Genomic DNA, 119,949 nt, shown 5'->3' with positions numbered 1-119,949 from the left:
GTCAATGCTTCACTGAGCCCAATGGGATTCAAATTGATGTGTTCTGTCTCCTCAAGGCAAATCTTACCCACTTGATGAGTATAGCTAAATGGGGGAAACTGTCCAGGCACTCTAGGCCACAGTGCAGAGGAGAAAGAAATAATCAGCCTCTTAAGCCCTGCTGGTGATCATGAGCTCTGCTTCTTCCTCCTCCTGAGAAGTCACTGAAGCAAACAGAAGCATAGTCCAAAGCACAGAGTTTAGGATTTTTCTCTCAGCTGTATGCCCCAGTCACTACAGAAATGTTCCCCTTGTGTTCTCTCTCTTCTCATCTAAGACTTTACATTCTCATTTATATACTAGCCTTGTTTATGGGAAGGCAGCCTGATTCAGGCTGGGAAAACAGCTTTGACTCAGCACTTCCTCTACTCTGGTAGGACAGTAACAAAAGTTAAAACTTCTCCAGACTGAGGAAGGAATTTATCCTGGTCATGCACTCTCTCAGTATGTGTTAGGCTGTAATAAAAAAGATGCATAGCTGGATTGTCACAGCACTCTCACAGCTTTGGAAAGGATGTGTTCAAATCTGCTTCTTGTGAAAGATTCTCTGTAAGCAGGCATTAACTGAAATCTTTTTGATTTCATTAGGCTCCTGAAAGTTGGAAGAATGACTGCCCATTTTCTGAATCTTTGTTACACGTAAGGGACCTTGGTGCTAGCAGATTCAGGTTGCCGACAGCAAAGTTCAAAAACAACTCTGTCCCTGAAAGTGGCACATCAATGGGGAGCTACCTGTAGGGAAATATGCTTAAACTCTTAGCTCTGGTGGGCTGTGCTTTTGAGAAGGAACTGGCCCTTATGATCCATGCTTCTCTACCACTGATCTGGATGATCCTGTTCAGTTTTCAATCTGAAAAACACAGCCTAAACTCTTTGACTGGTTTATTAACCAACTTGATTGCAGCTTTATCCAAGTACAGAGATAGTTTATCGGCTCTCTTGTCTGTCATGTATTAACCTTTTTGCCAGGCAGTTTGGCATTCAAAGCTCTTTTAAAAATGCATAGTCCTAATTCAGAAATTAAATTATACTATGTGAGCATTCATGATAAGCAGTATACCCACCTGCATGCAAAAAAAACCAAACATCCCAGGGTTAAACAAACAGCTCTTTAAATCAAAGAAAAGAGCAAACAGTGGAAACTCAGGATGTCCAAATAATGAATGAGATACTTCAGCAGCAGGCCTGACCCTAGTTGTTCCCTCAACATCTGTTGAGAGAAGCTGCTGCTAGGCCAGAATTAGTAGTTCATTAAAAGTCTTCTCCTTATTATACCCCCTTGACCAGTCTTGAAAGAGTTTAATTGCAGGCAGCCCTTCCCCTTGATACAGGGGAAGCCCACACTTTTTAAGTATTCTACCACTTATGCCAGCAGAAGCAATCACATCTCTGATATTGACCAAGAAGGCCCTTGTCTGCAGAATGTTCTTAATGATGATGGTATAGGCAGCAGGCTCAAGGTCTTCATGGTAATACCAGTCTCTTCAGGCCATCCTCCACTTGAATCAGAGTCCTTTCACTTCTTTTTATGCCTGTGACTTTTAAATGATTGTCCCTGAACTGTGGGAGAGGTGCATTCCTTTGATATTTCCAGCAGTTTTTGTCTTCCACAGCTACGTTCTCTGCCCACATCCACATAGCACATCAGGATGAGACCAGGATGCACATCCTTTCCTCTAGTTCCCTGGTATCCCTCGAACTAACTTGGGGGCATAAACCAGGAAGGAGCCATGTGCACTCAAAGAACTCTCACTTGATCCCCCATAAGGTGTTTAGGGATCTGTGTTCAACCATAAGCGCACTGCAGAATACAGTCCAGGACAGTACATCTAACATGCCTACTGGCTCTGAAAGCATCTTCATCCCACCATTTCAGCCTGTGGCACAAGGGAGGAGCTCTCCATTTGTGTATGTAAAGAAATCCCAGATTTGGACCAACCTTACCTTCTAAATCAAAGTTTGAACAAGATTGTCCCAACTATTTATATCTACCAGAATTCTAAAGGGCATCTAATACACTCCCTCTGCTCCCCAAGCTGCTTCTTCATCTGTGTTCATCTGGAAATGTCACTATTTCTTGTCCATACTCACTATCAAATCTCAATGTTGAATTCCCCATTTTTTTTCAACCTGTGTTTTAGAGGAGCATCGTAGCCCAGTCGAAGTTTGCTGAGGGTCTGTTGCCCATGTATTTGTCATTATTTTACTTGGAATAGCTGCTGTCCTCTGCAGAAGTATTTAGCTTAAACCAGCCAGTAGGTTCACATGTGTCCAGAGTCTAACAATTAAAGGCCAAGCTCATTATTAAAACTGGGATGAATGATGATGCTTCCTGCCTCACTTCAGGTTATCTTTTCATGCAATTGTGGTCTACCATGCATCAATTCGGGAAGTAGTATATGGATATCAAAGATAGCAGTAATACCTGCAGAGCCTGGGTACTGTAAAACACAGAAGAGAACATGGTGCAGGCACCTTGGTGGCTGTACACAAAGCCAGCTTGGGTTCATCAGAGTTTGTCAGTCTGAGCTCTGCACTGACCCTCTCAGACCTGGTCTATCCGCAAGCCACAGTGTTGCCTCTGCTCTAGACTACTGAACTTCTCCATGTTCTAGCAAGATCCATTAGGTTATGTATGGCACTGGATGAGCACCTTAGCTAACAGGCAAACCAGACAGCGTACGCAGAAAGAATGAAGAGCTCCCTTTCATGCTAGTAGGCAAGCAATTATGGTAACCAAAGAGTTAACCTGGACAGTAACTTGCTGAAATTTTAGGCTGCTTCCAGACAGCTAAAGAGGAATATGCTGGCTTATTTCTATTTCTTGAGCTTCCTCTTTTTAATAAATAATTCACTGCTTGGACAGTGTTCAGCAGAAATTAGTCTTTAATTAGGATTTAACAAAATAAATTCCTTATACTGGCTGGCTGGCCTTCCCTAAACAGTCTCATTATCCTTCCTTGATGGAGTAAACAGCACAGTACAATTTGCAGGAGCAATTTCATATTTTTGCTTTTACTACTAAAGGTGCCTTCATGTTCATTTCCTAGTTTAGAATCAATGCCTGCACCACAAAGACAATGCAACTTTCCTGTAATAAGGTTAGTTGTCCCTGTGATGAATTACTTTTGGCTCTTAATGATTCTCAGCATGGTGTTTCTTTTCCTCCTGCTTCACTGCTTGGAACATTTGAATAGGGCTTTTTTTTTCCCCTGTTTCAACTGATGTCAAATATCACTGCTTTGGATCTTAATTAAAGCACTTAATTGTTGAGCCGATTTTGTTCCTTGCTAAGGTGGGACAAGGCAATGTTGGCCTGTTATTATTTCTTTCTTTTAATTTCCTTTTTTTTTTCTCTCTATGTTTTCCCTTTTAAGAAAGAACTTTCTTATTGCAGACTTTTAACTGGCTTTTTTTCTACTGGTGGTGGTTTTTATCACATACTCTTTTCAATCATTCCAAATGTACTGTCTCTAATCTGCCATTTGGCAAGTCTCAATCCTCTGTTTGAATCACTTCAAAAAGGATTCCAAGCAGAATATTCAATTAGAATGACATGACTGAAAAATAAAAATGAAAGTTTAATGGTCTAGTTATAGCCCATGGCTAGCTCAGCTAGGTTATCGTCAGTCCTCCTTTTATGAGCCTAACTGTATTCAGTCATTTAGGCCACAAACTGCTCTTGGTATCATCAGTTCATTAGTTTAAAAATGGAAATAAACACGAGAGGATAAAGAAAATAAGAAGCAAGATGTCTGATCATTGGTCTAGAAAAAGCTGTCCTGTTGAAGCAGCACATCCAGTCATAAGAAATGACAGCAACATGGGGAGGGGATTTTACACTGATCAGTGTTTATGAGACCATACGGGCTCTTTTAAATCAGCACAAATGAATCGCTCAATAGTCCCTGTCCTAGCACATGACACAAGTCACTGCATGGATTCTAATTATGCTTAAGAAAGGGGAGGACTGAAACACCGCTCACCAAAATTAAAGCAGATGGACACTTTCTTAACGATTATTTCTTTTTTGTAACTTGCAACCTCAAATGATGTAGTACACAGACACCCTGACCTGCTTATCATACAGACAGTTGACTTTCATCTTGCAAGGTGGTTATGATTATCTACCAGATTATACTCTGGCAAGAAAGTAGGATTACCCATCCCTGGAAGTGTTCAAGGCCAGATTTTGAACAACCTGATCTAGTGCAAGGTGTCCCTGCCCACGGCAGGGTAATTCAAAATAGATGATGCTTAAGGTCCCTTCCAACCCAAACCATTCTACGATTCTATGACAATGCAGAGCTGCTCACTTACAGGGCTTCTGGCAACAGTTTGGAATGGGATCACCAGAAAGAGCTGAAGCACACAGAAGAGGACTTTCTCCCATGACTAACAGCATATCTTACAAATATCCAGCCATCATTAGAAGCTATAAGCATGACTACTCAAAGCAAAAGCAGAAAGGTTCAATGTAAACCAGAAAAAAAACTATCTATCTGTTCAATGCATTGGTAGTTAGAGAATAGACCAAATCACAGAAAATTAAATATTGGGTAAGAGAAAATACATTAAGTGCCTAAGACAAGAGAATCATCAGGTCTGTGCTGTGCTCCTGAGCTTTCCTGAATAAGGTGGAAAAATCTCAGCTGAAATAAAAGTACCACCAGGGTTTCTTGCCAAATATAACAAACAGTGAAGGCAACAGTGGGAAAATCACTCTTCAACAACAGGATATGTGCAAAATGTCCAGGGCATGATACCAAAAAAGCTGTATGCAACCAGGAAAACCACAGAAAAAACAATCTACCTTGCTAGAAAATGTTAAAATGTCAGCCTTGACAGAAACTGACGGAGAATAATTATTATTAAGGGCACAAAAATTGCCTGACACCATCTTTCCCACTGTACAAGAAAAATACCCATCCTAGCTTGTTTCTGACTTTAATGCACATTGGTTATTCACAGAAAACGGGTTAAAGTGTTAATCAGGGCATTGCACAGAATCACAGAATCAGAGAATCCTAAGGGTTGGAAGGGACCTCAAAAGATCATCTAGTCCAACCCTCCTGCAAGAGCAGGGTAACCTAGAGTACATCACACAGGAACTTGTCCAGGCGGACAGATAAGGGTTCAAATGATGGGACATGGGTATGTATGCCAAGTCAAAAAAAGCGCAGCAGTTTCAGGCTGCGCTATGCAACGGTATTTAGTACGCATTTGTCTTTTTTTTTGCTATACAGATTTTGTCCATTTGGGGTTTTTTAACCCAAAAAGTGCAGTTTAGAAGAGGAGAGCAAAATAATTTTAAAGAACTCCTGCAGAATATGCCCCAGTTTTGGCAGGGAGAGGGGCAGAAGTACATTCTGAGCTCAGTTTCCGTAGCAACTTTAAGAAATCACAGCACAGACAGACTCCTTCAGAATGGTTCTAGTTTTGCCTCCCAGCAAGGTTTTGTGCTTTCCCCTTTACTGACACTCTGAAATCAGTAGTGCCTTCACAGATGAGCCTTTGTCATGTTAAGACTTAGGCTACTTCTATTTCTTTTAAAATACAGGGTTTGAAATACACATTTGACTTCTCTGGCTGTAAATTCTGTTCTTGACATCTTCTTTCACATTGCCGCAGAGCACGAGGAGCTCTCAGCCCGAGTGGCAAAATATCTCTATCTTCCCTAATCCTTGCATTCCGAAGGGATAGGTCACACTGTAATGATACAAACGTGCTGATATGTAGGAAGCCAGCTATGCTAGAATTAATTTAGAATTCATGCTCATCCTCTCTGGGACAACCTGACAGCTTCTTTTCTCCTTCATTAGCAGAAAGACACTGAAAAAGGAATGTAAGTATGCAACAATAGAATTTAAACAGCAAATTCGAAGAGGAAGGAAAGTGATAAACAAAAGTAACTATTATAAAAGGTGATCATACTGAAAATGCCAGCATACAGCTGTTTCATACAACAGCTGAAGTATTCCAGCATTAGCTTTCAAATTTCACATTGCCTGCATCTAGGGAAACCTGAAAAAATAATAGTAGACTTCTTCCTGTCTAAATCACCTACTTAGAAACCAAGACATACAGCAAGGGATGTCTAGGGAACACAACCACACACAATATTTATACATCATCTGTTAATGAGAACTTATCCTTAAGGAAAAGGGCACATCTCTAGATCATATTTTATTGTGAACTTTTGGCATCTCTGATCCCTTACAGTGTATGAAAGGTTGTTTGCTGGGAATACAGAAGATTGCCTTCAAATGGAGAAAAATGATTTTGTACAAAGATCTGAACATAAAATGGTGAAGCCCAGCATGGAACATACCCTGAAGAAATTCTTGGGAGTCCATTAAGAAGCCAACACACCTGGCCTGTTCAAAACCCTCTCCTTCTCCTTGATCTCTATAGGAAACCCAGAAGTCTGCTGGTAAATACCTCTGAAGGCCATACTACCAAGTGTCACAGTTGGCAGCTGTGGGCTTCCTACAGGTCCGTTAGAATTTGAGCCCAAGCTTGCTAACTGCTGCATAAAAGGCCATTATCAGCTGTCGGACCAGCACGTGGGTCACAGGGCTTCTCACCTGGGAAACAAAAGAATAAAATTACATTTTTAAATGTGATCTGCCACAGACTTTTGGAGAAACAGCTTCTCTGATGTGCAAAGCAGAACTAACAGGATAGCCCTCATATGTTCTTTTCCTGTTGCATTTGCTCAGTGAGAGGACAGATCTATGTCTTGTGAGAGGAAGGGGGAGAGCTTTGTAAAGTACCAGTGTATTCCCATCTGTCACTAGTTTTCAACACCAGTGCCCTGGGTTAACCAGAGGGAGGAACTACTTAATAAGGGATATTTACATACAGTTTTCAGGTATGAGTATGCATCCTTCAGAAATGTCATGAATGCAGCAAATTGAAACCTCTTAAGTAAGAGCTGAATAGCCCTGCTGTGTGCTCTCCCTTTTCACACACACAGAATGGTTTGAGTTGGATGGACCTTAAAGCTCATCCAGTTCCAACCCTCCTGCCATGGACTGGGACACCTTCCACTAGACCAGTTTGCTCCAAGCTCCATCCAATATGGCCTTGAACATTTCCAGGGATGGGACAGCCACAGCTTTTCTGGGCAACCTGTGCCAGGCCCTCACCACTCTCACAGGGCAGAATTTTTTTTGCTAATATCTAATGTAAAACTTTCCTCTTTCTTTTTAAAGCCATTCCGCTTTGTCCTGTTACTACATGACCTTGTAAAAAGTCCCTCTCCAGTTTTCTTGTAAGCCTCCTTTAGGTGTTGAAAGACTATATATGCACTATATATATATGCTATATGTGTTTTTAAAGCATACATATGTGTATATATATATATATGTTGCTTTCTTGTTGAATTGCTACAGTTGATTTACCCCCATAGTACTTCTGGGACAAGAGACAGGATCATTGTCTGCATTTCACAGGCAAGCTAAGCATCTGCGCAAGGTCATGCACAAAGTCAGGGCTAAGAGCTCAACCTGGGCATAAAAACAACCTTTGCCTGTTGAGGGAAACCCCAAAATGTTCATTTTCTACCTCTTAGTGAGGAACAGGTGTTTCACTAATGTAGATTTGATAGAGCAATCTATGCCAGGAATTACAATAAGATTGAGATCCAGGCCAGGACAAATCGTGTCCTGCTTACAGTTGTCAAGGTAACAATAGCCTTAGGCATTCTAGCTACAGAGGAGCATTGGTAACTCCAAATTCTTCCCTTGAGGAAGTACTTCTTGGCTGTTTTACTCTCACTGTCCCAGGTGAGTGGCTCTGTGGTATTTAGTTGCCAGCTGGGGTTAAATCACAACAGTCACACTGTGATGTACTCATTGATCCTGCTCTGAAGACACTAAGTATGTTCAATATGCCAAAGAAAAGCAGCCCTGTTGGGAAACAGCTCACAGAACCTATAGCATAACTCAAATACCCTACACGCTGAAGTGAAGAGTTACATGTATATTTGAGAAGCAGCACAAATGAGTTCTGAAGCCTCTCCTAGTCCTAGCACTGCCCTCTGTTTCATTTCTCATCCCATGACACAGACTCAGCAGGACACAGATCAAACAGTAGCTAGGACAGAGCCGGGCTACAGCACTGCTGTTAACCCTGCAGCAAGATAAAACAAGACCAGGGCTGACTGTGGGATGATGGTGCTCATGCATAACACCTTGTTCATCCAAACCACATGGAGTATGGGAGAGGTCTACATCACAGATAGGGCAGTTCATAAGAAACAGGTTTTATTCAGAAACTGCCATACCCCACGTTCCCTGACACCCATACAATGAGACAGGACAGTGATGCTACTGGAGAAGAGCAGTGGTTTTCTAGGTCTGTTACTCTCCAACGGGTAGTATTTTCTTATTTTTCTTTTCTTTTAAATTATTATTTTTTTTATTTTTAAACTCACTGCATTCACCAGAGAGAGAAAATGAATTTCACTTCTGTTTCCACCTACTGTCAACATACAGTCAGCCCCCTTTGTGCTTTGGGTTTTCACACAATCCAGGGACATGCCTGCATATTTTGTTTATCTTAAAATGAGATCTTTTTTTCCCACCATCAGACTTAATATTTTTTACAGCTTATTTATACAAGTTGTTAACGATGGGTGAGATCTAAGCTGACAGTGTCTCCTTAAGCTAAGGTTAGTTAATTCTACAGTCTAATAAACTTCAGCATTCCTATAAATATATGAACGTCTCCTTCATGCCAAGACTACTTTGACTTTGACAGTCTTTGAGAGAAGGTCATCAAGTCCCGTCACAAAGCTGATACAGGAATGAAGAGCCATACAAAAGCTGGACCACACTTTGAAGGGGATTTCACTAATATGATGAAAAGCAGCTGCTTTCAACTCACATCAGTATGAATGTCTCCTCCTCTATTGCCAATGCAATGGTAGTAATGCTAGTAATAACATTCTTTAAATGGACATAGCTCAGCAGACCAACAGGGAAACTGCTGAAACAAAACTGGCTTAAGATCTAGCAAGATGCTGACTGATTAGGCATACAGTTACCAAGATAGAGCTGCTGTTTAAATATGCCTAAAGACAAACTTTCTGGGAAATACCTTTATACTGCTTTCTGTTAACAGGCTCTTAGTTTATGACCATCATCACTAGCAATGGCATTATTACATTCATCCTTCATCCATGCACCTTTGACAGAGGAAGAAACTGAGACAGATGGGTCATTCAAGGCCAGCATCAGCAATATAAACAGCCTAAGTACCTTGTGTCTTCACTCTGTTCTCCATCTGCCTGGTTCACACTAAGCCTCAGGTAAGTGCAAATAGGAGCCTGAGTCGGGTGGAGGGTGCATTGCCTTTCTTTGCATCCAGTCACAAAGAGTAGAAAAGCTACCAGGCAAATATCAAGATGCCCTCCTTGGTTATTTGGGCATAAACGGTTCAGGTGACAGTGCTCTTTGGCTGAGACCTGGTGTTTTTGCATTCTTACCTGTCATTCCAGTCTAAATCTTATGTGCAGCTGCCTACTTCAGAATGAATGGTGTATTTTAACGTTCCAAAAATAAGTATTCACATCCTTTAAAAACATCTAAGCTGTTTGCCCTGCCAAGGACTTTCCCTGTCTCCTTGACATGTCTTCCTGCATTGGGATGTAAGATGAAATTCTCTGCTCCTTAGAAAGGACTGGAAAGAGCTAAAATGCAAGGAGAGGAAAGGGAGTTTCATCTTTTTGCTTTAAAGGAGTGCCCCCCAAGTGTCTGTAATTTGTCCTCTGGTCTGTCCTTGCTCTTTGCTTCCAGTCCCCTCTGGCTTTAGCAGAGCTCTTCTGGAGAGCTTCCAATCATTACAGGAATGAAAAGTTTAAAAATAAAATAGGAGCTTTCATCAAGAAAGAAGTTCAGCTAGGGAGGAAAAAGGGAAATACAAGCACTGACAGCTCAGGCAGAAAGCAAAGCAAATGCAGGTTCATTATGAGCTGACAGACATTTCTATGCCTGCTTGCAAAGCCAAAACCTTCCCTGCTTCTTCAAAATGCTCTGCAGACATTAACAGTGAAAAAATAAGTTTTGTTTTCACCTCTGGCTTTTCTCTATGTGCTATCATCCTTTGCTTTTTTCTTGTTGCAAAACGTTATTTTGCAGGAGCTGCCAACTGTAGCAAACTGTGTATGTGCGTGCACATGTATGTGTATACACACATGCACTACAAGCATCAGTTCTTCAATTTCTGTTTGTTCATAGCCAATTCTCCCTCCCTCTCTTCCATATATTTATTTCTTGGTTTGCAATATCCATACAAGCTGCTGCTAATGAAGATATCTCTTCACAATTTTTTATTACAAAGGAGGTAACAAAGCCAACATGAGAAGTCAGAGTACGAGCCTCCTCCCAAGTTTTTCATGATACACACAACCTAGCACATTTTGGATGACAAATTCTAAACGCCCAAAGCAACCCCCCTCCAAGCATCTTGTTTGTGTTTTAGAAAAAGACTGAAAAAGGCTGCTCAATGCATGCAGTCTGCTTCATTCAAGACCTCCAGAAAAAACAACCAGTGCGCAGGGTATAAAATCACTGCCACATCAATTAAAAGCACAAGCGAATCAGAGGAATATTTTCCACAAAGTCCTACAACTGCAGGGCTCATGTGACTAATTCTTTTTTTTTCTTTCCTTTTTTTTCCTTTCTTTTTCCTTTTCCTGTCTTAGAAATTGTTTTTTGATATTGAAAGGCATAAAGCACACATAATCCAAAATGAACACACTGCCTTTCAGAGTCCTGGTCTTGAGACCCTGCAAGGGTGCCCTTTCTTCAACTTCAAACATATGATTTGAACTGTGATTAATTTTATGCTTAGCTTTGTTTTTTTCTTTACATCGCAATGAGAAATTTAAGTTACAAGAAAGCAAAACTATGGCAAAAATATCAAAGAAAGCAACTACAGATGCTGGAAGCAGGCGCTTTTGAGCAAAACCACATTTCCATTTTGACAATTACCTTTATACCCCAAAGCAAACTCTTGTTACTCCATATGTAAATTAAGTCAAAAATTACATGTGCCTGCTCTGTACTATGTATTTGGGGAAAAAAAAAAAAGTTAATTATTGTGGAAGCATAATCTATTTACATAGTTCAATATTTGCTATTTTAAAATCCCTGCACGCATACATATGGATGAAGGGACACAGAGCTCTGTGTTTTAAAAGCAGAAATGGCCACTAGATCATTCACTTCTATGTGCTATACAATAAAAGTCCATCAAGCCTGCTTCAACCCAACCACTTACATTCTGCTATGATACATCTTGCAACAAGGCATCAAATTCTTTCCTGAAAACTTCAAGAGCCTGTCAGTTTATCCCAGCAGTTAATCACTCTCCCTGTTAAAAACATGTGCATTGTTTCTCAAACTCAACCAGTTCTCTCTAGAACAGAGTTTATTTGGCTTTAACTTCCAGCTTCTTGTAATGCTTCTCTCTGCAAGATTAAAGGGCCTTTTAAGAATCCAGCATTTTCTTCTCATAAAAGTACTTGTGAATTTCACTCATCTGGTCAGCTGTCTGCACAATAAAGCTAAGTGAATGGAGCTCTGGAAGTCCTTCACCAGAAGATGTATCTTATAGTTTTCCCTTTGTGCTTTCTCCGCTTTCTTAATGTCATTCATGAAGTGTACACAGAAGAACCAAGCAGGCCATAACAATCATCTGAGTATTAAGCCATTATAATCGTCCATATGCCAATACAATCCCACCTATTTTAAAAGTGAAAAAATGAAGTCACTGTACAGGATTGGCTCAACTCTTCAGAGAAAGTATTAGAATCAGGATACAAGAATAATCTGCTCACAGACCTGATTTTCATACTTTTTATATATCTAAACTCATGTCTCTTCTACAGCAGCTACCAGGTAATCAGGTACAGTAGTGCTTTCCAGCATTTCATGGGTCTGTATTATGGATGGTAGCAAAGCACTCACTGAAATAAAGAGTGAATGACTTTCTCTCCTTACTTGGCTGCTCAACAGAAAAATGAGAGACCAGCTACACTGAGCTGGAGTTCAGGAGCAGTTAAAACAGGCAGTTAAAACCAGTACTTTATTCCATCCTCCAGCAGGTGCCAGTCTCCAGCCTTCCCCTTCTTGTGCACTGCTGAGGAGATCCTCAGCATCTCCAACTTCCTGCTCCCCCAGAGCAGGATAAGACACACCACCCTGTCACATTCATCTTCGTACCTAGACCCCACCAGATTTAGTCACCTATATTTAATCAAGAGACAACCTCAAAACACAATGAAAGCAAGCAACTTTCAAGGAGATTTGAATGGCAGTCATTCAAATCTCACTCTTATCTCAATTTTTCACACAGTACAGAGGAAGTTTTCCTAATAAAAACGCAACTAAATGACTTATAATTCAAATATCAGAAAAATACCAAGTAGGAGGGAGGAAATTGTGAATGGGAAAACTCCAGCCTAAGTAAGTATCCATTATAGATAAAAGCGAGGGAGTCGCAAAACACATCACAGACTGTCATTAGGCTCAACTCTATTGGGTCTAATTAAGATTAAGGTAACAAGGAAACTCCGTATGTGTAGACAGTTGCAGGCAATCCTGCTTACTGCCTGTATGTGACCATCCAAGGCCTGGTTACATCCACATGCTGTTTCTGTTTGGATCTGGTGGCTTCCACAGGAGACTGGAGGTCTGCTAGAGGAAGCTCTCCCAGCTGAAGGACACTACCCAGCTCCTGCACAGTGTTACATAGGGTCACTAATGCAGCATGTCAGATTCCTAGGGCAATAACACTTGATTTTTCATGGCTTTCCTTCAGCAGAAAATGATATTCAAAGGTAACAGTGCCCTGGTGCAGGAATAGCCAGTACATGCACCCACTGCACTGGTGCTCTCATTTTCCAACAGAAGTGATCACACCAAACAGAAATTAATTGCCAACCAAGTATGTGCTTGCTGGCTACAATATTAATTCCTGAAGCTGAGCATCCTTAATACTGGTGGGGTTGCTTGGTGTTTGGGTTTAAAAACAAACAAACAAATGAAAAAAAACCACACTTGGCCAAGTTTTCATTCCATAACCAATAACACGAGAACGTACATAATATTCTCACTACCTTTTTGCTACAGGCACTCACAGCCTGTGTTGGTATTTGTGGCTGTAGTCCAGAAATTGCTCCTTCAGCCTAACCATCCAGCTCCACAGAGAGCCGATATTCAATTTACTTTCAGCTCACCCTGGAGGATTCTTTACTTATAGCTATAGTAATTGCTGTGTGAAAGCTAGAATGGATCTTTGCCTCCCTAGATGTCTACTCCACCCTTCCCCATCTCTCTGGCACATAGAGAACATGGCTGAATCCTGCAATTCAGAAAATGTTGACATGGGCTGTAGATTTTGGGGTGTTTTTTATGGAAGTGCATCTGAGGGGTGGAGATAAAGGCATTTAGAAGACCATTAGCTTCCTCTTCCCTTTAGAAGTCACAGAATCATAGGAAAGAGTCTTGGGAGTTCATTACTTGCAACCCTGCGATGGGACCAGCACTCCAGGATAGCAATAAACGTATTTGTAAGGCAGTACAAGCCATGAAAATTCAACCTTCTGTCAAATGATGTGTGAGAAATATTTTCTTAGGGGTCTTCAGAGAAGAAAATAAAGCATGAAGCAGAATATGCCACTGCAACATGCTACTCGGCCTCTGAGAAGCAAAAGACAACCCGTTAAAAAGAATGTCATGACCATAATGATGTTTCAGTTGAAAGTTCACCGTTTAAGACCTCTCTCTGGTTGTTCTGACCTCATTGGTACTTGTTCACAGGGTTCAGTAGTCATAATATTCGATGGAAGAAAACAAAATCCTTCAAATGTGTTTGAAATTACCTCCCCATATAACTGCCTCTAGCCTAGGAAGGAAGCCATGTATTCTTTCCCAATGTACACTACAGACCTGTATAAAGGCCTCTGCAGAGCTCATGGCACTTACACAAATAAAGGCTTGTATCTGTAGGCCAAGCCTACAGACCTGCATATGCTACTAGTCTGTGTGTGTGCACTGCTCCAGCCACCATGCTACACCTTGCCAGAAACTGAAGCTATTGTTTATGTTACAGCGTTCAAAAATATGCTGGCCACCAGAATCCCTAAACTTAGAACCGAAGTTTAGAGATACATCCTCCATGGGCACCCCACACATGAGAGAGAAACCCTGATCTGCTACCATAGTTATGTTAGCTCAAGCGACAGAAGCCTAGGTCAGCTATGCTGTGGGAAAACATGGCATGTTCTCCTAAAACCAAGGGCTGTGACTATGCAAGTTGATCCATGTTGGAGTAAAGATTGTACAAGTAACATTTCCTCTTGCATTCACAGTGTTCAACTATAAAATTTCAATGTTCTTTGAAAAGTTATGATGTTGTCCCAAGGACACAGGTAATCACCTCAGAGCCAAGTGTTTATGCTTCACCTATTGGATTAAATTGTATTTCCATTTAGGCCAGGTAGTGACATGTGGATGCAGTATATTTTCTCTGTCTCAAAACTAGCTCATCCTTGCACTTTGCAGTAATTAGCAGACTCAGCAGAAGAGACCAGACCTACATGGACCATGAAGATTAAACTAATTAGTGCTCCTAAGAAAATTCTGTAATCTTTCTCTTCCCAAAAGGCATGCTTACACATTTGTGGATGAGAGAAACTCTTCTAGCTAATCTTTTTCCACAGCGCTATCCAAAGGACAGCTCTTACCAGCATTACATCCATACTGTTAAATAAAAAGGAACAAGTGGTGGTGTGTGCAAGAATTGTCATTAGTGCAAGAAGGATATTATCTTCTAATTTTTAAACCATATAACAAACAGAGCTGCACAGTAGCTGGCAGCCAAATTACTCAAGGAGTATTATTCTGCGGCTTGAAGTTACATAAAGAAGTTCTCAAAAGTTCTGGAGGTGTCCTAGAGCAGCTGCAGAGACATCCTGATGAGATCTGATTAGCCAGAATCAAAAAAGAGAGACTATTACAGGATGTAACTGTCACAAAACACATTGACTAGTAGAGATATATGCCGATGTTGCAGGTTCACCTTATTTTTAAATTCACTGCAGAAAGCTTTTGAAAAAAAGAAAATTTTGCCCACCAAAAACATCTGACTGATGTCAGGCTTTGTTTCATCCGTAAGATCAACAAAAGACAAATCATAGAATCATAGAATAGTTAGGGTTGGAAAGGACCTTAAGATCATCTAGTTCCAATCCCCCTGCCATGGCCAGGGACAACACACACTAAACCATATCACCCAAAGATCTGTCCAACCTGGCCTTGAACACTGCCAGGGATGGAGCATTCACAGCTGCCCTGGGCAACCTATTCCAGTGCCTCACCACCCTAACAGTAAGGAACTTCCTCCTTATATCTATATCTAATCTAAACTTCCCCTGTTTAATGTTGAACCTGTTATCCCTTGTCCTGTCACTACAGTCCCTAATGAAGAGTCCCTCCCCAGCATCCCTATAGGCCCCCTTCAGATACTGGAAGGCTGCTATGAGGTCTCCACACAGCCTTCTCTTCCCCAGGCTGAACAGCCCCAACTTTCTTAGCCTGTCTTCATACAGGAGGTGCTCCAGTCCCCTGATCATCCTCGTGGCCCTTCTCTGGACTTGTTCCAACAGTTCCATGTCCTTTTTATGTTGAGGACACCAGAACTGCACACAATACTCCAGGTGAGGTCTCACGAGAGCAGAGTAGAGGGGCAGGATCACCTCCTTTGACCTGCTGGTCACGCTCCTTTTGATGCCACCCAGGATACGGTTGGCTTTCTGGGCTGCAGGTGCACACTGAAGCTGGCTCATGTTCATTTTCTCATTAACCAACACCCCCAAGTCCTTCTCCGCAGGGCTGCTCTGAATCTCTTCTCTGCCCAACCTGTAGCTGTGCCTGGGATTGCTCCGACCCAGGTGTAGGACCTTGCACTTGGCATGGTTAAACTTCATGAGGTTGGCATCAGACCACCTCACAAGCGTGTCAAGGTCCCTCTGGATGGCATTCCTTCCCTCCAGTGTATCAGCCGAACCACACAGCTTGGTGTCATCGGCAAACTTGCTGAGGGCGCACTCAATCCCACTGTCAGCAACAAAGAAATTGAACAAGACCTGTCCCAACACCGATCCCTGAGGGACACCACTCGTTACTGGTCTCCAGCTGGACATTGAGCCATTGACCACAACTCTTTGTGTGCAGCCATCCAGCGAGTTATTTATCCACCGAGTGGTCCATCCATCAAATTGATGTCTCCCCAGTTTAGAGACAAGGATGTCGTGTGGGACAGTGTTGAATGCTTTGCACAAGTCGAGGTAGATGGAAAAACAACAACTGCTTGTTTTTTTTCATGTGCCTTAGCATGCCTTCCAGAAGAATCTGCTCCAAGATTTTGCCAGGCACAGAGGTGAGACTGACTGGTCTGTAATTCCTCGGGTCATCCAATTTCCCCTTCTTGAAAATGGGGGTTACATTTCCTTTTCTCCAGTGGTTGGGAACTTCACCTGACTGCCATGATTTTTCAAATATGATGGACAGTGGCTTAGCAACTTCATTCACCAGCTAAATATATTAGCTGAGTAAATATATTCAGCTTTCTTTCCAGAAAGTTAGCTGTAATAAAAAAAAAAAAAAACAAACAAAATCCACCACTGTAGATGAACTGCCATGTTTTAACCTAATTTATTTCTATGGTCCCTAACCGTAAGTTAGACTATCTTCCATCCCACCACTGATCTTTTTCAGCCTGAAGTACTCCAAAGCCTGTGGCTGTTGTTTTGTATTTAATCTATTACTTAAGTTGCAAGGTGGCAGTGAAAACAGAGAAGTTACATTTCTGCTTCAGGTACAAATTGCTTATTGATGTCGCAACACTTCCAGTACATTCATAACTGCTCTGAGGTAGACATGATTTAGACATGAAGTTCATTATCTCACTTCCATTCAACTAAAAGTAAGTATGTGAGAAAAATCAGCGTACTTCAATGGATGATTGGTGAGTGGTTCACTAAGGGTTGTTGCAGTTAAATTGCAAAAGCGCCAACTTAGATTTACACACGACAATTCAGAAAGTAAACAATATTGATTTTAGCTCAGTATCTTCTTTCCATCAAAGAACAGAGAGGAGTGAGACTTGAAAGATTCTGACCAAATCAATTCAATGCAATTAGCCTTGAAACATCTCTTTGCCGTCACAATTGTGTCGCGATCGTGGGAAAATAAGACTGTAAACTAAAAGGATATTAGAGGAAAAGGTGGTCATGAAATACAGATACGTCCATCACAAGTAGATATAGCACTCGAGTATGCACTTTTAAACAGCCACATAGTTATCTCATCTACCTGTCAGTCCTCTCCAGAATAGGGTCAGAAATACCTTTGAAGACAGTACAAAAATATCTGCAGAGTGTTTGCAAAAAATTGATGCTTCACCCATCAGATTTGCCAAATGCTGGAAATAAATACTCCTGCACATCTCTTTAAAAATGTATGATAATAATCTATGTCTCTCATTCTGACCTTGCCATAAGAATAATGCTCCAGACTGCAATAGAAAGTGAGGGGGGACAAAAAAGGATTTATTTTTATTGATCTCTAATTTAAGTATGTTAAGACCAAACTAATACACAAGTCCAAATACACATGCATGATAAACTGTGCATTCATCTTCATTAGAAAAGTCTGTCACTGATCACTTGTCTTCCCCCTCACTTGCTAATATTGCTCTCCATGCTTTCCAATCATGCATGTCATCCCAGTATCCAAGTGTAAATGCTGCATGCAAAGAACCTAATCCTAATGGTCAGTGTGGCAGAAGCTGGGTTGCTGAAGGAGGAAACTTAAGGCCAAGTCTGTCCATAATGATTCTTAACTTTTGCCACATATCTTCAGAGCAGCAGCAGGCTCGACATTCAGATGTGAAGGTATGGGGGTGCTGGAAGAACCTGGCACACAGCTCCTGCTGTTGAGCATGCTACTGTCTGCAGAGCCGCACTCTGAGTCACTGCCCTCACAGAGGCAGAGCCCTTCTGAACAGACAGACATTACAGCCATGTGTTCACACAGGGCAAACATGCCCATTTCTCCCAGCTGAGCTTCTGAAGCTGAATTTGCAGTCACAGAGGGACAGCAGCAGCTTTTTTCCTGTCAAGGGGAGGATCACCCTGATGACAGCACTGCTTGCAGGCTCCAAGAGAGGTACTTAAAGACACAGCTGATGACAGAGATTGCTGTTTGGTTAAATATTCTCTTTCTTCACATTCACCGCAGTGCAAAATCACTTCCCCTTGCCTTAAGCTCTTTTATCAAGTGTTTCCCTAAGGAAATATTTCTAATTTCCCAAATCAATATCTACTGAAGTGGATTTAAGAACTTTGAAGGCCTTGATGTTTGCTATTAACAACTTCTATAGCTACTCTGTTAAATGCATATGCTTTCAGCAAGAGTCTGTGTGGCCTGGCTAGCGAATTTATTTTTCATCAGAATATTCTGTACCAGCTTCTAGAAGGTGTCACTGAATTGTCACTGTGGCAGAGAATTGTTTTATTAGTATCTAAAGTGTTTGCCTGAAAGCATTAGGCTTCTTTCACCTACCCTCTACCATCACCCTGAGACTCCTATCTACTTTTGAGATGGTGGCATAAGTAAATCATCCACACTGCCTACTGGATCATCATGAAGCATTGAGAATAAAGAAGAAAGTCACAGACATTTTACATAAGGTAAATATCACATCTTTCTACATTTCAAATGAAGAAATACCTCAGAGACCTCTGAAAATGTACACTTTTTTTCTTTGTAAGCTTCTGTTTACCTGACAAACTGGATTTGTGCCTACATTTTCTCAAAAAAAAAAAATAAAAAGAACATTTTGAAGAATGTACACTCAAAACCAGTATGCCTATTAACTCTGCAAACTTACAGTAATAATACACAACATCACTAATACCTAACTCTAAAGTCATTTCCCATAAGATGCACGCTGTGTTCACACCTTCATGCATCTTTCTTCATCAATGAAAAGACCTAGCCGCAGAGAGCATGACCTAAAATCTGAACACTCCTGGCTGCTACTGAACTCCCATGATTGCAGTGCTCAGCATTTCACAGAACTGAGATCTACATCTATATCAATGGTTTTAACAAAACAAATGCATCTGCAACAAGGCATCAAGGACTAGCTATATACAGGCAAGCACACACTGAGGCCATTCTATAGCTAGGAAAACTTTATTAAGCTATATACATGAATAAATACTACTTAAAGTATATATTAAGAGGTTTTTTTGTTGCTTGTGACTGTACTGTGCCCTTTTCTTCTTCCATCAAAGGTAATAAAGCAGGCTGGATGATGAGGCAACCCTCTTAGTTACAAAAGGACTCCCATGCTCATTTATCTCTACATCACGTATCCCCGGCAAAGGTGTCTCTGCAGAAGGTAGCTCATGACTGAACCAAGGCATTTTTCCTTTCTTACCAGTTTCATAATATAATCTCTAGTGAAGGGATATTTATAACTTGCACATAAAAGACTCTCAAAGCTAAAATCTTTAAATAGAAAAATCTCAACACAAATGTTATCTAGATGGAACTTCAATAACTTAAAATCAGGAACAAAACATTCTTCTTCAATTGCATTGATCTGTTCCTTCACTTCAAAACCTGTTCTAAATGAAGAGTCGGAGTCGGGCTACCCAGTAAACAGGTTAAGAGAAAATAACAAAGATCCTGACTGCAAAAACACAATTTCTTATATCAACAGTTAGCTCCCAAGAGAAAGAAAAATCTGGAGTGATTGTGGGATGATTCACACACCACCCTCTGGAGAAGCAGCCAAGATTGAAGTACCTTTCAGCTGACATTTTGTCAGGCAGCATGTAACTTGGTTAGTCCTACAACCACAAACTGCATTCTTATATTCCAAAAACCTAAGCTCTTCAATATCCTGATTCAGAGGGATGATTACAAATAAGCAGTTATAGGCACCAGCTGCATTCACTGAAATGGAAAAATTTGCAGATGTTTGACAAACACACAGATGTAGTTATCACTTCAGATTTTTCAGCTCAACCTGAAGAAATTCTTTACGGTCTCTGAAATGCAGGCACAGATACACAATAGCTCTGATATTCCTTGGACGCTGCCCTCTGCTCATCTAATACAAAAAATTACTTTATTATTTTGGATAAACATACCTGATACTTAAAAATTGTCTTCTCATCTATTTCACTGCAAATAATGCAAAAAAGAATAATCTAATCCGTGTTGTTCTTAGATTTCTTGCAGTACCATAACAAGGCAAGAGAAAAACAAAAGGAATTAACATATGTTTCTATTGAGTTCACCTTTGTTCCACACCTCAGAACACCCCTTCACTGAAGTACAGGCTGAATTCTATCTTTTCTGAAAGCAGTACTGAGACCTCAAGATTACCATACAGAAAGGATATATGTTAGCAGCAAAAAGCCAACTCTCACATACAGTTATACACATACAGCATACCACACAGTTCTTAAATAACAGCACTAGGACTTCATGGGGAATGTTGCAAGCAGTATTTAGAAAAGTTAGAAAATTTAAACTTTCACACTTCTAAAATCTAACTATTACAAAGCAAATCCAGTGGTTTCTTAAATTTTCCTCTTTATTCTTGTTAAAACAGAAATTACAATGCAAAGTTACTGCATAAAGCATCTATATTTCTGTGGTTTGCTATCCCTGCAAAATATACTTTCCCTCTGTTTTTTCCAAAGGTAACACCTGAGGGCTCAGACATGCAACCAAATTACCATGGGTCCTATAAGCACTAAAAACAGCTGATGGGCATGCTCTAATACCAGGGAATATGCAAGGTAAAGCAACTCTGCTGAAACACCTTTTATTGAATCAACTTCCCTTGCATTTGCCCAGGGCTAAAAGCACACATGGAGACATACAGAAATGTCATAAATTGGTCCTAACCCTGAATGCTTGGCCTTGACAGTGTGACTATCAAACAGCACCATGTTAACTGGAATCAGAGACTGAGAAAAAAGGCATATATCTCTATTCCTGCCCTCCACCTACAACCCCATCAGCAAACAGGCTGGGGTCTCTGTAGGTACAGCATTTCTTTACTGCTTAAAGTAATCGTTGGAGAGAAAAAGCCAAAATCTGTAGCCTGTGTCTAAAGCAGAGAAGGACCACAGTACCTACCTGCACAAAAACTTCTCCCATACTGTTAGGCTCAAGCACAGAGTAGGACTCTGCTCAGGGTTAGGAAAAGCAATGGTTGAAGAGCACTTCCGTTTTCTCTAGTGGATCTTCCTTTAGGGATACATCTGAACATGCAGACAACGTCACCTTTTATATTTCCTTCTTATAAATCCGATTAAATCACATTTAGACATGTACAATCTTGCTCTGACTTACTTTCCTGAGAGGGCCATCTATAGCTTCTGGAATCCTAACTGGTCTTTCTCGGGACACAGCTAAGCTCTCCAAAGGTCATCCCAGACAGTACACTATTCAAAAGAAATTTCTCTGTATCATTTCAAAAACACCTACTAAGCAGTTCATGTCTTCTCTCCTTCGCATCTGTTCCTTTCTTCCGGGCAAAGACAAGACAGACAGTATAAAACAAAGCAGTAAAAAGTTGCAGCAACACCCAAAATTCCAATGAGAACTTCAACAGTTAAGCAATCTTTCTGTGACAGACTTAATGAAACTGGCAACAGTGTCACATTTTCTATGAAAAATGTGCAACTTGGGGCAGAAATGTTCAGTTGCCAAGGGAATATATGTGTCTATATGAAAAGCTGTACAAGAGCAGACTGAACAGCTGCCAGCTCCATTATGTACGTGAAAGCCATAGGTTAGATTTTTAAAATACTTTTATTAAGACGAGAAATAAAAAATTACTCAAATGCATGCCAGCATTATCTGTTAAATGCTAAAGCTTTCCAGTGACCTTTACTTTTAGATGTTAATTATGCACCGGAAAACACAGTCTCCCAAGTTCCTGCTAAGACAAAGCAAATCAATACAGATACTTTCCCCAAGAATAACAGCCTCACTTTACAACAGTGTAAGTTTGCTGACAGCACTGCATACTAAATTCTGAAATAATCCACTGGAAGTAGCAGTTTCTCCAACACTGTTGGCTTAAGAGTTAGCCAGTAATTGAACCTGATGAGGGTAGCATACTCAGCTGTTCCCAGGAGGAAACTACTTGCTGACACTAAGGATCATGAGATTATTAGCAGTATTTATCAAGTGGCAGTAAGATAAAACTGTAATATATGCAAATACAACACATCTCTCCCAAAGTATTTACAGTACACATTAGAAAGATAATACCACAGTGAATAATTAGATAAACTCACTTCAAATCAGGATCTTTTCCTGGGGAGTCACTGTTTGTTCTAAAAATGCAGACACCAGTCTTGCAAACCACACTTCTCCTGAACCAAAGGAAATACTTTTATTTTCTAAGGTCACTTATAGAAGTATATTAAATATATAGTAGACTTGGAAATTCCTAGCTTGGTAGACTACTACAATGAAGAGTATATTCAAATTGTTTCTTGTTTTTTTCCAAATAATCTATTTGTCAGCTAAGGATAAGAGCAATAGCAATACCTTTACGCAAAAATAAACCTGTTTACAAAGTTCAATGCCTATTTGTTGCTTTGCTGATCCAGTATCTTTTCGATTCCAAGATTATGTTGGTTTCCCCTGCAGCACAGTTCTGTTAAGGAGAAAAATATACCACAACTGCAAACTAAGGTAGCTTTTGATTAATGCTATCAGAAAGTGATAATACTGACTGGCAGTAAGGACTGTGAATGTGAAACACAAGCCTTAAGAGGATTCTTACAACATCACTTGTATCTGGTTTTATTTACTGAAGTCTCTGCATATTTCTCAATCTACATTTCTATAATCAATCACATTACATACACCATTTCATATCAAACATTCAGTTCTTAAAAGGGGCCTATAAAGAAAGATGGGGAAAGTCTTTTTAGCAGGACCTGTTGAAACAGGACAAGGGGTAATGGTTTTAAACTAAAAGAGGGGAGATTCAGGCTGGATGCAAGGAAGAGATTTTTTGCAATGAGAGTGGTAAAATCCTGGCACAGGCTGCCCAGAGAGGTGGTGGAGGCACCACCCCTGGGGACACTCAAGGCCAGGCTGGATGTGGTTCTGGGCAACCTGATCTAGCTGAAGATGTCCCTGATCATTGCAGGAGGGTTAGACCAGATGATCTTTGAATGTCCCTTCCAACCCATTTTATTCCATTCCATTCTATTCATTGCACTAATCATATGCTGCGCTTACAACCTTTGCTTACAAGAAACTCCACCTAACACACATAACTATTCATATTTAATTTGTAATTAATTTATTTTAACAGTTCACCTAAATACTTCTTTTAGCTACTGTTCCAGGCTGGTATGGAAAGGAAGGCAGTCTTGAATGAATTTGCTGATTTATAAGCATATTTTAACTCTTTCTTTACTTGACCACGCAGTATTAGCCTAGGTCAAAATTATCAAGGTGGAGTAAAGCAAGCACAGAGTCTTGAAATTTCCTTCTTTCTTCAGAGTCTGCTTTAGATTGTCATTTAAGTATGAAGCTGTATGTAGAGCATCTCTCACATGGTCAACAGCCACTATAGCAATACACAGTACCTCTGCCTAGTGCTGGCACTGGTACTGCTCCTCTGGCTTAGAGGAATACTCCTCTAATGGAGTCATCTTAAGGATACACAAAGTAGTCTGAAAATAAACAGACCCAGAATAATCCCTAGGATCTTCCTTACCACAAAGGACTTTCCACAGCAGAATCAATGAGAGGTTTGACTTTCCGCTTCATGAAAGAAGCAGCATACTAAGAAACACTCTTCCACGTCTGAAGGGGGCCTACAAGGATGCTGGAGAGGGGAGAGGGACTCTTCACTAGGGACTGTAGTGACAGGACAAGGGGTAATGGGTTAAAACTTAAATAGGGGAAGTTCAGGGTAGATACAAGGAAGAAATTCTTTACTGTGAGGTTGGTGAGGCACTGGAATGGGTTGCCCAGGGAGCTTGTGAATGCTCCAAACCTGGCAGTGCTCAAGACCAGGTTGGATGGAGTCTTGGATGATATGGTCTAGTGTGAGGTGTCCCTGCCCATGGCAGGGGGGTTCGTCCTTTCTAACCCTACACATTCTATGATTCTATGATCTTTTTTCTGTTGTTGAACATAAGACAATATGTATATTTTAATCTGTTATGCCCCACAGCATAGCAGTGGTATATTTTTCTTTGCTGGACTTCTCTGTTTATTCTCCAATGTCCTCTGAACTTGGGATAACCAAAAATTATCCTCTAAGAAACTTCTTAACTGTTGTAACTGTTTGGGTTTTCCCTCCTCCCCAACAGGAACATGAGAATTCCCAGTAAAGATTTCAGATACCTGATGAGGAATATTCAGTTATGGGTTCAATGATAATTATGGGTTCAACACAAATATAACTTCAATATTCAGCTTGAAGAAAAAAAAGTAATTCCAAAAATCAATGACAGATGAAAGCAAGTTTTAATTTAGTTTTCAGTAAAAACACATTTTTGTTTGGCCATTCCTGGTGGAAAATGTTTACATTTTCACTTTGTGCTGTTTTCCTTTGGTTTCACTTCCTGTTTCAATTAGAACTTCATCTTGAAACATCTAAATTCTTTGCAAAAGCATCATTTATTCTAAAGAACTGCAGTTCCTAGAAAGAACACAGTCATCAGCACAGCTGCAAACAGGACCATTAGAACCTGTTAAACAGAAAGGTCTTGACAAGTTTTTGCTACAGAAGTTGCCAAGCAGATCTTCATTAGGAATTTAATTTTAAGCTGTGCAGCCTCACCCCACTATAAGAGGTTTTAGAGGTTTAAATAGGGTATGCTGCACAGCCACGGCTACCATGCCATTGCTTTTTTGGAGAAACAGCTATTACTTGAAGAGCAGCATCTGCTTTTCATGAAGTTTTATCCCATTCAGGAACCTACTAAGCAGATATTCTGGAAATGGCAAGTTAAATGGACAACTGCAGATTTCAGAGTCACACCCTTCGAGGTATTTTCTTCCATTCTCCAACGCAGACAGACATACTCCGAACAGTACCTACTGGATGTTCATGGCAAAGATGTGTTTTACATTTATTTTCACTGGTGCTTAAGCACCCTTGCTTGGCACCACTGGGGCAACAATATCTGGTTTAGGATTAAAAGCTTGGGACCTTCATCTAAAACCTCATTTCTGATGGAGACCAGCAAGGAATAACTCTTTTGTTCTCAAGCAGCCAAAATGAAGAGGGTTGTATCCAGCCCCATTTTACCCAACTGTCAAGGTTTTGAAGACCTGGCTGAGAGGGTTCAGTACTCTTTTCTGCCTGAAACTAAAATGTTACTCTTTCCTCCTCACTGCCGTCTCCATCTAGAACTGTGAAGGCTGAAGCTGTTCTGTTGCAAACTGAATATTTAAATAGCAATTAAATCAGAGCAAGCAGCAGCAGCCTCTAACCTAGGTATAAAAATAAGTCCACTTACTTTATGTGAGGTTGCTACCAGAGCAGCAGCAAGCAATTAGGATCCTCTTCCACACAGGCTGCTCTCAGGAAGACGTGCAAGCTGAACTTGCATCCCAAGTGAATATTTAGGCCACCGGGCTAATTTACAAGCAGAAAAAATCCTGTATCTAATGCTGATATGGGCTGAGCTTTACAATACTATGGTAGTCATTTCTCTGCTGGACCAGGAGCCCAAACCCAGACACGTAGAGTAGGTCTACTGAGAGTACGTGCACTTAACAGATGCAGAGGAACAACACCTAGCTACAGGCTCAGGAGAGCTCAGGTACACCTCTGTTTCTGAGACGGGTTTCTAGGCTCACCCAAGAACACAGTAATAAAACCAGTAATCCTACAAAATTTAGCTACCCAGAGGATTAAAATGAAATGAACAGTTCAGCATAGCAATTATGATATTTGGCATATAAATCCCAGCTCCCTTTCCATAGCTGACCTTTAGCCTGTGCCTCCATTCTGTGTCCGTGTGAGTTGTGTGTATCAACACACAAATAACAGCTTCCAACACACAGATCGCAGCTTCCCTTGCTAGTCGGTGTTTTATACTTGTTGGCACTCAAACATGAAGGGTTGCCTGGAAAGAGGAACAAAACCGAAAACATAATTAACACCAGCAGTGGTCAGAACCTCCAGCAGCTGAAGAAACCCTGATGCAGCAATAGGACTTCCAGCACCATCAGCAGAGCCATCATTACATTTTAGCCTTTCAGTGGGGAAAAGGCAGCTGCAAATGCAACCTGCAGTGAGCAGCAAAGGATATTCAGTAGTTTACAACCGATGTGAACTTTTAACAAGCTCACAGAAATCACAAGGTCACCCATTGAGCCAAGAGATGAATCCAGACCAAACCCAGGAGGGGTATATCTGCTTCCCGCAGGCAGCTCGGGCTCCACAGAGGAGAATGCCGCAGGGAGGCAAGCAGACAGGGAACAGGAGGCAGCCTGGTACCCTTCATCACCCACTGGGACCCCTCTCCCCTCATCTACACACCCCACACAGTGATAACACCTCAGGCCCCCGTGCCCTCACTAAACCTGAAAAGGCTTTAGTCCAAATAATCCAACTGAAAACTAATTAGAAAGTTAACTAGCCATTAGTTGAGGCAGTGCAAAGCTTCCAGGAGGGCAAGGCAGGCCCCCAGGGCAGAGGGAGGGCATGGGAAGCACCTCCAGCCACGCACACCTCAGGGGAGGGAACAGCAAACAGGGACATGGAGGTGGTTGGGCTTGAGACAGAGGCTTCATCCTGTTACAGCTGGTGGGCTCCTACACCCCCAGTAACACCAACACCACTCAGCTTCACCTTCACACAAAGCCACGTTACCTGCTGTTGGAGAGGTAACGTCCCAAAGGATGTTTCAGGTAGGGCAGCTTTGGTGGTAGCAGGTACACACAGATGTAGCAGACACATGATGGACCCTATTTACAGGTAGGGCACATGGGGAAACAGAATCCTTGATTCCTTTTACTGGCTTTCTTGTTCTTCAGTGCAAACCACGCAGAGTGAGGGGTTTCAGAATCACTTGGTACATTGGTTTGACTCAGCTGCCACTGAAGTATCCAGTTAAACTCCATGGTTTGTAGTGAAAGCACAGTTAGATCAGCTCTGTTTATCCCACCCAGAATTTCCCACCACCTCGCTTTATCTGTGAATAATAAACAAGCAATTATCAACAGTCTCCCAGTTCTCAGTAGGCCAAGATCTGTTAACAAGTTACCCAAACAACCTCCTTTGGAAAGAAGTAAAAGAACTGTCTGGCAATAGGAATAGCCATCATTTTTCATTAAGAACTCCATCCATCAGCAAAAATATTCTTTTTATATATATGTATATAGAATACTGGGATTATGAGGGGAAAAATGTTTTTAAATATTAAAAATTACTCATAAGCAAACAGGACATGAAAAGAGTCAATCTCCTTACAAACATAGCACCAATGCCTTGGTATCACTTAACTACGGTAAAGAGACTGCAGCCAGCAACAGTTTACCCAGTTCCTCTTCTGAACTGGATTTCATAGGGATAGAAACACCAAAGCCAACAACAAAAAAAGCAGTCAGTGCCAGTGGGACTTTCCTGTACTTTCACCAACTCAGCAAAGCTGCAAGGTCATTCTTGAGCACCCTCAGGCATTATGGATTAGCTTGCTCCTCTACTAAAGAGCAATTAATACTCAGAGGATAAGTGGGCACTACATGCCGTTCCAGAAAATGTACTGACTCTGGAACGAAATGAAGAAGCACTAAGCAAGAAAACTTGTCAGCATTTTCCAGCACCAAACGTTACTGCTAAGAGAGATCAAGGCCAGGCATCGTTTTGTTAAAAGCAAGGCAAAAAAAGCAGGATGTTTTTTCACTCAGCTTCACAGATACTTATTTGGAAAACGTCAGTCAACAAGCTAACATCAAAGTAAAAGCACACAGGGCTGAAAAATTCAGCCGGTTTCAACATGGCTCGTGAACCCATTTCCACTCCTAAATCCCCAGTAAAATGCCTTTTTGCATCCACCATTTTTGTGTTATAATAAAAAGACGCATTAAAGGACAAAGATCAGTAGAATGTAAGGAACACGAAATGTCAGGTGCTGGTCTCACAGCTGGCAAGACAGCAGGTTTTGCTTATCTTTGCAGACAACTACAGATGCTTTAACTACATGAAGGGGTTTAACAGAATGAAACGTTTCCTATTTCAAGTATTCACAGAATTTCGTGACAAAGGGATTGTCCTACCCTGTATTTTCCATCCTACACAAGAGAGACCATTGGATTTTTTCATTCAGAAACTCAGCTGCCCTAGACGGTGCAATGAATTATTTTAAATCCTCAAGGATGATTAATACCTTCGTCAGTGAGATTCTTCCGTTGGTTAAAAAGTGTTAAAACATGTGCCTTAACTATAGAGCAAATTTGTTTAGAAACAACTTCCAGCCATCTGATTCTGACAACTTTTTCCTACTTGAAAGGAGAAGCCTTTGATTTTTAAATTTGCTTTCCTTAGTTTGATCAATCCACCATCAATAACCCCTTTCTTGGCTAAAACGCAAAGATGGAGTTTCTTTAATCTTTCATTAGAAGGAAGATTCGTCAGGCCTGAATGACCCTTTTCTCTCATTTCAGGACTTTTTCTACTATCCAAAATCCTTTTCCTGAGCCTCAGGACTAGCCTGATTATTTTATCAGTTCTTGTATTAATGTCACAGACATATACCTGGTGCTATCTTTTTACACATCCCACGATCGTATTTGTTTTAACCCTCACCCAACAGCAGGAATTTTCATCCTGTCAGGTATCTAAGCTAAGCCATAAATGCTTTAAGGAACATTATAATCCTCATAGCAGATGTATAATTCTGAATGCACCACCTTGCATTTGGCTGTATTAACATGTACATTGTTAAAATGAGACCAGTTTGACAAGTAACCAAGATTTCTGAGGATTTCCTACTTGTCATTGCAAATGCTGAGGCTTCTTACATTTAACCTTCAAATAATTACAATTTTTCTTCCTATCTTGATATACATCAGCAATACTGTGACAGACCAAGAACAGTTTTTCACAGGAACATACTGCAATGCTGTCTAGAACAAGTATTCTCATTTATGCTTTCTGCAGGCACTTGACTAGTTTATAATCTAAGTTTTCACTTCTGTGTGTTACCAATTTCTCAATCTTGATGTTATTTTGACACGGTGTTTATCAGCTCTCACAGGAGCCTACCAGATCAACAAAATTCTTCACGGTCCATATAAATGGAAGTATTTCCTTCGCTAAGACCTGCTGTGTGCATGACTGCCCAGAACCCAGGAATCCCCTTTATCAAGGGAATGCTTCTGTTTAGCTAGGGAATGATTTTTCATGTTTTATTTAATTCTTAAGAACATTCAGAACTCTTCTAATTCGAAGGATAGGACATAACTGTAGAAATAAGCTGCTGTACCTAGGAAGAAGTGAGTGTCTTTGCTCTGTGGCCACAGATACGAAGGGTTTTTCCCAGCTGGAAGAACTTAACCTTCAAACAATTTTCTTCAAGTGTGTATTCTTGAGAGATAAAGAAAGTAACATTTGAAAGTGCACTGAGAAGTCTCTGTTTAGCTGCTTAATAACTACCAGTGCAAGGTAGCTCACTCTGACCAGAAAATTAGATATATTGGAAGACTGTCACCACAGGACATTCATTTGCTCTCGTAAGAGAGCAGAAGTGCTTTGAAGGCAAGCTTTCTAATGCTTGTAAACCAGTGGTGATGGCAGGCAGAGGTCAGATTAATTGCCATCTCCACAGTTTTATTAGGAACCCATACGATTCATGCTTTCTCAGATAAATTTGGCTAGGAGAATTTATAGGACTTCATCAATTTGCAATAATTGGCAATAGTCAAAAGAGAAAAACCAAATCTATTTCATCCTTGAGACAAAAACATCTTTAGTTTAAATTTCCACAAAGAAATTGACTTTACAGCATAGAGGCATCTTATAATTTGTCAGGATGTATCAAAAACTGGGAGTAGAATAACCACCACTAAAATGATTGCAATAGTACAGCAATGACAGTCTAGCTACAACTATCTGCTAACTGTATTTCATAAAGCAAAGAAATAACTTATTACACGTCAGTTACAGATCACCGAGAAGCATACAAGAAAATACTTGACATTCCTAGTGTGTAAGCTTCTGAATTCCCCTGCCACTGTCTCAGGTCTTAAAAGGATACAGCAAAACCAGCATCTGATGAAAGCCAGCAGCCTTGCTCTTCACTGAACAGGATTTCTTTGAAAAATTCTGTAGATTATTAAGCTGAAAGGAAAAAAAATCTATCTAAAGAAAGTCTGACATTGCTGCCTCCTGATGGGGATGGATTCTGCTTATAGACTTTTACTCAGACATTTGAGCAGGAAGCCGTGGTTTTCTACCCGGTTGAATTGAAATGAGTAGAACTGAATGTCATGACTAAGAGAAAGTTCCAGAACACCTCAGGGAAAGATGACTTTTTATAGACCCCTTCTTTGACAGGGATCTAAGCAACTATTTCCTTTGATAAAAATCAGATCTAGATTCCCTTTCTGAATTGTACAAGCTGGTTTTTTGGAATGCACCACATTTAAGCAAAATCTGATAACAGTAACACAGTTCTCTTGGAACATCATACTGTTCTCACTGCAAGACCAATACCGCTCTTGGCACAAAGTACTGCAGCAAACTCCCAAACAGCTAACATAAGATAAAGTTACCCTTTAACTATCAGTCAGCATGACTTAAATCTTTTGCCCTATTTTTGGAAATCCACAGACCCATGACCTGCATGTGGACACTATTTGGGAAATGCTAAGCCTTGGACACATGTTATCTTGACATTTAGCCTATAAACCCTTCCTCTCATCAGTCCTATACCAACATCCCTGGGATGGTTCTGGCTGCCAGGGCTGCCATCTTCTGGCTTTGCCACCATTAATTCGAGCTCTAAAGCTACTAAGGGTAGGTCAGTTCTTGAAAATAGTCCTAGTTTGATAAACCTACCTGGACAAAGTCTCCCTTAAATAGTAATTATACACATAAACATCGTTACAACTCATTGACTATGGTATCTTAGAAAAGATTAATGATTTTAACTACAACAGGCCAGTTACCTGTGTTGGTAAAACAGAGGCAGTAGAGAATTACATGGAAATACTTCTTTGCTACAGTGCTTCTTGTTAATCAGGTGATTATTAACCTGTTTGTGCCGTTCGGTACTCATTCATTTCTAAATCAAATTGAAGATTCAATTCTGTATCTTCATATTGAATGCTCTTAGCCTTTCAATCTGTAATCCCAGACTGGGGGCAGCAAATTTAATTCACCAGCATAAGGGTGAATGCCCTAAGAAACTGCTAAATTTCAAGCAAGCCCAAATTACCCATGTATGTCTTTTCTAAAGAAGCCCAGCTACATTCACAGCCATTACAATGAATCTTTCTCTTCTGAAAACTAGAGACACAGATTAAGACACAAAACTTGCAACCGAACCTCTCTCCAGTTCTTAGAGCAATCACTTTGTGGTCAGCAACAGCAGTGCTTCAAAAAGGATGCGCTCTGGAAGGTCATGCAAAGGTTTTACATTCAACCTTTTCCCCCATTAAAAAAAGAGAAAAGGCCTTAATTCAAGCCAGCCAAGGCCATGTGTGAGTTTCCCTAAAACCTGTCAGACAACTTCATGTGAAAGATACTTATCAACAGATTATGAAATCATCAAAGGTTAAGTTTTTATCACAATGGGCTTTTCTCTGCTGTTCATCTTCTGAAGTAAACAAAAGCAGGTGTTTGCCCAATGTAATTTTGGTTTTATTTTTAATTATTAAAAAAAAAATTAGCTTCTGGTAAGAAAGGCAAAATGAAAGCAAACAGCCTGTTCTAGTTATCTAAGTCAAGAACACAAGCGTGTGCACTGTTCTAGGTCTACAAGAAAGAAAACTCCACAAACCCTACCCCACACAGTAGGGGCTTTGCTTGCTTAGGGGAGTTGCCTGTTTAAGACAGGCAGTTTCAGCCCTAAATGAGGCTGTGCAGTCCACTGCCACCAGTAAATCAGTAACCCCTGTGGCTGGGTGTAACTTTCAGAAAGAAATACACCCCTCTTGTGTTGAGCAGAGCCATGAATTCACTGTTTCCTACCACTGGGCACCTGTTAAATGCATTTCTTGTGCCTTCCTTAAGCCATCTTCCACACACCAACCCGACCAAAATGCTTCCCAGTGAGCACGCTCAGATCATCAGGAGAGTGGAACGAGGTCCTCCAAGAAGCTGTTAGGATCTATCACAGCACAAATGACAGCATTAATACAGTAATTTCAAAGATTACCTCATATGAAGTAAAAAAAAAGAAAGGAACTACATGCTATGATAGGAAATGTGAACTTCCTTGTGAAGAGTGATTCACTTGGAGCAGCCCTGATATAGGATGGTAGAAGAAAGGTATTCATTATTTCATACAAAGCCATGTCAAAGGATTTCAATATCCTACAGTCAAAGGTAAGAATAAACTTAATGTTTCATTTGGAAGCTCAATTCATTTTACATTTGATATGTTAGGATTACATTATGTATTTCAGTTGCAGCATGAAATTCTATACTGCAGCTTGAGATACCATCTCAGTGTTCTTTTGAACTGCTTTCATTTTTCATACTACTTTCTTTGATATCATTCACTGTGTGCGCAGATTTCTGTCAACTAGATACACTTGAATGTCTAGGGTATTTTTTTTTCTCAAAAAGCCAATTGCTATTTTTGTGAGTGGCAAAGCCAAAAGACTGCAATTGCCTTGTGAACAAGGGACTTTACTGATCATGAGATTAAAAATAAATGATCTTACCAAATATTACTTTTGAGAGCTGTTTAATTAAAAAGCAAAACTTAATTGTATCACTACAGTCTTCTGAAGCGGTAAGAATAAAAACAATTGAAAGGAATCTTTGGTTTCAGTGAAAATTTCTGTTTTTTCCAGACAAAAGGCATTGGCTGTATGTAGTCACTGTCTAGGAAGACACTCCAACCTTACAAAGCAGACATCTCCACAGCTAACTGCCCAGGCCTGGAGCTTCATAAAACTGTCTCTTACATCATCAATCTACTCAAAATAAATGCACCTGAACTGTATACTTTTGACTGTACGTACACATAAACATCCATAAGCATACAAGAGAGTGCATTTTGATATAGGCAGACATGGCATTTACTACAGCAGTTGTTGGCTTTGGCCTCACCCAACAGGGAGAGGGAAGTCATGCGTTAACTGCTCATCTGGAGAATTTTAAAAAGATCAGAAACCAAACTAAAATAAAACTTTGTTCCAATTTATAACACATGCAACAATAATTATTTCAGAATACGTGAAGAAATGTAATCTATGGTAAAGACTACTCTTCCGGTTTTAGTTTCTACCAGTTCCAAAAACCTGACAGATTTATCTTGCAAGTAGAAACCAGCTACTTGCCACAGATTTCTCTTCACATTTTAAATGTTAACAGCAGAAACCATCTGATGGAGGGGCTTTCACCACCCTTTTGCCAGCAAGATATTTTAACACGCTAAACAAATTGCAGCAAGCAGAACTGAGGAGAGAATGGAGGTGTAAGGCCTTTAGTGTCTTACATATATTCAGTGACAAAGTGACTCCTCAAAAGCGACAAAGGAGTTTAACAAACACTGCAGCCCCGAGCAGTCAAAGTTGACTCCGCTCTGAGACTAAAGGAAAGTTGTAAGGTTTATTTCTTTTTAAAAGAAGGCCATCAGGAAGATAAAGAAATTAATCTCAAAAAAAATCTACTACAGAATAAGTATCTGTACCAGAAACACCTTTGCTTAGATTAACAAGTCAAATGAATTCCCCAAAGAATAAATTTGTAGTCTGGAAGTCATGATATCTTACAATGAAACAATTATCTTTTAAATTAGATCTCTCGTCATGCTCAAAATACATAGGTAGTGTAATTCTTTCAGTACATTTTTTGCCTGTGTATCTCCCAGTAACCCTTTTGTACCCTTCCACTCCCTAAATATTAATGATCTACATTGTACATGCAACCTCCTGAAGAAATAGTTGAGACTGAGCAAACAGGCTTCACTGGTGCTACATCCTTATAAAGCTTTATCTGCTGTGGGTGCTGAACAACTACTCATTTTCTATTAATAAAAACACTGTATCTGCACATTAAAACCACTAAACCACCCAAATGAGAGCAAAGGAGTTCTCACAGAAGCACACGTGCTTTGAGCTGTCTCATCGCAAATGCATTTACTTTGGTTCCAACTTTAGAGGAATTCTGAGCATCTTGGAAGACCAAGATTGCCTGATACGGAGAAATTTTAAAAGAAAAAAAGTTTAAAAAGAAAAAAAAATATTATGCTACTGGCATTAATTGCTGAACCTCCCCCAGCATGGATGCACTAAGCAAGGTTTGATCCCTTTGGAGAATGAAAGGTATGTTAGCTAAAATTGACTGTGCTGTATGAATCATTTCAAGGCGATGAGCCTGGTCATAGAACAGTGAGAGGGAGGAAAAGCTGAACATCAGCCATTTATCTCTCAAAAGGTGTGAGCATTCATGCAGGGAGGATTTGATCACTTTTGCTTTATAGTCAATAGAACGATCTAAAATTATGCTCACACACTAAACAAGCATTTCCATTTCAGAGAGTAACCCATAATGGAAGTAACTTGAATTACCTACAGCTGCCTCAAGTAAGCTTTTGCAGGGTATGAATGCATGGCTGTGGTCCTGCAGGCAGTGTAGCCAGTAGCCAGATGTCAGCTGAACTATAATTACTGTTGAGGCCCATGCCCTTCCTTACCCGGTGGGAAACAGCTTCTCTCAGGGAAGTAAGTTACACACACATTTGTACTTTGTCTGCAGCAAACCTGTTATTTCACCAGATTAGCTGCAGCCTTTGCGGTTCATTCAAAAGATCCCATCATTCAAATTAAAGCCAGTTTTCTTTACATTAACAGCATTTTATTTCAAAATATATTAAACATTCTGTGCTTACAAAGGACTGCCGTGTGAATACAATATTAAGTTAAAAGCTTCTCAGACCTGCTACAAAAAAATGTTTTTATTAGGAAGAGGACTGTGCATACAATCAAAATTATTTAGTTTAAATACCTCTGCAGTCCACACAAGCACTTCTCAATTTTAACTCACACGTTTTTTCCTGCCACAGATGGACACAGGGGTTATATTTTCAATATTATACATGCAAAACCAGGTACCATACCAAAACTAATTATGATAACACCAATTTTGAACACAGTTCCACTCTGAAGATATATCACATGTACAATTTAAAACAAAATTTGTGTCAACAAACAGTGGAAGTTACTGCTCCAGATTCCCACAGGTCCTGGGTTGGAATGCACGCTTTAGAACAACCCACGCTCCGTAATGCAAAAGATCTGCTGCTGGGTTTGAGTAGGGTCTAGCCAGTCTTAGGACGTGGTGTCAAAGCTTTCTTTGGATTTGGTTTGGTGAGATTTACCAAAGGGAAAAAACCTTCTCTATTATTATGAACAAAACATCAAACACCAGTTAACATATATATGTATCTGTATAGGCAAACACCTAACTATTAGTATAAAAAGTTGGTTTCCAACAATCATTGAAGCATAGAAAACTCGTTTTAAAGGTAACAAATCTGAACAAATTGTATGCTTGCAGAACATACCAGTGATGACAGATGTTAGAAACTGAAAACATTGATGAACACAGCCAGGAAGTTATAAACACCACAAAAATATTTTTTACTGATACTTCCTGAAAAAGCTTCAGTTTCCAGCAGAGACTGGCAGAAAGGGACCCAAAATGTGGATTTTAAGTCCCCCCAACCCCTACCTTTATGGCCTGGATGTCAGTTTTTAAGCTTTGTGAACTTTTGTTCTGTGGCTGCTTTTTGGCTTTCTGATTCCTCTTGCATTCGATCTACTCCAATATCATAAAAAGTTACTCTGACTTTAGGTCCTCATTGGATCATTGTATGTAACAGTCAAGTGACAAAAATTGAGTCTAGGAAAAGAAATTAACCTTTTTGCTTCACACCATCATGATGAAAATTCTTCTGATATATGTGGATTTTAGAGCACTCACTCTGTCTTTATGAGCTTACAAATGCTTCCTGCTGCAAGCAGACATACTTTGCTTCTAACCCAACTCTAGCTTTGGTATCATCAGTGCTATATTCAAAGAATAATCTCCAATTCAATGCAACGTGAATTACGTTTATCCAAGTCCATCAAAGATGCATTTACTTGCCAATTAGCAATTCCTTCCTGAACTGGACGTACCATTTCAGTATGGACATTCAAAGCATGCTTTTCAGGTCCTGGAATCCATCCCAACAGAGGATGAAGCAATACTCTCATATACTTGCATTAAAACAGATTTGAAACAGAATACTAGACTAGGTGTGGAAGAGCTTAAAAGAATAATGACCCATAAAGAATAATTTCATGACCCATAAATTTTGGCAGCTCTTTAGCAGATGTGTGCAAATACTTCCAGGAAGAGTAATCACTTAGCAATGTACTACTACACGTAACAACAGCTTTTCCCAACTTTGTATTAACTACAACAGTTCAAGTCACCTTACCAATATTTGATTTGCTTCCCCCAACCTTTATCACGTATCCATTAAGAAAAATGTTGCTTGTTTTCACTATATACAGGCACTATTTTGTTCTCAGATATCTTAAAAGAAGATAAAACAAAATTTCAGTTGTCCGAATAGGCTAGAGATTGCTCATATTTATGTAATGCTGTATATCAATATATACATTTACAGACCTAATGTAGAATCCCTGGATATGCTCATCATTTCTGACTGTTTGTTAACAGTCAATTCTAGTTTTGTATAAATATAAATGAGAAGAGAATTGCCAAAGTACACTTTACAAAAAGTGTAAGAAATAATGGTATGGGGAAACCCTTTGAAATACAAGCCAAGACAGTTTATAAAAATGATGCATCCATGAATTTACGAGATGTCAGCTGTCACTCAATAAACGTTATTCAACTGGGAAATCAATTTTCTCCTGTAAAACTGAAAACTTCAAGGAAAACAACTGCATCTCTAGAAGAAGAATGCTACCTCCACTATTGGACATAATGAATACTAACTCCAATTCTAACACCTTTCAGCACCTTCTAAAGGAGGTTGTGGCTGTTTTCAGATGTAGTGTCCACAAAGGTGGTGCTCTCTGCAGTGACAAACTTAAGCCACGAAAACATGAACAGAATGTGTGAATAAAGGCAGTTATGGGACCATCTTCTACCCCTGATACAAAGCTACAAAGTCAGTAGAATAATGGTATTTTCCCACCCTTAATCTATGAGGTCCATATGGGAAGGCAGCACTCTGCAATATTCTGTCACCAGTATAGGGATCAGAAGCACAACAATACTGCTACGGCTTTCACTGGGGAACAATTTTACCCACTTTTGTATTTTTAGGCTTTCTGAAAACAAACATTTAACGCGGCAGCCATACACCTGTTTCAGAAGTTACACTGATACCCACAAAGTACAATACTGGAGACAGCATCCAATTTTCCTACACAATGCTTTTTTATTATTTTAATTAAACAGATTAAGGATTTCCTAATCTAGTAATCACTGACAAATTATACATATCTTCTCCCCAAAGTTTTCAAGAGAAGCCACAGTCAATGAAATCATCAAGCCTACATGTACCCTAGATGAGCTGCAAATACATACCATTGTACATGAAAGTATCTGACTGTTGTCTCTGTTATTAGGTATGTGGGTATCAATTTATGAAAAAATGTGTGTTGTACGCATAATGTTAAACTTTATTTTTTTTAAAAAAGCAGTCTTCAAAATAAGCCATTACTGCTCCCAACTGGTCGTGGAGCATTTGTGCTGAAAGTTACCATACTGCAGTTACGCTGGCAAAAATAATGTGTGCCAGATTCTCACCCATTATAGTTTGTTGCTTCATGTATGCAATTAAGCCAGCATTTGCAGTGACCCAAAGTTAACATGCTGGGCTGTAAAATGGCACACATGCACTTCTGCTGGTTCTGCTATAGCACAGGAACATTCAATTACAGTACAGGAAGGGGGGGAAGGGTGAACTTTGACTCAGCACACGAAGCAGTTACCACTAGCCCTTTGGCACTCCACTGCTTGCAAGAAGACTGATTTGCTAAAAGACAACGATAAAAACCATCACAGTTGTATTTCACAGTACCGTAAGACCACACTGTCTTGGTTTACCACAAGCATTCCCTTCTGAATTCTAATTGGTTTTGTTCAAATTAGTTTTGTTCAAATGGAATACTAAATATACTAAATACAAGTAAATACCTGCTCCTGGAATGATTCTTTACAGTAAAGCTGAAGGCCACCAACTTCTTGCCTTTAAGCACAATGACAAGATGGTCTCTCCTAAGAAAACTGTAATACCACTGCAGAAAAGGGGATATGAGGAGTTTCCCATCCTTTTTTTTTTTAAACCCACAAGCCATCTAAAAGCTTATGCCGCAGAGCTGCTGGTTGCTTTTGCAGGTGAAGCAACATAACCAGGAACTGGCATGCTACAATGACCGCAAGTCAAAACGACTGGTTTGATTATTTTCACATTAATCTGTGAAGATCTAAACTAAACTGTTCTTAAAGATGCTAAGTCTTTTCAGAAAAGAATACAGATTGTTAAATATGCAAGGACAAGTTCTTCCATTTCTACTGGTAATTACACACTTAAACCCTTAAATAATCAAGGCATGCTTTTTCATAAGATAGGATTTTGTGGGGTTTGGGTTTTTTGTTTGAGGGTTTTCTTAAAGCATGGCAAAAGCCAATGAATATTTCATATTCTAAGAAGGTATAATTGGTGGTTTTGTTTCTTCTTTATGACAGTATACTGTTACTGTACCACCACTGAACCATACAATCAGTTCCTCCACCAGGCATGGCACATGGCATGAGCTCCTTAAGCTACATTTACTGAGAAAGACTGTACTATGGATGGCTCTTCATGGCAAAACTTAGCAGAATTTGAAACAGGAAGTGTCAATATAAAGCCTCATGGCAAAGGAGGGAAAACTAACAAGACTACATCAGATACAAATTCTCTATACAAAATGGTTTCTCTTTATGTTGGGAAAGGCACATTTCATAACAAGAACATATCTTCTCAGCTGATTTTACTGATTTGCCATTACTAAAGCTGTGTCTGAAATGCCATTTTAAGTTTTCGCAGCAGAGACCCTTCTTTGATTTAAGGAGGTCAGGTGAAGTGGGAGGGACAAGAAGAAAATTTAAAAACAAACAAAAGAATGCTTTAAGATGACATTCTTAAATTACTATATTGAGTACTATAGCAATCTGAAAGATTGTCTCAGACATAACTAGGATAGCAAACGTGGACAATACAAATGTCTTGACCAGTGAGCAAAGCGGAGCAATGGAAAACTGGAAATACATTAAAGATGCATATTTCTTGCTAGTAATCTTCTTTAAATGTTGTCTACAAGAAGCTACAGTGAGAACACAACATTTCAGTGCAAAACTGTGAACTACGAAGAAGTAATATAACAAAGAAGTTTCCCAAGTATCACAGTATTCAGGCTGGCTAGAATGTTGCAGAAATACTTAGGGACACCCTTGGGTTCTTTGTCATCCTCCATCCTAGCCAGCAGCAATCATAAGAATGCGTTTCATTGAAGATTCTACATAAGCCACAAAACCAAGGAAATAAATAAGCACCGGACAGTTACTTAGTTCAAGCAATATATCCTTCCTATTCAGTTAGCTGGAATTGATGTGTAGGTCTTTCAGAATTTAAAGTATTAAATGGTATGTTTACATATTTCAATGACTTGAGTCAAACCACTAAATTAAGCCTGAGTCTGTCATCCGAACGCATACCTGCAAGTTTGCAGGTGTAAAATCATCATACTCAAAACCCCTCATTTAAGCATAAAATTTCATCAGCGAAACTGCAGCAGTTAATTTTGAGAACTGTAGGAGTTGGCTGTTTGTGTCTTAATAGGCAGCCTGTTTATTGCAAACCTATAGCAGCCCTTCCTTGCTTAGGAAGTATCAGAGTACTGTCCAATTCCTTTCTATGGCAATGTATTTTCAGAAATAATGAAAAATACATGCAATATCATTAAAATAAGAGCCTTCCAAATCTACCAGCACTTCTGCAACTCAATTAAAACAAACACCCACATTATCAAGAGCTGTTTGTTCACATATCTTAGACATCCTTATCCCTAGGTAAGAACAGATTTTTGCTCCAACAGCTGCATTACCATCAACAATAAATGCAAGACTTGCCTGGATCTTGTATAACCCTTTTATCAGTCAAACTCTGACATAAATTGAAAAGACATTACTAAAACTGGAAGGCGGTTCTTTGGTTAAGCATGTGTGTCTGCTACTTTGTACCCATGGCCCTCACTGTATTTGTGGAAAAGCTGTTCAAGTATGAAATTTCTACCAAACCCCCTACTTCCTATTTATAGGAAGGACACATTTATAAAGATCCATTGTGTCAAAGTCTTTCAACAATCAATACAACAGGCCTTAAACGTCTAAAACTGCAATTTAAGCAAAATTACATATGAAAGAAAAGCACTAGAGGAGTTTGATGCTGTGACCTAGGTAACACACCATTTCAGGACTTTAAGAACTCCATTTATTATTGAGATTTGTCTTAATATATAAGATATATCTTATTATGATATTTGGCTAGGGGCCTACAGGGGGAAAAAAAAAACAACTCAAACTAAACTAAACCAAAATTCATGCTCTTTCCCCTTCCTCTTTGGAAATAAATTTGTTTGAAAAGTTTGAACTCTGCCACAGAACTTCAAAACCAACATTCAACAATCCCCATTCAACTTCTTCCTATTATTGGAAGCAGATGTGACTTCCAGATGAACAGATGAGGTACATTACCCCTGCCTGAAACATTTAAGGTCTTTGATTAAGTTTAGCTGACCAGATGACTCCATTGGGATGGTGGGTAAACAGCAAAATACAACAGATTTCACTGCAAATAAGGAAAAGATTCAAACCATTTAAATAAGTCTTCCTATTGCAATATGAGGAAAACTCACATTTAACAATTTGCATGTCTACTAATTTCAGGAAAACATTAGAAATATCAGCCTCTAACAATATTAAATTTCAGTGTGTATAGTGTTATTATGAGTTACAGATGATGGTCAAAGCCTCTAAAGAGAGGAGCAGCAAATAATTATACTCTACTTTTATTTATCAATAGTGGTTTATACCTTTTTTTGCCACCAGATTAACTGAAAATAAATTATTTTGGAATCAGCTTTCTTTAAAGCTACTACAATTTAATAACACAAATAGCCCAATAAATAAAAGCCAAGTTAGTCATTTTTGCAGACAAGATTACTACTCCAGTGGATATACCTGTCCTCTTAACTATTCTTTTTATGAAGACAAAAGTCTTTGAGGCGTTCAACAAGGCAGCTGAACTGTGTGTTGGTATACAAAGCCATGGGAAGTAGACATTCTCTCCTGAGGAGGCAAAGTGCACAATAACATAAGGCCAGCTCAAGAAGTTTAAGTAGTACTTTCTGTTAAAGCCCAAGCTCTGCTGCTGTGCTTCCCTGTGAGCTGCCCCTAGGCACAGCTGGAAAGGGACAGAAGGCCATGACTGTTGGGTACTCCAGACAGAAGACAGTGATTCTCTCATGCTGAAGAGATGCAGCACAGCACCTTCATCACTCTGCAGCCATTTTAATCTCTTCAGGACTCCCTCTAGATGACCTGGGGGGAGGGAGGATAAAGAAAAAATAAAATAAATCCGTTCAGTGATCTGATCTAGTTTCCTAGAAATTAAACAGGAATCAAATACACATGCAATTTTTTCTGTGTACTTTGGGAAGGTCTATCTATGCAATCTTGGAACATAAATTCTACAAGTCAGAGACTACAGATAGGTCCAATTAGTATTTTTCCTCTTAAGTTACTCATATGAAAGATGACAACATTATTCATGTGAATAAAGCAAAGGATCATTTTTGACAAGCACAGAAACCTCTTTAAGATGTATGTATAATGAGCTAACCTATGTAATTGAACAAGACAGTAGAGACACTAAAATGGCTACTGTCATTAATAACTTCACAATATGAATTCCAACTATAATTATTCAACTAGGAGTTTATTCAGCCCATTCCTTAACTGTAGTTTAAAGATATACTTCCATATTCCACATTTGGTAATTTCAATAAAGAGATTAATCAAGACCATACTTTAATAGAATAATGCAATATAATATTATCTCATTTGTTAAATTCAAGTATGCTTATTTAGATTTTACAGTATTGTACAGTAACAAAAAAATGCAGTATTTATAGGCAGACCTCTTAATAATAACAATGAGTACTAACTACTAGATAGCCATTCAGAACAGTTTTACACAGAAAAAAGGATGTTCTGTTATCTCCTGAACTTTTTGAAAGAGAGTTCCATAAGAAGCTGAGTGACATTAAACAAACATTTCAGGTTTACAAGTTCCAGTGAGTATTTTACTTTACCATAATTTTTATTTCTAGAATATGGGATAGATGAATCCTCTCCAAATACTTCAACAGGCATGTACATGTATATGCACGCTCATATATAAAACTCAGGCACACACTCTCTTTACCTATGTGGACATATGCTGACCCATGTAAAAACGTAACACATACATGTAACACATTTTGTAACTTACCGGTAAATCTGTAATGGCCACGCTGATTGTGATGGAGTGGGCACTGAATTTGTTGGACTCACCAACATGGCGCTATATATGTTGGAAGCAACCACAAGTATACAAAGTAGAATTGGTCCTATGATAGCTCCTTCCAGCCCCAGGTAGTATGCTCCACCAGCTACTGCAAGACCTGTCAGGTAAGGATGGCCACCTCTGGAATGATGGCGCAAAAAGAACAGAATTAAATTAAGAACAACAAACAATACTCTCAATTATGAAATGTGAATTAATCACAAAATTTTATTAAGCTTAGAAAACTACACAGCTAGCTATAGATACCGTAGTTTCACTTATCTGCTGTTTGACTAATAGCACAAATATTCCCAGCTGTATTCTGTGTCCTATTTGCACAACAGATCAAACAGTGCATTGTAGCACATAATGCTGGTAAATATCCACAATGCAGCAGCTACTTTATAGACATCTGCTGAAGAATGTCTGAAGGACTTAATGGCAAAAACATTTCCATTTCGAAAATGGAAAGATGAGGATTACAAAGACTGTTCATGCCTTATGGTCAAGAATTGTTAAAGACAGCTAGAAACATGCACTATGAACGCCCCTGAGAAAACACATTAATTTACACTATGATGGCAACTTGCATTGCACCTTTCAAAGAGCAGTGAGCATACATTCTTTAAATACATAGTCATGTCTTCTCATTTTGTTATAAAACACCCTCTCAGACTGTTTGTTATCATTAGGCTTTTAATGTTTTCAGATGAAAAACAAACCCAGATTTTTATGAACATATTTACTGGAAAGCTGGGGCCACTGGAGCTTTTGGTATGAGCTATTATGGCAGCAAGTAAGCCATGCACTGTTCTTTTCCATGTTACCAGTTCGGATGTGCCACATGAATCCTATCAAGAGCAGTTACACAAAACCTGCTCATCATGCTTAATCTTTATAGTTAAACTAATTATGCTAATATGGAATTATATAAGAAAAGGTACAGTTGAAATTTAGCACCCAATTTTCAGGAGCTTGCTCTAAATTCTGAGTGTAATGGAGTGAAAATACCAGCTAGTATAGAGCTACAGCAGTCTCAGCCAGATTCCTACTATGGTCCTGACTTCTATTCAACTCCCACACTGGCAGTCTTTGCCTTCATTGCAATTGTGTGCGGAATGAGACTTGTAACATCATATACACCTCAATCATACCTTACCTAGATCCAATTTAACCTACTGGTAATGCCAGATTGTTTTTCTGAGGGGACCGATTTCTCCAGCAGTAGACACATGATTCGTTTCTAAACTTTACCCAGCCTTTGCATCAGTTTAAACATTCTTCTGGCTAGTTTGCTAAACTAAACAGATCACCCAATGAAATAGGACTACAGTATAAGTTTAATGCATTTGGAAAACCCCGCATAACCTAATTATAGCTATTTAAAATATATTTAATCTAATCTGCAAGACAGCATGATGCTTACTGTTCTGTTTAATGAGAAAAATACAATTTTGCTCCACTGTCAGAAAATCTATTCCTGCCACATGTATTTTCTGGACAGTAAACAGAGCCTGCATCCCCTACAGTCAAAAAATGTATTCTAATAATAATAAGAATTATTATCTGGTTAAATAGCTACTAGTCTAAAATGTACCTACAATTTACTGTCGGAAAAAAAGCCCTAATTTGATTATACTTCATCCGTTAGCTTTAATTCATGCAAAAGAACTAGTGTCATAGCCAATGAAAATAAGTATTAATATTGTACATATTATCATTAGGTCTCTCTGTTCAGTGTAATCATATCTCGTGAACAAAAATACTAGTTTCTAACAACACAGAACTGAAGCACTTAGTGTCCTTATTCTACATTACTGTAATAAAAATCAGCACAAATCATTTGCCAGGACTAGTACTGGCATATAACTAAGTATGGACCACAAAATCCTCAATTCAGTTTACCAGAATTGTTTCTGATGATCAAGGCTGAAGCAGTAACTAGAGGAGTACAACTTTCTATCTATTCTGTACATGGCTGTGAACATGTGTTGCTCTGCACAGTCTGGAGTTTGTTTTTCTGTGCACAATCTCAAAAGCTGAAACCAGGAGACATTTCATGTCAATAGAGGCAGCCAAACACCTAGGAAGATTTTTCAAGCAATCCGTGCCTACATCCCACAACAGGAAAACAGCACTGGCTTCTGTCTCTGTAGAAGCCTGTCTCCAGTTTTGCAATTTTATCTGTCTCAACACATTTAAATATCAATCCATAACCAATAGCCTCTTACACTGGGGTGTGGTGACACAACACAAATGCTGGTTTCAAACAAATCCTCACAATCCAGTCTGAAAAACTGAAGTGTTTTTTCTCAGGTCTCTAATTAGCTCATGAACTTCTTGTTTGTTCTGCAGCATCATCTGGCAATAGGTGAGTTAAAGGAAATACTGCACACCTTTAGTCAATGACTAGATAAATTTCGAAGGCATTCTTAGAATTACTTTGCCAACCAAAGCAGTTGATTTTGCTGACTTTGAGAACAAGTTCACAACTTCAAGTGACAAAGTCCACAGAAAAGAGGTCTGGCAAAGTAAAGGCACTTAGGAAGAAAGACTTCTTACTATATGGTGATTCCTATGCTTGGAGACACCGTCTGCATGTTTCAGAAATTAAAGTGTCGATAATCATTAATCATTTTTACAAAAGTAACTTTAAAAAGCCTCCAATGTACTTACCCTGATATATCTGAATAAATTGCTGTATCTACAAAGTAGGTTGGCAAGAGATGAAAAACCAAGAGTAAAATGGCTTTGCATCCCTGTCCTTGCACAAGCCACAAATCTAGGACTGCAGGGACGGCTGCCCAGTATGTCCCCAGAAACGGCACTGCTCCAAGGATTGCTGCTAATGCTAGAGCACACAGAAGCAAAGGTGAGAAAAAAAACAGAGAAACATATTTCACAAACACATTTATAGTTAAATTCTGATGCTTTTGCCACACTGGTAGTCCCACTTCTATCAACTGTTGTAAGTAAGATACTGAAGGAGTGCTGCGTAAATCTCTTGGTATTTTATAGCTGTTGTTTAAGGAAAAAAAGAAAATTATGCTATTCCCTGTACCAAAAAGCTTTACCAACTGCCAGTCATAAGGAGTTACTTCCAAAAGGGGCACCAATTCAGAAAAAATGACAGCTATACCAGTCATACACATTTCAAACTTTTATACAGTTACAAATTATCAACTGTGTGCAAGAAAACATACAAGCAAAAGTCTCCTTGTACTTACCACATCTCCTGCATTCGACCATAATAATGCAGGTAGGACTGCGAAAAACCACACAAATATAAAATCCATGACACGTATTTCTGTATACACATGTGTACACACAGGAGTATGCCCTTCTAAACATATAAATTATACAAATACCTGTTGAAATCTAAAGTGATGCTGTACTGCTGTCATTCTAATTTAATGCAACAGGAATGAACATAACATAAATAATTAAGAGGTTTTTCCTCTTTTTTGGTCTCATTAACCAGAAAGCAAAAACTTCTAAGATTTCATATGTAGCTGAAAAAAAAGAACAGTTGCCTTCTAAGTAGGTATAACGACAACCAATGCCTTTAAGTAGTTGCACTTTCTAACAGAGCCATTTCTTATTATCCCGGGTTTTGTTGCCTTATGACTTTCCTTCTTGTTCCCTTGTACACAAAGCTACAGCATTTCAAATTTACTATTATTAGATTATTTTTAGTGGAAGAAAAGCAAAAGAGGAACAGAGAAGATTTTTCACTGAAAACTGTTCAGCCATTTCTAAACCTAAGATTAAAGAACAAAAGAAAACCAGAGGCTGATGATACAGTCAGGCAACAGTACTGAGAATAAGCAGCATGCCTCCATAATGCATTTTCATGATACCATGTCCTCCTGAATTTAGGCATCTTGAAAAATCAGCACCTGTCAACTACAGAAGAAACAAAAAACAAGACATGCAGAATGAAGTTAAAACCTGGAAAGACTTGGACTGAACAGAAGGAAGAATTACATCCTGCAAAAGGAACAGACAGAAGTAAAATAGCTGGTAGGGGACGTGCTGTGAAAACAGAAAAAGGCAAGGCACAGGGGTAGGATAGCAATCAGGAACTTCACTCTGCACATGGCTACTCCTAAAAATAACTTCAAGGCTAATCTTATCAGCAATATTTAATCACACTTATCTTGTACAATACGTATGTAATCATATTATCTAAAAATAATTATAATTGTTCAAATTCTTACCAGATGGTATGAAGACTATGTTAATCCCAAATATAGTGTGAGTCAGCCAAGTGTAGAGTCCATAGAACCCAGCCATTTTGAGGGAAGCATCAAACACACCTCTAAAACAATCAAAGAAACTCTGTTAAATTCTATTGGCAATAAGATTCTAGAACTATAAAGATACACACAAGCTGGTTTTGAAAATTGCAAAGCCATTAATGCCACAAATAACACAGCTGACACAAATAACTTCTGCTGCACTAAAGACACGTTTGCTCCCACTAAACCCTTATGCTTTTGTCAAGCCAACTTCCACGGCCTTGTTGGTCTCTTAGATCTTAGACCTGTCCCATAGAAATCCCTTTGCACTATAAAGAAGGTATCTCAATTTCTGAAACTCTTCATTGTTGACACCAAGTTTCCAACACTTTAATGTGACTTGTCAGGTCCTTTCAAAACAAAACCAAAAAGAGAAAAAAACCCGAGCATATCCAGAACAATTTGTTAGAAAGAAGCATTAAACGTACATTTTTGAGTAAATCTTCTTCCTATCAAAAAAAACAGGAACTGTGGCACAAATACATCTCAGTTGTCAGAAATATATAAACATATCCTTATATGTTATACCCTTAAAATATATAAACCTGTCCTTAAGTATCTCTTTATATTTCCCATAAAGATGTTTTCTCTACTGCAGTTAAATTAACAGGGTCTTAACAACTTCTATGAGAATGCCCCAAAACTACACATCAGCATACAGGAGGTGAAACAGGCCTCTGGCTTGAGGCAGGTAAATGAAGCATCAGCTTCACCTGAAATTAAAATACGTATCTACAATTACAGGAAAGACTTAATCAGTTATTTTAGATTTTCCCCCAGAGACTATAAAAGAAGGGAAGACAGTCTCATTATGGTAACCAAAAGAAAGACAACAACCCCAAAAAAAAGATACCAACAGCCAGAGAAAATTGCTGTGAATTTAACTATGTTAGGGTATAACTGCAAAACTGTCTCTCATTCATAAGAAAACATCCAAAATTGCCTAATTTACAGTTTTCACATTTCATTTCTGACAAGCATCATTTTTTTTTATCCTTAGCTGAATTTTAGTCAATTTTAAATTCAAGTTCTGCCATGTCTTTTGCTGCTGTAGTCATGCAACTTGTAAGAAAATTTTACACTGTTAAGACCATTACTCCTTACAGATGCACTAAGTGAGCAACAAAAAATTCCATCATGAACCATCAGGGATGGCCTGGTTTGATGTCATTCTGCAAGTTGATACATAAAATATTTCAATAGCAAAAAAGCATGTACCTCTGAAAGACGTAGAACAGTACAGCACCTCTCTAGCTCCTTGCATCTAGCACAAACAACTAGTAAGCTGGAAGGAGAAGGCATTACACAGCACTGAGCAGCTGTGAGGTGCCAGTGGTCAAGCAGAAGTGAGGAGGATATACCTAACATAATTTTCCGCCCCTCTGCACTTTTCTCTGTCTATTCCAACTAGCCAGAAAAAAAAAAGCACAGGGGATTCTAATTTGTGGCGAGTGTGGCCCAAGAGAACTCCCTTAAGTCTCTGAAGACTCATGTTTGTTACTTCTGTAGGAAAAAAATTAAGAATCATCCCTTAAAGTCTCCAGACTGAAAACACTAACCAGAACTTTCATCAACAGCATGCTTCCGCTACTCTGCATCTTCAAGATGATGTAGTATGCTAGTGCAAATGCTAAATGAATTTATTACCCTCTGTAAAATGGAGACCTTCCTGGGGCAATTATGACAGTAAATTCATTCCATCTCTTAATACATTATTGGCATACATGCAGCTTCCTTGTATATACAAGAGTAATTGTATGTTCCAGAAATCAGAAAATCCAATTGCTGCTCACATCTCACTTTGGCACTGTATCTGGATGAACCACTTTACCTGCAGGAACTGTCATCTGCAAATGTGTAATTTATGAGCACTTTGGTGTAAGGCATACTTACACATACATATTCCATTTTACTAAGCTTTGAAAAGCGTATAAATAAAATAATAAAACAACAAAAGAGGACAAGGGTCATACTTCACACTATCCAGGTTAAAAATTAAGAAACTTCTGTAAAATTGCCAAATGTTTCGGCATAGCTGGCCTAAGTATTTTTTGTTGTTAAATTTCTTTCTACTTCATTGAGGAGCTAGGGAATTTTCCTGTGGATTTCAAAAGGGAAAGCACCACCTCTTCATTTTATGGGTTTTGTGAGTTTTAGTGGATTTTTTCCCCTCTTTACTGATCTCCCATAAAAAGTCTACAGCTTCCCCTCTGCTCCTACTGAAGTTTACATTCATCTGTGTCTACCTGAATTCAGGTTCACTTCACAGAGTCTGCAGGCAAGGTCTGTTCATCATCAGCAACACAGTGAAATTTCAAAAATTCCAACCCAATGCTGCAAGAAGCCCAGGTGAAAGGAGCTCTTCAACTTACAGTATTCATTTTTTGACCTCAGAGTTAATCTGATTTTCTGCATCTCTCTGTTCTCTAGAGCAATGGAGAAAAGCAAAGCATATGGGCTTAAATGATAAGAACTGGAGTTTCCAGAAAGATTAGAGTAAGCATATCATAAGTTCAGAAGAGAGTTACTGGTTACTATGCGAAATTTATAATGAAGGCATATTGACCCTGGCTGCTGAATAGGCATTAGAGTAAAAACTAGTCAAAAGTGGTATTTATCTTTGGAAATGTTTGCAAAAATTAACGTTTCCCTAAATACCCTACAAAACACTTCACAAGCCACACAGCAGTTTACAGTCCAATTAAAAGACAAGTCTGGTAACAGGAACACTCTAGGCCAAAAATTCTATTAGAAAAGACAATTTCACTTTTTTGTCACCTTCTTTACACAAGTCATGTTTGTTATTCTCCCATGTTCTCTAAGTAGACATCACAAGGATTGTACCACATCCTTGTTGCAAAGTCTTCCTGTATACAGAGCTAACTAATTTGAATTGATGCTGTAAGCAACTCCATTCAACTTCTTTTGAAAATCATAGAATCACAGAATCATATAGTAGGGAATCATTATAGTTAGGGTTGGAAAGGACCTTAAGATCACCTAGAATAAAACCCTTACATCTTAAAAGTAGAGGGTTCAACATATAAGGGCAAACGCAGTGTGTTCCAAACTTCACAGCACAGTTTCACAATTTATTTCAAATCAGGTTAATTCAAAACTGCCACAAGAAAAGAGCTCTCCCATTCCCCTGTTCTTGAGCATTCATTTCTGCCTCAGATCACCCTTCCTCTGCGACCTGACAGCATGATCTCCTTTACATGCCATGATGTTATTTACAATGAATTCACCTAATAATTGTTTTTTGCTGGGTTAGTTTTAACTAACCAGCTCAGCTCTCTACTACCCATCCAGCTCCTAGATCAGTGGTATAAATAGCTGTGCTCCCGCCAGGAAAGAAGTTGGCACATTTGCAGCTGGAGGGCAGGGACTCATCCGTGGACAATAGCGTTGCCTTATTCTAACTGAAACTAACCACCATAACTTCAAATCCAAGTAACTCATTTTCTTCCTTCAGACACCACCAAAATCCACTGCAAAGATGAGCTGCCACTGACAATCAAAGGACAGCTATTATCTCAAAAAGGACTGAAGTATTCCTCTACAATGATCCCCCCAAATTTCAAGCAATCACTGGGAGAATGCCAACAAATTAAATGACTCAAAAGAGTCCTTTTGCAAAAAAACCCTTAAGCTCTTGATTCTCTTTACGGGTTCTGTTCTTTCAGGAATAAAAAAGACCCTCATTATTTTTCAGTTTCAAACCATACAGGAAAAAAACAAAGGGCACTAGACATATTCCAGCTATGAATAAAGCAGAAGTAAGTGTTTCTTGACAGAGCAGGACCATCTCAGGAGCAACATAAATATGCAAATAATTCTCAGAGATGACTCCATGACAAGATTTCAACAGTTTTGCTGTTGAAATTAATTTCTCCTTAGGAACAATACAACTGAACAAAGACAGGTAACAGCTCCAACATACAGAGGCCAGCACTAACACTAATCAGATCAAGTGATACAGTCTTGAACAGAGCATAGATCCTTGAGATGCTGTAAATGATACAAATATTGCACCTCTCAAGGAAAGACAGGGCTCCAGTGAATGTAAAAAAACTTTAGACTTTTGCCCTTTGGCTAGTCCAAAGGACACAGCAGCAAACAGGCTTGCTTCTCTAACAGAGAAACATCTACATTCTCTGAAAAAGAACAATTAACATTTAGTCCAAATTGTAAGAAATTCTACATTTGATTATTTTTTTGCAATTCAATTGCATTTGATCTCTTTTTATTCATACTATCTGTAATTATTTTTAATGACTATTTGAGCCTGTTGCAGTCACACAGACCACATAAACTTATAATTATTCTTCTGAGGAGCGTGTTTGAAAGCATTAGTTATTTCTGAATCAACTGTTTCTAACATTTCCAGTTTGTTACCACGAGCAGACCATAGTGCTTACTAAGTGAAACACCTAACTATTCTTTAAATGGTTCTTGGAACATAAGGTATGAAAAACCAAACTAGTTCAGACCAATGGTCTGTCCAGTCAGCATTCCATCTCTAGTAGAGATCAGAAGCAGACATTAAGGCAACAAAATAGGACAAACATATTGAACAATCCCCCTGACCATTTTCCAGACACTTATTTCCACCTCAGAGGTATCATAAAACCTATGCAGACTGTCTGAATCATAGAATAGTTAGGGCTGGAAAGGACGTTGAGATCATCTAGTTCCAACCCCCCTGCCATAGGCATAGACACCTCACACTAAACCATGTCACTCAAGGCTCTGTCCAACCTGGTCTTGAACACTGCCAGGGACAGAGCATTATTCTTAGCCCTGTCCAATTCTGCAAGTTGCTGCAACTTCAGCATTCTTTGGCAGGACCTTCCCCATGTCACAGAATCATAGAATAGTTCGGGTTGGAAAGGACCTTAAGATCACCTAGTTCCAACCCCCCTGCCATGGGCAGGGACAACACACAATAAAACATGTCACCCAAGGCTCTGTCCAACCTGGCCTTAAACACTGCCAGGGATGGAGCATTCACAACCTCCCTGGGCAACTCATTCCAGTGCCTCACCACCCTTACATGAAAGAATTTCTTTCTTATATCCAATCTAAACTTCCCCTGTTTAAGTTTTAACCCATTACCAATTGTCCTATCACTACAGTCCCTAATGAAGAGTCCCTCCCCAGCATCCCTATAGGCCCCCTTCAGATACTGGAAGGCTGCTATGAGGTCTCCACACAGCCTTCTCTTCTCCAGGCTGAACAGCCCCAACTTTCTCAGCCTGTCTTCATACAGGAGGTGCTCCAGTCCCCTGATCATCCTCGTGGCCCTCCTCTGGACTTGTTCCAACAGTTGCATGTCCTTTTTATGTTGAGGACACCAGAACTGCACACAATACTCCAGGTGAGGTCTCACAAGAGCAGAGTAGAGGGGCAGGATCACCTCCTTCGACCTGCTGGTCACGCTCCTTTTGATGCAGCCCAGGATACGGTTGGCTTTCTGGGCTGCGAGCGCACACTGCCGGCCCATGTTCATTTTCTCATCAACCAACACCCCCAAGTCCTTCTCCGCAGGGCTGCTCTGAATCTCTTCTCTGCCCAACCTGTAGCTGTGCCTGGGATTGCTCCGACCCAGGTGTAGGACCTTGCACTTGGCATGGTTAAACTTCATGAGGTTGGCATCAGCCCACCTCACAAGCGGGTCAAGGTCCCTCTGGATGGCATTCCTTCCCTCCAGCATATCAATCGAACCACACAGCTTGGTGTCATCGGCAAACTTGCTGAGAGCACACTCAATCCCACTGTACATGTGAGAGCCGAAGATGTTGAACAAGACCGGTCCCAACACTGATCCCTGAGGGACACCACTTGTTACTGGTCTCCAGCTGGACACTGAACCATTGAACGCAACTCTTTGTGTGCGGCCATCCAGCCAGTTCTTTATCCACCAAGAGGTCCATCTATCAAATTGATGTCTTTCCAATTTAGAGACAAGGATGTCGTGTGGGACAGTGTCGAACGCTTTGCACAAGTCCAGGTAGATGACATCAACAGCTCTACCCCTGTCCATCAGTTCTGTAGCCCCATCATGGAAGGCCAGCAAACTGGTCAGGCAGGATTTCCCCTTAGTGAAGATACACTGGCTGTCACCAAAAAAAAAAATAAAATAAAATCTGGAGCCAGAGTTCAGAAAAATAGTTGTGGGAGTAAACTCTATTCACAAAAATAGTCTAAACCAATGCAAAATAGTTTCTAGTTCAGCAAGGCAAAACATATGTTTGTGCTGCTTCTGTCCATCATTTCATGAGTGTGGCTACCGCTTTGGCTTATGCTCAGTAATACCTTACTCCCCAGGTAGGCCTATTGAAAACTGTGAGACAATGTGGGGAATAGCATTCTCAGTATTAGCAGCAGCAGAGAGGCTGTCCCTTTGTCAGTCACCTATAATCTGTGCTTTTATTAAAAGTAGTTTGAAGAGTTGATAGCTGCACTGACAGTGTCCAGCCCCGGTGCAGCAAACCATTCGGTTTTAATGTTAAGTGCCTGTTGCATGAACCAACACACTTTTCTGATTTTTTAAACCTTGCCTTTAGTGATCCCAAGATTTTATGCTGGAAGAGACCATGAGGAGTCATTCTTTTCATCCTTTCATCCTCAGTCATCCTTTTCACACTGGTTCTGATCTTGCAAACCTCATTTATGTAACACTTTTTCCAGGCTGAAGAGTCCTAATCAGCTCAGTCATTCCTCATACTGAAACTGATGCTTATCTTCATTCTTCTAACCGGTTATGCTACACTCTTAAGCTTTCTGAGATGCAAGAATCAGAATGGCATACAGTAATTCAGGGGACAGACAAACCACAGATTCACACAATGAAAGTAATATTGTGTATTTCTGTTGTCTGAGTCTGTTGTAAGAAATCTTAATGATTAATATACCTGCAGAGGTCTTTTAAGTATAACCAGGCATTGAGCCAGCATGCCTACCTGAAAATACAGCTCCCAGGTGGTAACAAGACAGCACAGAGGCCATCTGTTTATGTGTGAAGTTAGGCTTGGTTTTCACCCTCATTCATCACTTGGTATTTCATAAGTCATTTTATCCCCCAGCAGAAGACACTGCTGTCTTCTAACTGAATTTATCTATAATCCTGCTGCAATTCCACAATCAACCCTTATCTTTACTAGCTCAAACTAGTTTACCAGCACCAGTGAGGCATCCCTCGCTATTTCTCTCCCAAGGCAATTATGGATAGATGCAATAGCAGAGGTCCTTACCTCTGATGTCCTTACCTCAACATCACCATTTACTCCCTCTGTTTCTTATATTTTAAATGATTATTTATCCCTGAAGAAACCTTCCCTGTTATCTCATCACTACTTAATTTCCTTGAAAGTCTTTGGAAAGAGATGTTGTAAAATGCCTTTATGAAACTTCAGTAGAACATAACAGACAGATCAACTTCTTAGTGGTCTTGCTTGCTGACCTCTTAAAAAACCATGAAGAGTAAGGCAGACTTCTCTCTGTGGAAACTCCAACTAAATCATATTCACCAGGTGCTGGTATGTCCTTAACTTTAGTGCTTACTGAGTTGCACTGTACTGATGTTCAGCTGACATGTCTGTACTTCCCAGGCAGAAAAAGAACATTGCGTTTTTTAATTTTGGCCCTGAGCTTAGCTGGGTGAGTCAGTCTCATCCACTCTCAGTAATTTCCTATTGTGCATTTTCTGTCTGTTTCTTCTACAACCTCTTATACAGCCACTTTAATTTCCGATTCTGCTGCAGCTGGCCATAAGAAGGCTTTTACAATGTGACTCCCTCCACTCACCTTCACAGCAACAAACAACACAGCATCCATTTACCTCCCCCCTGCAACAGGCTGCAACAGCCCTGTGGTTGCCGAGTATTCTTGTCATCCCTCAGCCCCCGAATGCTTCTGGCTCCTGCTGCATATGGAAAAAGGTGTTTCGGTTTAACAGCATTTTGTGGAGCTTTCAGCAACTGGATCACCTCCCCCCTGCCCTCAGCCTATTTTTATTTGCTAAAGTTGATGATCCGTTTTCTTTATTTAGCTAAAATGGCAGCTTTTAAAGGGTAGCTTCTCATTTCCTTGGCCTCTGTTACTCTGCTGTTCAGCTATATAGTCAGTCTTCCCTCTTGCCTTGCTCAAGCCTTTCTCAGCTTTCAGCATGCACTGGGCACAGTACATTGAACATTTATTATTCTCCACACTGCTTGTAAGGATGCGATTCTTTTAGATCCCCATTTCAGCCTGAAAAGTGCATGAATGAGAGAAACAGCTACCTGGACTCAATAAAACTCAAGATCCATTTCAGTCTTATCTTAAGAAACTCCCAGTCTGTTCAGACTTTTGCTATTATAAGATTATGAATCACAGGCATAGAGAAGAGCGCATTCTGATTGCTTATGCTGGTGGAGTGAATAAATAATGGATTGACCTTATAATTTGTCATAATATGACAAAAAAGTGAAAAGCTAAAGCTGTGATGTTAAATCTTTAAAATGTCAGGAAATCCTGCAGTTTTATACTGGCCTCCATGCTGCTTTTTTACATTACAATAAATCTGTATTTTAAATAGCAGAAATCTAACCAAGGTTATAATAATATATATTCCAATCTTACATACACACAAAAAGAGTTTTTTGATATGTGAGCACAGAATTCTGCAATATATTATACTAAAAATAAATCTCATAGTATCCCTTTATTGTTAGAAAGGCCTGGTAGAAGACCTCTTCCCTATAAATCTAACAATTATTTCAGCAACCTTTGTCTTTCCAGCCCTCCCAGTTACCTTCTAGGCCTGCCTTAGAAGCAAAGAGAGAAACTAACTGGCTGAACTGAATCTGCGATGCAAATTAAGTGTCACTGGTTTTGCTGATACAGTCTATGTCACACCAACTAAGCTTTAATTTAAATACAGATTGTAAGTTCTGACATACAAATAACTGTTTTAAAAAGTTGGGTGTTGCAGAAGCAGCAGCATACCTATGTAATTCATAAGTGCAATATGTAATTAAAGGACTAGTTACCTAAGACACTATGTAGTTACATTATTTGTAAAGAGTGTGGGCAAATGTGCACATGCACAGCCAACCCACATCCTCTATGTGTTTACAGACACCTTCAGTCTTAAACAAACTGGACAGTCACAGAATTACAAACTACAAAAATGCACTGACAGAAACTGCTGTTAGAATATACAGAATGCGCCATCTGGAATATGAAAGAACCGAACAGCAGAATATTGGCACTGCCTCATATAAAACAAGGAAGCCCTCAATATCCTGTCAATGTGTTTGAAAATACACTTGCTATATACAATGTGCATGGCACAGAGAACAGACTGTTTGTTACAGCATCTGATTATGCACTTACATAATCTCATGAATCAAGAGTAATAAACTGTAAAATTCCTACAGACTTTGTGATACCCTTGACCCAAATTATGTGTGTGCAATAATGAATATTTTTTCACAGTTTCAGGTAAATTTGGAAAAAAAGAGTGACGATTAAGCATGAGCACATCCATTATTTTCTGAAGTATTCTTTGAATTATTCTTTAACTTGTAAAAATCATTTGTATGCAAAGCAATACACAAATACAGATGTGCTTAGTAAGAACAATTCAGTATAAAAGAAAAAGGAAATACCTGTAAAGGCAAATCTTTTTTCTGCACAGGACAATATTTAAGACTAATACAGTGCTAAGAGCGAGTCATATCGTTATTGGGTTATTGCTACTAAAACATTCAGCTGATAAATACTACAATCTGTCCCACTAGGATAATAAGGTTACAGTTACTCTCTGGTTCTGCAAATCTACTGAAACATTGCATCATTTCTTCTAGATTTATAGACTACACTCTACCTTTTTTTTTTCTCTCTAGTAGCTCAGTTGAAGCTTTCCTTTCCTCCACGTAATTAAAAAGTATATGTTGTTCCCAGTTTTACACTAGAAAATTATTTCATTAAAGCAGAATAATTTTCATTTCTATTCCCATCTCATAACATATGCAGTAAGTAGAGCTTCTAAAATTTCAGGAAGGTCCTGTTAAATGCATTCCTGTGACAAAGGAGATTTCTGCAAGAGATACTCTTGCTGCTAAAGAACATACAAGGCATGCAAAAGTTCAGTCAAAAAATCCAGTCAGTTAACAGTCGTCTTGGAAAAATTAAGCTGAAAGACATTATTATTCTTGCAGTAAAACAAACAAAATCACACATTTTGCTTTTTCTAAGCATTAGCTTAACATGCTGGAAGATTATTGTTTTGGGAATTGTATCACCACCTCATTTTCTCCACCACTACTGCTGGGGTGCCAGAGCAAACCAGCTAGATGCTTCAACAGCTTTTTTGTTTATTTGCTTGTTTGCATGGTAGTTCATTTTAGATCTCTTTAAATATTAATAAATAAAAGTTGGAAATGCATTAAGAACCTATTTCAGCCATCAAGGCACCATAGGTTTTCTTCATACTGAACCTCTCTTTGACTTTCTGGAAAATTTCAGTTAAGAATATGAATAGTGTGTCCTCTGCAGAAACACCCAATGTTTGAAATTACTTTTACATAACCAGTGAAGAATCTAATCAAATTTGAGGTGTATGTGGCAAATGAAGAAAATGAAGCAAATAATGATAACCCTTCTCAAATTGAAAACAAACGGTACTCATCTTCCTGGCATTACAGAACAAACTTCCACTAACACGTGTTTCAAGACATCACTCAAAATACTGATCTCGGTTTAAGACCATTTCTCAGTGTTAACTAGGCCCCACCAAAATTGAAAGCTGCAGTAACTTTAAGCCACAGCCATACCCGTGTGCATGCACTCATGTGAAAGTATCGCACACACTAAATTGCACTGAAGCCGTGAGAACATGCAACTTAGTAATGTGCAATATCTCCACCAGAGCAAGCAGAATGGGAGCTTCAGGGAAGAAGGGTATGGTGCATTCAGGAAGAGAACGACATGCTGCTTGGGGAAAGGAAAATGGTTCAGGCAAAGGTATGCATGCCACTACTTTGGAGACCTGTGAATTGGAGGTTTATAGTGGTTCATACATTCGGGGAGAGAGGGAGGACTCCAGACAAGGGCACCATCTCCCTATTCCCAGGGGTAAAGGACAACAATTTTCCTTCTTACGAAGTGAGGTAGGTGACTTATGAACTAACTTGATTTTACAGAACCTTTCTGAACAAAGCAAATCTAACACTGATATGCCCAGGTAACAGCTCTCCCCTGACCCTCAAAATACTCATTATTCATGCAATAATGAGTATTTTATACTCTCAAATACATATTCAAAATACTTCATTATTCATGCAATTATAATTATCATGAAAATTTTCACTAACTAGTACTGAGAACTAAAATCATCTAAATAAAGTAAACTGGTCCAAGTGCTTCTCACATTTCTAAAGGAAGTCATCTTCCTCACCCTGACTGAGAGTGCTGCTGAAAAAATTCCTGCAACCTACTCTAGGATAACCTTTCTGTGACAGTCACCAGTCCCCCTCCTAACAAAGGGATTTCTTTCCAAATTATCAGTTTCCCTTCAGTGCCAGGTAAAATTAGGGAGGTCATTCTGGGAGTTATTAAAAAATGCCTGAGAGACAATGCAGTCATTCGTTTTTGCCAGCACAGGTTCACAAGGGGAAAGTCCTGTTTAATTGAAAACAAACTCTATGGACTTCCCACAGTGCTGGGTGTTCTCTAAAGTCACCTTGTCCTTCAAGGGCCTCCAAGTGATCTGTCTGTCATTCACTGCTCTGCCCTTGCACCATTAGGCTACCCAAGCAAGTCCTCAGGTCAGGCATGGCATGACTTGCCCTTGCCAAACACCTGTTGGTTTTTACCACTTGACACGTGCTGCTGGCATTTTGACTTCCTCTGTCCTGGATGAACAGATTTCCTATCAAAGGTATTTCATAGGAGGGCATTTCATCCCATGGCTTGGAGCAGGTAATTCTCCTATTCCCGAACTTCTTTAAAACCCCTGCAGTATCACCAACACACTATCACCTTTTTTTCTTCCTCTACTCAAGCACAAATTAACATCTGAGGTACTGTGTCAGATTCAACACCTGGCCCAAAATAGGCTGGAAATCTGTTCTTACCACAGTACAGCTTATAAATCAATCCACGTGCACAGATAACAGTCACTGTCTTTGAAAACTCATCACCAAGGGAATTAGAAAAATATTCATAAAATCTATAGCTATTTATAGTCCAACACAATAAAAATCACAACACAGCTCCAATGACAGAAACTGCAACAGGAAAAGGTCTTGGCTTGATTAGGTACTTCCTAATATAATAGCTTCAAGTTAAGGAATTTTTTGAGTTACAGAAACCATTTGCTGATTGCCCTTCTCTTCTTCCCCTTCTCCATTCTCCTCACAAGTAGAATCATAGAATAGTTAGGGTTGGAAAGGACCTTAAGATCATCTAGTTCCACGCCCCCTGCCGTGGGCAGGGACACCTCACACTAAAACATGTTACCCAAGGCTTCGTCCAACCTGGCCTTGAACACTGCCAGGGATGGAGCATTCACAACTTCCCTGGGCAACTCATTCCAGTGCCTCACCACCCTTACAGAAAAGAATTTCTTCCTTATATCTACCCTAAACTTCCCCTGTTTAGGTTTTAACCCATTACCAATTGTCCTATCACTACAGTCCCTAATGAAGAGTCCCTCCCCAGCATCCCTATAGGCCACCTTCAGAGACTTGAAGGTTGCTGTGAGGTCTCCACACAGCATTTGCTTCTCCAGGCTGAACAGCCCAACTTTCTTAGCCTGTCTTCATAGGGAAGGTGCTCCAGTCCCCTGATCATCCTCGTGGCCCTCCTCTGGACTTGTTCCAACAGTTGCATGTCCTTTTTATGTTGAGGACACCAGAACTGCACACAATACTCCAGGTGAGGTCTCACAAGAGCAGAGTAGAGGGGCAGGATCACCTCCTTCGACCTGCTGGTCACGCTCCTTTTGATGCAGCCCGGGATGCAGTTGGCTTTCTGGGCTGCAAGCGCACACTGAAGGTGGCTCATGTTCATTTTCTCATCAACCAGCATCCCCAAATCTTTCTCCACAGGGCTGCTCCGAATCTCTTCTCTGCCCAACCTGTAGCTGTGCCTGGGATTGCTCCGACCCAGGTGTAGGACCTTGCACTTGCCATGGTTAAACTTCATAAGGTTGGCATCAGCCCACCTCACAAGTGTGTCAAGGTCCCTCTGGATGGCATTCCTTCCCTCCAGCCTATCAACCGAACCACACAGCTTGGTGTCATCAGCAAACTTGCTGAGGGTGCACTCAATCCCACTGTCCATGTCACAGAGTAAGTAGGAAAAGACACAAAGAACAGACTTCCTTGACTGTATCCAAATTGCCCAGTGCTTTTCATGAACCCATTTTAAGTAATAGAGCAACAGAAGTAATTGACAACATGGAAGAAGAGTGTTTTCATGTCATGTGGTCCCTAAGAAATAGAGATGTAACTGCATCTCTTCCCAGAAGTATCCCTGCGCTCTGGAGAGGACTAGCTGTCCTAGAAGTAGGACTAATAGCCTTAGCCTTGTGCACATGCTATGTCCTGCTGAAGAGTGATGGGAGCTGGAACACAGCTGGTGACATTCAATATTTATAACCTGGTCTTTCTATACTTTTGGTCAATTTGAATGCATCAGTGTTTTGAGGCTGGATTCAGGTTGTGTAATTATGCAACAGTCTAATGATAAAATTGACTACAGAAGGTTCATTATTTGATAATACATGAAGAAACAGCTGGAGCCTCTTCCTCCCATCACATCACCAAGCATTAACATCCATTTTGCATACCTTTTATAGATGAGGTGAGCAAGACATTTTTAGGTTCCTGCCCCTCTAGCAACAACTTATCTTCAAAAACAAAGGATAGCTGCTGCTTTGTGACAAACACAATGGCTTGCAGTGGCAATTGTTTTTCATATGGCACCAAATTCCAATTAGGCACCAAATACAGGCTAACACAAAACAAATAAGAATGAGCGATTCAGGCTACCTTAGTGAACACAGACTGAGTTCTCTTTTATATGACAAGTAGCTTCACATTCCACATTCTCCAGATGCTTGCTTTTTCTTATAGTGCCTGCAGTTGCTGATGCTTGCTGGCTCTTTCCTACTCATTTTCCTGTGGCTTCCCTAACATCCTTTTTTTTCTTTCTATCATTCAGAAGTCTAACAAATATCTTGGGTCACCTGTGTCCCAGACCTATAAACTTAAAATTGCATTTAATACAATCTTCCTTGCAGAGTACCTGCACCCACAGAAGCCATGTCTATTTTTGCCACTGTCCCCCTCTACCAAGGCTAAAAAGAACAATTTTTCAGACAGCTTTAGTTTCTAGATTTGCTTGCATTCTCCAGAAGAGACAGAACTGAGATATTAACCATGTGATCAATAAAAATTCAACAGCAGTCACTCAAGTGAAGGGCTATTAACATTTTGGCAGATTTCCAAATCTGTTGCTTTGAACCTGGATTGCCCCTTCAATTCAACTGACTACAGCAGTTACCATTGTTATTCAAGATCTTTCACAGCATGATATAACCTTCTCATTGTCAAAACATATCCAGAAACAGCTTAATTCCAGTAACAGATAACAACACTTTCTTGTAAAGTGTACCCAAGAACAATGGCGAACATTTGGCAATGAGTTTGGGAAGCAATACATTGTTGGTTTAAAGTCTATTCTTGTTGTGTATGTATATGCAGGAAGACACAGAAAGCAGCAGTGTGAGACAACAGCTGCATAGAATTTAGCATGGAGTCTGCTGTCTTTGCCCAGTCCATCAACTTTTTCAAAAAAGCGACTGATGACTTAAACACCGTATTTAAAATCCATTTATTACGTTACCAACATGTTAGTCTCAAGCTGCTAACAGGTGAAAGCTGACAGGTTCATTCATCTGTGGTGAATGAAACACATTACTGTACCACCCCAAAAATTGCTTTATTGTGAAATCTCAGTGAACCATACTTAAACACACACACACAAAAGTCCTCCTTCAATTACTGTAGTAGTTTAAAGGTGAAACATAAGAATGGCAACTAAGCATGAAACACTGTGGATGCACTCTGGAGGTGTAGTACAGCACTGCTGTAAGGGGGATAAGGACAGCACTCCCCTGTTGTTCCCTTTGGTGTAATTTGGCTCATGGAGATCATGAACTAGATTTCTTTCAGATGAAACAGAACTGGAAAATGCACTCCAGGACCATATTTAATACACTTCAGCTACAATTGGGTACTTAGTCCCCAAGATTAGACTAAAATTAGTTCAAACTAAGTAACTCTGAAATGTGAACAGCACAGATGTCAGGTCTCCGTTTCAACCGTTTTGCTGTATGAATTTGCTCCTACTGAGCTGCGTTAGTTGTTAATGCCACACAGCTGCAAACACACTGTGGTTAGGGATATCATTAAATACTAGCATTCACTAGTACTAGTTTTATGAAACACTAGTATTCACTACAGCACAGACCTCTGAAATTTTTTTAAGCAAGTCCAATCAAATTGCTCTTTTAACAACCAAGGGGTAAAATAACCAACTCTAGGTTCTTGAAAATCTGTCGAGATTGGCAACTCATCTTTGAAACACAAGTTGTTGCAATTCGAAGTATTTATAGGTAAACTTCAAATTTAAAAAAAGCAGTTTTCTGGAAAGGGCAAGAAATCAACAACATACCTTATTGCTTCCTCCACGGATTGACCCACTATATTTGAGGAGGGACCTGGCTGAGACAAAGGTGTCAGGCTAATCACCCACTTTACTGGCTTGTAGTACTCATCACTGGAGCTCAACAAGTAGAACAATGTGGTCAGAAAAATCACCTGCAAAACAAATTGGAGTTTTAAGTTAAAAGGCAATAAACACTTTCCAGAACTACAGTATGCAGCTATGCTTCAAATACTGGACATCCTTTGAAAGCTACAAAACACTATACCACAAAGTTGGATTTAGAAAAACACACAAGAGCTAGAAGAATAATTTTCTCCCCTGCTCCACAAAGGACTTAACAGTTACAACTAAACATTATAAAACTTTCAGCCCTGTTCAGGCTCAAGTCACACGGAGATCAAACAAGTAGAATGCTGCATTTTTTATTATTTTTCCCCAGCATGTTTAGCAGATTGAAGAACTGCTGAAGAGTAAGAACAACAAAAAAATAACAACCCCAAAACCCAAACCAACACAATTAACACCACCACTATCACTACAAAGCCAAATAAATCAGAGTTGTCTCAAGAATCACTACACAGCTGCGTATCAGATATGAATTAAACACAAACTCACAAACAGAAAATCTGTAATATTTATTAGGCTGGCAATCCTGAATATACTCCGTGAGTCTGAAGATGAGTCTCAGCAGAAGTGATGGCAGTTCCACTGTTTCAGTTTAAACACCAAAAAAAATACAATCAGATTTTATTAGCTTCCTGAATGTTGCAGTCCAATATGTTTTCCTTATTTTTCTCTTGGTGGGCTCAGCAACTTCTGGGACTAACCCTACATCAGTGTGTCCATCTTGAAACAGAATACCTCAAACAAGGAAAATCCATTCCATATGCTCTAGTAATAAACTATGGCTTATATTAGGTTCATCTGCAAGCTTTAGATTTTCCTTCTTCCCAAGATTAAAAAGAATTTTTTCACTTGCCTTACTTCCAACCTACTCGTATGCTAGGATAAACTACATCTTAATCTTTTGACAAGCCAAACAGCCTGGCCTTCATAAATCTTATCTTCAAGCTTTTTATCGAGTCTGCAGACACGTCATGCCCTTTTTCTCTCTGAACACACTCGGAAAAAAAACCCATGCAAACACCACAACATGCAGTATTCCATCACCAGTCTCAAGAATGTCATCCACTTGTGTCTGTTTCCAATTCCTTTCTATTCCGTAAAATGTTATTACTGCTTCCCACCATGCTTCTAGCCTTTAACTTGGAAGTCTCACACTGCTGTTCACCTACTCTGACCTCTTTCCAAAATGTCATATACAGGATGAGACTGTATTCCATCTTCCCAGGTGTGTAACTTCTGTCTTGGGTGATAAACCAATCTATGCACTAAAACAAGTCACATGCTACAGATATTACTTCCTACTGAATGTTTGGATGGAAGGTATATTTTTCAAAATGGGGACTCTGAACAAAGTGTCCATTATTTCTATGCTTTAAAGCACATATATTTAAACCACTTATCAACTCAAAATTCACCATTTTAATTTTTACTCAAGATTACTCAAGATGGACTGAAATGCAATCAGCTGAAAAGCTAACCACTTCAAAAATTATCTTGTTGGCAAATTTAAATTAGTTTGTGATGCTTTTAGCTAGTGAAAACCTCTTCTGAAGCAACTTAAGAATCCTACAAAACAAAGACTGCAAGAGTACAATTAAAGCTGGAGCAGTGCTTTCTTTTAAACACAGCTCTACCTAGACAGAATTTAAGCAAGCTCCTTCTGTTTCACATTTAGAAAAAAAAAAAAAAAAGCCTTCCCAAGGTAGCCCATTATCTTTTGTAAGAAGAAAGATCTGGCATTTTCAAGAGAGTCAGCTTTCTCAGCTGACACTGCTGGCTGGACCACAGCAACACACAAAATGTGCTCAAATGCTGCCTACCTAGCTTTAGGGTTGTCTATTCAAAATGTAAAAATTCCATTCCAAACCTCTATTAAAAGACAGGGAGATGGGTAAGGATATTAGGCCAAGCAGCAGTCAAAGATGCAGCAATTAAACTAGATCAAAAACTCTGAAACTATTTGCTTTCACATTCCAAATTAACTCTATACAAAAGCTCTTTCTCCTTACCAAAGAATAGTGAGAGTTCTCCCAGGAAACTCTAAACTTCTTAACTTAAGACTTTCCAAAAAGAGAACTTAAAGAAAAAACGGATTGTTAAAGATACCCATCTTTGGAAATCAAAGTATTGAAAAAACATCTCACTACAGCAAAAGACCTAAGTATGCTTTGAGACCCCAGAAGAACAAGAACTGTTAAGGTCACTTCTGGCCTTCTCCTCCTGACTTGAAGGATGTTTTTCTCTAGCTCCGAAGGAAGGAACATGAATAGCAGGTAAATCTAACAATGATATAATACCAAATGGGATTCGGTAACAACGCGCATGACACTTTAAGAAAGCTGCAGTGATTTATCCTACGGTCACATCTGGATTTTCTTGGCTTATTACATTAAGCTATTGCAACAGGTTAAGAGGAAAAAAAGCCCAAGGAAAAATTAGGAAGCAGTTACATTATTTCTACATGGACTCCATGACAGTTCAGTTAAGCTAACCTAAAAAGTACTTTTAAGATTCAACCAACCAAATTCTCACAGCAACTGGCATTTTCATTTACTTATTGCCCCAAATAACAGACTGCATTATCTTAATTTAGTGCAGGCTATTCACTGAATGTCCTAAATTTACATCCTTTCTCTTTCAGTCATAAGCTGCTAACAAACGCACACTAAATACTATTGAAACAAGTTCCATCAATTTACCTTTTCGTGTTTTAAGAAAATCTGTTTAGATTTTGTAGCAAGATACTTTGAGAAAGACTGTCATAAAGATAAGAAACCATGCCTCTGAATGGACACAACAGCCTATGAAACACATAGTGCAAACAGGACTAAGTTATAGTGCTCTCCCACAACATTAAAGGGTATTAATAACTACTACTTCAATGCAAATTTAAATGTCTTCAAAAGAGGTACCTGATACACTTACAAGAACACCAATACTTAGAGATGACATTTTCTGTGCACAGAAATGGGAGGTAAGCATATCCCATTACCTTGGTGCATTTGAAGTATAGTACAATACAGGACAAACACAATCAGTATTTCTAATTTATTAGTTCTGCTGTTTGCATTTCAAAGACTACCATTATGAAGAATCTACAGAAAGAACCTGAAAAGGTATTAAAACAAACATTTCCTATATATATAAGATCACTTTCATACTCTGCCCAAAAGGAGTGAAAAATGGAAGTCATGGTCAAATCCAAGAGACCAAGAGTACAGTACTGGCATGTTTTGGTGGAGAAAGCTTTACATGATCATTTTAAATAACATGTTCAACCTACAGCAGAAGTAGAGGAAACAGATTAGCCTTTAGGGCATCTAATCTTTAAAAGGATTCCAACACAGTGATATCCCAACTAGCTCTGCTAAACCAGCTGGCTGCACAGTGCCCCAGCAAGTGGCAGAACCCTGCTGACAGACAAAAAGGCAGGATCATGCATCACAAACAGCATGTAATGAACTTGGCGTAAATCATTAGGCATCTAGGGCTAAATTTTGTGTCTGAACAATTAAATGCATTCAAATCATCTACATTTATTATCCAAACTTGTCATTTTTAAGTATACTGACTTCTCAGATACTGTCTTCAATATGTCATCATGGGTGAAGTTGTGGACTAAAGAAGAAAAGAAATTATATATTCCCATGCAATCTTTATTAACTGAGAGATAACTAGAGAACTACAAAATTAAATGGCAGTGATTTTCTTCAGCTCAAGACAGCTGTTCCATTAAGTCTTATTGTGAACCGCTTGTTCTTAAGTATTGAAGACAATCCACACAGCTGCCTTGAAATGTTAAACATGATTTCAATTTTGCAGTTTGGTCTAAAAAGACCTCCCTCCTGAGCAGGCATCAATGAAGGCAATGAAGTCAAACTGGCAAAACACTTTGCTCCCTAACAAATGTTTTTGGATCCTGAATTAAAAACAAGGATGTAGATTTCAGTCAAGCTTCCAAGATTAGTATTCGTTTAGTTAAAACAGGAAGAAGTCACAGGCCAATGTTTTAGATTTTAAGTAGTAGCTGCCACAGTGAATAAGATGAAAGAAGCTACCTCTACCATTATAAATTATTCCAAACAGCTGTGGCATTTAGAAACAAAAGAAACTATAAACTATGTAGCTCCCATAATACACTAAAAAGTAGACTCGTAGAATAGTCAGGGTTGGAAAGGGCCTTAAGATCATCCAGTTCCAACCGCCCTGTCATGGGCAGGGACGCCTCACACTAGACCATGTCACCCAAGGCTCTGTCCAACATGGCCTTGAACACTGCCAGGGATGGAGTATCCACGGCTTCTTTGGGCAACCTGTTCCAGTGCTTCAACACTCTCACAGTAAAAAATTTCTTCCTTGTATCCAATCTAAATCTCCCCTGTTCAAATTGGAACCCATTACCCATAGTCCTATTGCTACAGTCCCTGATAAAAGAGTCCTTCAACATCCTTGTAGGCTCCCTTCAGCTACTGGAAGGCTGCTATGCGGTCTCCATGCAGCTTTTCTCTTTCTCCAGGCTGAACAGCCCCAACTTTCTCAGCCTGTCTTCATATGGGAGGTGCTCCAGCCCCCTGATCATCCTCATGGCCCTCCTCTGGACTTATTCCAACAGTTCCATGTCCTTCATATGTTGCGGACACCAGAAAAGTGTCTGAACCAAGTGTGGCCTCACTAATAACACCCTTTAAAGAAAACACCTTTAACAAAAAGGTTTCAGAGCTACTCTGTGGGCAATAACATTAATAAGAACTTTGTGTATGAAGCATTCTGCTATTAAGAGCTCACAGCGGTTAAATGAAAACAACCCAACAACCCTTTTATACAGATTTGCTGAAGACACTTCACTAAATATAGGATATAAGGAAATCCTTGTAAAATAAATACTTTTGCTGACATTTCCCAGTAATAATTTTTTCCATCTTCTGAGAGTATTGGCTTGTTTATGAAGACATGCCATAAGATTTCAGTGGCTGTGTAGGCTATTGTTGTGGTTTAAATTCCCAGCAACTAAGTACCACACAGCTACTCAGTTACAGCTCAGTATCTTCAAGGCCAGAAACAAAGAGTTTTCCATGAACAGATTGATAGGAAGACTGCAGCTCCTTCATATGGAATTTAAGGACACAAATCTTGTCCTTTGCCTAGAATGCCCCTCAAAGCAGATTTGAAAGTTTCAAAATAGTAAAAGAATTTTGGTGTTAGATAAATTTAGAAGATCTTTTCAATGTTTGTTGTAACATGCACAATTAGGTTCCTTCAGTAAAATGGACCATGTAAACCGATGACATACTACTTACCACTGAAAGCACAAAATTGAGAAGAGCTGTCCCACTATAGAAGAGGATTGTCACTAATGTTGTAACTGTAGTAAACAAGAGGCTCACGTTGCGACTCATCACTATCCACAAAGACTCCAGGATCTGGAAAAGGAACGGAAGTGAAGACAAAGTCAGATATCAATGGTCTTATGAGGAACAGCTGAGGGAGCTGGGGTTGCTGTCTGGAGAAGAGAAGGCTCAGGGGGCACCTTATCACTCCCTACAGCTACCTGAAAGGAGGTTGTAGTGAGGAGGGGATCAGTCTTTATTCCCAAGTAACAAGTTACAGGACCCAAGCTAATGGCCTCAAGCTGCACTAGGGGAGGTTTAGATTGGATATTAGGAAAAATTTCTTCACCAAGAGGGTGCTCAAGCATTGGAACAGGCTGCCCAGGGAAGTGGTGGAATCACCATCCCTGGATGTGTTCAAAAACCGTGTAGATGAGGCCCTCAGTGACATTGTTCAGTGGTGGTCTTGGCAGTTCTGGGGTAATGGCTGGACTTGATGATCTTAAAGGTCTTTTCCAACCTAGCTGTTCTATGAGTTTATGGTACTAACTAGGACAGAAAAATGCTGACAGAGTGATTCATCTCTATCAAGCCATATATACATGATATTTTCTTAAAAAAATCATCTTCCCTCATTCCTAAATCACAGCAGGTAATATCAAGTGAAAATGTCCATTTTACCAGAGACAAGTTTGTAGGCAGACAGTTACAAGGGTTTAGACTTTTTCTCCCAGTGCTCAAATCACTTCATTACGCAAAATCACAAAAAAATCTAGATGTGGTGACACTTGTTTATTGTGATTAACATTGGCATCAAGTGAAAGCAGATCTTGGGAGAGAAAACATCTTTTCAAAAGCAGAAATGCTAAAACACAAAGAACAGGGAGTAACATCACAAGGTAGAAATAAATCTGAAAACAGCTTCAAATCAAATACTAGAATTACTCCTTTAATAAATGTTTTTAAAACGTTTTATGGTAATGAGATATATAATTTTTATGATGCCTGCAGACAACTATACAAGTGGTGATTTGGAGTAGGGATGTATCAGTTAGAGAATTAATTATGGAAGACAAACAACGCTAGACAATCTATTAAATTTTGTACTGGCTTAGGGAACTGATTGCTTATTAGTTACAGACAGTAAAGAGCAGGTTTGAGACATGCCTTTAAATACAGAATACCCACTACAGCCAAATTAGTTTATGTATGGATGCAGGCACATCAATCTGAATAGGGCAGCAACTTCACGAGACATTAAGGACATAAAGGCATGGCACAGTACACCACATGAAGGCATCCTAAAAGCAATGCACAGTTGTTTCACAACAAATACTTCATTCAGAAGGAAAACAGTAAGAACGTATTAGCCAAATTGATTCAAACATATAAAAAAAGCAAGGTTACAGACAAAAAGCCGTACCTTCTTTCAGGCAAACTAACTGGAAAAATTGTAAAAGTTCTGAGACAAAAGCCTTTTCTGCAGGTTTTAAGCTGTAAGTAAAGACTTCAAAACTAGCAACAGTTACTCTTGGTTTAATGAATATCTTATGCTGAAATAAATTAAAAAAAAAAAAAAAACCAAAACCAACTAACAACACCCCCTTCCAATAGCTGGCATATATAAAGGGGAGTAAGTGCTGGAATAAGTGAATTGAAACATACAGTAAAACCAGAAAGACCTACTTAGTTCATGCTTCTCACTATTTAATGGAAATTACTAATTTTAAGGCTCATATTTTGAACAGATTTTATTAGCGTCTCTTGAGTTTTCAAGTGAGGTTAGCAGCAAAGAGGATGTTCTTCCACTGGTACGTGTTCCCTTCTATGGATTAAGAACTAAACCTGAGGGTACAGTAGTGGTATAAATTCACACAGCCACCAGGTAACTCCATTAAATGTACAGTACACTATGAGCACTGTAAACACAGAGGACAGTGATTTTTTGGGGGAACAGTCTGCAGTTAAAGCAGAGCCCTTTCAGTTAGCACTCAGTAAAAACAGTACATAGTAACAGGCCATAAGCTGTAGGCTAACTGTGCAAGGCTCCAGTCCAGATGTTTAAGCCTGTTACTAGAACTTGGCATGTGAACAGGAGCTTGGTGCTACACGTCTATTGATATGATGTGGAGTTTAATCAGAGAACAGCAGCAAAAGCCTTGAAAATATGGACACAGATGAAAAACAAAGGCCCCTGAAACACAAGCAGTTCCTTGAGTAAGAAAGCATTGAAGATGTACAATCTTAAGAGCTAGGAAAAAAATGCTTTTCATTTAAGAAAATGCAGCAGCAACTAAGGAAGTTGGGAAGAGAGTAGCAACAAAAGCAGGCAATCAACAGGACTAGGCACCTGCCATGACCCGTAAAAGCAGTGTCTCTCTAAGTGTCACACAGCATGTAGCCCAGGGTAGAGGTCAAGGGGTGGGAGCTGTCCAGAAACAATCAAAAATACAAAAGGACAAGCTCCTTCATTTGAGCAAAGATGTCCATTCCTGTTCCAGCTCTCCAGATTTAAAAGCTCATGAACCTGCTCACTTTGACTTCTGTGACTCAGACCATCAAGGACAGCAGCTACTACCGGTGCCAGCTATTCAGCATCAGCATGATTATAGTCTATCCTCACAGCCCATGTAGGATATGATTGTTAAGTACTGACCACTTTGATAATAATAATAATTACTGGACTGAAAAACAAACAACTAGCATGAAGTGTGCTGTTAATGAAAGTTGGGCTAGTAAGGTGATTTTTTTAAGATTTAAACTGGGCTGATTTATCAGTCTTCTGAATACTAATCACAGCAATCATTAATGCCCTCCCTTGCACACCATCACTTGCAAGGCAACAGCTGAGCAGATGATACTGGTGACAAAGAGAGGGGCTTGTTCTACCTGTTACCAGAGATTGTACATTGACTTGGGGGTGTTGGTCAATGAGAAAATGAACATGAGCCAGCTTCAGTGTGCACTCGCAGCCCAGAAAGCCAACCGTATCCTGGGCTGCATCAAAAGGAGCGTGACCAGCAGGTTCAAGGAGGTGATCCTGCCCCTTTATTCTGCTCTCGTGAGACCTCACTTGGAGTATTGTGTGCAGTTCTGGTGTCCTCAACATAACAAGGACATGGAGCCGTTGGAGCAAGTCCAGAGGAGGGCCATGAGGATGACCAGGGGGCTGGAGCACCTCCCGTATGAAGACGGGCTGAGAAAGTTGGGGCTGTTCAGCCTGGAGAAAGAGAAAAGCTGCATGGAGACCTCCTAGCAGCCTTCCAGTAATGGGTTTAAACTTAAACAGGGGAAGTTCAGGTTAGGTATGAGGAAGAAGTTCTTTACTGTAAGGGTGGTGAGGCACTGGAATGGTTTGCCCAAAGAAGTGGTAAATGCTCCATCCCTGGCAGTGTCTAAGGCCAGGCTGGACAGAGCCTTAGGTGGCATGGCCTGGTGTGAGGCACCCCTGCCCATGGCAGGGAGGCTGGAACCAGATGGTCTTAAGGTCCTTTCCAACCCAAACCATTCTATGATTCAGGCTGGGAAAGTTTCCTTCAAAACAGTACGTTCCTCCAGTACAGGCTGTATTTGTTTGACATTTTTCCTAGAAGTTTTAGCCTCAGGAGCTGACAAACCAAGAATATACAACAGCAGTTAGCTTGAATGCAGTTACCAAGTGGCTCAATCAGTATCAGGTTCTCCTAGAAGGACACCCTTGTTAGGTAGAATCACAGATCTGTTGAACTAGTTATCACTAGCATTTGCTTTCAAGTACATCTCTGAATGATTATGTTACTAGGGAAAAATAAAAAGAAAATAAAAAGGGATGGTAGTTGAATTGTTCCTGAAGAATGGAGTGTATAAGCCATAAGTTCAGGAGATAACTTGAAAAAATCCTCAGGCCAGAGAAAACATTAGGAGATGTGGTAACTCAGTGAAATATTTGAGAAATTGACTTGATTTGGGACACATCAATCCTGCTAAAGGCACAGACAGAGAAACCAAACTGAGCTGAAGGTCTCTGTATATGTCTTAATGGAAAGTCTTCTGTCTTCGTGTCTGGGACCTCTCTGAATGAGATCTAGCTGCTGGTGGAATGACGAATATTCTTGTGCAAGAAGTGAAAAGACCAATTTAAGGAGACATTAGCAAGGGATTTCTGAGTCATCATTCACAGATTTAGCCAGCGGTAATTTACTTTTCAAGGTTTCAAGCCTTCAAGAAATGGAGGAAAGTGTATGAATGGAAAAACATGTGAGTGGGGAAGGAATGAGGCTTTACTTTTCAGAAATTAAATCCCAGGAGTCCAGCTATGTATTGCATATTTCAGTCACCAGAAAAACTACCTTGGAGTAGAGCATGGGGTGCAAAGCTTGAGGCATGAGTGAGAATCAACTCTAGTCCTCTCCCCAAACTAAGAATAGGATGAAATGAATCCCACTTCAGAAATACATCACTGAATAACCTGTTTCATAACACCACTGCTTCTAAAGAATACTGGAAAACTCTTAAGCTGAAAGGCAGCAGTATTACTAACACCAAAGCTTTTAGGAAAAGAAAAAAAAAAAAAAAAAAAAAAAAAAAAAGCAAAAAAAAAAAAGCAAACTGATGATTTAGAAAAGCTCCCCCACAATCCCCACCATAGAGAATACATTTAACCCCAAAAAAATAAATCCCCAAGTCCCACAAAATATAAAAAAGCAAACAAAACCCAGAACAAGTCTGTCAAAGGCACCCACATAATTTAAATTTTAATTTTTAATTTCTATATTTATACTTTAAATTTTTAAATTTAATTTTTATTAACCTTTTCCAATTCAGTATGTCATTCTAATAACCCATCGTTCTTCAAAATACCAAGATAAAGACTTTCATGCTCTGATAAAAGCATAAATCCCAAACAAAGTAAGGTTCCATTGTAACCTAGGGTAGGCAAGCAGTTCTGAAATACCAGACTTCAGTAAAAATCATTCTTATTTTAGAATCATAGAATAGTTAGGGTTGGAAAGGACCTTAAGATCATCTAGTTCCAACCCCCCTGACATGGGCAGGGACACCTCACATTAAACCATCACACCCAAGGCTCTGTCCAACCTGGCCTTGAACGCTGCCAGGGGTGCAGCATTCACAGCCTCCCTGGGCAACCCACTCCAGTGCCTCGCCACCCTAACAGTAAAGAACTTCCTCCTTATATCCAATCTAAACTTCCCCTGTTTAAGTTTTAACCCATTACCCCTTGTCCTATCACTACAGTCCCTAACGAAGAGTCCCTCCCCAGCATCCTTATAGGAGCCCTTCAGATACAGATGATTTTCATCATCTCCAAGTTTTAATGACCTAAACAGGCACAGAAATCAGATTTTCATCAATTTTAATTTGACTTATCAGTGTCAGATTTATGCAAAGCATTGTGGGTGAGCAAGCCAGCAAAGAAAATGCTACCTGGTAAGGATGTGAAATCAGGATTCAGAGGTATGCTGACTGGTTTAGAGACTGTCACTAAGGATATGAGGGTATGGAGAAATAGGACAGGTGTTTCCCTACAGCTGATGAGTAATGAGCTCATGGAAATAAACAGGAAAGCAAGTCAACTGCTGGCACTTTTCTTCCTGAACTTCTAAACCAGATTTCAGCAGTAAAGCAAAGCATGCTAGCTAGATGGAAATTTTAATATTAATGCATTTGTCTTAAATATTTATTCTCTTTACACTATTTCCTGCATTATTCTAGCCTATTTAGATTACAGAAACACGCACAGTTTCTAAGCACTGTGCGGCAATGCTGTAAATTACATGGCTAGCACCTATCGTGTAGTTTCTCCTCCTTCTCTCTCTTGCCTAAAAGAAAACTCTGTATTTATTTTAACTGGTGATGTGCTGTTTATTGTTATAACTCTGCCTCAAGTGCACACAGTCAACTTCAAGAAAGTATTAAGCAAATTTCACTATTAACTGAAAAAAGGTTCAGCACAATAAGAAGTTTTAACTTTTTCTTGACTCACATCTTCTATGATAGAGACTGTAAGCATTTAAGCAGCAGTTAAGGGAGGACAGGAAAAGCACACGTGCCCATCAGCCTAAACAAAGAACTGCCCTGAAACAAACAGTAGCTTTCATTGCATCCACGGAAATGTTACGTTGTGAATTAGGTATAAATAATATTCTTCCAAAACAGACAAATAGTAACCTGAAGATACTTCTAGTTTATGCTAACAGCTCAGATCAAGAGATTAACTGTATCAGGGATTGACTCTGTGTATATTATGTAATTCAGCAATCAACTGACTGACTCTGTGTATATTAGCAATTAAGCAATTCAACATCATTTTTTTTAGGGAAATGTAGTTGCTTCAGTTTGGATTGTTTTCAATGCTTTTTCTTTTTCTCCTCATGAGCTGAAAGGTCCACTGTATTAATTCAGGAACTCATACAGTGTAAAATATTAATTTGATTCTCCACAGAACTTTAATAAAAGAAGAGAGAAATAGGCTGCTTTCAACACAATGAATAATAATTTGAGGAAAAAAATGCAAGACTACCAACAAAATTTTGTTTTCACAGGATCTTGCTCAATAGTTTCCTCAACTATAACCTACACAAATTGGTCTCTATTTTAAAAGAAAAAGACTACATGACAGAAAGTATTTAAAACCAGCTTGCTGGAAAACCTACAGGTAATCCTACAGTAACAGCCTCTCTCAGGAAGTAGTGTGGGAAGGTAGTATTAATGAAGGTGCTGAAATCTGGGGGTTTTCTTCATCACAACCAGTTCTGTTTGTATCCAAAGCAGGACATAAACATCCTAAGCAGGCTTACAATAATTGCTAAGGTAATTCTAAGTAACACCGTTTCCATAATTTTCCATGTACTTGAATCCACAACCTTAGTGATAGTCCAAAGAAGAATTGCTATCAGTTAAAAATGAGACTGATTCCGTAATAAGGGCAAAAAATATACCGAAAGAAATGTTTCGATGTTCTCATGAACAAATGATGCAACATCTTGCCAGTCCAGGATATCACCAAGCCAGCTGTTTTGACGGTTTATGTGCCATTTGTGTCCTTTGTGTCTTCCAGAATGTGTTACATTCTTAAAAAGAGAAACAAAGATGTAAAGAAAACAGACATTTGAATAACTTACAGATGTGAGAAAGCTGAAGACTAATGTTTTCTTAATGATGAACAGATCTAACATGCATCTGAATACTTAGAGCTGTTTTAATTGGCATCCTCAAAAATACCTCGATGTACTCTGTACACTGGAAAAATTGAAATCTGACAGAAAACCATAGTTAATTACCCCATATAATTACAGTTCTGTATATTGTACTGATTCACCTCAGTTAAACATTAGCTTTCCTGCTTGACTGATACAATGGCAGCTATCTTGCTTTTTATGAAAGCACACAAGAAAGAGGTAATTATTTGAGTTACTGCCTACATAATTTACTGTTTGCAACATACAACTTTTCCTAGTACAACCCACAAAGGAAAATGCAAGCAGAAGCCAAAACAAGTAGTTCTCTCACAATTAGTGTCTACTGCTCCACTGGCAATGTTCAGTCATGCAAAAGCTAAAAGTTAACCTGGAAGTATGGTGGGTTTCTTCTGACTAAATAGCTTTGCAGCTGCAGCACAGCAAGACAACAGGAAATGGACATTACCGTAACAGCCAAGTCCTTGAATGGCTTCCCCCTTATGAATTTGGTTATTGTCCAACTGAATCCCACTTGATTACTGTCTAGCACGAGACTGTTTAACTCAGCCTGGGACTGTGACAAGTGTTTCAGAGGATGACAAAATTCTACTGTAAACAAATCTAAGCAAACCCACTGACTACAACAGATCTCACCTTAACCTTTGACAGTAGCAGACTTTAAGTTCTCAACGCTGATGTTTATATAAGCATAACTTCTGTTAGAATTTTCCAAAAGCTTTTAACTGTAACAGCCTGCATTCAAAATGACAGTACCTCTTTTGTCATACATGGCAAGTAGTATTCCAAGTGAAGTCCCTGCACTGGTTTATCTAAGAGCATTACATTTTCTGCTTATTACCAGTTCTCCCTAGATCCACTGTTATACTTTGTCATACATAATTAGCAATGTTCTTTAACAATCCACAGCAACACAGGGATATTGCTTCTGAGCTGGCAATTTATTTAGAGCAGAAACATTACAAGTAGCCAAAAATGTCTCTCCAATATGCCTTTTGTATTTGTAAACCATATCAAGAACCTATTTTGTGCTCATCTAGTTCTATTTTCAAAGGCAGGTCTCACAATTAACTAGCAGAATTAGTTATCATTTGCAAATTTTGTTAACATTCGTTACTCATACACATTTTAAGTTCATTGATATTCAGCAATTGTACTGTTGTAGCACCTAAGGCCTCAGGTGATGATAAATAAGGGATATGAATGGTCAACTGGCTCCTCTTCAAAAAATTCACTAGATCTTAAAAACAAATCCTCACACCTAAATTGACTAGGAAGGGGAGATTCTTCTTCTCAAAAAAGACACCTTGATTACAGAGTTATACCATCATCTTCCAAGTTGTTTATTATTCTGTTACTGTTTTACTTTACTGGGTACATAGATGCAATGTATGTGCATCTATGTTGTTGTGCACATATCTATCGCAACATCTCTAGAACCTATTAAAATGTATACCACTTGCTACCTACTGATCTTCACAGAAAGCAGCAGTTAAACATTGAATTCAGATTCCACCAGCAATTCTTCCTCAATTCTACAGCTTTCGTGGAAGCAAATAACCTGAGCCTGGGCTCTTCAGTCACCTACAGACTAAAGCAAAACCATACAGGCCTCAAAATGAAGTGTGATTATTATGCTCATGCAGCTGAAATAGTGGGGAGCATGAAAGCTGTACTGGGAGAGTCAGATATAGTGCAGATGTCCTCCACACCACACTATCGTCTAGTTTACTAATTTTCAGATAAACTGAAGGATCACACAAGGCTATTGTAATATTACAGAAGGAAATAGCCAGGTGGAAAGCACCAAGATATTTATGTGGATATGGAGTGCAGCAGAAGGAACAAAACTAGAAATAGACTCTGGAAGCATTACCTGCAACTGGCAGGTAACTGGTTGCAGCCCAGCATGCCAATGGTAACACAGAGTGTCTAGTATGCAAACAACAGCCAGGGAAACAGATTTGAAGATTGTAGGCAACAAGCATCAGTGCATTCCTGGAGCTCTTCCTGCCATTTTGACAGCCAGAAAAGCTGTTTCTTGCCCTACAAGAAGAGCATCTACAAGGAATAAGCCTCACAGTATTCCCTCCAGTAACAGATGCAGGAAAGAAATCACATAATGTAATGAACACAGAGGGAAATTGTGCTGCATACTGCAGCAACAAAAGTACTTCTAAAGCACATGCAGTAACACAGGGCCCTACTGAATGATACAGTGCTACTGACCATCTCACACACAGGTTATACTGGTAAAAAAAAAAACAGGTTTATCAGTATAACTGTATCAAAAGTTAAGTGTTTTTCTTGGTCAAATATTTAACACTGACTATTCCCAAGTGCTTAAGGCCTGCAAAATCTACTGTAGATACAACTTTAATTTCTTACTAGTACTCCCATACTCCTCAACAGCACCATGTTATCTCTCTATATCCTCTTCTACAGCACTCTCTTGTCAGAAAAAGAAACTGATTCTTTCTCCTTCTATTTTGATTACTGTACTGAAACTCTCTCTTCTTTTAACAGAGATCTTCTTGGAACATTAGAGGTACTTTAAAAATAATCGTATGAAGAAAAATGTTAAAATACTGTAATTGCAATTATTTAAATACACAGAAATATGTCAGGGGTATGACTTCTGGATTTTGGTATTTCCATTGCATGATGGCTAATGAATTGCTTTACTCTTTAAAAGGCAAACAGGACTGGCGGCATAAAAATTATTTAACTCTTACAAACTTTTCACAATTCAGTCTGCAGAACCCATTATGGGAAGGCTAGTACAGCTGGCAAAAATGCATGGTAAGAAACATAGTGAGAGGACAATTCCTTTCTCAAAATTTCAAATTAATCAAAGTTACACAAATCATGCAGAATACCAGTTTCCTTTTCCTAGCCCCTCAAAATGACAAAATTTGAGGGAAAAGCTCTGAACTATGAAACACTAAATATAAGAAACAAGGAAAGAATAAATTAAATGTCATACATATACCCAGAGATAACTAAAGTGAAGGATGTAGCTCTGGCTGTACTCACACTGTGACAGCAGAACCATCTTATACACTTGAAATTTTTATTATTATGAGCTTTATTCAGCTATTTGCTTGTCTCTTTCTCATAAGCACATGCTTAGCATAATTATCTCAAAGTACAAAATAACAATTTATATAAATGCCATTTAAATGTTACTCACCTTCACAAACCAAGAGTGATAAAGCCTGTCCCAGAGCTCCAGCACTTGTTTTTCAATCACAGCAGTGTTATTCACTTTTTCTCCTAAAATTTTATGGAGCTAAAACAAATGGAAATCTTTTATTGTACAGGACACAATGAAGCTGGCATCTACTCACCAAGTCCAAGCTAGATGAATCACATAAGACTGTCAGTAAAGGTATGGCTCAAACCCAAATGAAAAGCTGAGTATCAGTATCAAATGCACATTTCAGACAACATGGCTCACAACATGAGCATTTTGTCAGCAGAAAAACATTGCGCTGCACTGAGGACTTCCTTCTGCACTGAAAAACAAATGTTACCTCTAAAATGCTTAATCCACATCCCTTGATCATCCTTAGGGTAAATATTTCAAATAATTTGAGATGTGCACTAGGTATCAAATGAATCTTGTCAAATTCTCCTGAAGAAAGTTAACTTAAATAATTATTAAAAAAAAAAAAATCCAATCTACCACACAGCCCACACAGAAATGAGAACGCTGGTGGGGAAAAATAGTTAAAAATAAATAAAGTCTTCATTGTCTACAATTGAGGAGCTAAAGCTAGATGAAAAAATTAGTCATCTTTATCTGATGTGTTTTCACTGGCAATCTTACTAAAAGCGATGACAGATTTTTCTGTTCTTAAAAATGAATACCCCTCTGAGCAGAAAAGACTACTGAAATCATTCCCACCCTTCCTTCAACCCCCAAAACTAGAGTGAATAGATCTGTCAACAAAACAGTTAACCACATAGAAAAGAATTGCTGACAAACATATTTTTCTTTCTCCTTACTTTTATGAAACACAAGAAATGAAAACGTTAAAAAAGTTGGGGGAACTCATGCTTACCTTATGTGTAATCCATTCTCGGCCATATTGGTATACATTATTAACTGCTGAATTGAGTGCCTTCTGAATAACCTGGGCTTCTGGGAGCCAGCTGATTTTTTTGTTTTCAAAGGAGGAAAACAAAGTTAAATGCTCTGTAGTTTACTCGTCTCATTACACCCAAAACACATTACAAATTAACATTCTGAAACAACAACAAAAGCATTTAAGTTACATATAAACTAACTACAACTAGAATATTTTCTCTTACATATGAGAAAAGCTGTTCCTTGATAAGCAAATCACAATTAAATCTAAGGCAAGTCATTGCATTCGGAATTCTCCAAAGTTCCTGAAACCTTAGTAAAATTGGTGTCTCAACCTTTCCAAAGAGATCTGCTCTTTAATCTGTATGCATGCTATTCACACCACATTCTTAGAAATTTTCCTAGTGTTCTAGTTCTGAAAATACTATATGAAACAGTCTCATTTTAGCTGCAAACACAACCTTCTGAATTACGAGCTGAATGTAAATTGTTAACATAGTTTCCCTGAAAAAGCGACCAGATGAAGCAACATGTTTTAAGTTGATTTTCTCTATATGCACTTCTCAAAATCTTCTCAACCCCTTGATAGCTGCCTTGGTGTTTGCTTTAATCATTACATAGACTGCAACTAAGAAATTTCCCACACTATACAGATAAGATTCACTTAATAGGAACAGCCCTTTCCAGCTGATTAATACCAAACTCTCCCCATCCACCATTCTTCTTTCCACTCGTGAAATGTTCTTCAGTTCACTCCAAAAACATTTTCTTCAGCTCCTATTCCCTCAAAGGAATTCTGCAGCCAGCTCTCCTCATTAACAAAATATCTCAGCTCTCATCTTGCAACCTCCTACAGACAGCTAATTTGCCATTACTTTACTTTCACAGGTAAAAGGGAAAATAATGTTGACCCCTCTGCTCTCTGCACTGTTAAGTTTTCCATCCAAAACTGAAACTAGAGAAGTTTATACAGCTGTACTTTGTCACCAAAGTCCAACTAGTCCTCAAATGAGATACTACACTGACAGTCCTCCACAGTAATCCATAACACTACTGCTGCCTGAGAGTTTAGCTTTTACATCTGCCTGTAACTGTCACTCCCATTTTTGTTCAGCTAAGGGATCTTTATATTAAAAATTATACATAAGAGCACCTGGAAACTTGTTCACCCACCCTATACTATTCACTTAACTTCAGCATTCTTACTTTGCCCATTCTGGGTGACTGGCTACTGTCTCATTGATCAAGCTGCTTGTGACTTGAATCATGTGAACACTCTCTTGATGTACCTAAATTAAATATAGAAAGGAGAAATGTTACATAATGCAAACAGGAACTCTTCCTACATTCAGAGAGACTTCTTTTTTTTCCCCCCTTTTTTTCTTGGAGGGGGAGGGAGGGTGGGAAGGAGGAACACCACCAGTTTGTACATTTCAGGAAGAATTCTTCCACCACAGAATTGGAAGTTGGAAGTTTGGTTAACCCAATGAAAGAGTAGGTGCCATTAACCCCAATAAAGCAGCCAATACCATAATCATCAGTCTGTTCTGACAATTTTGGTCACACACTGTGTGACTAGCAATAGCAAATGGAAATTTAAATTTTATCAGTGGAAAAAAATTTACCAATACAGCAGTACAGTCAAGGGAAGCACTAAAAAATACAAAGCACAGTTTCAGATATACCCTTTTAAGCCATGGATCAAAGAAATGTAAAAGTTAATAAATGCTCAGCTCTAACATGACCAACCATGCTATGAAGCGCTTCACCAAATTAATTCTTCAATAAGAATGATGAAAGACACCTTTTATAAATACATTAATGTTCCTTTTATGAATATAAGGAAGCTTTAGGCAGGAATGTTTGCACAACTTTTAAAGCTTTCAATTTTAAGTACTCAACATTATATAAGCCTACATTTTGGAAAAAGGAGGCTGCATCAGAGCCCATTGATTTTTTGTTCTGCAACTGTATTCACGTCAAACTTCCCACTCTTCACTGACTGCTTCAAGTATGAAACAGCCCCATTAAAAAAAAAAAAAAAACAAAAAACACAAGGAGGAAAAAAAGAAGTACATGAGTGACCTCTTCTGGTGAGCAAAAAAAAACCAACCCATCACCCAAAACCCAACCACAAACCAAAAATCAACTTCAGAGAATATGCGATCATAAACCTCAGCACATTTAAACTCAGAACAGGATACCATGAGGTTATTACAGGCAATTACACAAACAAATTGATAAATAAACCTTAAGCATTTTGCAAATATATTTCTGATCAAGGGAAATTAAAAAGAAAAATCTAAGTAACTCTGTTGTTGACATGGAAAGTGTAACAATGCAAACCAAATCTGTTCCTATAACATATAAGCTAGTATTTCTTTTACTAGAATAAATTTCATATTTCAAAATGCCTATATTTACATATATGACAAAGCGAGTATAAACATAAAAATACAATATAGAGATTTTTATATGTAAGAAATCTTGGAACGGTAACGCCTTCTACTACAAAGCATTTAGTTGCTAAATCACAAAAAAAGTCCTCAAGCTACAAAATTTTGCATAAACATCAGTAACCTTCATTCAGCATTTAAAATGAACTCACATGATTATGTTACTTAGCACACAGTACCTTTGCAGTAAGGAGCAGGGCTAGCAGAAGGGTTCCTATTACTAGCAAAAATATTATGAAAATGCTGATAATTTTATCTAGCATTTTCTCCAACCACACGATCATCTGTGCAGAAAAAAGAAAAACCAAATCATAGCATATAAATCAATCTTTCATGAAAGCAATGCCATACGCTACATGACAGTATTGTTATCTTTATTTACAATCACAGTGCAAAATCAGGCTCTAAACAAACCGCATTTATGCCCAAGCTCGGAGATGAACAATTAACAAGCGATGTTAGCATGATTAAGGTCATGGTGTGACAAGTGATTTTGCAAACGACATTTACACATTACCACAAGACATAGCAAGCTCTCTGCAAAGCAAGCAAATAATTCAACATCTACTTAATAGACCTAAAGAAACTAGCATTCATGTCAGCTATGAACTTCGAAACTTGTCTTTGTTTCTTGTCCTTCAGCAACTTGGAAACTCACGGACACTATCTGCACAGGACTTGAAATCTATCAAGGTATGCTGTAAAGCACAACTTTGACTTTCAAATCTGACTAGCTTAGATATATCTAAACAAAAAAAAAAAAAAGGGTATTTCTAAAAGTAACCAATTTTTTAAAGCTGCCTATTACCTTCTGAACTGGAATGGGGCTAGAGGTTTTCTACATTACTGAACATCAAGCCAATTATTAAGCACCAACTATTACTATCCACTTTTAATCTCAAAAAGGATGCTCAGCATTGAACATGCCTCAGCTAAACCTACTGATACAGGAAACAGGCATGTATGTTGTTCCGTTAGTGTATGGAAAGGCCCATTCTATATATGTCCACAAACAAACTGGTATACCACTTGAGACTGGAGAAATTCTGGTAGTATTATTCAAAACAACAGACCTGCACTGCCAGCACTCTGCAGAGGGCTTTGGAATAGTGCAAGACGAGCTTCATCTTGTACAAACTGGCCGTTTACATAAAAAGCTGTGAAAGCCCAAGCAAGTATCATCAAATACAATTTTCTAGCTTCTATGGTTAAAATACCAAAGTTCTTTCTACTCCATCTGACGTTACTGCAGGAAAAAGCAGCAGGACAGCTGTAAAACTTGTGCTTTAAGAGAACTGAGGTCAAAGCCAATGTGCAGTAGATAAAAGTATTTCCGAGTGACTACAAGTCCTATATTCGGTCATTAGGCTGGTAACTTTTTAGTTAGAGAGCTTACAAAACTATTAACACACTTGAAGATGGTTTACACTGGTTCTTTCGTATCTACCCTATCCCCACATGTGCAATTGGCCCAGGAACTTCTGCAGACTGCTGTAAAAGAGTTGAGCTAGCTAACCATGAAGTTCTATCTCCTACTTGGAAAAAATAAAAGGCAAGGATTTGGTTTTTGGTGCTCATCCTGTAGCATCTCAGCAGTTAATATATATTAAGCAATTATTTTTAAACTTCTTTTACAACTAGCTCCTTGTTGATCCAAATTAACATGAAGAGTATATTCAGCATTTTAGAACTGCTGTTCAAATCCAAGAAAGCTGGAACAAAATCCTTTTAAAAGAAACAAGGTGTTGAGCCAGCAAATTTCTGTAACAAAACCTGCACCGTGTTATGACCTGCAGAAAGGAATTCAGAGAACCTGACAGAATCTGCAAAATCTTTTCTTTGCTATTTGGCATTGCTGAGATATTTCAGCCATCAGAAATGCTCTGCCAGTGCTAGAGGGAGCTTACCTGCCTACAGCAGTACTACAGCTTTCTGAAAAATTCTGAGTAGCCTCTACATGAAGCACTTTAGAAATAAGACTGTAAACAGGATTTGTTGTGCCCTTCCAAGCCCCACATATATCTAAGGATTATGCAAGAGAAGCAAGAAATAAAAGGCCCTGCTTTAAAGGTCAGAAATCAAAAATATCACTGAAAAACACTGGATGGCCTAGGGATGGAAATTTTACAGCATGGACTTCAAAATGAAGCTATAAAAAATTAAAGCTGCCCTTGTTATTTCCTCGTTAACAAAGTTCAAACTAATTGCTATTTAGCTTCTAGGTTAGAGATAAAAGAAATCCACTAGCTAGTCTTGCATATAGCACCTTATTCAGACTCACTGAATGCAAGAAATGGAGGTAGTGTCAGAGATTTCAAACAATGCTAGCCTCAATGTTTGCGTGAATAGTTATGCAACAGCTGAAATCCCAGCACAGCTAAAGCTGTATGGCTTAGGTGTTTCACCATGGTAGCAACTACTAGAAGATCAAGCACCAAAAGATTAGGATGAGGACTCTCTCTGAACTAGAGCATGATGAACAGGGGATCTTTCCTTGACACCCCTTACTGTGGGCTGGAGTATGCCTACACTGCTATTGAGGTGCAGGTGCGGCACATGTGAAGCCCAAATTACCTTTAAACTAGTTAGTAAAGTAATGGCAGCTCTGATGTACTAACTAGTACATGTCTCAGCCATGCAGGCACACCTTAAGTTTATTTACTTGGGCAGGTAGCCCAAGCAAGCCAGATGAAAGCCAGCTCTGGTATGCCTACAGGTACTGCAACTACATCTCTCACTGCAGTCCTAAGGAGATCCAGGTTACGTGACTGGTACATACATATCACAGAAGACTGAACTGGACCGAGTATTGTATAAGTAAAAGCAGATGCACAACATTCATTTAGGGCTATATTTACCATTCCTTTAATTTGTTTGCTATTAAGCCTCCCTTCCTTCCTCTACACTTACCCATAATACTTTCTTCAGAAGAACTCACATTTGCACACTCATGCTAAATACTGCATAGGTGCTATGTTACTGCAGGTAAGCTAGTCTGCTAAATCCCTGTGTGCTTGTACTTACCACTGAAGCAGGTCCAGACTTTGTCCTTACCCCAAACCTGCCAGACCTCCCTTTACATCCTCCCTGTAAACCATGGGCATGCACACAAAGACAAACATATACTGACTAAGCACCAGTCATTAGCCAAAGATCATGAAGTTTTAAATTCAGTTCCAAGCTTCTAATCTAAAGGTTAGTCAACAGCAGAAAGCTCATGTTGCTGTATCATCCAAAATTACACAAAGGTAAAGGAAAGACAGGCTCCTAAGCTACAGAAGGTCACACTTGTAAAACCAACTGAAATGTTCCTTATTTGTGATGTCCACAAAAAAAAACTATCCTTAATTGTCACAGTTTTAGAAGAGAAAGGTAACAATTTTTAATATTTTTTTTAATTAAGCTCACTGTAAAAAAATGTTTTTGAGTTGCATTCCATTAAAATGCTTCTCAATAATTTCCAAATACTCCCTGCTTTCAGCTTTTAGGTGATGATACAAAATCGTATGTAATACAACTGACTATAATACCACTACAGTTCATGCTTAACAATCGGAAATCCTGCTATCTAGACAGATTCTCCATGCTATGTGTATAAGAATTCATGTTTCCATCTTTCACACTGCATAGCCATCAGAGCACTAGTTTTTCTAGCATGTTTTATTTACTGCATTATCCACATGGTGAAGCATACCTAGACATCCACTTCATTTTCAATTAAATCTACATAAAATTGCCAAAATACACTATTTTCTTTCTTCAGACAGCTTCACTATCTATCAGGATATCTATCTAAGCCATTTCTTAGACTTGCTGACATTTCCTTTTAGCTCAGTTAATATTTGAAGGTATCATCTTATTAATATCATCTGATGAGAATAAGGGGAGGCCTGTAAACAGGACACATCTCAGGGTTCCGTTGAAATGAGTCACATTAGTAGGCAAATTAAAAAAGATAGAGAACAGGCTATATAAGGTCTCGGCCTACTTACACCAGTGTCCCCCCAACAGCTACAACAGAATCTGGCAATTCTCTCCAAAGACTTGAGCCGTAAACAATGTTATAAAGAACAAATCATGCTAGCCCAAGTGAATCTATTGTATGTTTTGGGCTACGTATACCTTGCTAAACTATTTGAGCATATACTATTCTTGTTTGCCAGAATAATAATTAAAAAAAAAAGTTTTAAGCAACTCTGACAGAAACTCTTAGAACAGGAAGAAAAGAAAGGGTTTCTCACTATCAATCATAATCAGCCATCATTCCAAGCTGCAGTCTCTAGGTGGTGTATTTTTACTTTCTTGGTAGAGTAACAGAAATTTGTCTTGGTGTTCTCACAGTACTTCACTTCAGAGACCAGCAAGAAGGAAAAAGGTACAAAGGAATCAACCTTTTAACTGCATCCAGTGTTCTGTATTACAAATCTTCTTTCTTTGCCTCTGTCAAACTACGACTGTATTTTTTAATTTAATCTAGGTTGTTTGGTTTTCAGGTTTTTTTTTTTTTTAAGAAAGAAAAAAACAAACCCATAAGAACCTGATACAGTTTGCTTAGCATTTTTTTTGCCTTTTTTTTTTGCGGGGGGGGAGAGGGGGGCTGGTTGTTTTGGAATTTTTGTTGGGGGGGTTTTCCCCTCATCTTGATTATAATATTATTACTACTCGCTCATGCAACAGAAGTCAGCATTGCATGAAACACTATAGGACCTTCAGGACCTCTTCCTATGATATAACATAGAACAATAGTTTTTAAAAACAGCTCCTAGGAATCAATAAATAACTCTGGTAAGAAACTGTATCCACAGGGTTTTGCCTAGTAATGCAAATAGCAGCTCAAAATCCAGACATTTTAGACTTCAAAGCAATTACAGTGAAATTATTTTTGCAATCTATCAATATTAATTAAAAAAAAAAATTAAAATCCACATTAATGAATTTTCAAACAAGAAAATTACAAACTCAGAGCCAGAAAAAAGGAGTAGAGACTAAACTTTCACCTGCAGCTCACTGAACTCAGCTCTTCACCTAAACCGTGCCAACAAACCAATACCGAATAAAAAAAAATTTTATGTAGGGTTATGGTTGCACATATTTGCTAATCATAACTCACTCCCATAACACAAACGCTTCCAAGTCAGGAAATAAAAATGTCATCTTAAAACAACAAAACATTCAAAAAATCCCCTCTTAATAGACAGATACGACTGTATCATGAACTGAATTCACCATTTAAATACAACTCAATGATGAAGTGAGCAACTCTTAAGTTCTTGTTCAGGAACACAAAAAGCCCTCCCCTTCCCCCTCCCATCTCATAACGCTGAATTCCCTCATCAAATTCACTGAGTTTAATGAAGATCAAACCTTCTAAATTCATTATAGCTGCTCAGCCTGGACACTACAGGCCGCATTCTTGCCCATCTGCCACCCACAGCAGTAACAGCTGTGCAGCCCCATTTCATTGTTTTCAAGAAATTTTTAGAGAGTTGTGTCAATGGCCCCATGCTATACTCTGTTCCTTTTCTTTTCAACACTGTTCAGAATGACAGTATTTTTGGTGTCTTCCACAACATGCAAGGCAGATCTATAGTTTCTATTGTACTAGCTACTGAATGGCAAGGACGGGTTGCTGCTTATAAAACCATAGCAACTATTCTGACTTTCCCACTAATACTGAAGTGGTGAGGATAAAAGTTGGTGCTGGAAACATAACTCATTTCCAGATACTGTATTTGATTTTTTTCTCTTTCACTTAATTACTTTGTTCCCATATATTTTATCACATCCTAGTCTTTTCACCTTTAAAACTCTGAGGTCTTACAAATATACATGTTACAGGCATCGTTCCCCAGCTCTGTGCTTGCTTGAAGCAATGACACTGCCTAAGTCCCAGGGAAGTATCACTGCATTGAGTTGTCCAGATTTCAATTACATGTGAGGCCAAACATGGACTGAATCAGTTTTAACTTCTGTTGAGATGAGAGAGGAGAGATTTAGATTAGATATTAGAAAAAAATTCTTCACTGTGAGGGTGGTGAGGCACTGGAACAGGCTGTCCAGGGATGTTGCGGCTGCTCCATCCCTGGCAATGCTCAAGGCCAGGCTGGACAGGGCTTTGAGCAACCTGGTCTAGTGGAAGGTGTCCCTGCCCATGGCAGGGGGGGTTGGAACTGAGTGAGCTTTAAGGCCTCTTCCAACAGAGACCATTCTATGGTTCTATGTCAGTTCTCAAAAATAGAGCAGTTAACCCTAGTTGGCTCAGGTGAACCATGGGAACCAAGGAGTATATTTCTTATAAAACACATCACACTTTTAAAGCCACACAAAAGGAAAAAATATTTTACCTGTACTAACTCCTTTATTTTTTTTCTTTGCTAGGCCTCACTTCCCTTAGAACTGTCCTTAGATCCAACAGTTCTGAGACTGTCCGTATTCTCATTTTGCTCCTGCTACACTGAATATCACTGAGCATACAGGACAGTTTGACACTTCAAAAGTGAAAAATTAACAGCACTGACTGAAGCCAGCCAATGCACTATTGTGATCACTTACATTCACTGCTTTACAGCTGCACTTCACCTTCATCACTCCCATGTAAATTCAGTTAACTGACGCTTTCTCCAAGTAGCGGACAGCTCTCCAGTCCAGGAAGGAACTGGAGTTGTCATGCATACAAGTGGGGAGCAGGTGGGGATCAACTGTTCGTAAATAAAAGCGCCACTAAATCAAACTGCTGCTTGAAATGCTAATGCAATATTCTGCTGTACAAAACGTTTAACTATGTGCATTCATTTTACAAGACAAGAGATCACGTAGAATTATGACCTTCAGTAGCTTATATCAAGAGCTGGATGAGACACTTGGGAGAGAAAACTAAAAAGCAAGGCACGTTAAGTAGTGTTCATGCTGCAAAAACACCAAAAAGCCAAAGAACTCCCCAAAACCACAGAATCCATTAGTTGGAATCACAAGTTTTCTGTTTATTTACCTTCTTATTAAGCCAGTGCCACAGCTTGTCAGTGGCAGGGGGGGAGACGGAAGAAAAAGAAAAAAAAAAAGACAAGAACACAGTGGAAAATTATTGAAAAATGCAGTAATAGAAAAGGGGGAAAAAAGCAATGAGAGGCAGGCAAAGTCATTGACAATGAAAATGAAATTGTTCCAGACACAAAAGGTAAATTGCAATAGGAAAAGATCACAACTTCTAATGCAAGAGTCTAGATTTTACTATTAACATGCACTATTTGAAACAAAGAGGGATAGAACAAATAACAATTCATATTTAATGGTATTAACAGAGCCATCAGCATAATCTGGGCAATTCCAGTTTAATTATACTAAGAGCTAACATTTCAAATTTCAGAGCAGGACCTGTAAACATACTCTGAGAAGGGCACTTTAGCGAAACATGAAGACTTAACATGAGATACTTGTTTATTTCATTAGTGCTCCCATTCAGGCTCTTTCCTGTGTATTTCAAAACACTCCTATTATGTCATCTACAATTAGACAAATTTTGGCTGGCTTTTTTAGTACCACGTTTATTACAACATTCACATTCAATGACAACATCAAATATGTAATTAAATCTGATATACACAGCACATTCTAGATCAAATAAATACATGGATTTCACCTAACTTTACTGGTCATGCAGAAGGCTCTTTGCACTTCTCAACAGTCAATTTCTAGTTTTGTACTACAGTTATTTTTCTTTACTAATTCTTACCCATATTGCTCAAGTACACTCATTTTAGGAACTACTTTATGTAGGGCTATACTGTTAATTCTAGCCATTAGTATTCAGTTAGCAGCAAAATCAAAACTGTGAAAAGCTTTAATATTGTTAATCATCTGTGTTAGAGGTTAAGATCAAGCAATTTGTTTCTCCCTGAAAACAAGATCATTGAATGCTCAATAAATCTAGTACTTTCACCAGTTGCCAGAAATGACATTACCTCCCAATGAAAACAAAATGTAGGAACATTTCAAATTAAAAAAAAAAAAACTCAGAAAGTTAATTAAGTTATATCAGAAGCAAGAAGCAGATTTACAAAGAAACATGAACATCAGGAAACATGAGAACAAAATGTTACAAAGCACCCACTTTCATTAGCTTTTACTACTCATGGAAAGAATCAGTCATGGAAAGCAATGACAAAGCTTCAAAAGCTTTAAACTGATACTGCAGAATTTGTTTCTATTTTACCTCTTCACCTACGGAATAATTTATCAGCGAAAAAAGGTGAAGTTTTTCACCAATTCAATAATCTACTTTTGCCTTTAACTTTACTTCTGCGTATTAAAAGCCACTATGCATTAGGTTCATTTGGGGAAAAACGTAGATCTCATAGCCAAGTACCTCCACTTTGAAAGTCCAATGCAACAAAAGCTAGAGCTCTATTGTTAGCCTGAGATTTTAGCAGAATATGAATAGAAATCTTTGGTATTTTTCTAGAATTTCAGGCTCCTCAAATCAGATGATAAATACAGTAACTATGAAACAACATTATATGTCAAAAATATTTTTTTATTAATGTTTAAGACAATATCTGGGAGGCTCTACCTGACTGCTATCTTACCAATACTGGTGTAAAAATAAAATTCCAGTACACTATACCTAGAAAAAGCATATAATAATTACAAGATTCACTGAAGTCTACCAGAAAGCATGCATGCAAAATACTAGCACATTCTAATTAATAAAATGTCTAGTGCTTGCACTTGAGCAACTGCCTGTGCTGCTGAACTCCCTCACAAACCCTAATCAAAATAAAGCTACTGTCACCATATGAAAAGTCTTCTTTAAAAAATAAGTAAATATTAGTGAAGCAAATTATTTGCTCCTGACTGTTGTAAGAACATGCACAATGCCGTATCTATTAAGTTTTAAGATGAGTGATGGATGACAACAGAAACCTCTCTACTCTTTCCCCAGGAAGTCTCTCATATCTGAACTGTTCTGTCTGCTGGCTCCACGGCACTAATGCACCACTAGGGACTTAAGAACATCCTATTTCCATACTCCATATTTAAAGCAGGCCTGCACATATAGGCAGGCACAGCTTGACACACTGCCTATACAGAAAATTAAAAGGAATGCCCTACTTTCTTTCCTCTTGATCAGAACTTCAGTTCAAATTTTTCTGCATTTCCAAGATAACCATAGGCTGATAAGTAGTGGGAAAGAACATTCTTTTGTTCATGCTTTTATTTAAGAAACATAACCAGCAAAACTCAAAGATTGGCATGAGCAGTACTCTCCCATTTCTCACAATGGATTATTTTCCAGACCATCTACACTAGCTTCCTGAGCTTCAAGAAGTCATGCTACTCTAAGAGGTCTTCTTGATTCTCACTATCTTTTACTCAAAACCGGAGCTATTTCTTAATCAGGCATACCACTTTAGAAAGATCAAGTAGTACCACCAAATATGTGTGACACAGACCTTTGTCAATGCCTTGTTGTACTTAGCAAAAAGCCCCAATACCTTCTGATGCTGAGATTCAACCTCCAGTTAACTCGGTATACAAAGACCAAAACCAAAAGCAGACTCAGTTCAGGAAAAAAAAAAAAATATATATATATATAAAAAATAAATATTCAATTGCAAAGGAAATAATCTTTCAATCTTGGTTTCTCTCACGCACAAGCACAAAATGTAATCTGTAACAATTTACTCCATGGATTTCTACTTTGTGTTTGTATATTTTTTACTGCTTCTTTAACAGTGCCTACTGAAGCCAAAACGTTTGGTAACCCAACTTCAATACACAGCTCATTCTAAAAAACTCCCTAAAAAAAAACCTTCCTACAGCTTCCTAAAAAAACTGGCAAGGATGCTACTTTCTTTCCTCTCCTTTCCCCGTCCCTGCAAATATCACAACTGACAATATCCCATGGGATTGCTTCCCAAATTCTCACAAGGTAAGATTCATCCATGATCCTACAATGCACAGAATAAGCATATCCAATAGAACTTTGAAGATATGAAAGCATTAGTGTGATAAGCTTTGGATAAGTTCACCCATGCTAAAGCCAGGTGAACTGTAATTAGAATAGGCACAAGCAAGTAGAATCATGCAGACTATCAAATGTCTTTATAATGGCTAGAAGAGCTTGAGTTGCTTTAATACACACAGCACAGACTCAGAAGGCATATGACTGTCACCTAAAAAATGGGGAGGGGGTATATGGAGAAGCGAGTTGTGCCAACACTGTTCTTTTGTTTAGACAGGAACAACACGGATATAAACTGACCTTAAATACATTTAAACTGAACAGTGGGAAGTTCTGTTGCCATTATGACAAAAGCCCTACCTTCTTTAAGGAGAAAAGACTTGGTGGTATTAGGAAGGATATGGCACTGCTTAATTATGCAATACAATGATGCTAAACAACTAATGAAATACATACAATATTGTGTCTAGAAAGTCTTATTACTTACAAAATATTTTCATGAAAAGCTTTGTATAATGTAAACCTTTATCCCCACGTTAATACTTCCCACTACCTTTAGAAACCCCTTTTATCTTGTTCATAGCTGTATTCTGTAAGGCTTTTCCTTTTTCAAATTCTTCAATGAATGCTGTGAGATCGTTACTTATTTCCTACAGCCATTTTAACCCTTTTGTTGACCTTTTGACATCCATTTACCGATTAGATTTGGGCTTAAACTCTTCCTTTTCTTGTAGAAATTCAAAGCTATAATCTGCTGATGGATCTGCCAAGATACAGATGCTCTGACAAATGTACTTCCAGGGTTCAGCTCTTCAGTTATAGAAACTCTGAGGTAACAGCTTTTTCTAAAGCAGAGAATACTTCAACACACAGTTACAGAAAGCACATTCTTGCACACTGACATAGTTATTACAAACAAAATAATCTATCAGGTTAAGGCAAAGCTCACAATCCTAAATGGAGGAGTCTTCTTAAATTTTATGGAGCCTTCCAGCTCTGCAATTTACAGTGCAAATGTGGGTGCATTTTGAGTGGGGGAGAGGGGAGGGGAGGACACAAGCTTTATTCTGTGGTACCTCCCAAATACCTTACGCAACATATTTCTTCTTTTACAAAGGAAAGCCTTCCTTCTGTATCAACATGCCACTGTGTTCAACAACTATAATTCTACACAGTATAAACAAGTGTTTGATCTAGCTCAGGCCCTACTTACAGAATAAAATGGCTTGGTTTTTTAGATTACATTTTCACAACAGAAGTAGGAACATCTCATCTTCCAGATTAAAGCTCATCAAACTTAACTTCAGTGTTTTCTGTAATCAGGTAAGATGTCTGAACCACAAGAAGTTTGCCTTGCTCAGATATGAAATCTCCAAAAACTAACTCAGCCTTTAAAAAGTGACTTCTGTCAAGCTTTGCATGTAGTCATTTAACAAATTTTAAACGTGTACTTTAAGAGTTAATAGTGACAGAAGAGACATGGTTTAAAACACACCATAAAACAGATACAGTTTCACATGAGAGACGTGTCCATTAGTGACAGACATTTATTTTTAGAATTAAAATATCTCAGCACAGACTGAACAGAGAATAAAAAAAATAAAAAAATCAAGTTGCTTAATGAAGTAAGTGGAAATACCTTACTGTCAAGCTTTAACATGACTCTTCCAAGCCCTCTGATGGGCCGTGGAGCAAGGGCTTCCTGACGTTCCTTCACAAAATTTTCAATAAGTTGCCACCAACTTTTGCAATGGTTTGCCATGAAGTTCAGAACTCCAAAATGAACCACGAGCTTTTTAAGTGCCCAAACTGTAACCACAAGAAGGAAATTAAGTATTAAGAGATTTCAGAGGAGCACATCACAAGAACTATAAAAAGAAAAAAGGATTCTTGAGTTTTAGTTCCCATTAGGAACCACTTTCAAAATTTTCAAGTGGTTTTAGTACTACTCTCTTCACACACTTTACAACCATACTTGTCCATATGGAATCTGGATGACACCAGAAGAAAGGTGCCTGCACACTACCTATTACACAGTTAACACATTTGAGCAAGGCCTGGGATAAGCAGGTATCATGCCAGGATTCCAGTTCAGTGGATTTATTGTATCTTCACACATACAACAACACCTCAGATGACTACACATCAAATACCACATTCAGAACTTAATGGTTTATTACACATATAATAAAATTTTCAGCCTCAATTCTTACATTCTAGGCCTTCTATACAGCTCAAGCTGTATCTTTCCTTTAAGAACTGACAGTAGATTGTGTGTCATTTCACAGTAGTGTTCATTTAAACCTTCAACTACTGAAATACAACTACTGATTAATTTTGCTTTTAAACATCAAAAATATTATTTTGAGATCAGCCTTTTATCTTGGCTTGAAGATGATCACACAAAGCTTCAGAAAAAATCCACACTGATCCTCAAAAACAGATAGACAACACAAGAAATATTTACAACTTCTCCCCCAAAAGAAGAATTTTGTTACCAGAAAGAGATTTCTCCAACACTTCTAATAAATCCACTCGAAAATAGTTTCTCAACAACACTACAAATGTCTAGCCTTATATTTACAGAAATATACAGCTCATGTCTGCTTAGCTGTCATGAAATAAAGCCCAGAGAGATTTTCGCATAAGGCTCGCGATTCCAATTTTGCGGTGGCAATGCGCTCGCTTGCTTACTGAGCGTATGTGCAAAACTTGTGAATCATCACAATCAGGAATGTAAAAGCAGAACAGCATGATACATATGAAACTTCCCTTGGAAGCTAACAGACCTTTAACAGTCATGAAATATTTGCCATATTCTTTTTTTATTCAATAAAATGTTACACCTCTCAAATTATCTACCTTCTCATCACTGAGAAGAAAACAGTAATCTTCCGAAGATACTAGCATATTTAACATCAGAACACAGGAGTTAATTCACATAATAAACAAAGATTTGTATTACAGCTGATTTCACTGAAGTATTGATGCAAACATACCAGTCACAAAAAAATTACAAGATACATAAAAGATTACGAGATTACAGGATAACAGACTAGAAAGTCTCATAACCCAGTCCTGCCATTAACTGATACACAAATCTTTAAACAAAATTATGCCACATCCCCAAACAGTGAAAACTATGGTTCTAAAGGAAAACAAAGTGAAATTACTAGCCACAGAATCATGTAATTCTCCAAATTTCTCCCCATTTTTTCTTAAATCAGAATTTAGTAACAGTGCATTTATTAAAGTTCCCCACGAGCCTATTATCTGTAAGCCACTTGTGCAATATTTCACCTTCTTGTTCATAGAGAGCCCATGCAACAATTTGCGAACGCGTGGTTTACTTACCCTCTGGCACCACCATGTGGCAAATATGCGATTTATTCTTTTGAAGAAATACTATTATTATAATACTCTTTCTCCTAAAGATCATGTTGCAAACGTACAAAATAGAAGAAAATAATAACGTGTGCCAGCACCTAAGTTACAGCTTGAAGTTTTATATGATGAAATCCAACTCATGGTAAATACACAAACTGCTGCTCACCAAAACAGGGCAAGCTTGCACTTTACAAGGTGAACAACATTCCTTAAATGGCTTTCTAACCTTCTGCTATTGTTTAAAAGAATTTAAATAATATCTTCTAAAATAACTGAGTGTGCACTCGTTGCAAAGGTGACGTCAGGAGGCGCACCAATCAATCACACAGTCATAATTACGTCAGGTTAAAAAGGGGAAGAGCGAAAAAGCTAAAGGAGGACTGTTATTACAAGGTTGTGAGCAAAAGAGGAAGGCTGCATAAGACATTCCAAACATCTCCAGGAAGCAGAAAATTACCTGAAGACAAACACAGAATTAACAGTATGAGGCAACAGAACAAGCAAAGTAGTAAATGAAAGCTCTTAAAAAGAGACAGTACCAGGATTCCCAACCTCACACCACTGAACAAAATACTACAAATGTTCCACAACCTAGCTTATTGCTTAATTTTTGAATTCAAAAGTCATTGTTTCACCATTTCATTTTATGATATAATTATGGTATACTTTTTCCACGCTCTACATAAAGCAATTTTGAAAGAGCTTCTAATTCTACCAAAGTACAAATGCATTCAAGGAAAATTGTTAATGGTACCAAGATATTTCTAATAATCTAAATTCTACTTCATGTAAGTCCTGTCTACAGACATAAGGAATTCTGGTGAAACTAATACTTTTTTATTTAAGGCTTTAGAGAGTTATTTTATTTACATTCTAGAAGCATTATCCTTAATGTCTCAGAAGACCTTAAAGTTACTAGTGTCCTTAAAGCTTGAACAGCTGCAAGGAAACTTGCTTTATAAGCTTTCCTATTTTCCACTACTAAGTATTTTTAACGCCACCTCTCTTTTAACAATCCATCTTATCATCATTTCATTCACCTTCTGACACTTAATGTGTTCCCTCTCCTAAATCTGTATTCATCATTATACTGCCTTTTAATACTATTTTTGTGATGATCTAGCTATATTCAGGTATATGCCAAGAAAAAGCACTTAATGGTCCAGTGTCACGGCTAAGGCAACAACTCATAAATATTCTCATAATCAATTTCTATACTGGCTTTATTGTTTGGGTAGCTATTTTAGACCTAATGAATGGCACAGCAGTATTCATCCATTTCAGTTACAGATGTGCACTTTCATCTATACTCATCTGGCTCAAGATTAAAACCATTCACTGTTGTCTGCCTAACTGCAAAACTATTGCATCCATTTTTTTCTCCCACCCAAGTAGGTGTTTTCAAACAGTGGCAGGTCATAGAATCATAGAATCACTCCTTGACTTTTCTCTTCAATAAAGTTACATAAGCTCTACTTCTAGAAACACTAAAATTTATTTTCTAATCCGTTTATCATTTTATGATTTATTTATGAGCTACATCCAACCTGCCATCACCATTTCCCATGATGTCCAGACAGCAAAATCAGGCAGTTTCTTCTGTAGCAACTACACTGGAATGAAACAAAGCTCAAACCTCTCTCTCCTCTTGCCTGCATTCAGTCACTTATACGCCTAACCATCATACTACCCTTTAGCTGCTGCTATAGTGCGACAGCCGAACATACAGTTGGTCCTTTCACCATGCCTCTTAAGAGTTAACAGCACCTCAAACCTGTAAGCATGGCCCCACAGAAATTATTTCCATATGCACAACTAAACAATAATGTCTTTGTGTATTGGGTGTAAATCACAAGGTTTTGGTAGCAGGATGGCCACTGAGGTGGCCTCTATGGGGAAACACCAGGAGCTGTCTTGTGCCAGACACAACTAGTCCAGATGGCTCCACAATGGACCCACCACAGGCCAAAGCTGAGTCTATCAGGCACTGAAGTGGTGCCTCCGTGAAAATAACACATTTAAGAAAGGGCAGAAAACAGTACAGCAGAAAAAGAGGACAGAACACAGAAAGAACAAGTGAGTAGAGAACAAAAAGGAACAGAAGGAATAAAAAGGCCAAGGGAGTAGAAATGCTCCATGGTGGATCAGGTACACCCCTCAGAGGAACTATGTCCTATGGAGGAGCCATGCTGGAGCAGGTACACCTCTCAAAGGGACTGCGGCTTAGGGATGAGGAGGCACCCAAGCTGGTACCTCCTCAAAGGAGGTGCAGTCATGAATAAGTCCACACCAGAAGACAGCAAAAGACTGGCTGGGTCTGCAGGTACTTGGCTTCTAGCTGGGGACAGCCCTTGGTAAAATGGAAAATATCTACATTTAATGTTAAATACATTTAAAATGCTGAAAATTAGCATTTTAACTGAAGCTTAGAGAAAATTCAAGCAAATTAGGAAACTCATTTTGTTTACAGGAGTGGGAAAGGAGGAAATGCCTTCAGATTCTTATTAGCTCATGTGTATTTCCAGAGTTCCCATCGTCTCTATTCATCCTCCAAAACAGTATTGGAAAAAGTGCCATTCAGTTTTAAAATAACCTCTTTAGATAGCTACCATAACTATTACCTTCTTGCTTGATATATAAAAAAGCAGATATATGTAGATGTAGATGTGAAGCAAATAAGCTAATCAACCTCAGAGTTAGAATTAGAAACAAATTTATCTTGTGACTTGTCCACAGAGCCTAGCAACCCATTTTTAATGGAAATTATAAGTTAGCATGAGCTGTACTTCACTACTAAATAACAGCCAAAATATTCTCCGTCCATAGGTGCAAAGCTGTGAAAGACATGACGTCAAGCGCAAGAAAACCAAAGCAATCTAAACCAAATTATTCTTACAATGTATGTCACTAAGTTATTCCAGGTAATTACAACAGTCAACACACAAAGCAATTTTACAGAGTTGTCCTCCAGATGGTAGCAGACAGTGCACATCCATCTTCCTGCTTGAAGCTACAATTCATCTTAACAAAAAGTTGTGGAAAAGTTTTACATTAAAACTCATAAGCTTACAAGCCTTTCCTTCTACCTTATTTAACACAAAGCCTAAGGCTATCCAAAATCATCATTAAACATACATTTCTAATAACTGAATTATTACCTGCAAAAGGCACCGGCAACAGCTGCACAATCCAGAAGTTTAGCCAGATCTGGACAATGACAATGGCCCACACAAGTGTAACAAAGTAAATATCACTAGTTTTCTTTTTTCTAAGGAAAGATCCAATCTCAGCTCTTTGTCTGCTCCCAGAAGAGGATGAAGAGGATGAAGAGGAGGAGACAGATGATGAAGCTTGTGGAAGCTGATCACCTTCTGTTGTTCCTAAAACGAACAAATGCAAACAAAGAAGTGGAAATGATCACATTAATGTTCACCACAGGACAGAACATGCTCCCTAGTGGCAAATCAACCTCTTTCTTTTTTTATTTCTTTTTTGGTTGGGCTTTGGAGTTTCTTCTGGCAATTTATTTAAAAGGTAGGGACAACCTGGGCACTGATCTCAATTTTGAAAAGCTAGTATTGGGCTGTGTAAGTTCTCCCATATCATTCAACACCATATCAAGCAATGCTGGGAGGAGAAGAAAAGATGCTACAGCCTCTAAGAGGCCTCCTGTCACTGCAAGTAAATTACAAGCCAAATATTTTATCAAAGATACATAAAACCCTGAAAAAAACACTACTAAATGAAATCTAAAGTCTTGAAAGAAATCTTTGATTTCTCTTTACTACAAATACTCCAAAAGAAATCTTAGATTTTCTCAAAGTTCATTTAAACAAAACATACAGCATACATTGACAAATTTCTTATTTTGCTTTTCAGTTTTCTGAACACTCGCATTACAAACATAACACACTGTGATTATATTTTAGTAACAACAGAAAGCATAAATTAGTGGGTAATAAATCTCATTCTGTTATTCATAAGTTAGTAAACATGAAATCCAATTCAAGAATGTGAACTGATGCATTAAAGTCAGTTTGAAATAAATAGTCATTTCAGGCAAAAAAATTATGTCCAAATTGAAGTTCTTGTATGATAACATACAGTTTATTTAATTGTTTAGCTGGTAAATCCATCTAGTATGGGTGACACCAAATCCATTTTCAGTTGCTTTATTCAGAATCTCTTCCTAAGAACACTAGCGTTAATGTTACTGAGGCCCCATGCTGGTGGCAAAATGCACAAACTTCCCACACACCATTACTTGAGAAAAATTTGCAGCCATGGTGGAAGAACGTACATGCAAGAAAATCTGAAAAGTTTTCAGGTTGATGAAAGAATATGCTGAAGAATAAAAGGCAATTTGTCATGTTGGTACATACTACAGCAATAAAAACAACTCTTTTTCTGGTCTTGTGTCACATCAACACCAACCACCTTCCTCCTACAAAGGAAAACTGCTGTAAAAACTGTATTACAACATACTACATGCACATCACTCATGTTCCACACTTGTGATTTTAGCTAAAGCCATTCCTACCCTAAAGCAAGACAGCTAGAATGTACAGAAAGACAAGACAGATTTGTCATACGTGTACAATCGTGGTAAGTGACAAAGTCTGCAGCTTCAGACACTGGATGAACACTCTTCTTTTGTTGTTGAAGTCTGCACTGGTGCTCTACAAGTAAGTGGAACTATTTTTAGAGATTATAAACTCTTCCCCCACCACACTAGTACAATAATGCAGAACTATCGATTCACCCTGATACAGAGGGTTGACCATTGTACAGGGGGGTTGTACAAGGGGGTTGTACAGGGGGGTTAGAGGAATTTGTTGAAACAAAAGGACTATCTGTTGTAAATGCCTGCTAAGCAGAACAGAGACCTCCGGTCCTGTTAATAAGCAGACACCTGAATCTACTGATAAAGGGGAGAAGCAGAGGATTTACAGCTGGGACACTGATCAAACTCTACTGATAAAGGGGAGAAGTAGAGGATTTACGGCTGGGACACTGACCAAACTCTAAGGCCACACGTAAAGACTAAAAAAGGTGAAAAGTGCAAGAAGAGGAAGACTCATTTACTTCATCTTGAAGACCCCTACCCAGAGGAGGAAGACTCATTTACTTCATCTTGAGACCCCTGCCCATGACCAGAGGGGGCACTGCGCAGGCGCAGAGGACCTTCTGGCTCATTATAATACGAAGCGGGGATAGGACATGAATATGTATAGGCGTATTGTGCAACCTGACGAATATATATAACTTTAGAGAATAAATGTAGAGGGAAACAACACTGAGGTACGCATGACTTTGAGGAATTATCCCCGTGCGTCTCAGCGCTGAATAAAAAAGCATACCTACTTTACAACTTTTAACGAGTTGTGGAGTCAATCCGCGCATCAACCCAATTGATAGACACTGGGATGACACAGAAACATCAGCTTGTTGCTGGTAAGGTATCTGGTGGAACTTCAGAATACCCCCAAGAGGAATTAGAGCATGCATCCTGAAAGAAGATCTCTGCAAGCAGCTAAACACAACAGAAGCTTCAGGTGGAATGCTTCTTGGCAAATCAGTTCATGTCTCAAAGGGATGAAGAGCCAGCCCTATCATACAAACTAAATTTTGAAGAAAAAGATACGAGTTATTTTTTCATAAGGGGAGAGAAAGTTACCTGTAAACAGAAGTTTTCCTAAAGGATGAAGTGGTTTTGTCATAGAACTATCATTCCCCTGTACTGCTCAGTCTTTTTTAAAACAAACTAGAAGAGTACTAATAGAAACAAATGGATCCAGCTTACAGTGTGCTAAGGAATACAAATTTGAAAGCAGTATATAGTGACTCCAGGTTCTGTAAAACCCCAGGTAGTGTGCTTTACAATATTTTTGGTGATGAAATCTAAAAAAAACTGTCTTCCAAATAATGAAAGTATGACAGTCTTTCCCAAATGGCTAACACAATAACTGATAAAGAATTCTAGCAAAATCAATATGTATAGTACTTATTCAAACATCATAACAACAACAAAAAAAAGATTATTTTCCAGGCCATCTTAAGACACTTTTTTTTCTTTATATAGTATGTTCTCTATCAAGTCAAATTCTTGCTGGCATAGCATTCGGAATTATTCTCCTCCTCTTTTTTTAATTAAAAGGAGAAGGAACAACAGCATAAACAGGGAGGCAAGTGTCTGCATCCCTGTGGAGAAGGTATAAGAATAAAATCTTCAGAGTTAGATGAAACAGTGATTTTATCATTATTAATTAAAAAGTCCTTCAGAACACCAGGATGAAAGTACACCTTTCACAAATAACCACATCTTTCTCTAATTTCAAGATTAAAAGTGGATTTTTTAGAGAAAGAAAAAAAACAGCCAAAAATCACCGCAAAGGAAAACCAAGTGCTGTAGCTTCTTAACCTGGCAGGTAAAATCTTTTCTATATAAGAATAATGTTCCATTACCATTCACACCATTCCAAACCGAAGATGACCAAAAGGATACTCCACACGTATCACAGAATAGAATGCTAATTCCTAACAGATTGTTGGAAAATCATTTGAACTACTGGTTGGAGTAAGCAAGAAACTCCATATTTGTTCTTTTCCCGCTGTGAAAGAAAACAACACAATTTGCAAGACAAAAAAGCCATCCATTTGACAGTCTCAAGAAAATAAGTCAAAACCACTTTCACTACAAAAGACACCTTTGTAAAACCAGTGCAGTTTTCTTTTGGCCAATAAAAGTTAGAACATGAAAACTGGACAAAATAAAATGAAGGAAAAAAAAATAACTGACAAGTTAAAAAGACAAAAAAGGGGGCAACAAACAAGAACACAACCACTAACAGCACATTTGTGGAAGAGTGCTGCTTGACCGAATGCTCAAAAATCCAGCTAAAATAATAATCTCATTTCCAAAATTAGAGTCAGTGATGTAAGAGAACTGTCACCATGATGCTCCGCTCTCACATTTCAGGACATACATCCATAGGGTTTTATATTTGCTTTGATGATAGTCAAAATTTTTATATTGATACGTTAAAATGCAGAAGATAAGAAAAGAATAAGTTGTCTAAAGCTGCCTTTTTTATATTTAAAAATTAATTTTTGTAAGTTCACATTCCGTCAAGTTTAATGACCTGGTTTGTCTACTTGCGGCGAACAGATGAAATCTTTCAATTTCCAGAGATCTCCATAATAGTTTATTTCTCTAGTGTAGAATTCCATCAAAGGCCTACCCAGAAAAATGATGGTAGCATACAAATCCAGTGATGGCCACCAAAACAATTTTTTTGTAACTCTTTCCAGCCATCTCTTACAGACTTCTAGTTGTGTTACTGCAAGTGAAAGTATTGTGATTCAAGCTACGGTGTCAAGTAAACTCACTACAGGAAAAGACTTTGATCATGCCGTAGCTGAACAAAGAGGAGCTTTGTCACTGTGATGTACACAAAAATCATTCCAGTCTGTCTGTACCCAGTCCAGAAGTCAAGTTATATCTTTTAACTACCAACAAATAAAAAAAAAAAGACTAGGAAAAATAAAAACACTAACAACAAAAAAAAAAGATACTCTCATTCTAACAAGAAAAAAAAAACAACAAAACAAAAAACGAACCAATGACCAGCAAATCTCAAACCAAAACAATGAAACATAAAAAAATCCTTCTAATCAAGCCTTCTAAATGTACAGACAGCCATGTAAACTATCATTTGCAAGACAGCTTTTCTATTATTGTCATCTCAACATTTTAAAAACAGATAAACCTGTTTCACAAGGTAAGTATACGTGTGCTGTTTTGGACAGGATGAAGAGGATAGGGACTAGTTTGAAATTTGTTCTTAATTCCCTCCAATTTCATGCCTTTAGAGCAAATTCAAATGTTTCTTACAGAGTATTCAGTCACCTGAGGGTTTTGAGGAATGTTCACTACCAGACATGTCTTCTGTCATTGAAATAGCCATGGCAATTGTTGAAGCAGCAATGGAAATCATCTGACCAGGAAGTTCTGCCCCTGTAAAATACACACATGTACGCAAAAAAAGAAAAACTTAAGTCTCAAAATGAATCCACTGAAACTGTCAAGCAACAGAATTATATGCATAAACACTGTCAGTTTTTAACATATATGATACACAGTCAATATAATCAAACAGGAAAGAGTGTTACTCACTATTACAATATACCAGGAGCCAAAAACAACAAAACCCATTGTTTACTTAGCATTTTCCTTGATAATAGACTACTACTAGCCAAGTCACTCACAGTTGCTGGCAGTCTGATTAATCTAAAAATCTCTGTACCAGATCATCACTTTTACTAAACAAGATTATGATGATTTTCAAGAAAACTAAAACAGCAAGACAGGAAGCTTCCCAAAATAATCACACAAGTAGTACTCAAAAGGAACACCTGACATTTGTTTTTATGTAAAACTGACTCACAACAGGCAGAATATGTTTTTTCTCAAAGTCTAAACACAAATCATAATATTAAAAATGTGGTATTTTAAAAACAAATGACTGGATACAAGAAACTTGCTGGATACAGTTGTCTCAGTTTCTCTCATACTCAATCTTACGGAAGCTACTAAACCCATATTGCTCATTTCTGATTTCAAATTCCCTGGGCTTGCTTGATGCTTGAAACTACATACAGGATTATGTAAACTTAAGCTACTGGGCTTGACAATGAGAGTCCTTACTTTGTTATGGAAAAGAAACATCCGTCCATTGCAACAAATTTCTGCAGAGTCAAAAGCTTCATTTCAGCATGAGAAATGCACTACAACTCTTACCATCAATTCTCGCAATCAGTATGATATTGAACTTATAGTCCAGAATTTTTTACTTGACTTTACAAAACTTTTGCCTCCAACAATAAAAGAAACAGTGTCTCATTTCTTACCAGAGGACTCCTTTCCATTCTGTTGTTCATACAACATGCCTACAGTCATCAGAAAAACTATAACCAGAAACACAGGAATTCTCCAGGAACCTGCCACAGAAGCTGAAAGACACAGGGTTGGGTTTTATTTAGGTTTTTGGTTGGCTTTTTTAAAGAAAAATTATGCTGTTAATAAACTCTACATTTAGCAAAACCAAGAGAGGCACCACATCAATCACATCAAGAACAATCTGGACAGAAACTGTCATAAAGCAAGCTAGTTTTTTTACATTCACAGAAAGGAAGACTAGAAAACACAGGTGAACAAGTTTCTCAATTAATACACCAAGATGTTACCATTCCTAACTTCAGTGACTTTAAACCATGCTGATCTAGAGAACAATTTTAAAATCCACATGCAAAATTACATGAAAATACGCATAAAATAAAAGCATTTAAACACGGCGGGGGGGTGGAACTAGATGATCTTAAGATTCATCATGATTCTATGATTCTATGTCAGATATCAGAGGCAAATCAAATTCCCACCTCCAACAATCTACATTTATGTTAAATCTCCACATAATAGCATCAAGCAGTGACTTCTTGAGTTTTGGCTTTCCAGCTAGTACTTCCAGCAAATACACAACTGCCAAAATGTAAGCAAATGCAAAACCAGTATGTGCAGCTTAAAACCTCATGTTGCCACATGGTCAGAACAACCCTTGAAACCTGCTGCTAAAGCAAAGTTAATCATGAAGTATACTGTGAAACCTTTTATCATGATGTTCTTCTATTATTTGCATCATACTTCCATCATAAACTGATATGATAATATAATCTGACAATTCCGTATTAAATACTTAATATTACTAACTATAGCCTTCTATTTGTATTAGCAGATCATATAGATTACTGGCAAATTTATTTGACTGTTGATATCACACTGTATGCTTGTTAACTACTGATAGAAACTTTTTTTTCTTCTGTTACTACTAATAAATATATTTTACAGCTTCAGTCTCAATTAATGGAAGGCTCTCAAAAAATAATAACACTAAAAATCACCACAAGGGAAAGTCTAAATCCACCCACATGTGACCCTAGCCCTTCTTTACTGCTAGTAAGTACAAGGTCTATGAGCCAAATAAGGGAAAGCCATGAGAAGTACAAAATGGGCAGGAGCAGTGGAAGACACATGCTGCTTTCTTCATGCTTTCCCATTTCCTGCTCCAACACTCCCTGCTGGACACATGCAGCCAGAATTACTGAGCAGAGAAAACAGCCTGCAGATCCCAGCTGCAGAAAACAGCTCAGCTAAGAGCCCATTATGAAGAGCAAGGAAGTAGCTTTGTCTGCAAGATAAAAGAATCCCAGTGGACATATTAGGGTAATAACTTCTTGTTACTCACCTAAGTGAAAGAGCAGCATAATCCAGACAGGGACAGAGACTGCTTTTAAGTAACGTTCAGTGCTTATATTCCACTTGAATGAAACCATCAGCAGGTAACCAACCACCAAGGTCCATATCTTTAAGAGAACGATACACACAGGTATGGATACACGCATGAGTACAACAGAACTATATTTTGGTCCATGTGTATATGCATGCACCCCAAGCCATCGTATCAAGAAAACTGAAGTTGGGTTCTAATTCTTTAAGAAGCCCACATTTCACAACTGTCAATTCTGAAACAGGAGGTTTTGCTCCATGTAAGAGAAACATTAAGTCTGCCCAAAGTCTAAGGACAGGCTATATATACCTCCGGTATGGTTCTCATGTGAAACAGGACTGTACACGCTTTGCTGGACACAAACCCTAAAGGAAGATGTTTCTGCACCTGAGACCAAGCAAGTACTCTGGAACTGTTACCAAAAGGTGAGAACCTAAACAAAATAGAGCCACCAGTGGGGCCACAGGGAGACAGCGCCAGCAAGGCAGCACTTACTCAGCACAGAGCAGCTTGTCAGCTCCTGTGTTCCAGCCCAAAGAGACAAAAAGGGCAGTGGGGGGGGAAATGAAAGATAGCCATTAGGATGCACAACAAAAAATGATGTTCCTCAGCAGTGCTGGACCACAAAACAGTCATGCCTTTAAATATCTTGTGACATACAATTTTATCAAATATTTACCTAAAACCATTACAGAGACAGAAAAATGTCTGTGACAACATACAAAGAGGAAGATGTGGTCATTTTGGTTTTGCGGCTTCTAACTGCTTTCTACAATCCTGCTCCTCAGATAAACCATAACACAGAATTCTAATTAAGAATACTGAGATGAAGAATTTGAGCTTGAAAATGCTGAAAAAAGAGCAGAAACCAGAAGAGGCAACAGGAGGTTAAAAGCCGCTACTCAGTAGAAGATGTGAAATAAAAGAGGTATGAAGACCTGTTAACTGTGCTGCATCTTTAAAATAAAAATATTAATAAATCAATAAATATATTCCTGGCCCAAATTCAACAAACATTCCCTATCCATAAGCAGTTACAGGCACCTTCAAATTTACACTTACAAACCCATAAAACCCAATGAACTTTAAACATAACTTCTATCACAAACATTTACTGAATCAGATGTCACTGTAACAAGAAAGAGTACACCGGCAGAGACACAGAATGAGGCATTGGACAGGACACACCAAAAGGGCTTTCACCTCTTTACTCTGCGCTGTATGACCCAGGCTGAAGAAGCAACAGTCCCTGTGAAAAGCAGGTTTTGTGTCTATTCCCATGTACCTATTTGGCGTAGAAAAAAATCTTAACTGTACTGAATTCAGCAGAGAAGCACTGATGGGCCCTGTCAGCTTCAGAGGGAATGCTCATACACACAAGGCAATTTAAAAAATGCCTAAGAAATGGTAACAAATGCCTAGATACCCTTTTCATACTAATCTTTCTTATCAAAGCTGATCAGTCCAATTTTTCACTGCTATTTACCTCCAGTTTTGCATCAACAGAGCTTGCTTATGGCCATATGTGGACTCAAGACAAATCTCTAACACAGCCCTTAGATATTAAGACCCTTAGATATTAAAACCCCTCGATATTAAGTCATCAACGGATAAGCAAAACATGGATAAGCAAAACATTATCTGAAAGGCACGTCAGCACTTCTTGAACAGCATAGGTTTGTAACTCATTCGCTCACAAGGCATATTACAACACAACTGTAACTGCAAGGGATAACTCAGCATGAAGATGCCATCCTACTTGCCACACAGCATCTTCTTTATGATAAATGTCCCAGCATCAAGCCAATTTCACTCTTTTGCTTTTGAATTTAATGGTAAATTACAAACTCAATAAATTAAACTTTCTGATTCGAAATATGCCAAAAGTAGGAGGCTAACAGGGCATAAACGTATGTTTGCCAGCCAACAAAGCAAAACTTTTTGCACTGCTTTCAACCGTGCATGTAACCAAATTAATAGCTAGCATTTCAGGGTTTAGGTATTCAATATTTTTTTTGTGTTGTAAGTTACAACAACTCATCAATTCCCATTTCTAAAAGCTTAGCAAATTACCCAAATAAAAGTATTTATTTCTGCTGAATGGAGAGAAATAACTAATTTTAAAATAAACAAGCTAATCACACTTACAGACATGCACAAATCCCATACAGTGCAATTTTAGGATGGTTTAATCCTGTACTTTCCTCCTTCTTCCTTGCCTTACTTATCTTGTCTGAACAGACAGCAAAGAGCTCATTTCTCACATCTCCTTTGCATTTTGTAGTAAGCCTCACAAATTGAAAATGTTGGTTTCCCTTTAGACATATAATTTAAAACTGACCTTAATAAATAGCTGTTAAGAGTGCAGTGCAACTTCATGGATTTCAGTATCCTCTTTTGAGTTACAGTGGCCAGATTTAGATGTATCTAGATTTCAGTTTTCTTTACCTTACCAACTGGAGGCAAAATTACAGCATAGAAAGATGCAGCTTTTACGTTAAGCTCAAAAGCGTCTGCTTCAGTGTTTTTCCTTTTACATTTCAGGGTTGGAAAGTCCAGAATTTATCAGCATGACAGTACCACCAATGTTACTGAAAGTCTGTTTCCAGTGCCAGTTAAAAATTGAAATAAACAGAAAATCTAAAACATTCTTTTGGCTTTGGCATAATTATTTTTTTTTTTTTTAGAATGAACTCTTTCTTACTATTGAAGTCGTAGTGACATTTATATTGACTTATACTGAAGAGCAAAATTCCTTATTTGCACAGTTCACACCCTTTATTTCCTATCAGCAAGCTGATCTCTAAGGGAGAGGTTTTATAAATGAACTCATTTAATAGGTCACTGCTTCTAAGAGTAGTAGTTCATTCTCTCCCACTGCCAGTCAGGCAGTCCCACCTCTTCTGCACAGCAGCTTCAACGGTCCCCAGCAAGGAGAAGCTCCTTAAACTGACAAAAAACTATCCAGAAAAAAATCCCATGGTACTTTACTTATAATCTAATTCAGTTATAGCTGAACAGGCTCACAGAGATAAGACAGGCATCAACAACAGGGCAACTGAAGCATATGCCTGGAGTGGAGTACGTAAGAAGAGCTCCTCACCAATAGTAAAGCTCTCAGAAAAACTCAGCCTCCCTAGAACTGCACATCCAGCAATAAACACATTTCCTACCATGTAAACCACCCCATTTTATACACAACAGTGAAGACTGAGCAGAATAACCAACAGCTACTTCTTTTGATATAAGCCCTGCCAGCCTTCCAAAAGTTTACAGCTTTTAACAAGTCAGGATCTACCAAATGGTGCATTTCAACTCTTTCATTTTCTAGTTGTCGATCTACCCTCTCCCTTTGCTATTGTGGTGTTTTTTTCCCAGGCTGCTCTCTTCAACTTGGAAATCACACAGAAAAGGTGGTTTTGGTTTTGTTTGGAGTTTTTGTTTGTTTGAGGCTTTTTAGTTTTGTTTGAAAAGGGACACAAGGCATCAAATGTATCACTTAAAAGCCAACCTGTGTTTGCCATCATGATCGCCACAGTGTTTTCTTTACATATTTGTTAATTTGAAAGTGGTTTTCTAAGCAGTAAAAGAAGATAATAAGGAGGCAGGTGAGGAATTATGAAAATGTCACTCTGATTCCAGTTTTCCAAACTGGAATTAATTCCACATGGTTTTACTGTATATTCCTAAGTGCACAAGAGGAAAAAAGTCCCACAATATGCAGAGTTTGGCAGAACAATGAAAGTGTAACTGCCCTTCAGTTAGCATGGAGACAGTCTTGGTCAAACAGACACAAATACAAACCAAAAATCCACACAAAAAAAAAAAAACAAAACAAAACCACAAAACCCAAAACCTAACCAAAACAAACAAAACCACACACACAAAAAAACAACAAACCAACTGAGCACACCTGTAATACTACTGCTCATCTCAGAGTAAACTGAACCCCCTCTTGCCTTCATTAAGGCAGCCATCATTTACCCCGGCAGGTAAATGACATCCTGATATCTTTCCTAAGTGAATACAAGTAAGCATAAACCTGACAGACTGGGTTATTCCTTCTACTAAGTCCAAACGGCTAGAACAGTACCTAGCTGTTTCTTCTAGAATCCCCAGCAGTGGCACTTATCAATATGCTTGGAATTAACATAGACTGCTAAATAACGTGAAACAAAAATCTAGTGTTTAGTAAGCCTCCCTTCTTTTGAAGGGACAACAGTACAAACTTGTAAATAGAATCCTGGGGCAGGGGAGAACTGACCATCAAAATCAATACTGTCACACACAGGTTAAAAGTATTTTCAATGTGTCCTGCAACACTTCCTGTGCTGTGAAGTTAAGGAAATCCATTAAACCTCAGATATCCAGACTGCAGCTATGGATGTTGAAGATTACCCTCCTTTAGTTCACTCTTCCTGTCTTAAAACAAGTTATTTGAGAAACTCAGTTAATAAAAATGCTATTCAGAAATCAAACTTTTCAAGATTCACTTGTGAAAAGAAGTTTTTTCAGAGAACATCAAGTTTTCTCCCTGCATACAGAGTACCACTCCTCTGACATGCTTCATGGTGACTTTCAGAAGAAAAGGCTCCTCAACATACACAGCTTCTTCACCTTCTTGCTTTATTATACAGACCACAGCTAAAATTTTGCTGGACAGTTCCCTAACAGCCGCTCATTTCAGAAGTGGTAGGAAAAGAAATATCACTGCATTCAAATAACACATATAAATACAAAAAGTAAGTAACATTATGTAGCATCCTGTTTCATTCACCTCAAGGCTAGCAGTCAGCCTAGTGCCTGGAGCTGCAGTTCTTGCATGTGAACCTAAACAAGCTCCTAAGCCTTTTCAAGAAAGGTACCTCACAGCAGGATCTGCCAAAAATTAGGGTGGGTGTGGAAGGGAAAAACAAAGGTGGAAAAGAAAACACTACCAACATCTCAGACTTTCCCTGCCCCTCCCCATCATGTTTTTAAATAGGCTACATTCGGTGCCTACGGCGTTGATCACTACCAAGTTGTGAAAACAAACCAAAGCCTGTGGTTTTGGCAAGATGTGTTTACAGTCAGTACCTGTCTGTGAGATTTATAAGCCATGATACCAAATAATGAAAGGATTATTATAAACAGCAGAGAGAATACTTACGGGCTTATTTAGGTGGTAGAGGTTGGGGGTGGGGTGTTGTTTTTGGTTTTGTTTGGCTTTTGGGGGTTATGCTGGGCAAGTTTTAGAAACCTGCAAGCCTACTCTAAGAAGAAAGGGAAAAAAAATAAAGAAACCTCAAAAAAAGAGAAATTATATGAACCTCAAAAATCGTAACTGTGTTTTGTTCATTTATAGTTATTCCCACTTTATAATCAAACTTAACCTTTTCCTTTGCTAAAAGAGAAACTGCCCTATCAGGTGAACCTTGTACAGTGAATAGGACTGTGGAATCCAAGCTTCTTGGAGCCTGTGACCCAAAATATTTGCCAAGAAGCCTGTTTCAGAATGTCAGTCTTCAAGTTACTTCAGGGACTGCTGACATGTAGTGCCACCACAAATGGAAGTTTCCCTCGTGGATGTCTTTGAGAGCTTCCCTGGCAGGGAGCAAACAGCTGAGTGGCTAAACCAGGAAATACCTACTTTGACAATATTCCAATGTAGTGGTCACAGCAAATGGTGTTTCCAAATTTGCCCAACATTGCAATGAGGAAAGGACCGATCAGGTCTTCTAACTACATGCTAACCAGTGGAACAACATGAGTTGTACCTACTACAGAGATATAAATACACTCTGGCACACACACAGTTCTGACCCCGACCAGTAACTTGTGGCAAAACCAAGCAAGAAAGTCTGGCCACCTGAGAGCAACTGATAATCCTGTAAGCAAGTTAAGTCTAGAGAATTCTGACAATTATATCAGATTTAATTTACTAACATGAACTTCAGAATCAATGTAGAGCAGCTGTATAATCAATTTCATCTGTCAGGATCTACAAACTACCCATTTTCTAAATAAATATGACCATGTGAACCCTGCTGAACAAAAAAAAAATAAAAAACACAACCAAAAGCTGGCATTTCCTGTGTATTGCTGCAAGTGTAAAATGTCAGGCTAAAGTAGTCTGAACTCATGTTGAAAAGAAAGAATTTCCCATACCTTTGATACAGTGCTGGATACAAGCATATTTCTATATGTCTAAAACTAGGACAACAAGGCAATCCAAGATTAATCTTCAGCACGTATGCTAACCATGCTGAAACTGATGACACATATAAGGGTATATTCAATCTGCTATAGGACAAACTCTTGTCCAAGAAAAAAAAGTACAGAAGAACATTCCCCTTCCCTATTATACACCACTGAAGTTCATGTAGAGTGCATGTCCTTTCTGATACACTTCTGCAAATAACTCATAGAGAAGTCTGGAGTCAGAGCAAAGAACTCATCTGGAATATAAAACCAGCTCCTACGTCTGTTGCGCAAGTTTCTTCAAAGATGACGCAGGAACTGTAAAGCATGAAGGAAAAGGAGACCGTGGGAACGAGATGCTTGTAGACTAGCCTAAGATCTTGGACTTATCCCTCAAATGCAGTGTTTTGCCATCATCTATCACAAGGTCCTATCATGGAGGTATCTAGGATTCCTAATTCCGAAATTGCAGATGTTACTTAAGAACCATTGACAGGAACATAACCATTTCCAAATCTTCACTCACCAACTCCAGGAATGGCTTTCCCAGATTTGAAGACAGGAAAGCTCTCTAACATACTGGTGCCAAGATTCGGCTTCCTATGTCATCATCATATGCAATTGCTGCATTTGGAGAACATTTCTGGGTCAGAAGAGAATTTCTGTCTCTTTATCATGGCTAAGTAGACACCAAAAAATACCTTTAGTTACCTTTAGAGAACACCAAATTGATGTCCCAAAAAGCCATCATTGTTCTCACTCAAATTCCTCACTTCTCTAGTACAGCAGAGGGAACCAAAAACAGAGAAGACAACCATGCATGTTCTTCCTCTCTGTAAGCAGCAGCACCATCTAGGTGAGGCAAAGTTCCAAATAAAAATAAATGCACCATACACCTCTGCAGCCTGAGGCAGGTTCAGTTGCTGGGGCACAGATATTCATAGTTCACAAGATGAAAATTACCATAAACAAATGTACTATGCTAATCAGATACTAGTCTCACACTTGAAACACACCATGCTTGTTCATCTCTTTTATGCTTTTAATGAATTATTTATATACCTGCCATGTTCTTGGCAAGAAAGTATTTCTTGCTGTCTAATGGGAAAATTTACTTATGTTAATTAAATTTTTTCCATAGCAAAATATTTCAAAATACAAAAATCTAGACTGGCTTAGTGGGCTGCTAAAAGAAACTGTGCAAGAAATGTAATCACCATTCCAGTTGCTTATCAAATAGAATATCTACAAACAAAACCAGTTGTAATCTTCCTGCAAGATAACATACAGAAGGAACCTGTAAGAGTCAGGTCCCAGAGAAGAACAGTACAATGGAGCAAGCTGACTTGTAATAAGCACAACTCCTGTGCAGCTAGCAGGCAGAACTTACACATGCAAACAGAGTCTTGCAATATAACGTGGCAATTAAACAGCTTTAAAATGCATAACTGAAGTTAGATACTATTAACTGATCTAGCTCAAGGCTCCTCAAAAACATGAATAAAATTAAGTTATCCTGCTACATATCTGAGAAAGCACAAATCAACTTCACAGCAAAATTTGGAAAACTGGAATAGGAAAACACTGTAAAGCATTATAGATGATGCCATGCGGAGTTGAGCGTATTTACAAAGGAATGCCTACCGTTTGTTTCTCATATAGGGCCCCAGAAAGAGGCACAGGCAGTTTGCTTAGAAAGCTACAGCAACTGGTTTTCTTATGGAAGCCCATGGTCAGTTATTCTGACACAAAGCCAAACATCTTGCCAAGGAACACAAGTCAAAAGAGTTCTGGGAGCTTAGTGTCTTTTGCCCAGCTAAAACCCTACAGAACTTCAGTGAACACAAGTGCTGTATCAGAAACACTGGTGCAAAACAAGCGTCAGACACCGCTAAACAAAACTGCACTGAGCATGCACAGACATCCAGCAGTGCATTACAACCATAGTTATGAGGTCAAATCAGTGCAGCTTCCTTTACCCCCCTTCTACTTACACAGTGTAACGAATTCTGAATAAAGGACTGGACTTAGCCAAGTCAGCTAGTGTAGCAAGACTGCCAACTTGTTAAAAAGAAAACGGGTAAGCCAATGCAAGGAGAAGTCTTAAGCTGATCAAATAAATTGTGCGGCAAGAAATCTCGACTTCCCATCAGTACCAAGCCAATGCTTAGATTCTTTCCCCACTCAGTGCCTCTTTATAAAAATACAGTATGTCTCTATCTACTCAGTCTTTATTATACTTCTGAGACAGAGCAGACCAGAAACAGATCTGCCCCGACATTTTTCAGTATTTAACAACACTTTAGACTAGAAAGCCAACAAAATCACTTCTTCCAATGTTTACTTTTAAGAGACAAACACATTCTCCAGTCTACCCTATTCAAGCTAGAAATAGCGCACAACATCCTTGGTCAGTACATTCAGAAGAACTATTACTTTTTTGTTCCTGGTATACACCTCCAAAGTTGTGTTTGAGATATCAGCATTCGCCAGCTCCACCAAAGAGATAAAACTAGTATACAAAATCAGAAGCCTGGACAAGCTTATTAGAGTTTTGGCGGTGGTGGTTTTGGTTTCTTGCCCATGTACGATCAGTTTTAAGTAGTTCTTCAGTTTTATCTCCACATATATCCCCATTAAACCAACTGAGAATGTAATTTCCCCACTAAGAGGGGAGCGGTGCTGTTTTGTTTAAAAAACTAGAACAGCTTAAAAAATGAGTCTTTGGCACCAAGCAATCTAAGAATGTCAACTGCACATCAGATTTAATAAAAGTATAACTTACTGATCTTCTGTGTTTTCATACATGCATTCACTTCACATCTCTAGTACCTTTTTGCATTTTCAATTACCACTAACAAAATGAAAATTAGTTATGCCAGAAGTTTTACTTAGTCTCTATACATTGAAGACAACATAAGGAAAAGCAGTCTCCAGTCTCTTTATTAGTGTAAGTAACATTTGTAAGCTTTCGCCCGAAGTCACCTGGGGAGCTCAGCTGCTAGTTTACAGCACTTCATGCACACTTTACAGCTCCACAAGAGCCGATGTTTGCGCAAGACCTCGCTTGAGACGCTGCTAAGCCAGAGGTAATTCAAACCTGGAGCATGGCTAAACTACCAATAGTAAATATCAACAGAGGGAGCGTGTCCGCTCCTCCTTCCCCGCCCCGCCAGCCCCCTGCCGCCGTGCAACAAGTGAGATGGCGGCCGCCCCCCGGGGTAGCCCAAAGCCACATTCCCCCCCCCCCCCCCCCCGGTGAAACGCCGAGGCAGTGCGGGGGAAGCTGGAGCCCGCAGCCCCGCGTACCCCCCACAGGAGTTCGGCCACCCGCGGCGCCCGTTCCCGCCGAGGCGGGCACTCACCCACTGGCTGCTGAAGTAGTCCAGCCCCTGGCAGATGAGGCGGCCGGCCTGGGCCAGCAGCACCTGCACGCCCAGGGAGCTGCCCAGGCAGTAGAGTCCGTAGAGCAGCGGCCCCCCGGCGCCCAGGAGCAGCAGGAGCCGCCGCCGCCGCAGCACCTGCTCACCCAGCGCCTCCACGCCGTAGTTGGCGAAGCAGATGGGGAGGAGGAGGGCGGCCAGCAGGACGGGCGTGCGGGAGCGCTGCAGGCGGCCGAGCCAGCGGCGGCCCAGCGCCGTCAACGAGCTCTTGAAGGGGTGCAGGAAGGTGCCGCAGAGCACAGCCCAGAGCAGCGGCCGCAGGAAGGCCTCCAGGATAAAGTAGACCAGGACGGCGGCTCCGCAGCACAGCCCCGCGAACAGCAGCGCCCCGGTGTTGTAGAAGGCCTGTTTGATCGGCTTCTCCAGCCTTGGCAGCGACATCCCCGCCGCCCCGCCTGGGCTGCCCAACGGCAGCCGCGGCATGGCCGCCGCTCCCTCCGCCCCGGCGGTACCCACGCTGGGGGAGCCACCCGGCCGCCGCTCCTGCGCCGGCGAGCCCGGAGGGGCCACGGCCGGAGCCTCCGAGGGCTTTCCGCTGTCAGCCATGGCGCCCCCCCGCCGCGCCGCGCCGGGCTCGGCTGCCGCTGACAGCGGGCGAAGCGGACCTACTACCACCACCGCCGCCGCCACAGGCGAGGGCGCGGAAGGGTGGCCGGGGCTCCCGGGCGCTGTAGTGCCGCCCCGCGGCTCCGGGTGCGGGCGTAGGCCCAGCCCGGCGGGGAAGGGGAGGTGCCGGTGGGGAAGAGTGCTGGGAAATGTAGTTCCGCTCCCCACACCAGCGGTACGGGGTGTCCCGGGGGTCCTTTATCCGACCCCTCCGGCTTCAGTTGCTGCCGAGCTCGGGCTGAGGCTCCCCACTGCTGCCCTTGCTTCTCCTCAAGAAGGCTGCTGGAGGTTGAGAGCCCAGCAGCTTGCTTCATGTCCTCGCCCCCATCCCAGCAGCGGAGCCTTGTCGCTGCTCTCTCGTCCCTACTGTAGTTTCTGAAGGCAGAAAACGCTCTGAAATTGCAGTGTCATTGTACGGAGGAGAGCAACACTGGTTAAACCGGCTGCAGAATTTTGTCTTGTCTGAACGTGTTCTGGCATCAAGTTATTTAACAAGGAAGGAAGGAACAAGGAAGCATCTGCGCTTTTACTGGAAATTAGGCCTACTGAGGAAGTAATTTTCTATGGGTTTTTAGACCTGACACTTCTAACACTATGTTGCATGAAATGTTTTCCACAATCAATCTAGTGAGGACTGATTTCTTGCATCTGCCATCCACGCCTGAGGGTGACAGCTAACATTTTACAGATGATCCAGATGCCTCTATAATAAATAGGCTTGGACTGAGCAAGTTTTGAGAGCTGGAATCCACAACATTTGAACCAGCTGGCAGTACGCTGCTGAAACAGTTTTCTTTCCACAGCCGAATACAACCCTTCAGCGAGTACTAAAGCTATTGTAATGCCACCATAAAACCACAAGAGGGTTCTTCCTCTTCCGAAAGAGGGGCAGCATAGCCTCTACAACTTACTACAGAGGTTGCATACCAATAAACATGTAAAAAATGCAGAGGTAGGGGATTTTTTTCTTTATTTTCCGTTTTAGGATTTACATGCAAGTTTGAAATTTAGCGTTATGTGACTTCATGGTAGATTTCTGACCAGCAGGACTTTGGTGGAGCATTTCTTGTGCAATGCGGATGTCTAAAAGTTGAGATTCCCCTGAACCGAATTCTTTTTAACTTGTAAAGTGGAAACACAACTGTTCATAAACCAGATTTTAAAGGCAGAACAATACAAAGACAACAGACTATAGCAGAGACCTATCCCTATCATCATCCCAAGGAGGAAAGGTAGAGATTTCTCTACATGCTTCCTGTAACCCACACTGCATCCTACCCATCCAGTTTCCTAGAGTTTTTGTGCACAGTCCCAACTTGTTGGTGCTGCAAAACCTTTCCTGTCTGTTACGCACACATTCATGCTTATAAAGGTCACTCTTGGCTCCTGCAACTCCTTATTTTCCTCTTCTGAACAGGTCTCGTGTAGGTTTGACAGGGTACTTTCCTTTCTTGCAATGAAGGTATTTATAGACCTACAAGTACCTCGTTTGATCCTGGTGGTGATGAGGCATTACAAGCAGTTGTCTGTATGAGAAGCTTTTATTGCACCTTAAAATGATGCTGCCACTCACTGCTCTTTGATCAGATAGATCTGCCTCCTGGCAGGGTGCTGAAATAGGTAACAAGGGCACATCACTACCTGAACCTTATGGAGGAAGCATGCCAAAGAGACTCTAATGGCTCATTATAATACATTTACTGCATTAAAGTTCAATTAGTAAGTGTCAATTAAGATTTACACGGGGGGAAGTTAAATAAACAGATGGCAGCAAATCAAACCTTCAAAGCACGCCCTTATTCCTTGCATTTTTCTTAACAGACTCTGGCAGTCATGTTCTTCAGGAACAGAAATTAATGGCACCTCTTTGACTTAAGTGATATTGATTTACATAAGCTAAGGATTTGGTCCCTGCTGTAGAAAACCTTTCCTTTTCAATTCTTTTACTCTTCATTATAAATAACTAAACATATCAGAAATAAAATAATAAAACAAACAAACAAACAAAACCAAATCCACAATGCAATGAAATAAAGATTTCTAACTCATGTACGACCACAACATGAACACTTAAGAACAGGACATGACCATAAACATCAGAAAACAAGTTCTGAGGTGACTGTTGAGGGACAATGCATGGTCTTCACAAGGCACACCTCAAGCTCTGAAAACTTATTTCCACAACAGATTTCAAACAACTGCATCCTTAACAGCTGGTTTTATTCAAGCTTTGAAGCATTATGTGACTGTGGATTAGATGCCCATCTAGGGGTATATTGCACTGATAAATCATGGTTTAAATGTTTTATGGCCGTAGATAAGAAGTATACCCCAGGGTCCTATACTTCCAGAAATCCTCAGTCCTTTTGGATGTATTTTTGCTATTCGTAATGCTTCAATAGCGAAGAGGGCAGGAAAGGAATGCTTTTGTGTCACTGCAGAAAACATGCATGTGCCTAAAAGTACACATATGGTAAGTAATGGTAGTCTTCAGTGTTCTTCTATGGAAAGGAAAATATAAAATGAGGTATTAGCTAGTAAGAGAGAAGCTTGTAACTTCTGTCTGCTGCTGCTGCATTAGGATTCATGATTTTGTGCACTGAACTGAAACTTTCCAAGTCCCCTTCAAGAAAAAACAGACACTCCTAGTTCTTATTCATATTTTGTGCAGTTAACACAGCCCGAAGTTACAAGCTGTCTTACACATGATAGTAAAATACTGGGTACTGAGGTAGCTGTGAAGCGAAGAAGACAACACTGGCAACAGCAAGTTAATCATGATTTATGCCCGAAATAACCACATGAAACTATGAAATTATTCAATAACGAAGCCACAAGGTGTCAGCACTGGCCTGTGTAGTTAGGAAACAACTCTTTATCCCTTGTTTGTTATAACCTCTTACTGAACATTTGTGACTGTTCAGTTGAGGTGCATTAATGAAACGAAATTAACCTCAGTTTAATGACAAAATGATATCCTTTTCAGAAAATGCCTTAACAATCTGTCAAATGTTACATAGTACAAGACAATATAATTTCAGACCCTCTTTTGAATATATTTAAGGCATCTATTGATCATGGTCACTTGGATAGTGCACAAGCGGCTGACACACGAGAGCCATCTTTTCTTGCAGCCTGCAGCTACAGGATAGCAATACTAGAAACACAATAAACGGAGCACATGGTGTAAAAGCAATACATTTTTTGATCCCTTGAGCTAACTCTTCTGCTCAGTCCACCAGCAAGGAATTAAAACACCTGCTCAAACCTGTGAGAGCTCCAAAATTGAAGCATCTCTGACACTTCTGCAGGTGCTTTTGCTTGCCGAGTGTCACAGGACTTCCTCTCTGTTGCCAGTCTCTAACCATTTGATTTCTTTTCTGCAGAAGCCTGTTCTCACTGCTTCAGGAGCTGCTCTGTGTGGCCAAGCAACAGGGCAGTGATGACAGCAAATAATGAACACCAAAATTTCTAATATTGGCAACTTTATAGTTGCATCAAATACATTACAAAAACACAGCATAGGCATCACCACAGAAACCTCTACATTCCTCTTACTTATAGCAAGTGACAATAGGGTTAATTCTTTGTTAAAATGCAGGTGACTACATTTATTTGCAGCTTCATTGTGATTCTGATGGTAAAAGAAAAATGTAGTCCCCCACATTTGTTAATTTGCTACTGTGATCAGCCTCACTGACTTTAGTGCAATTACTGAGAGTAATAAATCCAAGCCCACGGCACAGAAAGGAATTTTTAACACAAGGCAGCAGCAAAGACTTCTTTAGCCTCACACAGACTTTTTCCTCCCATTTTATA

The 119,949-nt window shown here is 39.1% G+C and overlaps 1 protein-coding gene across 4 annotated transcripts; it reads right to left on the bottom strand.

The window, feature by feature from the left end:
* Positions 1 to 40,847: 40,847 nt before the first annotated feature.
* On the bottom strand, positions 40,848 to 116,120 carry TMEM245 (transmembrane protein 245). 4 transcript variants are annotated; one of them, XM_057423014.1, is made up of 18 exons: positions 115,447 to 116,120; positions 105,860 to 105,977; positions 104,469 to 104,570; positions 103,468 to 103,575; positions 98,717 to 98,938; positions 93,811 to 93,980; positions 89,199 to 89,222; positions 82,390 to 82,494; positions 80,961 to 81,043; positions 79,729 to 79,819; positions 78,855 to 78,953; positions 75,404 to 75,535; positions 68,436 to 68,558; positions 63,019 to 63,164; positions 47,206 to 47,306; positions 45,662 to 45,836; positions 42,932 to 43,126; positions 40,848 to 41,979 (listed from the first exon to the last, which is right to left on the bottom strand). In XM_057423014.1, exons 1-18 carry the CDS (start codon positions 116,068 to 116,070, stop codon positions 41,934 to 41,936), a joined length of 2,664 nt encoding a protein of 887 aa, XP_057278997.1. In that variant the 5' UTR covers positions 116,071 to 116,120; the 3' UTR covers positions 40,848 to 41,933. The 4 variants fall into 4 exon arrangements, with proteins under 4 accessions (XP_057278997.1, XP_057278999.1, XP_057278998.1 ...); XM_057423016.1 differs by lacking the exon at positions 78,855 to 78,953; XM_057423015.1 differs by lacking the exon at positions 89,199 to 89,222.
* Between the last annotated feature and the right edge of the window lie 3,829 nt (positions 116,121 to 119,949).

Source organism: Pezoporus wallicus, unplaced genomic scaffold, assembly GCF_028554395.1.
Source record: "Pezoporus wallicus isolate ANWC-B61680 ecotype Strahan unplaced genomic scaffold, APGP_CSIRO_Pwel_v1 contig_749, whole genome shotgun sequence".
Classification (NCBI taxonomy): domain Eukaryota; kingdom Metazoa; phylum Chordata; class Aves; order Psittaciformes; family Psittacidae; genus Pezoporus; species Pezoporus wallicus.
This window is presented reverse-complemented; position numbering and strand designations above follow the sequence as displayed.

Bases quoted from the DNA above. Each gene is read 5' to 3' on its own strand.
- TMEM245 (XM_057423014.1), bottom strand. From the start codon at position 116,070: ATGGCTGACAGCGGAAAGCCCTCGGAGGCTCCGGCCGTGGCCCCTCCG. The intron at 81,044-82,389 runs GTACTGTGTGCT...TATTTAATTTAG, and splicing joins CCCTGCTCCTTACTGCAAAG to GTACATCAAGAGAGTGTTCA. The intron at 78,954-79,728 runs GTAAGCATGAGT...CATTTGTTTTAG, and splicing joins GAGAATGGATTACACATAAG to CTCCATAAAATTTTAGGAGA.